The sequence below is a fragment of the Crocuta crocuta genome, unplaced genomic scaffold (genome assembly GCF_008692635.1).
Source record: "Crocuta crocuta isolate KB4526 unplaced genomic scaffold, BGI_CrCroc_1.0 scaffold9, whole genome shotgun sequence".
Lineage (NCBI taxonomy): Eukaryota > Metazoa > Chordata > Mammalia > Carnivora > Hyaenidae > Crocuta > Crocuta crocuta.
In genome coordinates this window covers 4,919,068-5,063,246 of record NW_027551567.1, presented here as the reverse complement: position 1 = coordinate 5,063,246, position 144,179 = coordinate 4,919,068, and the positions used below count along the sequence as shown (strand labels likewise).

The window sequence follows — 144,179 nt, the reverse complement described above, 5'->3', positions numbered from 1 at the left end:
GATTTAAATCAATCTTTTCCCTGCATCCACATACGATATAAATTAAAACACTTTTTATCCCCAAGACAGACACCTCATAGGGATCCATCAGGGATGACAGTCGTGGAGGTGGAGCCACTAACATCATTTATTTAAGGAGCGGGAGGTCGATTATTTGCACCTATTGCAAGTCCCCCTCCCCCCCCACCCCCAACCAAATCTTATCCACGACAAATACCTCCTTCACAGAGCCTTCTTGGAGAGTCATGGAATTCAAAAGCATTAATACAGGAAGTCATTGACTCCCATGCTCCTGTTCTAATCAATGTGGAAAGACACTCGTGAACTTTCTCAAAGTTAAGGGCAAAACTGGACTTCTTCATCTGCCTGTCTCTGACAACTATGGTTTTTATGGTTCAGTTGGAAATCACCCACATTCTGCTTTGTGACACCTCCTCCACTAAAGCAAGTGTTTAGGCTTTTTGCTTTCATTTACCTTTCATTTCATCCTGGGTAGTTAAGCCTCATTTTCAAATTTTAGATTAAATTCTCTGAGGGCTTAGCTCAGAATATTCAGTTATTGTGTATTAACTTGATTCGTTCCCAATTCCTGAGGGACACGGCCAAACTCACAGAGTATTTGGGGGGGTTTTTTTGTTGTTTTATTTTTTTAGGGTTTTTTTTGTTTGTTTGTTTGTTTTAGTTTAGTTTTTGAGAGAGAGAGACCAGGGGAGGGGCAGAGAGATCAGGAGAGAGAGAGAATCCCAAGCAGACTCCCCACTGTCAGTGCATCATGGGCTAAAACTCATGAACCAAACCACAAAATCACGATCTGAGCCTAAATCAAGAGTCAGAAGCTTACCTGACTGAGCCACCTACGTGTCCGACGGAGTATTTGTTTTTATCAAGAATGTTCCTTCAGACTTTGAAAGCTTCAGGTACATTCCTATTAGTATGAATCACTAAACTGCCTGTTTGCCAATAATGTGCACTAGAAATGTAAATCTGAAAGCATAATGTTTGATCCTAGTAAGACCAAACATAAGTGTTACAGAATCTGGTCTGAACCACCCAGCAGAAGAACCAACCCGCACTTTGGAGATCTTGGAAGGCAGGAGGTTTATTTTACATGGGTGGGTTCAGAGATCACTCTCCAGAGGTCTGAGCCCTGAGCAAAAGCAGAGGCAACAATTTACAGAGGTCTGAGCCCTGAGCAAAAGCAGAGGCAACAATTTACAGTTTGTTCTCACCCCTGCAAGTGGGGTGGGAAGGAAAACCCAGAATGGGAGTCTTCGGGCAGGGACTGAAATTCCTCTCGCAGTCCTGTTATAACAGATTTTTCCCTGTCATAAGTAGTGCGATTTTCTCTTTAACAAACAAAAAAAGCTGAAACTTTTTTTTAAAAAAACCTTCTTGGCACTATAAGTAGCTGCTACAAACTATTCCACCTCACTTCTGTGGCACACATATCTCTTCCCTTTTTCCAACCAAAGCTCCCCTGTGTCTTAACTAGAAGAAAATTACAATGCCATGTGTTACAACCTTTTTTGTTTAAGATTGCTTTTTGTTTCCCTCCATTATGAATACAACTGCATGGCTTGCTGGAACAGACACCTAAACAGAAGAGTCTGGCTCAGATGAGCACCAGGTCCTGTGTTCCCAGACACCACAAGCCTATTACTCAACACCTGGACATTTTTACTGAAAGCTCATTAACATTCATTGTTTTTCAACAAATAATTACCATGTAGATTACTTTTATTTTCTTTGAAGAGTTAAAATTAGCATCAATGGGCAGAAATGACAACAAAATTTCAGGAAGGAATTCTCAGAATTCAGAGCTGTCAAAAAGTTCATGTTCACACACAACCAAATTAAGGGATGTTCTACTGAGGAGCCTGAAATTAAGTCCTCCATTAAGAGCAACCTCGGGCTGCACGTAGCCCCAGTTCCAGGAAAAGCTTCAGCTGAAGCCACCCTCAGGACCACCCCCGGATCAGCCAATCAAAAGAAATGTGTAACATTCCTGTGGTCTGAGTCAGGGCTGGGAACTGCAGTAGTTACTCTGTACAAACTAGCCAATCACTCACTGCTTGCCTAAACCCCAGGTAGGCCCTTTGAGCTCACCTTATAACTGGTCATTTTCAAAGGATTCTCAAAGGTCATGACTGGGTCCCGCCAAAAGTAACTGATGCCTCACGGATACTGAATGGTCAAAACTGTTACCATGGGTGTTGTACAATTATGACTGGTGCTTATGTGATGATGCGATATGTACAACGTGTGCACTGTAACACCCCCGTCCCTTACCCCCATAAAATCCCTGCTCGCTATTGTTCAGGGCTTCTCCTTGCTGCCGCTGCACCGGTAGACAGGTGAGCCCCTGCTCGAGCTTGTAATAAAGACCCTTATGTACTTGCATCGGTGTCAGCTCCTTGGAGGTCTCTGGGAACTCATGATTCAGGCACAACACTACAAAACCTCCTGTCTGGGCTCTTGAAAAATGTCGAACTGGCAAGGGAAAAAATAAAATAAGCAGAGAAATTATTCTGGACTAAAGGAAATTACATCAGCTGGATTAATACAGACTTATGTTAAAGGAAATACAAGGCAAAATATTTTTTTGATTTCTGGTTTGATTTAAAAAACAGCTATAAAGAACATTGTTGGGAATATTGGAGAAATCTGAATATAGAAATACAGTCCATGTTAGATAATAGAAATGAATCAATGTTACATTTTCTAATGCCAGTAATGAGTACTTTGGTTGCCTGAGGTCACGAGAAGGAGGGAGGATTAGAACTTCCCAGTTTGGTTCCAAAGACATTGTAACAGCTTCCTGTCACTAAAGGGTTTAAACAAAGACTATCAATAACCTGACAGTGATTGTTAGGTTAGTTGTAAGTTTTTAGCAATGAATGACAGTGGAGATGATGGTCTGGGCTCTTCAAACATGTTAATGCTGTGAAAGACAAAAACAAAAAACAAAACAAAAACATAAAACTGGAAAATTTCCAAGTTAAAGAAAACTAAGAGACCAGATGAGCCCTCAAGCAAGTGCACCAGATGATCTTACAGCCTTGCAACAATTTGTTACCACAAACTCCCACCCAGAGGGATTCAAATCTTTGTGTCTGAGTTACAAGGTGAAAGGGTTGGTCTAGAAATCAAGGACAACTAGTGATACTAGAAATAACTCCCTTACTATATAAATCACTTTCCTTGACTGAAATGACTAATGAGTTCTTCATTTGACCCCAAATTCCTTTAGTTCAGTAAGAGCTATCTGGGCAGTGTCTGGCATCACTCTAAAGCAATCACAGTCTGTCCAAGTCGTCCCTCACCCCGCTTTGAGCACCACTCTCCCCATTTTAAGTACTAACCTCAATTTCAACCCATTCTGCAAATATTCATTCAGCTGCCTCTGAGAGCCAGATGCTGTTGCAGGCTCTGAGGATTCAAGGATGAGAGGTTTGGGGTGAGACAGCTTTGAGCACATTGAATATTTTTTTTAAGATTTTTTTAAGCTTATTTATTTATTTATTTATTTTGAGAGAGCTCGAGTGAGCAGGCACAAGCACAAGTGAGGAAGGGGCAGATGTAAGAGAGAGAACCCCAAGCAGGCTCCTCACTGTCAGCTGGGAGCCCAACTCAGCTCCATCTCAGGAATTGTGGGATCATGACCCGAGCAAAATCAAGAGCAGGATGCTTAACTGATTGAGCCACCTGGCATAACATTCCAATCATAAGTGTAGTACTATGGGAGTGACTCAGTGGGTCAGTGGGTTAAGCTGAAGAGCCTAAGTAACATCATTTTGAGATTTAGGCCTCCATTAAGAGCAACCTCAGGCTGCACGTAGCCCCAGTTCCAGGAAAAGCCTCAGATTGTTCAAGGCTAAAGCCATCCTCGGACCGCCCTCAGATCAGCTAATCAAAAAAACATTCCTATGGTCTGAGTCAAGGCTGGGAACTGCAGACAGTTATTTTATACAAACTAGCCAATTTCTCACCGCTTGCCTGAACCCCACGTGGGCCCTTTGAACTCATCTCATAATTGGTCATTTTCAAAGGATTCTCAGAAGTCATGGTTGGGTCCCACCAAAAGTAATGAACACCTCACAGATACTGAATGGTCAAAGCTGTTACCATGGGTGTTGTACAACTGTAATTGGTGCTTATGTGATGATACTATACGTACAACGTGTACACTGTAATACCCCCGCCCCTTTCCCAAAAAAACCCTACTTGCTATTGTTCAGGGCTTCACCTTGCTGCCACTACACCCGTAGGCGGGTGAGCCCCTGCTCGAGCTTGTAATAAAGACCCTTTTGTATTTGCATCGGTGCCGGCTCCTTGGAGGTCTCTGGGGACTCACAATTTGGGTACAACAAAGAGTCCTCACTGTCAGCTGGGAGTCCACTTGGATTCTCTCTCCCTATCTCTGCCCCTCCCTGACTTGTGCTTTCACTCACTCATGCTCTCTCTCAAAATAAACACTATTTTTTCCAGCATATTTTTTTAATTTGAGATATAACTGACATGTAACATCATATTAGTTTCAGGTGTATAATATAATTATTTGGTATTTGTATATATTGTGAAGTGATTCCCACATTAAATCTAGTTAACATCCATTGCCACACAGTTACAAAATTTTTTTCCTTGTGATGAGAACTTTTCAGATCCATTCTCTTAGCAGTTTTCAAATATGCAATACAGCTTTATTAACTTTAGTCACAATGCTGTATATTACATCCCCAGGACTTATTTATTTTATATCTGGATGTTTGTACCTTTTCACNTTCTGAAAACCATCAATCTGTTCTCAGTATCTTTGGTTTTGTTTTTAGATTCTACTTATTCGTCAGATCATACTTGTTTTCTCTATTTCACTTATTTAACTAAACAGAATTCCCTCAAGGTCCATCCATGTTGTAACAACTGGCAAGATTTCATTCTTTTTTATGGCTGAATGATATCCCATTGTGTATATTTACCACATTTTCTTTTATCCATTGTTCATTTATCCACTGATGGACACTTAGGGTACTTCCATGTGTTGGCTTTCATAAATAATGCTGCAATGAGCACAGGGGTGCATATACATTTTTGAGTCAGTGTTTTCATTTTCTTTGAATAAGTATCTACCTGTGGAATTGATGGATCATATGGCAGTTCTATTTTTAATGTCAAAAATAAATATTTTTAAAAAGAATTTTTTATAACATGGTTACTATGTTCTTACAAATTAATATTAAATTTATTAAAACAAGTTCAAAGTTTTTTTCTTAAGCTTTCATGTTGAATTTTAAAATCCTGTCATTATAATTTGGCAAATTTTAATACTCACTAAGGGGAACTTTGATTCATGTTTGGTCCAATTTGCAATGAGTTAATAACTTATTAACTCCCTTAAATATTTTAAACTGAACTTACCAAAGTAGTAAATTCAAATTGTTAAGCTTTTCAAATGTCTAAACAAATGCTTCTCACGTACTTAAACAAGTTTAATAAAACTAAACACATAAGTATAATTCATCTTAATTTATTTTAAACATTACCATAAATCAAAAATCAAGTATATATTTTAAACTGGAATCAGAAAGCTAATCTGATAGACACCCTAATATACTGAATTCTCTTAAACATTCAAAAACACTTTAAATACCAAATATATACAGATTTTTCTGTAACCATATGGCAGACGAATCTTTTTTGAGTCTCTCTAACAAGGTGAACTCCACACTGATATCTCAGCAACACCCCCCCAACATGGTTTTTGCCAAGGATCAATATTCACAGGAACATGTTTCACATCTGCCAGGCTCTCATAGGGAAGGAAATGGCATCTGACTAAATTCTGAGCATCTCTGCCCAAGGACCACAACTGTGAAAGAGTCGATCTGAAAGACCTACTCTTCACTCCAGAGAAGCACACAGTATATGCTGGAATCGAGGGGAGATAAACTCAGTGTCCCCAAAGCCCCCAACTACCAGTCCTCCCATCCCCAGAATCCAGGCCCTCTACTGGCTACCACACCTGCACTTTTATCCAAAGGCTCATCCCTGCCCCTACTCCCAAGTTGTCCTTTCCACATACAGATGGATCAAGCATTTTGTAATCTCATAATGCTGAGACCAGAAGAATGGCCTGAAGATGCAGTCTCTCTCAAAGGCTCAAGTTTCTTAGCTAGCTGCTACTAAATAAACATTGCAAACTGACAGCCCATAGGTAACTTAGGTCAAAGATATGTTTGTTTGGCCCAAAGGACATTGATCTAACATTTTAAAAGTAGAAGGTTCCACAGATGATCAGAATATCCAGCACCTCTTGAAAATTTAGACAATCCAGCTAAACCCATATTCCCGCATGGCAAAAACTGGCTTGATATGAACATCAGTTCCTTTCTTTGAAAAGAACATAGCCTCCCTCTATCTACCCGGTTCCATCTGCTGCCCCACCCCCAACTCTCCTCTGTTGACATTTCTCATCCCAGACTGGGGTAGTCAATTTCAGTTTTTCTCATCGTTCTGAATAAAGGCCAGGTCAATGGTAGAAATTTTAGGCACAGATATTTTTGGTAAAGTTCTCAAAGCTCTTAGTAATCACACTGTGATAGGGTTCCCTCCCTAAAGAAAGAAAAAAACCCTCATGGCAACCTGACTATACGCCTGCCTACTGGACAACATCCCTCATGACCTTGCAACATGAGACCAGCTAATCAGACTACATGTTTGTGTGTTACCATATATAGGAGACAAAGAAGTAAAATATAGATTAAATAAACTATGCCACGTGGCTTTTGGGGCTCAGTTCTTCTGTAGGAACCCAACTGAGTGGTACCAACTGGAATAAAGTTGCTTCCTGAAAAGAAAAGCCTCGGTGTCATGACTCTCTATGAGAGAATCCTGCTACAACACCCCTGCTGTTTATGTTTGTGGATGGGATCAGCCTATATCACTGTTTCCCAAGAGACACTGAAATTTCTGACTGTTGCTTTAAGAATGACAGGCGTTATTGGCCAAAGTATATTGACTGCAAATATTCTATGAAGCAGAAGATTAAAACTAGATGAAATTTGGGGGTCATCTAATTCAAACTCCTTTTTTTTAAATCAAGTTTTAAATAGACGCCCTGAAAAACAAAACAACTTGTCCCAAGTAACTTAGTATTGTACTTCCAGTGTTTTACTAGATTTATTCATTTATTCCTCTATTGCTTCAAACAACCCAAGATAATTAATACTTGAGAAATTAAAAAATATGCCGAAAAAGGAATTTTCTTTGATTTAGAATAAAGGACAGGGAAGAAAAAGAAACTCACCAAAGGTAAACCTCCATTAAACCTCCAGCTCTGGCCTACCTAAAAATGTTTTTAAATGCAAGTAAGACCTGACATCAAAGGAAAAATTAAAAAAGCAACATTACCATTATTTTTTCACTTGATTTTGAAATACCAGTAAGCAAATTCTTTACATTTAAGCCTCCAACCCCTAATTCACATACTGAATCAACAGATGCGCTTAGAGAGAAGATTTTAAGTGCCTCATATCTCAGCCATAAGCCTATAGTCTGGAAGCATTCTGGCCTGCTTACCATGTAATCTACCCATTAGCTTAATTCCCTGTCTTTCAACCCATACCACAGTTCCTCTGAGGCAGTGTGACAACCTTAAGTTGACACTAGTTTACTGATGTCTGTCAGTTGATTAACTGCATGCTAAACTCACACAGTTCCCCTCGGCCCCACCACCTCTCCTTTCTGGGTTTCCAGTCTCTCTCAGAAAGGTGTCCCCTTTGACATTCAACTCACCTAGAGATGAAAAGCCCTGCCGCCAGTTACAGTGACCACTTTTCAAAGAATATGTCGAAAGAAGTTGTCAGAGGCATCAACAAATATGTATTAAGGATGTTACGTGCCAAGCATTAGGCCATTTACCTTTACATGTTATCTCATTTAATCTCTCAGTAGAGAATTCAAAGTGATTAAAAATATATATATTCTGTTAGGAAGGGCAATAAACTTAGTGCTGTACAACCTAGAAAAGAAAATTGTCTCTCAGTTCAAGAGGGAAGGACTTCATGACAGCCAAAGAAGGTAATATCCAAAACTCCCTGTGCACACCATCTAAAACACTCACTCAGTTCTTAACCATGAGCAATACTGCCACTTCTCTTGTATTGTAGATGTGCTTATCATCTAAATATGGTATCTTTCCATTTTTCTTATACCTGTGGCTTGTCTCCAGACTTCCTTCTAACTCTGAGGGCTGGAAGGGAGCTCTGATCTCCCCATGGCTCCCATACATTAAGTAGATATTCTGTTTCCAAAAGCTGTTCAAATCAACACTTCCTGAAAGAAACTGCTGTCAAAGAAGGTAAGAGGAGACTTTAGTGAAAAAGGTAAGAAGAGCTCTCCTGGAGAAGCACCCCATATGATTACCTCAGCAGTAAAAGCTTAATTGGAGCACTGGGTACGTAATTTAATTACGCTATTCAGTATATTCCAGGAGACGATTGTAGCATCTCTCCTTGCTACAAAGCTAAATAACTTTTGATGACTTAATTTAAAACATGTTCCTCAACTCAGGAGCTGCTTTTGTGCAGTCCTGGGTCTAAATTCAACTCATGAATTCCACCAGGGACCTAGGCCGGCTTTTCAAAAGGCTTGTGGAATCACATAAAGATATTCTTAGACTTGTTCACGTTTTTATTGTATGAGCTAGATCTGGATGAATCCCTTTCCCCTTGCTCCTTTACATTTCCTAGAGGGTACCTGGCTTCAACCTAGAATAGGTTAGCTACTCCTCAGTTTCATGTGTGGGGAAGCTGGGAGCTGTTAGATTTGAATCACATGTAATTCTCTTAAGCATTACAATTAAACACACTTAAAAAGATACATTGATAATACTGTGTCATAAACATTGTATAGTTCTTTTGCAGTTGTCGAAGCTTTCAAAACAAAAGTTGTAAATATGGACTTGGATTTGCTGACATTGCATTTTATCCATTTATCTTATTTGGAATATTTTTTTTCCTAGGGATTATAAGTGGGGGCAGGTAGGACTGTGACCAACTACAGCTGATTTGTTTCCAATACACATTTTCTTCTGACTGCAAAAGTGAAATATTCGTCTGTTCATTCATTCAACATTTATGAAGCACCTACTGTGCGCCAAGTATCGTGAGAGTGGAGGATCCTGCGGTCAGCAACAATACACATGTCCCTGATCTATGGAGCCAGGAATTAGTTATGTTTGAACTGAAATCACAAAGAGAGGAGGAAGTAACTGGGGGATAGAGAAAGAGTATGTGAAAGGGACAAGAAGTACATTTCAGGGAAAGTAAACAATAAAACAAAATTTCCTCAAGATGGTAGTAGACTAGATGTAGAAATCTCCACTTTCACTCAAAATACAACTGGTTTATATATTATTTCAGTGGAGNTGAATGAATATATATATTCATATATATGTATATATATATATATATATACACACACACATATATATATATGAGAAAAGAATTTAAGCCTCAAGCCCCACATACATCAAGGAGAAGGAATGGGCATTCTGCTTAGCGCTGACTGTCCAAAAATGTGCTGAAAAACTATATACTTTGCCTAAAATCTTCTTCAGCATGCACAGAGTTATAGGAAAAAGTGGGCTTTCTCATGTTCTCAGAAACAGAGATTCTGACAGCTACTCCCACACACACACTGTGAGGTTGAATTTTGAGCCTGTACCATGCACCACTGCAGAATCAATCACCTTTCCATTACCTACGTAATATGGGAAACTGGAGGGGAAAACATGGTATCAAATGTGGTTTGGAAACACCGAACTCAGTAGGACTTGGGCAGTGAAACCAATGAGCCTTGTCATCAGGAGACCTCTACAACGCAGGACATGGACAGGACTTCCTCTAAAGATCACTCCTCCTGAAGACAAGCTTGTAGACATAAGTTATAAAGCACAGAAAGAAATACAAAGCAAAAAGGGAAAGTCCAAAGGCCCCAAAGTAGGAGAATTCATGCTTAATAGTGTGTATTAAGTAGATTTTCAAGTGAGTATTTTAATTGTACAAAGAGAAAGAAGGATATGTAAATAAAACTTTTCAAAAGATGCAGAAAAAATAAGAATAGACTGACTTAAAAATGAACCAACTAGGAACTTCTAAAAGTAAAAGATATAGTAGAGGAAAACAGAAAGACTCGCCAAACAGGCTAAACAATAGACTAAACCCAGATGAAGAAATCATTCATGAATTGGAACAGAATCTAAGTAAATCATCGAGCACATAGCATGGACAGAAAAAGAAGTGGGAAATATGAAAAAGAGGTTAGGAATATGACAGCTAGATTCAAAACTTCTAACATATGTTTAATAGATGCTTTAGAATGGAAGACTAAAGAGACTAGGGGAAAGAAAGCTTTGAGGTAATAGTGGAGAATTTTCCAGATTTGAAAAAAGTTAGGAGATGTCAGATGAAAACATATAAAACTACCAATCATCAAGAATAAACAGAAAATCGTGGAAGCTACAAGAGAGAAAAGGCAGATTACCTGCAAAAGAGCAACAATAATACTAATAGAATGCTTCTCTTCATCAACCAGATGTGCCTGAAACAGTGGCTGAATATCTCAAAAATGATGAAGGAAAATAATTGTCACTCTAGAATTCTATATCCAGCTTAACTATACTCCAAGAATTTGGAGGAAATAAAAGCATTTTCAGACTTACAAAGACAAAAACATAACATTCCAGAGACCTTCACTAATAAAACCTACTGAAGGATACACTTCAACAAAAGGAAAATGAGTAGGTTACACAAAGCCAAGATAAACGAAAAAATGAGGAAGGAAGGAAGGAGGGAAGGAGGAAAGGAAGGAAGGGAGATAGTTGTCATAACATAGTGGGGAAATATAAATTAAAACAAAACCCCTCCCAACCCAGAAAATCTCTCCATAAAGATAGGAGAGAAAGAAAAAAAAAAAAAACTTATTCAATAAGCATTAAATAAGAACATGATGCTGATCGCAGGCAATGAGCTAGAGGTTGCAAAGGCAGAAGAAAATCTTACTTTTTCATATAGCTAAGTAGACATAGCCCCTTATAGTCATGTTTGCAAGATCAAATTGCTAAGTTTATTTTGTCTTTTTGATTGTAAGTAGGATTTGCCATTTGGAGTCAGGGGACAGCTGAAGTCAGGCCCACTTTCTCCCAGGTTACCAGCCCCTGGATTCCAGAGGCAATTTGTCTTTGAAGGCCTTAAAATCATACCTTGAAGTGATTAGCCTCTCCGCTTTCTCCAAAAGCCATTTAAGTTTAGAAATTCAAATTTATATGTTCAACTAATGTTCAAAGCAGTTACAATTAGTAGTCAGGAGATGATGGTCCCTTGTCCTGACAGTGCACTAATGATCTGTGAGGACTCAAGTGAGTCATTTCATCTTTCTGGTCTGAATGTAAAATGAGGGAGTGAGGCTAAATGAGTTCACAGATTCCCTCAACTCTCAGTCTGTGTGCCTCTATTTAGGACAAGCTCGATTTGGCTGTGTGTAATGGACTCCTTTTCCTGTTCTTGAAGAGCTTTGGAGTTAGTTCCGTCCTGGAGAACAGAGCTCCTTTCAGGCAAAATGCAAATAATAAACATGAGAGAGAATAAATGAGCAGCTGCCATCTATTCACCCACTGGGAGGAGGCCAAGTGCTGAGAAGGCAAGGTCACAGACTCTAACCTGATGCCAGAATAAGATGCTGAGATTTGCAGAGAAAAATCACTAGGGCATCAAACCCTAAAAATTATTGTCTTAAAACAACAACCATTTTATTTGCTCACAATTCTGTGGGTCTACACTGGGCCTAGATATAGCTAAAAGGTTCATCTGTTGGCTTTGCCTGGTTTCTATGACACAGCTCAACCATCTAACAGCGCCCCTGGGCTGGGTGGCCTAAGACAGCATAAGTCACATGTCTGAAATTTGGTATTGTCTGTTGGGTGATCATGTGTCCCCAGTAGGCTAATCAAAGCTTCTTCATTTGACAGCAGCATTCCTAGAGGATGAGAGTGCAAGGCCCTCACAGGGCCTCTTGAGGCATCACTCTGAATGCTGAACTTCCCGTGTCATCCCCTGCATTCTACCCATCAAGCAAGCCACAGGTCAGCCCAGATTCAAGGAAGAAGAACAAGGCTCCACCAATGGACAGGAGGAGTGGCAGAGTCATACTGCATGGGGGAGTGAGTGAGTGCATGGGAGGGATCTTGCAACCATCCTTGTAAACTAATGTCCATACTCATCACAGGCAGCATCTCTAGCCCAGCATGAAGCACGTGCCCAGTAAACACTTGTTCAAAAGATGTATGTAGCCTTAGTTGTAAAGGCTATGGGTCCTTCCCTCTCCTAGGAGAAAATAACAGTGATATAGATTAGGTATCTTATTAGTGAAGAATCAGTTGAGTTACTGCTGAGTACAAATTCTAGTGCACATGATTGGGGGGAGTGGGTGTATTTCTTCTTTGGCTTTCAACGGGATTGTCATTTTCCTCTGTTCCATGGATATAACATATGCTGACATGGAATGTTGATCCCATAAAAACCCCTTTATAATGATAGTTACACTTCCATAAGAGAAATACTACAGGTGAGATTTGATTACCATAGATTCACCCGTGGCAAATAAGATATGCACTGTTTTCTTTACTACTCCCTTTCTTCATAAGTGAAAAAACTATCCAATCAATCCAATCAAATTCAACAATGTATTTAGTGCCTATTTAGTGCCAGGAATATAGTCCCTGGAAATAAAAAAGACATGGAAAGGTTTATATGCCTCCTCCCCCATGCTTGACCCCGCCCAGCCCAGGTTTCATTAGAGCTGATGGTGCAGAATTTCCTGCTGTTATTAGGGTTGCAGCCTCAAGAATGATATTCAGCAGGATGGGCTGCCCCAGCTACCCTGCCTTCAAAATGAAAAGTTACAAGCATACTCGTGATGCATTTTAATTTGTATATGCTATTCCTTCTGAATGAAATACGTTTCTCCTCTCTTCACCTCAACCCAGTTTTTCCTCCTCTTAAACTATACTTAACCCCAGGTGATTAGTCATCCATCTGCCAGGCTCTTCATTCCCCTGGGTCTGGCTCATTTGTACACCCATCACACCTACTGTTGAGTTGGTGTATGTGTCCATCTCTTTCAGGACTTTGAGCCTCCTGAGAACACATAGTTTCTTACTAACTCTATAACCCTTCGCAGATACTTGATAAATGTTTGATGAATGATTTTAGAAATGAGCAAAAGAAAGAACAAATGGATAACAAGTTGAAGAGCAGTACATAACTTGCACTAACATTCCGAGGCCCACAGTGCAAGCTGACCTGTAACTCTCATTCAAAACAACAGAACTCATTCCCCTTTGTTTCCGCCCCCTTCACTTTTCTTCCTCTAACATGATGCAAACTTAAAAATCTATAGTCAGTTTTTGTATGTTACTCTCAAGGGACCATAGGTAATGACTTTCTATATAAAGAAAGATCACTGTTGTTGACTTTGCATGATTTTTTTTAAACCAAGAGTTTACATTTCGTGTTTAAATGCTGAAATTATCTCTTCATAGACTACATAGCAATGTTATCTCCTATTCTGACAATAGCTGTTGGGTTTACTTCAACCCAAATGGAGGCATAACTTCACTGGAACCGTAGTAAGCATTCTGGTGAAGTTTTTTAATCAGATACAAAACCTCTAGGGAGATTTGTGCTAAGTCCTGGTTCTATCACCTTTGCTACAACTGTGTTAGGGAAAAGGCAGCTGGCAAAATCATGTTAAGTCTCTCAATGTGGCAGCCACAAGGCACAAAACTTAGGCAACTGACCCCTGGTTTAGTAATCCTTACCAGTGGATGTGTGCCACATCAGAGCTGGTGTAATAAAAGAATCCAGTCTAAACAACCCAAAATATAATAAATCTCCAATGATATGATTTTGCTTAAAATAATAATATGGTAACATTAGGAGATAATGTCTTTGCTAATCTAAACAAGAAAGTACCTGAAATTTGAGAAGTCCCTGAAATTCTTGACAGCAGACTTTACTATCTCCCTGTTCATGTCATCATCTTCAAACATGACTGGACACACACAGAATAAATTAGATACCTAACTAATGCTCATAGCTGAAGTAGAAATATATGAGTCAGAAATTATTTGGAACCTAAGTTCAAAAGTTGCAGCTAATGAAATCATTAGACTTAGACCACAAGTTGTTGGTTACTATAAGATCTTACATTACTGAGTACATGCAGAAATGAAATGCAATGAAAAAGACAGAAAAAAAAAAAGAAAAACATGAAACCAAATGAAGAGAACAGTAAAGTTTCAGAGAAGTACTCCTCAAAGGTAATTGTTCTATGGTTCTCCTAAGCAACTTCTCTTCTTCCACTGAACTTGATCTCTCCTAGAGCAATAATAAACACGCCAGGAATTAGTAACAATGGTGGTTCTCAAACCTCACTAATTATCTGAGTTACCTCGGGTGTTTTTTAAATATACATATTCCTATTTCTTTTCCAGATGCTCTCAATAAGAATCTCCTGGAATCTCCCAGGAATCTGTATTTTTCAATCTCCCCAGGTAATTCTCTTGACTAGCCACTCAGCAATCTTTGCCTTAAACCAGTGATTAAAACAAAACAAAACAAAACAAAACTCCCCATTAAACTTAAAGGTGTATGGTTAAATAGCTTTGTGCAGTGGCAGTATCATGGCCAATGAGGTTTATCTGAGGTGTGATTATTGCTAATTGAAAGGTGTATGGTTATGTGCTGACCTGTATTCTCCCAAAATTGTATGTTGAAGTCCTAGCCCTAGAATCTCAGAATGTGACTGTATTTGGAGATGGGGGTCTTTAAAGAGGTAATTAAGTTAAAGTTAGGTTATTAGAGTGGATCCTAATCCAATATTGCTGTTATGCTGGTAAGAAGAAGAAATTAGGACACAGAGAGGTACAGAGGGAAGACCATGTGAAATCAGAAGACATCCATCTACAAGCCAAGAAGAGGGGCCTAGAAGAAACCAACTCTGCCAACATCTTGATCTCAGGCTTCCAGCCTCCAGAACTATAAGAAAATAAATTTCTGTTGGTTGAGCCACCTAGTCTTGGATACTTTGATACTGCAGCCTTATCACTAATATGTGTACCTTCTATTGTTAATTTGTCAAGTGATAAATATGAATGACAAGAAGATATTGTAAGGGGTGCCCTGTGTAATGAAGAGACATTATTTTTATTTCAAAGGAAAAAATAATCCCACTAAAATGGCTAATTAATTGTGAAGTTTCAGTTCTATTTAACTTCAACAAGAAAAGAAGTTGCTGGGGTGCATGGGTGGCTCAGTCGGTTGAGCTTCCGACTTTGGCTCAGGTCATGATCTTGCAGTTTGTGGGTTCAAGCCCTGAGTCGGGCTCTGTGCGGACAGCTGACTTGGAGCCTGGAGCCTGTTTCAGATTCTGTGTCTCCCTCTCTCTCTGACCCGCCCCTGCTCATGCTGTCTCTTCCTCAGAAATAAATAAAACAATAAAAAAAAAATTTTTTAAGAAAGAAAAAAGAAGTTTCTAAGGGAGAAGGGAAAGAAAAAAGGAGAGAAAAAGAGTCCAAGAGAGAAAAGGAATAAGAAAGAGCTGGGAAAATGGGAGAAAGAAAGGGGGCCATTCAGCAAAATGCAAACTATAACCCTTAAGGGTTGAACTATAATACAAATAATATTATGACATTATTATGAAACACAGGAGGGGAACAGTGAAAATGCATACTCCTGAAAACTGGTAAAGGTAGTAATGAAATTTGTCTCTGAGTCTTTCTTGGTCAGAAGGAAAATTTTAATTTCCTTCTTTCATGTAGTCAACAACCATTTATAGTCTACCTACTACATGTCAGGCATTCAGATACAGTCTAGCTATGCAAAGATAATTAACATAGGAGACGTACCATCTAAGAATGTCAGTCTAGAAAAAAAAGAGTTCCAGGCCATTTTCAAAGTCCAATCCGAAGAAGGCATGCTTAAACTTCCTTTAATAGATCTTAAGCTTGGGGCACCTGGGTGGCTCAGTCAGTTGAGTGTCTGACTTTTGATTTCCACTCAGGTCATGATCTCATGGTTTGTGGGACTGAGCCCTATGTTGGGCTCTATGCTGACAGCATGGAGCCTGCTAGGGATTCTCTCTTTCCCTCTCACTCTCTTCCCCTCCCCTGCTCATGCATACACATGTGTGCATGCTCCCTCTGTCTTCCTCTCTCTCTCTCTCTCTGAAAACAAACTTTTTTAAAAAGGGAGAGATCTTAGGTTCTTCAGTTCTTTATCACTTTGCAGAGCTCCAAAATTCCCAGGAAGTGAATCCACAGCTAATTCTTGTCCCTAGGTACCCAAGGAGTGGATATGTTTCTAATACCTGTGCCCCTTTTGGGCTGTGATCAGGAACTGTATTTCTCCAGCATTCTGACTCTAGAATAGGGCTATGCATATAGTAGGTGCTCAATAAATACTGAATGAATTAATTAATGGGTCAAACAATCAAAACTTTCAATTCCAGGAACTCTCCTAGCTAGTCTGGTACACACCCACCTTCCCCTGTGCCCTAGATCCTTTCCAGAAGTACCTTTGCCCTAGTTTTACAGTCTCCTAGAAGAGTCCACATAAGGTGATGTTGATGAAATATAACTAAAAACAAAATCTCATTGGGGCTCCTGGGTGGCTTAGTCAGTTGAGCATCCAACTTTTGATTTCAGTTCAGGTCATGATCCCAGGGTCATGGGATCCACTGAGTGTGAAGCCTGTTTACAATTCTCCCTCTCTCTCTCTCTCTCTCTCTCTCTCCCCTTCTGCCTCTCTTCGCTACTCACACTCTTTCTCAAAAATAAATAAAATAAAAAGTGTTTAAAAAAAAAAGAAAAAAACAAAATCTCCTCCCAACCTAGAAAACCTCCCCACAAAGGAAAGAAAGAAAACAATTTTATTACTGAATAAACATTAAACCATAATGTGATCCTCATCATAGGCGATTCATTAAAGAGATTGCAAAGACAGAAGAAAATCTTTCATAGAGCTAGTGGATACTACCCACTCCATCAAATTTCAAGACAGAATTGCTAATTCTATCATATATTTATGACTAAAGGTGGAGTTTTCCATTTGAAGTCAGGAAACAGTTGTAATTAAGCCCATCTTGTCCCAGGAAACCAGGAAATTGGGCTTTACCTTCTCTGATGANATGGGCTGGGGGGGGGGGCCCAAGAGGGGGACATTCCTGAGCTATAGGACTGGCAAGTGGTTTATTTAGCATTTGAATTTATAGGAGCAAGGTGGCTCAGTCCTCCTGGCAGCCTGTGCTCATCAGTCTCCTTTGGACTGGCCTGCCCACATACAGAAGCAGCCTCAGGGACCACAAGTGTCTGTTAACGAGGACTCCTGTGGCCCTACACCCTAAGCCTGGTTCTTAGGGTAGAAAGATGAAACCTCTTTCTGAAAAACTACTTGGTAACATCTTTTGACCTTGATTTTTAAGCAGCATCTCACTTAAAGCTCAGATTTTGAAATTAGACAGACTTAAGCTAAAAGTCATGCTCCACCATCTATGTTCTCTGATCTTGAGCTGACTGATCAATTTTTCCAAAACTCAACGTCTTTATCTGTAAAAGGGAGATAATACCTTCCAAAGAGAGCACATAAAAAGACTTATTAATTACTCTTAGTACTAGTATTGAAGCAAGAGATTCTACTCGTATTGAAGCAAATTAGCCAGGACTTGGTTTGGGAGTAAATAACATGTTGCGAACGAAACGACACAAAGACAGGACACACACAAAGGACAGACACAACTCCGGCCGGAGGAACAATTCTACGCAAGCCCCTCTTGCGGTTTATTTTATACCCCGGTAACTGGATACAAACTGAAATCTACAAGATGCATTCCTTTACCAATTAAGGGCAAGTAGCCAAACACATTTCAAGGACAGGGGGGAGCAAAGGGAGGAAGCGACCACAACATGTTTACTAAGAGGCCTGCTCACAATTCCAGCCTTCTCCTTACTTCTAAGGAGGGCATGTTCCCTCGTTTGCGAGCGGACCATTAAACTTGGATATTGTGTGCAGGCCTCCTTGCAGGCATGCTTTGCCCAGGCAGGGAGCCCCGTGTGCAGGCACATCCCCGCGTCCCTAACCACGCTTTCTTGTGGTCACTGTCGGGCTCCCACATAACGAACATCATTTTTGGCACTATAGTCCAATGGAACATTTTAATCTTTCACTTTTCAACCAGCTGTGCTTGCATCCACCTTCTGAGACTGGCCCCATGTAGATTTTGATCCTATAAGTGCTATTTACTATCTGTCACCGTGAGCCAACCAAATAAACTCTTGGGCCTTAAATATCTGTATCTATAAATTATAGATCATTATTCTGCAATGAACTGAATGTTTGTGCCCCTCCCCCCAAATAAATATATTGAATCCCTAATCCTGGTGGGACCTTTGGGAGATAATTAGGGTATGAAGGCAGATCCCTCATGAATGGGATTAGTGCTCTTATAAGAAGAGGTCAGAGAGTTAGCTTTCTTTCTACCATGTGAAAATACAGGAAGAAATCAGCTAGAAAAGAACTTCACCAGAACCCTACCATGTTAGCAGCCTGAGTTGACTGTGACAAATACCTTCCTCATATGGTTATTTGGGGGACTGAATGTGACAGTGCGTATAAAACCTGTGTTCTTAATCACTATGGCCCTTCGGCTGTGATCTGTAGCCTGCACTTCATAAATAATGCTTCCTTCCTTGTCCTTTCCCCTCCAGTCAAAGGATCTACTTGTCAGACCACAGATTCAAGAGATCTTCTCAAACTCATAGGGAAATAATTTATTTTTTTAAAGCTTATTTATTTATTTTGAGAGAGACAGTGTAAGTGGGGGAGGGGCAGAGAGAGAGGGAGAGAGAGAGAGAATCTCAAGCAGACTCTGAACTGCCAGCATAGAGCCCAACTCAGGGCTTGAACTCACAAACCATGAGATCATGACCTGAGCCAAAACCAAGAGTCCACTGCTAACCAACTGAGCCACCCAGACACCCCCATAGGGAAATAATTTAATGCCAACTCGTTCTTCAAACCCAACTTTATTTTACTTCCTCCATGGTCCTGTTCATCCCACACTGAAGCCATCCTTTCTCTGAATCCCAGTATAGCTGTTATTTTGTACCATTCATAGTAAGAAGTGCACATTCTTTTGGTAATGCATTTTTGCTTAGTTCTTTCTCTGCCTCCATTACTAGCTACTTGAGAGTTTATCCGGTCTAACATGGTGCCTTAGTCACAATAAATATGTGTTTATCTGCTAGAGGTCATGGATATTTTGTTCTCTGATTCTGTTTGGGATCCTGTCAAAGTCTCTGAGCATTGTAAAAGACGAAGAGGAATATGGGAGCTAATGGCTATCAAGAACGTTTCTCAATCATTTCTCAAATATTCTTTACAAAATGTACAGTGACTTATCCAGATTCAAACAGTAAACCAACTCTTACTGACTAGTAAAACAACTTGGAATTTCTCAAGTTTTCCAAAAGCCCAATCAAGTGAGACAAGCAATTAACCACTCATACAGCCCACATCCTTGACTCTCCATCTAGCTAACCGTTCCATTCATGGTTCCATCATATTTTCTTACCTCCTACAAATACAATGACTTTATGTTTCCACAGAGCTGCCCTTCCAGGAAGCCCATGGGATAGTACAAACAACTCCAAGATTCTAAATAGCTTCTCTTTATCCCTCACTACTTTCCTCAAACACTGTGGGTGGTAAATACGGAGGCCCACAATTTTAGTGCCAACTTGTAATATTTTTTTTTAATCAGGCCACACAATTTACATAGAAATTTCTTGGGGGGATGTGAACATTTACATCTTACAGTTTTCTACTTAATGATAAGATTAGTCTAAAATCAACTAATAAATAAATATAAAAATAGTAATAAAACAGTGTTATTAATTTTTATCAATTCCAGTCCTCTTGTTTTATAATATCTCTACTTAATATCTTAAATTAGAGCAAAGATTCTCAGATCGAGCTCAGAGTTAAAGATGCATTAAAATTTGACCAGGGCTTAGCACAGACCCCTGCTTAGAATGAGGCCTTGAATAAACATAAGTAGCTCTGGAAAATTGTATATATTCTCAAATTGACTTTGAAACCAGAGATGACCATCTTTATAAGCTACTCTTCTGGGGCAAAATAAAAGTATAAATAGTTTGCTCAGAACTAAACTTTGAAATTATTCATGTTTCAACTGTTTCTTTTGCTTTATTACTTTTTAACTTTATTATGGTTCTAAGCTGAGAGGAGGATCATTTTATTCAGTTAAGCTGTGATTTCCTGCCGGTTTTAGTCACAAATATAAAACTGCCTGATTAATGCCAAATATTCTCACTACCCACACTTTATGACTACCTTCAAAAAACAGAATTTTCAAAGTCACATGAAAACGAAAAAGGCTCTGGCAAAGAGTTTACGAACCGCACCTCTTCCCTGGCTATGTTTTTAAGAAATAGAAGAAAGAGGGAGGGAGACCAGAGAGCACAAAGATGTAACAATAAAAACAAAAACTGTGTTTGTACTGGCTGCAGACCCAGGCTGGCCTGAGGACTGTGAAGAGTGCAGAACTGTCCTCAGCAACAGGGGGGGATCTTTGGAAGTGCTTGAAAACAGAAGTCATGGCCACCAACAAGAAATATGTTCAGTGCCGCTGTGGGGAGAAAACAGCAAATACTGCATTGAATATACTCAGACACTTAAGACATACAGACTTCTACTTTGTGGGATCTTTACTTCCTCCTGACCGTAACAACACCCAGGATGGCGCACTTAGAAATCAATAACTCAACCACTCATAAGTAAGTATGGACTCTTTTCAAGAGACCAAGTTAGCAGTTTGGGAAGGCAAAGTAGAAGTTTTTGCACTCTAAGCAATTACAACCTAGCTGGGGATGTGACTGATTCCTTCAGAAAGAGGCAATAAACACCTCCAAGCAATCCCACCCAGCCAGGCTTCCAGACCCAACATGACGTGGAGCAGAAGGCTGGAGCCAGCGGCTCAGGGAGATTTTTTCCAACCTCAGGGGAAAGACTGGATGCCTGGTTTTCATCGTTTACTTTCTCTGAGCTTCCATTTCCTTATCATGAGTAACCCAGTGTGTCATGAGAGTTATATTTTATAAAGTTCGTGGTACAGTGTAGGTACTAACTAAATAGTTACTTTTATTATTATTGTTGTTATTATTTTTCAAAAATTTTTAATATTTTATTTATTGCTGAGAGAGAGACAGCATGCGCAGGGGAGGGTCAGAGAGAGAGGGAGTCACAGACTGAAACAGGCTCCGGGCTGAGCTAGCTGTCAGCACAGAGCCCGACGCGGGACTTGAACCCAAGAACCACGAGATCATGACCTGAGCCGAAGTTGAACACTCTACCAACTGAGCCACCCAGGCACCCCTGTTGTTGTTATTATTAATATCTCCTAGAGGAAGATCTTCCTGAAAGGCAGGGCAATGCTATGTGAGCCCCACCCTGGAACTGAAATGCACTTCCCTATTATTATCAATAGTATTTATGGACACTAAATACTTTGTGATTAAATGGATGTTTATTATTTACCATCAATCTATAACTACCATGGATAACGTTCTTTGAGACACTGAAGCTGAGTTCCCAAAAAGTCAACATTATCCATGGCAGGCAGATGAACAATGCACATTTGGAAACCACCCTGTTTATAACTAGTGTCCACCAGAGGGTAATAGAAGCAGATTGATGAAATAGGCAATGCATGTTCAGATCAAAGTCGCCCAATGGAGGGGGTTTGTATTATGCAAGCCCACACCACTCCCAAGCCAAGAACCTGGTTCAGTGACTCCAGCTTCAGCCTTACTTTTCTTTGCATGAAGGAGCCTCTGGGAGAGAACCCCCTGTCCGTGCAGCTATGATGCTTGCAGGAGGAAACATTCTCTAATTTCTCTGCCCTGATAAGGCACCTTCTCACAGGCCTCACAAAGAATGAAAGTTGTTTCCACTAGCTGGTCAATGGTATTATTAAAAAAAAAAAAAAAAAAAGTAGGAGGAGAGAATTTTAGTGATGTAGGTACTCATAATTCTACTAGTAAAATGGCAGTTATTTAGAGCAATAATGCCTTTTTAATGTCTGAGGATATTTTATTTTAAAAAATTTTTAGTGTTTATTTTTGAGAGAGAAACTGAGAGACAGAGAGACAGAGTGTGCGTGGGGGGCAGAGACAGAGGGAGACGCAGAATCTGAAGCAGGCTCCAGGCTCTGAGCTGTCAGCACGGAGCCCTATGCGGAGCTCGAACTCACAGACTGCAAGACTATGACCTGAGCCCAAGTCAGACGCTTAACTGACTAAGCCGCCCAGGTGCCCAAGGATATTTTAAAAATGTGAATTACCTTCATGAAAAGGTTGTAAAAATAGAGAACAATAAATCACTGTGGAAACCTCAAAAAAAAACCAACACATTCTAATTCCTCTGCCCTGGAGAAGGCACCTTCCTTTAATTAGTACAAAAAATATCAGCCATTTTGGCATGATGAAGAAGTAAGTAATCTGGGGTTCAGAGGAGTGTGGGACCCCAGAAGGGGCCGGGCCTCCAGGAAGGTGTCATAAAGGCACAGGGTTTGGAGCTCCTGGATGTCTCATCTGGTTAAGCATCCGACTTCCACTCAGGTCATAATCTCGCAGTTTATGAGTTCAAGCCCTACACTGCGTGGGCTCTGTGCTGACAGCTCAGAGCCTGGATCCTACTTTGGATTCTGTGTCTCCTGCCCCTCCCCCACTCACACTCTGTCTTTGTCTCTCTCTCAAAAATAAACATTAAGAAAAAAGGCACAGGGTTTGAACTAAGCTCTGAAATATGGTTTGTATTCAGCAAGGCAGAGAAGAGGAGAGGCTGGCCCAAGAGAAAGAAAAAGCAGAATGAAAATTTTGCTGGCTTTACTAAAGCTTTGCCAAAAAAGCATCATTTCTATTGAGCATAAATGAAGCCATGTACCTTAGCAATACAGTTCAGTCTTAATATTTGATATATACTGGGCTGTGTCCACCTGTCTACAACATCCATCTATCTCAAGATATACAGACTGAGAGGTTAGAGAACTTGCATAATTGTCCTTGATGAAAATCCAGAGCTATGGACACACTGAGAGCACACAGATACTTACTAAAAACTTCTGTCCTCTCAGCACAGAAAGACACACAGCCAATACGAACCGTTTGACCCAAATCTAAAAATGACTCATAGGATTTTGTTGTATCTTTCATAATTGAAGTAAAAAGGCTCAGGCCTATTACTACCCTGCTTTGTCTTCCATGCCCTCAGCAGGATCTCCAGATTTGGGTTCTTTACATATGGATGGATGATGGAGTTCTAGCCTCTAAATGCGAGAATAACAAACCCCTAAACTGCCCAATGCCCTAAGTTGCCTTTACACATCTCCTCCCATTTCTATTCTTCTTTTTCCCCAAAAGCAATGCCAGCCCCAATAATTCTGCCAACCCCATAACCCTCTCCTGACCTGTACCACAAGCCTTTAGCAGCCTGAGCCAGGCTGGGGCTTCCAAGAGCTACTCCCAATATTTCTTTCCCTTCTTCCTTTTGAGTTCAGGGCCTTAACGATCCACCATCATCTTTTTCCTTTTCCTAAGAGAGAGAGAGCATGAGCAGGGGAAGGTTAGGCAGAAAGAAGGAGATACAGAATCTAAAGCAGGCTCCAGGCTCCAAGCCAGCTGTCCCATGTGGGGCTCAAACCCATGAACCGTGAGATCATGACCTGAGCCGAAGTCGGACGCTTAACCAACTGAGCCACCCAGGCCTCCCCCCATGATCATCTTCAAGACAACGGATCCCCCATACAATTTACTCAAAAGGTATGGATTATGCATCATTCCACTTCATTCCTCTCTACTGCTCCACATCAGCCCAATTTTATTTATTCAGCCATCAAACTCATTAAGCAATGACTATTTGCAAGCTACTCTGCTTGGCATCCTAGGAAATATGAGGCAATCTAAGATTCCAAAACAGCTTCCCTTAAGGAGTTCACACTCTGGTGGGATTTGGGAAAACATTTAAAGATGACAATGGTCTAAAAGACAGAGTAGGGGCAGATAGGGAAGGATCATAGTCACAGACACAGGAGGACAATTATGGAATAGCTATTTCTCCAGCACATGGGTAATGCTAAACTGGGGAGGCACCCGGCCAAGTTGTACTTGTCCTTGTGCTGAAAGAAAGCTTGAGAATTTCTAACCATGAGGGTCTTCAGTGTAGATACTGATTAGGGACTGGCTTGAAGCTGCTGCACATAACATTGGATTTAGATTGTAACTTATTTTAGGTCACTTGTGGGGGCTGATGGAGAAGTGAGGGACAGACTGAAACCCTCTGACAAGCCATCCTGTGAGACCTCCACCAAGAAACTTCATGAACAAAAAACCCCTCTACATTACTGTTCCTCTTACTTTTCTTGGGAAAGAAGCATCAAATCCAAATAATCCTAAGTCCGAATACTTCCCCAACTCTGAGTTGACAGACAGAATTTGGGGTTGGTAAAACTTGAAGCTTTCTTTAAATTGGAATTCAAAATTGCATTGGGGGTGATTTCTAAAGACCCAACTGACCATTACAATAGAAAACAATGTGGCCATTAAAATAAATACATAATTGAAATTACATATACAGAAGAATATTAAGTGAAAAGCAGCAATAAAACAGAAGATAAAACAGAATGAATTTACCAACTAGAGTCCTTGAGGAAAAAAAATTATGCCCTGGGACCAGGAGTCATATAATTAGTTGGCACTTTAAGTTTATGGATTTGTTTCTCCTGTGAAGCAGTTAATAATAAGATGGAGCTCACAGTCTTGATGAGCCAAACCCTTTCCTCAAAGCACAGGGATACCAGCTTGAAGGAAAGCAGCCAGAGGACAGTGAGCCACCTGAGAGAATGAACACCTCTAGAAACATGGTTCATACAATCACACCAGGCTTAAATTGAATTGACATTTGGTTAAGTTCTTCCCCACTAACTAGTACACAGGGGATTGGGTAGAATAGAAGATCACTTACAGTCAAATAAACAAATCTCTGTGCATCCCGAGTTGTATTGTGAATTGACAATTTCTGACCTCTTAGAACTTAATGATGAAAAATGGATCTGAAAACCTGTGATGTAATTCTGCCCAAGGCCTGATGCCAAATACCTTTCAGGTCAAGTGTCCATTCATGGTTATAATGAATGCAGCCATGCTCCATTGGCCATTCTTGCCCCCTGGCTTCTGACAGTTAATTGGTGCCAAGGATCTCATTGCTTCAGGGCCCAGCATGTTCACTGCAAGCCTAATTCTAAACACCTCTCCTAGCATCAGCCCCAGCCTAGAGGGGAGGCAACTACTAACCTTCTAGTGGACTGGGTTCCCCTCTCATCAGTATGAACCCTGATGGTCTTCGTGAATGGAGTGTCCTCTGGGTCCTCCCACAGAACTTTTGTGGGTATTCAGGCCTCATATAATATATACAATTCAGCATGCTCAGTTCCCTCAAACTTCTAATCTCTTCCCCTACCACCTGCAATTGCAACTCAGGCATTTCAACCTCAGTCAACACAGACCATTACTTTCCTCAGGCTTCCCAAAGCTACTCCAGAAGTGAGTTTGCCCCATCCTCCAGGGGCCTTGGTAGGATGTTAAATGACTTGTCCCCCAAATAAATGAACCCTTGCTTATTCAGTTTTACATCCCCGCCCTTTGATCAAGTGTTCCTGAAATCCAATCCAATTAAGCACTCCCCAGCTCAGATGTTACCTTCTCCATGAGCCCTTCTCAGAGACCCATAGATAGTGAGCACCTTCCCCTTCGGAGTTATAGTATTTTCATAGTGAAGAGTATACAATATCATGCTTATTTGTTTATATGTTTTTCTGTCCAATTAGAGTGTGAAAATTCATCATGGTATGAGGCTATAAGCTGAATAACTTATTTTTGAAACTCAGAAGATGCCACTTAAGGATTTCTTTGACCTCAGACAAATTTGATGAACGTGGCTCAAACCTTCTAATTGCACCATCTTGGATAAATCTTGTGTCTTCACCATTGAGAGCTGTGGCATCCGACTCTATTTCCTTGAGATGCCTTTGTCTCTGTTGCTGCCTCTGTTTAACCAGTTCCATCCCTAGGCCAACCTGGAAGCAAAATCAACACTCTTTTTCCCCAAGAAGAAACTTAGTCACACTAAGAATATCATGATTATGGTTGTTGGATTGATAATTAAAGGGACCCTGGTGGTGGGGACACTTGTTACAGTATTACATAGGGTCCAACTCTACCTCTTCCTCTTCCCACAGAGCCAACTCATGTCCGTGTCATGGTTTTCAGAAGCCAGAATAATTGAGTATTTGCCACATAGCTGGCACTTAATAAATACTGGTGGAATATATAAAGAAACAAATGAATAAGTGAATGAGTGGAATCTAGTCATATGTATCTCTAAATCAAGCTGCATTCCAGATTGAGGTGGAATCAAGTTTTCTTGCAAAATACATCAAAATGGACAAGTCAGCATGAGACATCTGGTTCCCATAAAATTTTGTGATCAGAGGAAATAAAAGCCTATATGGCAAAGAGGTTGGAATGTTTTCTAAACAGAAGAATGTTTTCTAAACATTATACCTAAGAAGGAAAAGCAAAGCTGGAGCTGGGATCCAGGGAAGATTCCTTGGTAAAGAAGGATCAGAGTGCTGTGACAGTGACGAGATGGGAAATAGTGAGCATACTGGATCCTTGTCACCAGAGCAGGCACCCTTCCCATAGCCAGCCCTGGAGAAGGCACAGAAGTGTGGCTTTAGCTGTGAATCCTCACAGTCAAGTCACACATTCCCAACACCAAAAAGGGCCTACCTGCTAGTCCTTCAGTGAACAGAAAATCCCTCCTCTCCCAGGGCCTCAGGCTGGGCAGGAGTAAGCTGTTCTCACACTCTATATGCAGCCTCAAAAGCATCATCTCCAACTCTTACCCCAGAAAGATATACCAGAAATAGTCACAGCATATCATAAAAGACAGGTTTGCTAGAAAGAATAGCATTTTATCCACCCCTTCTTAAGTGTGCTTTCAAATGCTGTTCTTTCCCCCTCACCTGGATATTATGAATCACATTCTAGGGAAGTACAAATCAGCACTCTGAACTGTCTTCAGAAATGAAGCCAGTTTGGTTGACTCATCAGACTGACGCAGCTCTAACCAAACACTTGAAGCCCTGAGACAGATATGCTCTGTTACTGACTCCAGATGGGTTACATTGGTGGCCAGGAGTTTGTCCAAACAAAAGGAAGCCTGGCTTAATTTAGAGCCCTTAATCGGTGTGGTTACCAATTTACCTGTATAAATGAAGAAAGCAAAAGAAGTCTGGGAATTAGCTTTAGAAATAGCATGACTAGTGTTACCCTTAAGTAATTTTGCTTTTAAAAGAACAATATTAAGGAGCTACCAAAGGGAAATTATGTTGTTAAGAGCATCTTTTATCACTGTACCAGAAAATTATAGAGATTTAAACTCTGAATCCAGAGATAACTTTGAAAGAGAGAATAATATAATCCTTTTATGTTCACACAATTTGCCCCTGTGTTCCAGCCTTGATGGAATAATTGGGCATTACTGGTGGGGGGTGAGGGTGAGTCAAGCTGGCCCCAGTTCAAAAGACTGGCTGAAGCTTGTCCATGCTATGCAAATAAATAATAGGAGGTATTTTCATTTATCTCCCAAAATGGGAATGAATCTAAAAATGATGGGCAGAGAAGTATTGTATGATCTGAGGCAGATGACTTAAACCCAGTTACTTTCCCCTGTCTTCTGTTTGTCAAAGAGATCTGATGGCAAACCTGAGTGGGAGGGGAGGGGTCCCCAGGTACGACACAGGTGAGAGCTTCCCGGTGCACCCTAACTGATGAAAGGGAATCACAGGTGTCAGTCCTTACTGGGCACAGAAAACACTCACTTTCAGTTACAAGAGAAAATTCCACTTCATTTTCTAAACTAAAACAGTACATCTCTCCAGACCACAATCCCTCAAATTATATTCCAAACCATTTCCTTTTAGTCCAGTTCACCTACAGCTGTGGCTAGGGATTCAAAATAAACAGTGCTGATTCTAAGAGCCGCAAAGCTTTGCACAGAAAAAAGAAAAAGAAAAGAAAAAGAAAAAAAGAAGAAAACCAGTAATTATTGTTAAGGGAAAGACTGCATACATCTTTTTTTTTTTAAATATTTTTATTTATTTCTAGGAGAGAAAGAGAGAGAGAGACAGCATGAGCAGGGGAGGGTCAGAGAGAGAGGGAGATACAGACTCTGAAATAGGCTCCAGGCTCTGAGCTGGCAGTCAGCACAGAGCCCAACGAGGGGCTCAAACCCACGAACCGCAAGATCATGACCCAGCGAAAGTCGGATGCTTAACCGACTAAGCCACCCAGGCGTCCCATACATCTTTGAATCAAACCAGAGGAAAGGTGGGGCTAAAAGCCAAATGCTATAAAATATGAAAGCTTCCTCTTTCTACAGGCAGGCAGATTTTTCTTAACAAGTTTAATGCCCAATAAGCCTGTGCAAAGTCCAGGATGGATGATTACTTCAGCTCTAGTCAGACCAGCTTTGATTCTGACTTGGGGAAATCTGTGACCTGGGCGGATCCTGCCCTTCAGAGGACAACCCCCAACACTCCCCCTGTTTTCTGGCCTTTCTCCATTTGAATCACCCACTCTAATGCTCCTTTATCCACCTGTTCTCTCTTCAGCGAGATGCTCCTTGAGAAACCATCAGCCTATTGGGTCCCTTCATATGACTGACAGATGACACTTCTGAGGGAGCAGGAAGAAGTCCTTGGCAAGCTAGCTGAGGCTCCCCTCACCCTTTGAGGAGAATAGGCTGACACAGATATATGCCTCATAGCCCTGTCTTCACTCTCCTCCCCAACTCTGACTCATAACCTAACATGGGAACAGGCTTGAGCCATGTCCCAGATCATCTGGAGCTTTGTCACTCCCAAAGAGCCTCAAGTGACAATTTCCTAACCTAATCCTTACTAGATGCTAACTAAAAGTGGTTAAGAAGAAAGCCTTCACCTGGGCTCTACTCTTCTGGCCACTGTTTTTTATATTGTTTGTTTATGATTTTAAAGCAATACTGGTTTATTGTAGAAAGCACAAAAGCCTATTCTCTTTCTCTTTCTTTTTTTTTTTTCCAAATTATTGAATAGAAATTTTGGGCTTTTTTGCATAATGAAGCATACTTATTTTCCCATGCCATTTAAAACTCTGAAACACTGTAACAACTGTATAGCATCCCGTTCATGAAGTACTTCATTTTCCTTTCAGCTTTACTAAGGTATAATTGTAAGCTCTTATAAAATTGTAAGCTCTCCATTTTTACTCTCCCACACATATTTTATGTTTTTGATGTCACAATTTACATCTTTTTACTTTGGGCACTCATTAACAAATTATTGTAGTTATAATTATTTTTATACATTTGTCTTTTAATCTTCATTCTAGAGTTATCAGCAATTTACCCACCCCCATTATAGCATTAGAGTATTCTAAATGTAACTATATATTTACTTTTATCAATAAGTTTTATATTTCCATATGTTTTTCTGTTACTAATTAGTATTTTTCATTTCATCTTGAAGAACACAATGTAAGGCCTTCTTTAAAGGCCAGCCTAGTGGTGATGAACTCTGGCTTTTGTTTGTCTGGAAAGCTTATCCCTCCTTCAGTTCCGAATGACAACTTTTCCAGAAAGACTATTTTTGGTTAGCAGGGCTTTTTTTCCCCCTTGCAGCATTTTGAATCCCACTCTGGCCCACAAAGTTATCCACTGAAAACAATCTTATGGGAGTTCCTTTGCACATAACAAACTGCTTTTTTTCTTGCTGCTTTTAAAATTCTCTCCTTGTCTTCAGGTTTTAACAATTTAAATTATAATGTGTCTCTATGTAACTATCTGTAGTTCCTCTTATTTGGAACTTTCTGGGATTCCTGGTGGATGTTTATTTCCTTCTTCAGATTAGGGGAGTTTTCAGCCATTATTTCTCCCAATAAGCTTTCTGTCCCTTTCTCTCTCCTCCTTTGGAGACCCCTATAATGCATATATTGGTCAGCTTATTCATGTCACATAAGTCTCTTAAAGTCTTCAGTTTTTCATTCTTTTTTCTTTTGCTCCTCTGATTAGACCATTCTATTGCCTGTCTTCAAATTCATCTATCTTTACTTCTGCTTGTTCTAGTCTGTTGTTGAACCCTTGTATTACATTTTTCAGTTCAATTATTATATTCTTCAGCTCTGTGATTTCTATTTGGTACTTTTGTTATATTTTCCATCACTTTGTTAAAATTATCACTTTGTTCATGCATTGCTCTCCCAAGCTTAGTGAGCATTTTTATGACTGCTATTTTGAACTATCAAGTAAATTATTTATTTCTGTTTCACTAAGATCTATTCTGGGTATCTGTCTTGTTCTCTTGTTTGGAACATATCTCTCTGTTTCTTCATTTTCCTTAACTCTCTGTGTTGGCTTCTGAGCATGAGATCAAATAGTTACCTTTTCCAGCCTTGATAGAGTGTTTTTGTATAGGAGATGAACCTCATCAATCAGTCCTGCCTGAGCTTTTAATTGCCTCCCAAACCTCTGTGATTGTCCAAACCACTCTCTTTATTCTTAGTAGCTTCCAGTAGTTGAAAGTATGCCAAGACCCATCAGTGTTCCAAAGGAGAGAACTGCATTCAGCACCTAGATGCAGGGTAATTAGAAGCTGGACCCACAGGCAGTAGCTGGGAAAGTTTGTAGTTAAGACTCCTTCAGGGAGAAACTGGAAGATGAGTATTGTTGCCTGCTTCTTCTCTGCCAGTCTGGTTTATAGCCTAGGGGTGGAGGGTAGGAACTGCTCTTTTGTCCATCAAGAACTGCTTCTTTGTTATTTCCTGTAGGACTTATGAATACAAGCCCCATTGGCTATCAGAGCCAGGCAATCCAGGGGGCCCAGGTCTCAGAGAACAACTGCAAAAGCTGGTGTGCCAGCTGTGTACGTAAGCTTCTTCCAGGGAGATACTAGGCTTGGAGCAGGCCAGAGGAAGAAGGCAGAAGAGGTGTCTGCCACTTTCCCCAGTCCCCAGGGAGGATTGCAATCAGCCCCTAGATGTGTACTAACATCTGGGAGATGGGCATTTTTGCCTATTCTGTCTGTGCGGAGCCTTGGGCGGGGGGTGGTGAGGTGGGGGGATAGCCCCAGTGAATGCTCCATATGCTCACCAGTGAGCAACTGCTCCTTTGTTTGTTATAGTCTTGTGGATCTCAGGGATTCAAGTTCTCCTGGATTTCAGAGCTAGATGTTTTGAAGGGCCATTCCTCTGGTGGAAGTCTTAAAAGTTGAGTCAAACCCTTCACTCCTCAAGAGAAAGCTGGCAATTATGAATTCCCTCTCAATTGTCTGGTGCTATGTTGGTAGTATGGTTTATACAAGACTGTCTCAGCCTTTCCTACCTGTTTCAATGTGGATATTTTCTCATACAGCTAATGTGGAGGAGTTGCTCAGCTAGTTTCTAGATTTCTTTCAGAGGTACCTGCTTTAAGTGTCACTTATATTCAATGTATCCATGGGAAGAAGGGAGTTCAGCGGCCTCTTATGTTACCATGTTGATTTACTCTCTCTGAGTGTCTTAAGTGTACCACTGGGCCTGACTGTGACATGTTCATTTATGTATTACCCATTATTGCCTATAGTCTGGGTTCTTAGCCATTGTGGGAAAAAAACCAAGGCATGTATAAACAAATTGTACTCATCCTTGATCTACACCTAGATATAGTTTACCATGTCTTTTAGAGATGACTAAATCTTCCAGACAAGTTGGGAAAGTGTCACTTGCCCTGACAAGCCAACAGGAAAGGCAGTGTGCTGAGAGCACACCTGTCAGCAGCTCTGAAATCCTCTTTCCTTTTTTCCTCTCCTCTGCTTTGGAGGCTAGGTAATGGGCCACATCATGGAGCCCCCTGCCCTCGCGTTACTAGTGGACTTTGTGCCTGGTGATGGCAAGAGGTCAGAGAAAAGGGAACAGGAAAATATAGGTATCTATTCCCCTAGCTTCCTTCCTGCAGAGTGGCCTCCACCAAAGAGAAAAGCTCCTCGGGTCCTCCCAGCTTCTCTCAAGGCAGCCTCTCCATATGACTCTCTGTCCTGGTTGCCTCTCTCCCTCTCCAGACCCTTCAGACCCTTCAGACCCTATTTCTAGTACCATTATTAATTCCCCAGTCATCCCTCCAAACCTTGCCCACACCTTTGTAAATAGTCCCTTAACTAAAACCTTAAGTCATCCTATTCTGTTTCCTTCTGGACCTCTGACTGATATTGCAAAGATGTGCAAGTGTCCCTTTGCAAAAGCTGGTGTGCCAGATATGTACAAGCATAACCCTGTAATATACCTCTAAGTACAGCCAGCCCCAGGTTTCATGAACATTTTACTTTTTCAGATCCTTTGAGTCACTATCACGAAAGAATAGAAGGCAAACTGGCAAAACAAGTCATAAAATGTTTCAGCCCACGATATGTACTGTATAGATGTGGGACATAAAATGTGCTCTACAAGCACACATGAGAAAGAACCATTCAGGTCAAATCCCTGAGGGCAATGATAATTTTAATGGGGTAAAGCAGCCCTCACTTGGATCAGAGAGCCTCCCCACCTATATTAAACTATGCCAGACACTGCATAGTTTGAAGCTGCAATTTGAAGCTTGTTCTGGCACCAGTACAGCTCATGTCAAGGGGAGGTATATGAGACCGAGTACCTCATTCATTTATTTATTGACTGTCTCTATGTGCCAGGCCATGTTCTTAGTGATGATCTCACCTCCAAGTAAGGGTTTTACTCTTACATTCTCCAATCATGAAACTAAAACAAGTCACACATCATTAACATCCTTATCCTCATCCTTATCCTCATCATCTCTTACCAGCCATTAGACTTTGGTTTTTCACCTTCAGGGTCACGTCTTCAATCTTCCATCACCCAGGACTCTTCCTTAAGTTTTACACAAGGTACCCGAATATCCTACTCACTAACAAACCCCTAACTTTTGGCTGTCTTATATTCTCATTCCCATAATGCCTCCCCTTCTACCTCATGGAGGTATCTAGGACTTTAACCTTTCATTTATTTCCATTCATCTCTTTCCTCTAGGATCTCCTTCCTTCCTTACTATTGTCCTAAATTTCTTCCTGCTTTTTTTTTTAAATTGATGTTTATTTATTTTTGAGAAAGAGAGAGAGAGAGCATGCACAAAGGGTGGAGGGGCAAAGAGAGAGGAAGACAGAGGATCTAAATTGCGATACATGCTGAGAGTGGAGAGCCAGGTGCGGGGCTTGAACTCATAAACTGAGATCATAACATGAGCCAAAGTTGGACACTTGACCAACTGAGCCACCCAGGCACCCCTCTTCCTGCTTTTAATGTCTCCACTGTTCAAATCATTCTTTACCTTGCCATCACTGGAATGTTTCTAAAATTACCTGTGCTCATGCCATTCTCCAAATCTTAGCAAGGCATAACAACCCTGAACTATTTCCTCTTCTTTAAACTTGACATGATCCCTTGACCTTGGAAACTGGCTCATGTTGTGTTCTCCTGCCCAGGATGTTCTTTCCTCTCCCTGCCTTCGTGAGCTATGTAGCCACAGAATTCCAGTCTATCATCACCTCCTCATTCTGGTGCATGAGACTGAGAGATTTATGTTTCTGCTGTAGGATGATCAGTGAAACCCTTTATCACAGATCACCACATTGTCTAATACTGCTTTTGTAGGCAGAGTCTTTCAGAAAGTATTGTGATAAGTACAGAAATAATTGCTATAGGTACCTCTGGGTTGGCACAGATTGACATAGAATGTTTTTAGGATCAAAGGACATGTGATCTCCCTTTCCTCTGTTACATCCCTATTCCCATTGTCTTGGTTCATAAGTCCACCATCACTTGCCATATGCTAGGGCAGCTCCACTACCTGAACATGCTTCATGTGTTTGTTTGCTTATTGCCTGCTTTCCCCACTAGAGCAGGGATTTTGTCTGCCATTTACTTATTTACAACACCTAGGACATTTCCAGGAATCAGTAGTTCAATAAATATTGTCTGAATGAAGTCAGGAAGAACGCCTCCTAACCATGTTTATAATCACTAAGTCATGTATGCCTCCAGGTTAGAGGGGCCAGGGAAATTTGAGCTACCTAGTTAAAGCTCACATTTCTTCATGTTATTTCACTTCTCAGAAGTTTCAAACACTTCCGTGCTTCTAACTAGCTATGGTATAAATTCTATAAAATTCAACCTAATGTGGCAGGGGAAGTGTCTTTGATCTGACCCTCCTTGCATGCTGACTTCATCTGTCACCAGTCCTGTTGTCATATTTTACCCTCCAGAAGCATGCAGGGATTTGTTGCTTCCTCTGCACATCATGCTGTCCCTCCTTTCATGCCTCTGCTCACACTGTCTGCACCTTTCCCCATTCTTTTTATCTCTCTCAGACCTACTTTGAAATACACTAAAATAAAAACACACTTTATCAAAATTTGTTGGATGTACCCTGGTCTCACCTTCCGAGGGCTTAGGTAGAGCCAGGGCTTTTTCTGGGTAAGGCAACAGGAATGAAGGCAATTTGAGCATGTTGAAGAAAAGGTAGCTAGATCACTGAAGCAAATGAGAGACTGTGAAGTGGGGTCAAACTGGCCAGAAAACTCTGAAGGCCAAGTAGGCCACCAGAGGAGTTTGGATATTATTGTAAGGATTATAGAAAATACTCCTCCCTCCAGGGGCGCCTGGGTGGCTTAGTTGGTTAAGCGTCCGACTTTCACTTAGGTCATGATCTCGCGATTCGTGGTTCGAGCCCCGCGTCGGGCTCTGTGCTGACTGCCAGCTCAGAGCCTGGAGCCTGTTTCTGAGTCTGTATTTCCCTCTCTCTCTGACCCTCCCCTGCTCATGCTGTCTCTCTCTCTCCTAGAAATAAATAAAAATAAAAAAATAAAAAAAATAAAAAATAAATAAAAAAAGAAAATACTGCTCCCTATCTCCCAATGCTCATGCCCTCCCTTCAGTCATGGGCCCAATGTGACAAGAAATTATTATTTAAAATTTGGAAATAGACAAAAGAGATTACTAGAGACAAAGACACTTGCCTTGACTAAACTTTGGGTAGGCTCCTCTGAGCTCTCTTTTCAACTAGGTCTCAACTTTGGGCTTCCATGTCTATCCTTGAAGAGTCTAATTTTAATAATCCTGCTAGGTCAATTTATCTAGAATCTCCCTACCCTTGATATCTGATCACCATTCATATCTAAGGAAATTCCTCAATCCCTACCAACCTCCAGGTGATATCTGATGACTGGTCTGACTGCAACAGAAGTCCTGTTAGGTCAGTATAGCAAGAATCTCCTTACCCTTGATGTCTCTTCTCAGTCATTTTCCATACACTGACTCTCACCTGGCTCCTTGACTATAAATCCTCACTTGTCTTTGCTGTATTTGGAACTGAGCCCAGTTCTATATGAGGTCTCGTATCCCCTATTGCAATAGTTTCTAAATAAAATATATTTTTTTACCACTTTAACTACTGTTCAGCTCATGTTCTTTTAGATGCTAGGTGACCTTACAGTGGAGTGCTTAGCATTTTCTAGCAGATCTTTTGTAGATTAACAGATACATTTGATTGATGTGGCTATTTTGCAATTCTGTAGAGGTAGAGACTAACTTGTAAAAAATGATAATACTGCAAATAGTTTCTGTCTATGAACAAGGCCAGAGATTGCTATTTAGAGCAATACAAATAAAATTTGTCAATAGATCCACCTGATATATACATACATACATACTACAGAGTAAAAACCATAACCTTAAAAAGCACAGTTTATTACCCTTAGGATATTAACTTGCCTTCCATCAATAGTTATCTGTCTTCAACATTCCTTTGGCTGACTAAGCATTTAAAAAATTTCTTCAAAAGCTCCTCTGAATTTGTTATAACACTGTACAATTCATTAATCAATTGAATAAAATCTTGACATTTGTACAACATAAAAGAAAGTCGTGGCATGCAATGAAAGCAGTGTTTAGAAAAAATTTACAGTATTAAGTGTATATATTAGAAAATTAAAAAACATCCAAAATCACTCATCTAAACTTCCACCTTAGGAAACTAAAAAAAGAAGAGCAATTAAGTCCAAAGTAAGTATAAGAAAATTAATAATAAATATTGAAGCAGAAATCAATCTAATTGAAAATCGGAAGTCAATGGAGAAAAAAAATGAAGTAGTCCTTTAAAAATAATCAGCAAAATCAATAATCCTCTAGCCAAGCTAAGAAAAAAAGAAAGGACACAAATTACTAATATCAGAAATGAAAGAGGGGACATTACTACAGATCTCATGAATGTTACAAGAACAATAAAGAAATACCATGAACAACTCTGTGCCTACAAATTTGACAACCTAGATGAAATGGAACAATTCCTTGGTAGACATAATCTGCCAAAATTCACACAACAAGAAACAGACAAATCTGAATAGACCTATATCTATTAAAGAAATTAATACTCTTCAAAACAGAAAGCACCAGGCCCAGACAGGTTCATTGGTGAATTATACCATTTAAGGAAGAAAGAATATCCATTATCTAATCTTTTTCAGAAATCAGAATCAGGGGGAATACTTCATAACTCATTCTATAAAAACAGGATTATCCTAATACCAAAACCAAAGACATCTTAAGAAAACTACAGACCACTATCTCTTATAAATACATATGCAAAAATCCCCAACAAAATATTAGCAAATCAGATCCAACAGTGTATACAAAGAATTACATAACAAAGTGAAATTATCCCAGGTATGTAAGGCTGGTTCAATATTGGAAAATTAATTCATGTAATCCATCACATGGCTAAAGAAGAAAAAAATCACATGATCCTATCAATAGATGCAGAAAAATTATTTGACGAAATCCAATACCTATTCAGAAGAAAAATAGTAAACTAAGAATAGAGAGGAATTTTCTCAACTTGATAAAGAATATCAACAAAAAAACTACAGTTGGCATCATATGTAATGATAAGAAACTTAAAACTTTCCCACTAAGACCAGAAACAAGGCAAGGATGTCACCTCTCACCATTATTTTTTAACATTGTACTGGAAGTCATAGCTACTCCAATGAGATAAGAAAAGGAAATGAAAGGTATACAGACTGGGAAGGAATAAATAAAACAGACTTTGTTCACAGGTGACATGATTATCTCTGTTGGAAATCTGAAAGAACTAACAAAAACACTCCTGGAACTAATAAGCAGATATAGTAAGGTTGTACAATACAAGGTTAATATTCAAAGTCCATTGCTCTCCCAAAAATAAACTGTTAGGACTATACCAAAACAAAAAGCTTTTGCACAGCAAAGGAATCCATCAACAAAACAAAAAGGCAACCTACTGAATTGGAGAAGATATCTGCAAATAATGTATCTATCTAATAAGGGATTAATATCCAAAATACATAAAGAACTTATACAACACCAAAAAAAATACAATTAGAAAATGGACAGCAGACATGAAAAGACATTCTTCCAAAGAAAATGTACAGATGGCCAACAGACACGTGAAAGATGCTCATCATCCCTCATCAGGGAAATAAATACAAAAACACAACAAGATACCACCTCACACCTATTAGAATGGTGAGTATCAAAAAGACAAGAAATAAGAAGTATTGGTGAGGATGTGGAAAGAGGGAACTCTTGCGCACAGTTAGTAGGAATGTAAATTGGTACAACCACTGTGGAAAACAGCATGGAGTTTTTTCAGAAAGTTAAAAATATAAATACCACATGATCCAGTAATTCCACTATTGGGTATTTACCCAAAAAAAGAAGAAACACTGTTTCAAAAAGATATATGCACCCCTATGCTTACTGCAGTATTATTTCCAATAGCCAAGATATGGAAGTAACTCAAGTGTCCATTGATAGATAAATGAATAAAGAAGATGTGGTGTATATAAAGGAATATTATTCAGCCATTAAAAAAGAATGCAATCTTGCCATTTGCAATGACACGGGTAGACCTAGAGGGCATTATGCTAAGTGAAATAAGTCATACAGAAAAAGACAGATACCACATGATTTCCTTATATATGGAATATAAAAAACAAAACAAATGAACAAAAATCAAACAAAACAGAGAACAAACTGGTGGTTGACAGAGGGAAGGTGGGTGAAATTGATAAACATTAAGAGATAACAAACTTCCAATCATGAAATAAATAAGCTATGGAGATGAAAAGTACAGCATAGGAAATACAATCAATAATAATATTGTAATAACACTGTATGGTGACAGATGGTGATTCTACTTATGATGGTGAGTACTGAGTAATATACAGAATTGCTGAATCTTTGTTTTACACCACTAAAGCTAATATAGCACTGCATATTATTATACTTCGATTTTTTTAAGTCAATTGTTTTCCAGGGGCACCTGGGTGTGTTCAATTGGTTAAGCATCCAAATTTGGCTCATGATCTAACAGTTTGTGAGTTTAAGCCTCATTGGGCTCTGTGTTGGCATCGCAGAGACTGTTTCAGATTCTCTGTCTCCCTTTCTCTCTCTGCCCTTTTCCCTGCTCTCATTCTCTCTTTCAAAAATGAATAAACATTAATAAAGTCAGGCACCTGGGTGGCTCATAGGTTAAGCGCCTGAGTCTGGCTCAGGTCATGATCTCACAGTTTGTGCTTTCAACTCTGCATCAGGCTCTCTGTTACCAGCAGAGTCTGCTTTGGATTCTCTGCCCCTTCTCTGCTCACACTCACTCTCTCTCACCCTCTCTCAAAAATAAATATTTAGGAAAAAAGCCAACTGCTTTCCAATTATCAACAATGAATAAATGGAATTTGAAATTAAAAGCAGAATGCCATTTTCATTCGCATCTCCATAAACAAAATACTCAGGTATAAATCCAAAAAAAAAAAACATATACAAAATCTATATGAGGAAAATAACAAAACTCTGATGAAAGAAATTTAAGAACTAAATAAATGTTCATGAATAGGAAGATTCAATATTGTCCAGATGTTCTTCCCAACTTAATCTATAGATGCAATACAATCCCAATTGAAATTGCAGCAAGTAATATTGTATTAACAAATTAATTCTCGAGTATGTAAGGAGAGGCCAAAGACTTACAACAGCCAACACAATATTGAAGGAGAAGAAAATTAGAGGATTTGATGCTATCCAACTTCAAAACTTACTACAGTATTCAAAGCTACCATAATCATAACAGTGTGGTATTATTAATGAAGAAAAAGACACACAAGTCAATGGAATAAAATAGATAGCCCATAAATAGACCCCATATAGTCAACTGATCTTTGACAAAAGAGCAAAGACAAAACAATGAAAAAAAAAAAAAAGGTTCTGTTTTCAACAAATGATACTGAAATAACTGGGCAACCACATGCAAAAAAATAAATCTAGACACAGACCTTATACCCCTACACAAAAATTAAGCATCACAGACCTAAAAGTGAAACACAGAACTATAAAACACCAAGAAGGTAAGATAGGAGTAAAAGTCAATGTGTAGGGTTTGGTGATGACTTTGTAGATACAAAACCAAAGGCAAGATCCATGAAAATAATAATTTATAAAGTAGGCTTCATTGAAACTAAATTTTTCTGCTCTGTATAAGATACTTTTAAGAAGAATAAAAAGAGGAGCCACAGACTGAAAGAAAATATTTGCCAAAGACATATCTGGTTGTTATACAAAATATACAAAGAACTCTTAAAACTCAACAAGAAAACAAGCAACCTATTTAAAAATGGGGCAGGGAGATGGGTGGCTCAATCATTAAGCATTTGACTTTGGCTCAGGTCATGATCTCATAGTTCATGAGTCTGAGCTCCACTTTGAGTGAACTCATGCCCTGCTTCAGGTGAGGTTGAGCCCTGTTTTGGGTAAAAACACAAGCCCCACTTTTGGGTGAGCCCCACTTCTCTCTCTCCCCGCCCCCTCTCTCTCCCTCTCTCTCTGGCCCTTGCTCACTTGCAACCTCTCTCTCTCTCTCTCTCCCCCTCCCTTCCTACCCCCTCAAAAAATAAAAATAATTAAATATAAAATTAAAATTAAAATAGGTCAAACACCCATATCAAAGCACCATACTAAAGAATATATTCACATGGCAAACAAGCTTATGAAAAGATGCTCCATTTGTCACTGAAGAAAGGCAAATCAAAACAGCAACAAAATACCACTATACACCTATTAGAATGGTCAAAATCCGGAATGCTGACAACAGCAAATGTTGGTGAAGATGTAGAGAAACAGAAATTCTCATCCACACTGGTGAGAATACAAAATAATACAGTTACTGTGGAAGACACTACAATGATTTTTTACAAAACTAAACATATTCTCATCATATGATCCAGCAATAACACTCATTGGTATTTACTCAAAGACTTGAAAACTTATGTCCATACAAAAATCTGCACATGGATATTTATAGCAGCTTTATTCAGAATTGCCAAAACTTGGAAGCAACCAAAATGTTCTTCAATAGCTGAGTGAATAAATAAACTGTGACACATCCAGACAGTGGAATATTATTCAACACTAAAAAGAAATGAGCTATCAAGCCATAAAAAGGCATAAAAGAAACTTAAATGTACAGAGCGTTTTTAGGATAGTGAAACTACTCTCTATGGGCTGTCATGATGGATACATGACATTATACATTTGTCCAAACCCTAAGAATGTATCACACCAGGAGTGAACCCAAATGTAAACTATGAACTTGGAGTGATAAAAATGTGTTAATGGAGGTTCTTCAATTGTAACAAATGAACCACTCTGGTGAAGGAGAGTTATATATGTGCGAGGTCAAGGGGGTATATGGGAAATCTTGGTACTTTCTGCTCAATTTTACTATGAACCTAAAACTGCTCTTTAAAAAAAAAACAGTGTATTTTTAAAATACCTAGATTCTGGGTCTGTTAAGCAAAGGAACATCTCTGTATGCAGGGACTCTATCCCTTTGACTCTCCTTGGGGTCATACCATCTTTCCTTTCCTCCTGATATTTCTGACTCATTAACTTAATCAAATTTACTGAGAATGAGTTTTACTTCACCTCAGCTACTGACATTGAGTTCCCTTAAAATACCACACTTTACCCCCACCCCTGCCCTGTCCATATGCCTGGGATAGAAGCAGCCCCTACTGAGGAGACTGGAGGGCCATGGTCAGAGTCCTGGCAGAGGAATTCTATCGGCATGTCTATAATCTCCAGCCTGTCAGCATGTATCTAACATACTTCTGAGCATTTAGTGGAATGAGAAAATGAGAGGCACAGTCTATGTCTCAGTAAACTAATCTAATTGTCAGGCAAGTCATTCTCTGGTAACAATGTAAAAACATGTTTTCAAACCACCATGTCAGCAATGAGAAACCAACTAATAAAGCTTGTGCAACAAAGGTAGAAAGGGTCAATCCCAGCACCTGGAGAATGTTGTTGCTTCTGAAGTGAAATAAGGCATATCCAGAATGTTCATGATAATAGAGAACGGGGTAGATAAAGTTGTGTTTCCGTATCTGTCATGCAATGAGTTATCAAAGTGCCCAGGAAAAAATGCTGAAATAGCAACAGAGAATTAAAAAACAAAATCACCTCTGTCCCTATGATATCAGAGTGCAAAGGTCTATTTCTTATATGGTGCTATGGACTGAGTATTTATTTGTTCCCCACCCCCATATTTGTATGTTGAAATCCTAATCTGTACTATTATGATATTTAGAGATGGAGCTTTTGGGAGGTAATTAGGTTAAAGTGGATGGACTTCTCATGATAAAATTAGTACCTTTATAAAAATAGAGCTTGCTACCTCTCCTTCTCTTCACCATGTTAAGATAGGCCAAGAAGGCACTGCAAACCAGAAAGAGAACTCTCACCAAAACCTGACCATGCTGACACCCAGATCTAAGACTTTCCAGTCTCCACAAAATTGTAAGAAATAAATATGTTTTTTAACTCAACCAGTCTATGGTATTCTGTTATAGCAGTCCAAACTAAGACATATGACAGTCTAAAAATATCAGAATATTACATGCATAAAATTAAAAAGCAAAAGCAAGGCTATGATAGCATGGTGTGGCCATGTGCCCCACTCCAGTCCTCAGAGTCCATAAGTGGGCAAGCTATGGGCCACAGCTAGGGCCATGACTACTACTTAAATCCAGGAGCAACGTAATGAGCTGGAAACTCAGGAGTCCATCTACTCCTATTCCTTTACAGCTTGATTCCACCATGATCCATCCCCTCTAACAACTAGCATTCCAAAACACAAGAACTATCCTGATTCCAAATTCTACTTCAATGGACACTTACTTGATAAGATCCTACTAAGTATTATCAGAAGATCCAAATGCTTTGACCATTCTATAACATCTAAGACTAGAAAAAATGGCAAAATGTCCACAAAATCTCAAGTTCACAAACAGTAAACATCTTCTCACATATTAAATATTATCCCAGAAAATATGAGATTTCTCATTTTTAAATTATTACTGTTACATGTAGAGGTAAACCTTGATATGATAATAATCTTTGCTTAAGTATTGACTATGCAAGAAAAAAATGAAATAGTAGAATAACCAATTATTTCCTCTAGACCTCCTTTATAGAGAGATTTTATCATGAATAGATGTTATACTTTGTCAAATGCTTTTTCTACATCTATTTAAATGATATGTTTTTTAGCCTTTCTTTTACTGATGTGGTGTATCATGTTGATTTTTTTTGCAAAATTTTGAACCACACTTGCATCCTGAGAATAAATCCTACTTGATCATGGTGTATGATTTTTTTAATGTATTATTGGATTTGGTTTGCTAATATGTAGTTGAGGATTATTGTATTCATGAGAGATATTGGCCTGTAGTTCTCCTTTTTTGCAGTGTCTTTATCTGGCTTTGGTATCAGAGTGATACTGGCCTCATAAAATGAATTTGAAACTTCTCCTTCTTGTATTTTTTAGAATAGTTTGAGAGAAATCAGTATTAACTCTTCAAATATTTGGTAAAGGGTTGCCTGGCTGGCTCAGTCAGTAGAGCATGTGACTTCATCTCAAGGATGTGAATTCTGGTCCCATGTTGGGCATAGAGCTTACTTTAAAAAAAAATTGGTAGAATTTGCCTGTGAAACCATCTCGTCCTGGACTTTTGCTTTGGGGGATGGGGGGGAGTTATTGCTGGTAATTGGTCTGTTGAAAATTTCTATTTCTTCCTGCTTTAGTTTTAGTAGGTTGTATGTTTCTAGTAATTATCCATTTCTTCTAAGTTGTCCAATTTGTTGGCATATAGTCTTTCATAATATTATGTTATAATTATTTGTATTTCAATGTGTTGATTGTTATTTCTCCTCTTTCATTAATAATTTTAATTGGGTCCTCCCTTTTTTTAAATGAGTCTTGCTAGTAAAAATTTGTTCCTTATTATTGCTGAGTAGCATTCTATATTATGTATGTGCTACATTGACCTACTGAAGGACATTTGAATTGTTTGCATATTTGGCAATTATGAATAGATATGCTATGCATATTTGTATACAGCTTCATTTCTCTAGACTAAACACCCAGGAGGGGTACAGTCAAGTTATAAGTATATATTTAATTTTATAAGAAAGGGCCACACCCATTTTCTGCTTTCAATGTGTGGGAGTTCCAGTTACTCCACAGCTTTGTCAATACATGGTATGATCAGTATTTTTTATTTTAGCTATTCTACTATGTGCGTAGCTATATCTGTCATGTTTTAATTTACATTTCCCAATGTCTAATGAGGCTGAACATTTTTCATGTGCTTATTTCTATCTTCATATTTTATTTAATAAAGTACCTACAGATCAATTTGGTGAGAATTGAGATCTTTGCTATGTTGAATCTTCCAACCCATAAAATATTATGTCTCTTCATTTTGCTTTTTAGGAGAACACACTGGGAATTTTAATCCTTTTAAAATTGTTAAGGTTTGATTTATGACCCAGAATATGGTCTCTCTTGGAGAATATTCTATGTGCACTTAACAAGAATGTATATTCCTCTGTTGGATGAAGTGTTCTATAAATGTCAGTTAGATTCAGGTAGTTAAGGGAGTTTTTCAACTCCATATTTTTGCTGATTTTTGTATATTGGTTCTACCTATTACTGAGAAGAAGGTGTTGATCTCTCCGACTATAATTAGTTTTTTTTTTCTACTTATCTTTTTAGTTCTGTCAGTTTTTGCGTCATGTATTTTGAAGCTCTGTTGTTACATATATACACACTTAGAACTTTTAAGGGGCGCCTGGGTGGCTCAGCTGGTTAAGCGTCCAACTTCAGCTCGGGTCATGATCTCACGGTTTGTGGGTTCGAGCCCCGTGTCGGGCTGTGTGCTGACAGCTAGCTCAGAGCCTGGAGCCTGCTTTGGATTCTGTATCTCCCTGTCTCTCTGACCCTTCCCTACTCACACTGCCTCTCTCAGAAATAAATAAAACATTTTTAAAAAATTTTTTTAAAGAATTTTTAAGTCTTCTTAGTGAATTGGCCCTTTGATCCTTATATAATCAATATGTAATATCCCTTTCCACCCCTGGTAGTTTTATTTCCTCTGAAGTATACTTTGACATTCATATAAAATTTCCAGCTTCCTATTTTATTAGTTTTGCATGATACATATTTCCTCATCCTTTAACTTTTAACCTACCTGTATCATTATTATTAAGATATAATTATGACATGGGTTTTTTATCTATTTTTTAATGTTTATTTCTGAGAGAGAGAGACAGGCAGACAGACAGACCACAAGTGGGGGAGGGGCAGAGAGAGAGAGAGGTAGAAACAGAATCCGAAGTGTCAGCAGTTGCTGACAGCTCAACGCCCGACACAGGGCTTGAACTAATGAACCGTGAGATCATGACCTGAGCTGAAGTCGAACGCTTAACCAACTGAGCTCCATTCATTTTAATAATCTCTACTAACTGATGTATTGAAAGAACTTACATTTAGTTAAATTATTAATATTTTAGATCTATGCTTAGCATTTTTCTATTTTCTGCTTGTTCTCGCTGTTTCTCAGTTATTTGTTTTGCTTTTCTTGCCTCTTTGGGGGGTGGTAGGGTGGGGAGATGTGAACATTTTTTATTATTCTATTCTAACTTACAGTAAAACCTTGATTTGTGAGCATAATTTGTTCTGGAAATATGCTTGTAATCCAAATCACTTGTATATCAAGGCAAATTTCCCCATAAGAAATAATGAAAACTCAGATGATTCAATCCACAACACAAAAATATTCATATAAAAATGATTACAATACTGTAATAAAATACAAAATAATAATAAAGAAAATACAAAATATAAAGAAAAATAAACAAATTAATCTGCACTTAGATTTGACAACCTTCACGGCTGGTGTGAGGGAGACAAGAGAGAGGAGAGCTATTGTGTAGGATGGAATCACTGTTATCTATTGGCTCAATGGAATCTTTTTCTTTTCCTGAAATTTTAACAAGGAACCTATCCAATGACACTTGCTTTTGCCTTCCTTTGAAGATTTCGCAGAAATGTGGCATTGCATTGTCATTAAACAGATTCATCATATGCACTGTTACAGCCTTATTTGAGTGGTGCTTTTCTACAAAATTTTGCACTGTTTCCCACACTTTCCTAATCTCATTTGAAGTGAGGGAATCCTCCTCCCTTGTCTCCTCCTCCTCTGCAGACAAGGTCTCCTCCAGAACCTCTTGCTGTTGCTCGCGATGCAGATCCGTCAGCTCGTCAGTGGTCAGCTCCTGGCCATGTTCCTCCACCAACTCTTGAGTGTTGTCTCCTCATTCACTTGCAGTCCCATGATGTTCCTCAAGGACACAATTTCCTCGACAACTGGCAGGTCCTGTTCATGAGCAAGCACCTCTAAGTCATGTCCAAGAACACAATTAGACCACAGTATTCTCTAAGCAGAATGCAGGGTTCTCTTGGTGACCCTATCCCAGGCTTTACTGATGAGCTTGAGGCAGTTTATGATGTGGAAATAATTTTTCCAAAACTCTCAGAGAGTAAGGTTTGTTCCTTCAGTAACCTCAAAGCATCACTGCAATACTACTTTGAGATAAAGCTTTTTAAAGTTCAAAATGACCTGCTGATCCATGGGCTGAAGGATTGGAGTGGTGATGGGAGGAAGAAACTTGACCTTAATGAACTCAAATTCCTCCAGTAAGTTGTCCTCAAAGCCTGGAGGATTAGCAGGAGCGTTATCCAGAACCAGCAAGGCTTGAGTGGCAGATTCTTTTCTAAAGAATCTGAAGATTTTTCTTCACTGCAGGACTGAAGACCTTGTTGATCCACTCAACAAACAAGATACAAGTGACCCAAGCCTTGCTGTTGGACCTCCACATAGCATTTAACTGGCTCTTCTGCACCTTGTAATTCTTGAAGTCTCATGGATTCTCATAATAATACACAAGCAGGGCCTTTACTTTGAAATCCCCGCTTGTGTTAGCACAAAACAAGAGGGTGAGACAGTCTTTCCCGGCTTGTCACCAGGCATTGAATTCTCTTCTTCTGTAACGTACGTCCTCCTTGGCATCTTTTTCCAAAAAAGCTCCATCTCATCACAGTTAAAAATTTGCTTCAGCAGGTAACACTCAGAAACCATGAACTTCTGGAACTCAGTAGGGAATGCCTCAGCTACCTTAGCATCTGGGCTCCCAGCCTCTCCATGCCTCACAACACTATGGATGCCACTTCTTCTCTTAAAGTCATCAAACCATCCCCTGCTTGCCTTGGAGCCTTCTTTGTTTTCTGTTGATGTACCTGACATCAGCTCAGTGTACAAGGCCTCTGCCTTCCACAGAGAAAGTTCTCAGACACAGTATCAGCTGCTAGTTGCTTCTCATTTATCCAAACCAGAAGCAACTTATCTACATCTTCCAGAACACGTGGCCATTGCTTTGATGTTCTCATGACTCCTTTCGCTGCATCTAACCCCCTTATTTCTTCTTTCTTCTTTAATATTGTGCAAACAGTCAATGTAGACTTCTTATAAAATCTTGCAACTTCAGTCACTCACACACTTCTTTCGTACTTCTCACTGATTTCCTTCTTTAACTTCCACCATAATCATCTCCTTCTTCTTACCACCTTTCTTTTCAACCTTTTTCTGTTTGGGGGGCCATTGTATATGCTCACACAGATTTTGACTATAGTACAGTATTAATAAACTTTTGTCATATACTGTATTTAATGTATGGAAATAAGGCAGCACAGGAAAGGGCCTACATCTGTAGGCAGCCTGACCTAGAATGAAGCAAAGCATTCTGAAGCTTACCCTTGTAAGGAAAAGCAAATGACTGCCTATAGGTGCTTTGAAGTGACAAAAAATACAGTAGTGCCAGTTATTGGGACCTTTCAACATTCTGAAAAATCACTGATTTCTGCCAAACACCTTGGCCTGAGACCAAGCATCTGAACATGGAAGATGATCACTCACAATCCCACATGAAGAGAAAGAAGAAACTTGGCTCAGTTGTGATGATGTGACATTCGGCATCACATATTAGTCATATTGCAAGGCATTGCTTATTTATCAAATTATAATTTATTAGAAAAGTTTGCTTGTCTTGCAAATACAAGAATACTAGCAGAATACTTATGAAATACTCGCAGAACAAGTTACTTGCAATCCAAGGTTTTACTGTACCTATTATTATAATAGTATTTCTTCATATAATTTTTTTGGTGGTTGCTGTAAAAATTACAAAAGGCATGCTTAATTTTTCACAATCTACTTAGAATCAGTATTTTGCCACTTCAATTGAAGTCTTAAACATTATATGTACATATGCTGAAAATTTCACCAATGTTGTACTTTTGCTTTCAACAATAAAACATATTTTATTAAAGAACTCAGGAGGAGAATAGTCTACTTATCCAAATATTTATCAATTGCTCTTTCTCATTTTGATGTACCACGTTTCTTGTATTATTCCCCTTTCATCTGTAGAGTTCCCTTAAGCAAATATTTCAAAGCAGGTTTGCTGGTTTTTCTTCATCTGAGGATTCCTGTATTTTACTTCATTTCTGAAAAATATTTTTGCTGTAAACAGAATCATGGACTGACAATTCTTTTCTTTTGACACCTGAAAAATGTTCTACTTCCTTTCAACTTCTATGGTTTTTGATAAGAAAATCACTATCATTGAATCATCGTTCTTCTACAGATAACAGATTGTTATCTAGCTGTTTCAAGAATTCTTGTCTTTGATATTTCAGAAATTTAAGTGCAATGTGTATGGGCATTGATTTCTTAGATTTTATCCTATTTGGGGTTTTCTCTACTTCTGAAATTTTTGTCTTTCTCCAAATATGTGAAGTTTCCAGCCATTATTTCTTCAAACCTTTTTTCAGCACCACATTCTTTTTCTGTCCTCTGGGGTCTTATGACACAAATATTGAACGTTTTGTTGTCCCATAGTACTCTGATGGTCTGTTCCGTACTTTTTTCCATCTTTTCCCTGTTTTTCATATTGGATCATTTCCATTAAGTTGGCACCAAGTTCACTATCCCTTTCCTTTGTCATCTTCATTCTGCTATTGAGTCCTTCCAGTGAATTTTTAATTTTGGTTATTGTGTTTTTTTAGTTCTAAAATTTCCATTTTATTCTTCTATATATCTTCTATTTCTATTTTAACCTCACTTCAAAAGGTATTCACTATTGAGCATTTTTTAATACTTGTTTTAAAGTCTTTATCAAATAATGCCAATATCTGTGTTTTATTATCCTTGGCATCTATTGATAATTTTTTCCCAGACAAGTTCAGAGTTTCGTAGTTCCTCATAGGTTGAGTAGTTTTGGGTTGTATTCTGGATATTTTCAGAAACCCCAGATCCTATGAGAGAATCTTGATGTGTAAGCAGGCATTTGACCTGGTTAAGTTCAAATCATAAGTTCCAACTAACTTTCTATGTCCTATGTTTACAATTTCAGTTCAGGTTTCAAAGGCTTTAAGTGCTTTCAGATCTGTACTGTGAGTGTATCACCCAGTGATTAATCTGGGACCTGGGAGGAAACCTATCTGTTAGCTCTGTTCTCATAGTCTTTGGAATGCTAATTAGGAGCATGTCCAATGTGCATGGATATTAGCCCAGTTAGTCACAAACAGTTTTATGGGATCCATCTCCTGAGCTCTTCCTTCTTTGCTATTTCCCTGGTACTTCTTCCCTGGTTCCTCAAGCCCCCTTTTTCAGTCCATCGGCAAAAAATCACATTTGTGACTGAGTCACATCTGGGGTCTAAATGACAAGAGGACAGAGAGAAGATTAAAAAAAAAAAAAGGAAGGAATGCAGAAGTATTTGGCCCTACCTCTTGGACCTGTTCCACCACCAAATGAAAAATGAAGGTTCTCTTCCCTAAGAATGTTGGCTCCAATCGTTTTCCACATTATCTTGCTGTTACCCCCTCTACCCCCACCACAAGATTGCCTGAAGCCTGGAATAAAAGTGAATGGAGAAAAAGAAGGTAAAAAATGGGTGATTCTCTCAGTCTCTGATCTTTAAGAGTTCTTCTTTCTGCTCCTCAAGCCAGAACTAAAGAGATTTTCTGGGGTGGGTGGGGGTCTATCTGTTCCTTAATGCTTACTTTTGGATTTAGACTGTGCTAAGATCAGGCTGAAGATAACATAGGGAAAGAATACAGTAAACTCAAATTTGGATATTGGTGTTCTTCAAATTCGGATATTCTTTCCTTATCTTCCTGCTACTGCAGACGAAGAGGGGCAGTAAGCACCATCCTTTGAAGAGACTAATCAGCCAGTTTTTGGCAAGCTGACTTTATTCAATTCCTTCCATGCTCAAAGAGGCAATAATTCATCCTGACTGGTAACCTTCTTTTTTTAAGTTCCAGGAACACAAACTAACCAGAATCCTGAAGGAACTGTTCCCAGAACATATTATACAAAGAATGTGGGTCCAAAGGGTCAAGAAATGAAATGAAATGTAAGCTGTGTTGTCCTGCTCCAATCCCCACCCACCCCCACTCTCCCCCAACTTCAGAACTGAAACATCCATCCCCTCAGCAGCTAACAGTGTTGGTACTGATGACTGTCAGCTGAGTCCTTCTCTAGGAATTGCCCTGGAAACGCAAGCCAAAGAAAGATATTTTGCCCAAGGCCACATCATAGCCTGGAATTACCTGACATCCAGTGACTGGTCAAGATGAAAGTACAAAACTGGGCAGTCTTAATGCAAGGAAGGACAACTCTGAAGGGCAAACTTAGCTCAAGAGTTCCCTATGGAACTGAGTTTGTCATTTAACTCCTGCCTTTGTCCAATCCTACTTCGTTCGCTCCAAAACAAGCATTGATCAAAGGGCACTCTGCAATAAACCTCCTACACATAAACTACTCAGAGTTTGCCTCCTGGGGAACCTACCTGAAGATACTAGATCTAAGCATGACCCTCCCCTCATGACATCAACTGGTTCAAAAACAGGCACATGATTCAAATTAGGTTACTATGATATGAGGGGACTTCTTCTGAAATCTGGAAAGTTTTCTAGGCACTAGAGATAACCACGGGAAAAGATCTCTCTTTCAAACTAAACCTGAACAAAGGTTCTTATGGCTCCAATTGCTACTGATGAGCATATTTTGATCCCAAGAACACTCAGCCTCAGAACAAACTGATACTGTTGCTAGCAGAAGGGTAAGATAGAAACAACCTAGGTCCCTAATGACATCACCAAGTCACAAGATCACCGCACCCTGCAGGCCAACTCATTTTTAGATTTCTTGTTATATAAACTAGTAAATTTTATTATTTAAAGCAGTCTAAAGGTTTATTTTTTTGTTTGCTTCTGTTACTTCAGCCCAAACTAACTGATACAGATATGCATCTTACTGAGTCTCTCTTCCTTTACTATTTCTGGAGGAGATTTTCACAAACATTGAAAGGAGCTTAAAAATCCACACCCTAGACAATTGATCAAAGAACTTAACAGTCACTAAGTATAGATGACTGATGGTAAGTTTTCAGTTGCCTTCTTTCCTTCTCTCTTTCCTTCCTTTCTTTCTGTAGAGAACTAAAAATACATTATTTAAGGGAAAAGAGGAAAGTTATTTGAACAGATTAATTTACATACAAAAAAATAAAAGCACTGCAGTATTTGCAACTTGGTTCAGAAAAACTACCTTAAATTCTATTTTTAAGATCAAAATACAATCTAGGCCATGATATGAAATTTGGTATATATAATTGGAACTTCTGAAAACTCCCTCTCTAATAGACAGGTGAAGACAGACACCTGGTAATTACAAAGGGTATTTATATGCCTGTGGAAGAAGCAGCAAGAGATTTTTGCAAAATTACTTCAGAAGGAAAAGGCCTATAAAAAAAAAAGACAGTGATTCAGCTTGCAATTCAAAAGACAAACAATCCATTATGAAAATCCAAGAAAAAATTACTTACCCCACATACATAGTATCATGGTTCAAACTCTGAAGGTCAAAAAACTATGGTTTTGGCAGACCAGAAAGAAGCAAAGCGCTCTGCCTTTTCGTAGAGAATGCCACATTTGCCATGTCTCAAGATTCAAGGACATGGCAGCAGAACACTGTGCTCTGATTTTTAACCACTCTGAGATTCTCCCACATTTGCTGAATCACTCATGTTCTCTTCTTCCCCAGCACTTGCCATTTCAAAACCATTTCATCAGGCATCTAAATACAAAATCTAATGACTCCACCATTGCGGCTCACAGAAAAGCATAGGACCAGATTTAAGAGAGGGGTTTTCATCCCAGGTCTGCCTGAAGCAAACTGAGTGGCAGTTGGGCAAACCACTTCCTCTCTCTTGGCCTCTGTTTCCTCATATGTAAAAGGATCCCTTCTGTCTCCATGATTACAGATCCATAGAGAAAAGAGAGGAGGTATATAAATGCTGGAGTGGCTTGTGGCAATGATAACCCACTTCTCTGCCACTCCACTCACCTGACACTTCACAACTCAAAGTATTAGGCCACTTAATAGCTGACAGGACGTCTGTTGCAGGAAAACTAGAGGGACATTTCTTCATAAATTCCCAAGACAAAAACAACAAATCTTCCAAATCTGCATTCAACCTCCACTTTATTTTGTGCCTTAAGAATGAGCCTACGAAAGGAAACAATCAATAAAACTAATAGGCAACCGACAGAATGGGAAAAGATAGTTGCAAATGACATATCAGATAAAGGGCTAGTATCCAAAATCTATAAGGAACTCATCAAACTCCACACCCAAAAAACAAATAATCCAGTGAAGAAATGGCAGAAGATATGAACAGACACTTCTACATCCAGATGGCCAACAGACACATGAAACGATGCTCAGTGTCCCTCATCATCAGGGAAATACAAATCAAAACCACACTGAGATATCACCTCTTGCTGGTCAGAGTGGCTAAAGTGAGCAAATCAGGAGACTATAGATGCTGGGGAGGATGTGGAGAAATGGACACCCTCCTACACTGCTGGTGGGAGTATAAACTGGTGCAGCCCCTTTGGAAAGCCCCTATGGATGTTCCTCAAAAAATTAACAATAGAACTCCCCTATGACCCAGCAATAGCACCGTTAGGAATTTACCCAAGGGATCCAGGAGTGCTGATGCATAGGGCCACATGTACCCCAATGTTCATAGCAGGACTCTCAACAATAGCCAAAACATGGAAAGAGCCTAAGTGTCCATCAACGGACAAATGGATCAAGAAGATGTGGTTTATCTATACAATGGAATACTACATGGCAATGAGAAAGAATGAAATCTGGCCATGTGTAGCAACATGGATGGAACTTGATGGTGTTATGCTGAGCTAAATAAGCCAGGCAGAGGACAGATACCATATGCTTGCAAGTATAGGTGGATTAGGAGGAACTTAACAGAGGACCATGGGGAAGAAGAAGGGGAAAACTAGTTGGGGAGAGGGAGGGAGGCAAACCATGAGAGACTCTTGAATGCTGAGAACAAACTGAGGGCTGATGGGGGTGGGGGGAGGAGAGGGGGGGTGATGGGCATGAAGGAGGGCACTTGTGGGGATGAGCACTGGGTGTTATATGGAAACCAACTTGACAATAAACTATCAAAAAAAAAAAAGAATGAGCCTACATCATCAATGCAGAGATACAATGAATCAAACACCCCTGTTCTTTTCTGCTTCATGCTTTAGAACTGATCCCAGAGGTCATGGCAGGTCAAGTGTGACTGATTTTGGGGTAAACACAGTTTAAAGTGTTGGTAAGTAGGGACTGAATGAACTTGGAAACTTTCAGAGGCATATTAATGAGGCTAGGCCTTCAAATGTGTACAAAGATTTACTCTTAGTTCTCTAAGTGCTTACTCCAAACATCTAGCAAGATCCTGAGGCTACAATATCAAAGCCAGTCCCATCGCTCATAAGACCAGAACTAGAAAGGCTGACTCAGAAATACAACCCAACAAGTAACAGTGACAGGACCCCATGGAGGGCTTTGTAAGACGTCTGGCTGGGACACTTGAAAGATTCCATAAGAAAGAGGGATTAGGGGAGGCTGCTCTATACTAAAGTCTACTAAAGAAACAGCAGGCAAATGCAATGCATTAACCTTAACTCTAATGACACACTGGAAACAATTTAGAAAATTTTATTTGACTCTGTGTAGGATATATTGAGTTAATGTTTCTTTAGCTATGGAAATGATACTGAATAGAAAAGTGATAAATGTCTTTGTTTACAGGAAATGTTNTCTAAGGGGACAGTGTATGGGTGTTTATTATTCTTTCAATTTTCCTGGGATTTTAGCTTTTTTTTTTTTTAATTTTAAGGTACAAAACCCAACCAGATTTGGTCAGAGGGCATGTGGGATTAAGGAGGTCTCACGCTGCAGGCCTGGATGTTTCCCTACCCAAGAGCTATTTTGCTACCTGGGCCCCTAGGAAAAAAAAAATCATCACTGACACTTGTCATGGCCAACCATATAATTTACAATTACTAAGAAAAGATACAAGGGGAAATACTATAATTCCCATCTTACAGGGGAGAAAACTGAAGCACATTAAAGTTACCTTGAATGAAGTTAGCTTCATTCAAGAAGTGACTGAATTTGTAAGTTGCTGAAATTGCTAACTTGCAAGAAGTCACCGCGGAAGCCACACTGACATTTTCCCCAGATCTCCTGGAGTCTCTGTGGCCAGCTCTTTGTGGCCCTCTCTCCGCTTCTGCTTCCTTCACTCCCAGGCTCTCCCCTGCAACCACCTTCAGAAGACTAACCATGGGCTACTAGAGCCACTGTACCTGAACTCCAAAGTCCAGAGAGCCGGCAGAGCTAGACATGTATGTCCCTCTGGAGTGACCCATAGACATAGCCGTCTCATCAGTTTCGGGACACTAAGGACTTTTTCCACTTCAGTGTATCCCAGAAAATAAATCCTCCCTTCACTGTCATCATTGTACTTACAAAGCTCAACTGCTGATTCACAAATTCAAACCACTTCCTCCTAAACGTCCTGATACCCACACACATCCTTGTCATTTCATCCCATGTTCCTTGGTGGCCATGGATGAGCAGTGTTTCAGGATAAAATCTCCAAATCGCAGGCTTATGCTACATTCAGTTGTTTCTTGCAGCCATGTGTGTAAACTCAGGACTGGCAAACAGAGGCCTTCAGGTAGCGCCTGGTTCTTTACGTTAGCTCTCATTGGTCTGCTGTAATGCACTAGCTCTGCACTTTGTGGGAGAATTTGCAATGTTTCCTACTTCTTAAGTATCATTTGCTTGGTAGGGACCTGGGAGATCATTCAAGTCTGCTTCTAGACAGAGAGCCCACACTTCAGCAAGATACCTGGGTCCATACTGTCACCACCTAAGTTATCACTGAGTTCATCCTTATGAGAAAAGTGCGTGAACATTTGTACCAAGATTTTGTGGTATCTGTTCTTACTCTTCAGGGATTCCTTGTATTTCCTGCAAAATTCTTGTGGCTGAACAGCCATGTAGTCTCCAGGTTAAGGCTGTTATTTTCAGAAGGTGATAACCAAAATATGTAGTAATCACAGTAGGGGCACACGGGGGACACCAAAACAGGATCCCAGAGGATTCTGCCCCCAGCTGTGACAGGTCTGAACCCTCTAAGGAGCTGGATTGTGGGAAGCTCTAGGGGACTCCTTAGCAGCACAGGAGCACTCAGCTGGGGTCTGTGGCAACAGCTATTTGCTATTGAGTACAGAAGCATTTCCATATTTGATAATCAACACAGTTGAACCACGGTGGAGTGCCTGACCATCAGTTTTAATGCCAAGAGTAATAAAAAAATTATTTAAGGGCACCTCAGTGGCTCAGTCACTTAAGCATCTGACTTTGGTTCAGCTCGTGACCTTTTTTGTGGGTTCGAGCCCCGTGTCAGACTCTGTACTGACAGCTAGGAGTCTGGAGTCTGCTTATGATTCTGTGTCTCCCTCTCTCTTCGCCCCTCCCCCACTTGCCCTCTCAAAAATAAATAAGCATTAAAAAAATAAACTTGTTTAAACAAATATTTTGAAATCTTTTAAAAGACAAGTGAGAACGAATGAGTGAACAAAAGAATGCAAAAAGAGCATAAGATGGACGCCTAAGTGGTTCAGTTGATTAAGGCAACTGACTCTTGCTTTCAGCTCAGGTCATGATCCCAGAGTCATGGGATTGAGCCCCCTGTCAGGCTCCATGCAGGGTGTGGAGCCTGCTTAAGATTCTTTCTCTCTCCCTCTGTCCCTCCCCTGCTTGCTCACTCGCTCGCTCTCTCTCTCAAAATAAATAAACATGAAAAAAAAAAAGAGCAGGGGCACCTGAGTGGCCCAATCGGTTGAGCATCCAACTCTGGCTCAGGTCACGATGTCACGGTTTGTGGGTTCAAGCTCCGTGGCAGGCTCTGTGCTGACAGCTCAGAGCCTGGAGCCTGCTTCAGATTCTGTGTCTCCCTTTCTCTCTGCCCCTCCCCTCAGTTGCAATCTGTCTCTCTCTCTCTCTCAAAAATAAACATTTAAAATATTTTAAAAACAAAACAAAAAAGAGCATAAAACACAGATTCTACTCACAGACACTTACACACACACATACATACACACAAAATCAGAAAAACAACTGAAGCTCCACATCCATGGCAACAAGAATTTGTGCAGTCTATGTCTGCACTCAACTTTAAAACCTCAGTCCCCCTCATGTTATGTTTTTAAGACTTTTAATGAAAAGGCTGTTTTGGTGCTTTCTGCTGATGAGGTTCCTGGCCAGTCAGCCAGGCAATGAACTCAGGAAAATGTGAAAGATTATTCAGCAAGCAGAGGGGAAACAAGTCAAAACAGGGAGGAGAGCACTAAGGACAAAGAATAATGTCATTCAGGAGAACTCAAAAGAGGGAGAAGCAAGATAAGCAAGGAGAAACACAGAGGCCAATGGGAACAGCACCTTCCCTTCCAGGCTATCTAGAAAATTCTCTGAGTCCTTGGGCCCCTAAAATCATACTAGGTCAGTAGAGTCCATGCTCACCAACACTAAAACTTCACTCCTTAGTCAACAGTTGCCATAAACAAAGCAGCACTGAAGCACCCAAAGAAAAAAGGACATTGACTTTGTGAGACAAATTTGATCATGTTTCCCAATTAAAATTGATAAGGAGTTTTACTTTGTTATTCACTTATGGGTAATTTAAAATCCATTCCCAGTAAGAGATAAGGTTAAATAAACACAGAATGATTTATCTGACCTCATGGTAGAAAATTGCTTCATATTCCAGGTAGGGATTTCCAATCATCCGATCAATGCGGAATGCAAACTCACACAAAGTAGAGAACTCAGAAACTGCACAAGAGTGAGAAAGTTAACTTTTTTCTTTTGAGACTCTCCATTACACTAGGCATTCACACAGACCTAAGATTTACCTATAACAGATCTTGTCACCAGAAAGGCTTTCTTATGATGTTGGTGATTAAAAAAAAAAAAAAAAAAGACCGTTAGAAGAGATTGCTATTTTCCTGCTGACCTCAGACACAGGGTATCACCAAGTACAAATATCAAACTAGGTAGTTAGGGTTTTGATATTGATAGAGATTAATCTAAACAAATTGAACTGCGCTGGTAGTTCCATGTGTCCATAAGCAGACAATCTGGAGGGAATGAGCATGGAAAAAAGGGGTATGAACCTATGGTACAAAGTGGGAGTGCTTGGCCTTTTAGCTTTCTTCTCCTTTCAGAAGCTGAAGTGAGGGGCATACATGAGGAAGCAAACCAATTGTCAAAGAGGAAGCCATAGAGGCCAGGGTCAGAATAAGAAGGGGCAAAGGGAAGAAAGGCTTTCAAACTTGACTCCAACTGCTAAGATACAGAGGCTGTGCTAATACCATATGATTTCATTTATAGATGGAATTTAAGAAACAAAACAATCACAGGAGGAAAAAGAGATATAAACCAAGAAACAGACTCTTAACTATAAAGAACAAACTGATAGTTTCCAGAGGGGAGGTGGGCAGAGGGATAGGTAAAATAGGTGATGGTGATTAAAGAATGCATTTGTGATGAGCACCAGGTGTTGTATTAAGTGTTGAACCACTAAACTGTACACCTGAAACTAGTATTTTAGTATGTATTTTAAATAAAATCTAAAAAAGAAAAAAAAAGATTATCCAAAGTGGGGGGGAAAAGGTCTTTTGACCAAAATCTAACTGAAAATTGCCAGCAGACCCATAGAACATTTCAGAAAAAAAATTTTCTGTGTGTAAGAAATTAAACTAATTAGACTTATTTGATATATTAAATTACATGGGAAGTATTGTCCAATAAGTAATATAAAACCATCTTAGATTATATTTATGTAGATATGTTATTAATATAAGCATCTTAAAATTATATAAAGCTCCTAGAAATCTGGAAAAAAAAACCAAAAACTTTTCATTAGTTCCAGATAATAAAATTTTACGTATGGAAAACCAAGAGAATCAACTGAAGAAAAAAACATTAGGGATACTAAGATAAACTAATAAGATTGTCACAGCAATATTAAGATACAAAAATCAACAGCTTAAACAATGGTCAAAAAATATAATGGGGGCGCCTGGGTGGCTTAGCCAGTTAAGCATCCGACTTTCGCTTGGGTCATGATCTCGCAGTTCGTGGGTTCGGGCCCCGCGTCGGGCTCTGTGCTGACTGCCAGCTCAGAGCCTGGAGCCTGTTTCAGAGTCTGTGACTCCCTCTCTCTTTGACCCTCCCCTGCTCACGCTGTCTCTCTCTCTGTCTCCTAGAAATAAATTTAAAAAATTAAAAAATATATATATATAATGGAAAAATATCTCATTCCCAGTAGCAACAACAAAATGAGCATAATACTTGGGAAAATACAAGCTTATAATACTCATGTATTTTTTAAACTAGAAAAATCTACTAAGAAAAATCTTGAGCAACTGGAACACCATACCTTTTTCTTAGATAAAAATATGTTTTCTCTAAATGAATGTATGAATACAATACATTATCAATTATCAGATAGCAATTAATTACCTCTTGTCCAAATTCATTATTCCTTGGCTGCTCTACAAAAAATGGATCTGGGCCCTTTAAATTTTATTTTTCCTTTGCCAGCTAAACAGTAGAGTGTACTCTGTCAAAGAGAAACTGTAGAAGGAAAAGAGGTTTTGCTTCCTGGTTCCCTTGTGCTTACTCTCCAGACTCCTGTCGTGCATACAGTTTCTCCAAAACCTAGCTCCTTCAGTGCACAGCCACCAGAATCTCCTAAAGGCAATTCCTACTCCCATTGCCCTTAGGAGATTCTGTTCACTTTCCAGTGAAAAGCTTTTCCTGGCACGTTGTGGGGCATACTTCCAGCAAGTCCCACCAGCTCAGCAGGAAAGCAACCTCTCTAATGTCCAGTAAGCCAGTCTCTACCAACATCTGTATCTCAGCCGGGTGCTCTTCCTTGGACACCTCAGTGTAGGAGTGATGGCTGTGCCTTATATCTGCTATTCCTATATTCCTTAGGAATAAGGAATTCCTTAGGAATAAGGAATTTTGTTTACTCTTACTAGTCAATTCCTTGCTGTTCTAATCCTCTGTTGAAATTAATAATTGTATTAAACTTTACCAATTCAAATCACTGTGTGGGTTCTCTCCTTTAACTGATACACTAATCAAATACCAAATAAGATTTTTGTGAACTGGATAAAAATTATTCTTAAGCTCTTTGGAAAAAATAAATAAATGAGAACAGCTCAGAGATTTATTGAAAACAGAAGAGTAATGTATGGAGATGGATTTACTATAAAGCCAATAAAGCTTAAATCTCAGGGTTCCACACCTGCATGGATCACTTTCAAGGCCCTAGGAGGGGTCTAGCAATGTATTTATATGCTCATATGTTTTTCTTAAAATTTCACATGTAAGGTATTTTAACTGCAATTGGTTAGGACATTTATCTCTTTTTTAAATGTTTATTTATTTATTTTGAGAAAGAGAAAGCACATAAGCAAGTGGAGGGGTGAGCAGAAAGACAGGAAGAGACAGAATTCCAAGCAGGCTCCATGATGTCAGCACAGAGCATGAAGCAGGCCTGGAACTCAAGAACTGTGAGATCATGACCTGAGCCAAGATTAAGAGTCAGACACAACCAACTAAGCTGCCCAGGTGCCCAAAGACCTCTGTCTCTTTTCATTCCAGCTCCCTCTTCACCATACTTTCCCTTGTGATGGATAGTACCAGAGAGGACATGGGAATTTTGAGAACCAGCTAAGAGGAAGTTGACTGGAAGATTCATTTAGTTTAGATGTAATTGGATATATTTATGTGGTATTTAGTCACTTCAGTGTATAAAGTATATATTAGCCATCTCAGTATGGGAATAGCTTCTAAAAATATTTTACTCTCTATTATGCCAACTCCCTCTGATTCAGGACATAAAAGTACAATATGATGGTGATATTAACAGCATATTTGTTAACGAATGCCATCATTTCAATAAATACATAATATTAGTCATGGAGAAAAAAACACTAAATGCCTTAGATCTTACAATTCATATATTAAAGAAATTTTGTAGAGGTTTATAGAAGTTGGGAAGCCAAACTTGAAGTTGTCCCAATTTACATGACATTACCAATGATAAGGTGTAAAGGTGAAAGAAATTTATTTCAATTATAAGAAATCATAAACTTCAATTATAAAAATGTTTCAATTATTTAAAAAATAAATGATAGAAAAAAGACTGAATTATTTTTCTTTCTCTATATAGAAAATTATAAAATTATTTGATATGAAGAGACAATCAAAAAGTACATAGCCAAAATATATGGGGAATTATTACAGAAAGGTGAGAGGCAACAAATAAAAATCTTGATTTTTTTTCCAGCTGTTATGATGTTTGCAGTAGTTAATCATTTTTCAAAATTCTGTGATTTGTGATGATTTCTTCTCTTTCTAAATCAATATCCTTTTTTGTACCATTTTTTTGTGATTTTGTATTCTTTTTCTTAAACTATATCAGCATTAGGTCACACAAAACCTGGATCCACCTTGACAGTAAACTAAGAGTTCTACCAGATTTTAATAGCAACAATAATTGGTATCTCTGTCAAAATAGATAAGTTGATAAATGAAACATAATCAAGGCTAAAGTACATATAAGAATTTCGTTTGTAAAACGTTGCATTATCTATACATTGGGAAAAGATAAAACTATTTCATGATAGAATTGAGTCACCTGGAAAACCTTTTGGGAAAACAAAGTTAATCCTTACCTCACTCCTTAGACCACAATAAATTCTAGTTGGATCAATTATTTAAAATGAAACTATGAAGACTCTGGAAGAAAATACAGAAGAAAAACTTCATTTTGCCTAAGTACAGCATGAAACCCAGAGACCTAAATTGAAAAATAGATAAATTTGACTACATAAAAATATGAAACATGTTTGGTTGAGTGGAGAAGATAATGAGGAATAAGACAAGGCGCAAAGGTTATGCTGTCAGATCTGAGTGTATAATATAAGGAAATTCTCTAAATCTTAGACAGTAAGGCTAGAGATTTGAAGAAAAGAGAAGAGGCATGAACTCAGAGGATGGCTCAAAGCTGAAAAATGATAACATGTTAATTAAGAATCATAAAAAATTTACAATATTCTAATGTTCATCAAAAGACTTGGCAAACATCTTGACTGCTCCTTCATAATGAGTTTTTATGTCAGATTTTTTTAAATTAAAACATAAATCTAGGGGCACCTTGGTGGCTCAGTCAGTTGAGTGTCCAACTCTTGATCTCTGCCATGATCTCACAGTTCATGAGTTCAAGACCTATGTCGAGCTCTACACTGTCAGCACAGAGCCTGCTTGGGATTCTGTCTCTCCCTCTCTCTACTTCTCCCTTTCTCTCTCTCTCTTTCAAAATAAATAAACTTTAAAAAAACCCATAAACCTAATGATTTAAAAAGAAGCTGATGGGAATTCATTATGTTGAAAACTCCTCCCTTTGTCAATTTTGCTGTAAGATATCTATTCATCAAAGCAGTGATAAGTATATTAATCTAATTTGCTCTGTGCAATGGTTACATATTAGTAAACTCAAGGAGGAGGAGTTAGATTTAAAATTTTTTTTAAAAATGGGTGAAACACAATAACGCTCTAAAATCCAAACTGAAGTAATGAAAACATTATTAAAATCCTTAATTATCAAACCGTAAGGGACACTTACAATTCAAGGCCCTGTCTCTTTAAGAGTTACAGGATTGAATGAAGGATCAAAACACCACACAACTTTTTCCAAAGATAGCTATCATGAACAAAATCAAAAAGACATGGGGCTTAGGGCTGATGCATAAGGAAGTAGGAAGTTTCTGTTTATCTGCTGGATAAGTTTCATATAATTGTCTTTGTTGCAAAAAAAAAAAAAATCTTGAGAAGCACTTCCAAGATGCCAGATATGACCTCCCTAAAAATACTTCTCTATAAAGATAATAAGAGCACCAGTAAAATTGTCAAAATTAGCTTTTTTCAGAATTCTGGAAATTAACCAAAGGCTTGCAACAATCCAATTTTTCTTCTTTTCTCAAGAAAAAAGTATGAATAGCTATCAAAAAAAAAAAAAAAAAGCATTGTGAAGTCTTTAATTTGCCCTATTCCCATCCCCATAGGAGTCTTGAAACACAACAGTTTGGCAGTCACAGCAGCTGTTACACCAGTAGCCTAGAAGTCACTGAGATGGCAGAACAGGTTTAGCACTCCCCAAAAATCTCCATTCCCAAAGAATTGCTACCATATGACCTGTGTGGCAGCTTCCTGGAAATCCCTACTAACAGGGCTTCTTTTGTGACCTCACTCAGCACTTGCTGAGTGGAATAGTCTTTTCCCAACAGTGCTTGTCAAAAAAAAAAATTGCATGGCAATTATTTAACATCACAGCTATTTAAGATAGCAATAACAACTGGGCAAATAAGAGGCTGACCAAAAGAATTTTAAAGGAGAAGCTAGTGAATAAGGAGTCTTTAGGGACTTTGAAAAGGTCAACATATTCCTGGTAATCCAAAAGGCCATGCATGTGCACAGAGATGTGAGTATGCCGGGAAAGAGCTGAGAAGGTCCTAATTTTTTTTATTTCTGGCTATCCTTAGATTCTGTACAAACAGAAAATGAAGGCTAAGGAAAAGTTGTAAAAACTGCCTATCAGAGTGCTGAAAGTACGCCCAACATGCATAGAAAAAACCTGAGCAAAGGCTGGGAGACTTTCCAGTTTAAGGCATTTAAGGATATTTCTGCCCAATCATTAGCTGATCATTATGTTAACTGAGCAAAAACTTTAGTGGCTGTATACAACAGACAATATAGACTTTACAGAATTAGTTCAGGAAAGTCTTTATAGAATTAGTTCAGAAAATAAACAGCAATAACAATCACCACCACAAACACAAACAGCAACAACAAACCCTGGTTGGTAGGAGGGATGGTCTCATTTTCAGAGTTACCACATTATATTATTTTAAATGTCCAATATTTGTTTAAAAGTTTATAAACCATGCAAAGAAATAGGAAAGTATGGTCCATACCAAGAGGATAAGAAAACAGCTAATGGAACTGTCCCAGATGGGACTCAAATGTTGGACTTATTAGACAAAAACTTTAAATCAGCTATTATAAATATATTCACAGAACTAAAAGAAAGAGAGGTAAGAGAGGACAGGAAGACTATTTGAAGAAATAAGGGACAAATTCCCAAATTTGATTAAAACCAAACTGTACACATCCAAGAAGCTCAAGAAACTCCAAGTAGATCCGCACTTAACACATCAAACTATTAAAAGACAAAAACATGGGGTGCATAGGTGGCTCAATTGGTTAAGCATTTGACTCTTGATTTCGGCTCAGGTCATGATCTCATGGTTCATGAGATCAAGCTCAGTGTCTGGCTCTGAACTGACAGAAAATAACTCAAAAATGGAATTTAAAAATGAGGAGACATTAAAATGGTACACTAGAAAATGGCAAAGGGGTGCCTGGGTGGCTCAGTCAATTGAAAGTCCAGCTCTCGATTTTGGCTTAGGTCCTGATCCCAGGGTCATGGGATTGAGTCCTGCATCAGGCCTCCATGCTGAGCATGGAGTCTGCTTGGGATTCTCTCTTGCTCTCCCTATGCCCCTTTCCCCAGCTCACACACACTCTCTCTCTTTCTAAAATTTAAAAAAAAAGTGAAAATAACAAAAATGAAGGTAGTAATGGAAGTACAGAGTAACAAGAAAGATACAATGTAGAAAACAAGAGCAAAATAACAGACATGAATCCCACAAATAAGTGATTAGATTAAATATAAAGGTAGGATTTGGAAGAATGGAGGGAAAAAAACCATGATCCAACTATATGCAACCTACAGTAGACAAATTTTACATTCAAAGACTAAAATAAGTTGAAAATAAAAGGATGAGAAAAGAGATATATGCACAGAATATGGAGTATCCAAAAACCTGGAGTGTCTATACTAATATCAGACAAAATAGACTTTAACACAAAAGAACATTTTATAATGATAAAAGGGTAAATTTATCAGAAATAAATGGCAGCTATAAACATGTATGCGTATAACAAAACCTAAAGTAAAAAGTTACAAAACTGCAAGGAGAAATGCTCAATTCAATAATAACAATTGCAGACTTCAAAAATGGATAGTACAACTTGGCAGAAGATTAAAAAGTAAATAGAAGACCTGAAAACACCATAAGCCAACTAGACATAACAGACATTTAAATAACACTCCACCCAACTACAACAGAATGTACATTTTTTTAAAGTTTATTTATTTATTTTTAGAGAGAGAGCAAGTGGGGTTGGGGCAGGTGGGAGGGGAGGGGGGAGAGAATCCCAAGCAAGTTCCGGACCATCAGTGCAGAGCCTGATGTGGGGCTTAAACTCACAAACCGTGAGACAATGACCTGAGCCAAAACCAAGAGTCGGATGCTTAAGCGACTGAGCCACCCAGGTGCCCCAACAAAATGTACATTCTTTTCAGACACACACAGAACATTATTCAGAATAGCTTGTATGCTAGGTCATAAAACAAGCCTCCATAAATTCACAAAGATTTCAATCATACAAAGCATGTCCTCCAACCACAAATGAGTAAAATTAGAAGTCAATAAATAAAGAAAATAAGGGAAATTCATAAATACATGGAAATTAAGCATCATACTCCTATATAACCAATAGGTCAAAGAAGAAATCACAAGAGAAATTATAAAGTATGCTGAGATTAATGGACATGACAGTAAAAATGAGATGCAGTGAAGGCAGTATATACAGGTAAATTTATAGCTGTACATGCCTGTGTTAAATCAATAACTTAATCTTTTAACAAGAAACTAGAAAAAGAAATGCAAACTAAGACTAAAGCAAACATAAAGAAGAAAATAATGAAGAGTGGAAATAAATGAAATAGAAAATAAAAAAACTAATAGAAAAAAATCTAAGTTGTTGTAAAAGATCCAAAAAATGACAAACCATTAGCTAGACTGATAAAAAAATAAATAAATAAAAAATGAAAATAAAAAACGGAAATTAGTTACTTAAATCTGGAATGAAAGAAAGGAGCTTACTATCAACCTTATACAAAGAATTATAAGGAAATACTATGAACAATTATATGACAACAAATTAGATAACCTAAGTGTAATGGACAAATTCCCAAAAAGGTCCAAGCTACTAAAACTGACTCAAGAAAAAAAAAAAAAGAAGAAAAGAAAATCTGAATAGGCCTATAGAAAGTAAAGAGACTGAATTAATAATCAAAAATCTTTCCACAAAGAAAAGCCCAGACTCAGATGGCTTCACTAACGAATTCTCCCAAATATTTAAAGAGAAATTAACACTAATTGTTCACAAATTCTTCTAAGAAGTAGAAGTATGAAAAGTTCCCAATTCAGTCTATAAGGCCAACATTACCCTGATATATCAACTGGACAAAAACGTGACAAGATAAGAAAACTACAAACCAGTTATCTCTTATGAATATAGACATAAAAATTCTCAACAAAATACTATCAAACAAAATCCAAGAGATTATACATCATGACAAAATGAAATTTATCAAACTCTTTTTAAGGCCTGAACTGACAGACAATGGAAAGACAACTCTTTGTGGACTGGTTCTGGACCAGTTTGGGGGTTAAAGAGGCGAGACTCTAAGATTGGGTTAACTTTATACTAGTAATTCTAATGAAAATGGGATTAAATTTCTCAGAGCATTCATGACTTATTTTAAAGATTTTATTTTTTTAAGTAATCTCCATCCTCAATGTGGGGCTTGAATTCACAACCCCAAGATCAACAGTCATATGCTCCACCAACTGAGCCAGGCACCCCCATGACCTATTTTAAAGCTTCTCAACCTGAAAGCCTCCCAGCTAAAGGAAATTCAGAGTACACAATTTTGTAAAAACACACAGAATTCTATGTAAATTATACAAATGTGTTTGTAATTAAAAGCAAGGTTATTTCTTTACCTACCAGCTCTGTGATCTTGGGCAAGACACTTACACTTTTGCCCCTTCTGTAAAACAGAGATAACAAAACCCTTCGTAGGGTTGTTGTATTAATTAAAAGAGATTTAATAGGTTGATATATAGTGCTAGGCACATGTGAAGGATTAGATGGATATTGGCTGCTGCAGGCTGCCCTTGTGACCTATGTTCTTTATTCTAAAAAGGGAAGGGGAAAGCTCAGGCATACTAATGTCAGTTTGCCCTGTATGTCAACTTGCTACTCTTTTGTGGGAGTGGAGGAGGCTCAGCTCCCTACGGGATTGTCCCTCCAGTTCCAGTTACTATCTACCACTTCCTCTACCATTTACCTGTCAATCATTATAGGGGTGGGGTGTGGACTTCCAGCTCTTCCTCTGTTCTCAGGGAAGCCCTGCTCCCAGCCCTGCATCACCAACCACCATGTCACTATATGGCAATCTCTCAGGAACCTGTTTTGTAAGCTTTGGAGAGCTTTATTACCTCATTTCTTCTTATGTAAAATGAGAAAATAAACCACAGGAGAATCAAGAGTCTTGCCCAAGGTTTCAGATAATGTACTTTCCATTTGAAAGAAATAAAAATATATATAATTCTGAGTCATCAAGGATAGATAGCCAGTGATAGATCAGACCTGGCTAAATTGAACTAGACAAAGTGTTTCATCTCTCTGTGACTTATTATCCTCAACTTAAAAAGGCTACTGGGAGAATTCAATAAAACAGTAAAGATAAATTGGCCACCACAAGACTTGGTTGTTTGAAGAAGGTGCTCCTTAAAAGCTTACCCCTCCTCATTTTTCTTAGTTTAAAATATGTATCTTTTTTTAAAGGTTTATTTAAATTCCAGTTGGTTAACATACAGTGTAATATTTGTTTCAGGTGTAGGATTTAGTGATTTAACACTTCCATATAACATCCAGTGCTCATCATCACAAGTGCACTCCTTAATCTCCATCACCTATTTACCCCATCCCTCCACCCACCTCCCCTCTGTCAACCAACAGTTTGTTCTCTATAGCTAAGAGTGTTTCTTTCTTGGTTTGCATCTCTCTCTTTTCCCTTGGCTCATTTTCTTTGTTTCTTAAACTCCACATATGAGTGAAATCAAATAGTATTTGTCTCTCTCTGACTGACTCATCTCACTTAGCATAATACTCTCTAGCTCCATACATGTTGTTGCAAATGGCAATATTTCATTCTTTTTTGTGGCTAATATTCCATTGTATATATGTACCACATTTTCTTTTTTTGTAACTTTTAATGTTTATTTTTGAGACAGAAAGAGACAGAGTGCAAGAGGGGGAGGGGCAGAGAGAAAGGGAGACACAGAATCTGAAGCAGGCTCCAGGCTCTGAGATATCAGCACAGGGCCCGACACAAGACTAGAACTTATGAGCCATGAGATCATGACCTGAGGTGAAGTCTAACACTTAACCAACTGAGCCACCCAGGCGCCACTGGTACCACGTCTTCTTTATCCATTCATCAGTCAATGGACACTTGGGCTGTTTCCATAGTTTGGTTACTGTAGATAATGCTGTTATAAACATGGGAATGCACATATCCTTTTGAATTAGTATTTTTATATTCTTTGAATAAATACATAGTGATGCAATTGCTGGACTGTAGGGCAGTTCTATATTTAACTTTTTGAGGAACCTCCATACTCTTCCAGAGTGGCAGGACTTCATCAAAGTAAACAGCTTCTGCACAGTGAAGGAAACAATCAACAAAAGTAAAGGTAACCTGTGGAATGGGAGAAAATATTTGCCAATGACATATCTGATAAACAGTATCCAAAATATATAAAGAACTTGTATGTATTTTTGTACTTTTTCTTTAAAACTTACATAGCTATGCTTTAAAGAAAATCTGTATAGCTATGTTTGAAAACATATGTAGCTATATTTTAAAGAAAAAATACAAACAGTACATGGGTTTTCCCATGAATCCTTATACTCTTCCAAACTTCTAGGTTGCTGGTAGAAAAAAAAGTCATGGGGTGCCTGGGTTGCTCAGTCAGTTAAGTGGATGACTTCAGCTCAGGTCATGATCTTGTGGTTCATGAGTTTGAGCCCTGTATCGGGCTCCACGTTAACACCTCAGAGCCTATAACATGCTTCAGATTCTGTGTTTCTGTCTCTCTCTGCCTCTCCCCTATTCATGCTCTGTCTCTCGCTCTCTCTGTCAAAAATAAACAAATTTTTAAAAACATTAAAAAAAGAAAAAGGTCATGACACAAATAAAAGTCCGTTTTGATTAGAAATAATAATTAATGGAAGGGGTAAGATGGCAGAGGAGCATGGAACTTTTTTTGCTTCTCTCATCCCTGAAATGCAGCTAGATCAATGCCAAACCATCTTGCACACCTAGAAAACTGATTTGAGGATTAACACACAATCTGCCAACTTGAACCACAGAATTCAACAGTCTTTTTCTTCCTTCAAAATGATAAAATGAAGGAACTGACCCCTAAAGAACAAGAAGAAATGTTCCTCAGGGACTTAAGACAGATACAAGCAAAGTGTCTAAATCAGAATTTAGAATCACAATAATAAGAATACTAGCTGGGGTTGAAAAAAGCATTGAATCCCTTTCTATGGAGATAAAAGAAGTAAAATCTAGTCAGGACAAAAATAAAAATGCTGTGTCTGAGCTGCAATCTCGATGGGTGCCACAGCGGCAAGGATGGATGAAGCAAAGCAACAAGTCAGTGATATAGAGGACAAACTTATGGAGAATAATGAAGCAGAGAAAAAGAAGGAAACTAAGACAAAAGAGCATGATATAAGAATTAGAGAACTCATTGATTCATTAAAAAGCAATAACATCCAAATCATAGGCATCCCAGTAGATAAAGAGAGAGAAAACGGGGTAGAAGGTGTCTTTGAGCAAATCATAGCAGAAAACTTTTCTGACCTGGGGAAAGACACAGACGTTAAAATTCAGGAAGCACAGAGAACTCCCATTAGATTCAACAAAAATGACATCAACAAGGCATGTCATAGTCAAATTTACAAAATACTCAGGCAAGGAAAGAATCATGAAAGCAGCAAGGGGAAAAAAAGTCCTTAACCTGCAAGTGAAGACAGATCAGGTTTGCAGCAGACCTATCCAGACAAACTTGGCAGGACTGAAAGGAGTGGCAGGATATATTCAATGTGCTGAATTGGAAAAATATGCAGCCAAGAATTCTTTATCCAGGAAGGCTGTCATTCAAAATAGAAGGAGAAATAGAGTTTCCCAGACAAACAAAAACTAAAGGAGTTCGTGACTACTAAACCAGCCCTGCAAGACATTTTAAGGAGGACTGTCTCACGGGAGAAAAGATGAAAAAAAAAAAAAAAGACGAAAATCAACAAAGACTAGAAAGGACCAGAGAACATCACCAGAAACTCCAACTCTACAGGAAACATAATGGCAATAAGTTAATATCTTTCATACTCACTCCAAATGTCAATAGACTAAATGTTCCAATCAAAAGACATAGGGTAACAGAATGGATAAGAAAACAAGATCCATCCATATGCTGTTTACAAAAGACCCATTTTAGACCTAAAGACACCTTCAGATTGAAACTAAGGGGATGGAGAACCATCTATCATGCTAAGAGTCACCAAAAGAAAGCCGGAGTAGCCATACTTATATCGACAATCTAAGTTTTAAAACAAAGACTAACAAAAGATGAAGAAGGGCATTATATCATAATAAGGGGTCTATCCACCAAGAAGACATAACAATTGTAAACATTTATGGTCCAAATCCACCCAAATATATCAATCAATTAATCACAAACATACAGAAACTCACTGATAATAACACTATAACAGTAGGGGACTTCAACACCCTCTTACAGCAATGAACGGATAATCTAAACAGAAAATCAATAAGGAAACAATGGCTTTGAATGACACACCGGACTGGATGGACTTAACAGATATAATCAGAACATTTCATCCTAAAGCAGCAGAATACACATTCTTCTCGAGTGCACATGGAACATTCTCCAGAATATAACACATGCTGGAACATAAATCAACCTTCGACAAGTACAAGAAGATTGTGATCATACCGTGCACATTTTCAGACCAGAATGCTATGAAACTAGAAATCAACCACAAGAAAACTCTTGCAAAGATAACAAATACTTGGAGACTTAAGAATATCCTACCAAAGAATGAATGGACTAACGAAGAAGTTAAAGAGGAAATTAAAAACTACATGGAAGCCAGGGCACCTGGGTGGCTCAGTCAGTTAAGTATCCAACCCTTGATTTTGGGCCAGGTCATGATCTCACAGTTTCATGAGTTTGAGCCCCATGTCAGGCTCCATGCTGATAGTGTGGAGCCTGCTTGGGATTCTTTGTCTCCCTCTCTCTCTGCCCCTCCCTGAATTGTGCATCTCTGTCTCTTTCAAAATAAACTTTAAAACAATTATTTTTTAAAAAATAAAGAAAGAAAGAAAGAAAAAAAAGTACACAGAAGCCAAAGAAAATTATAACACCACAGCCAAAAACCTCTGGAACATAGCAAAGGCAGTCATTAAGAGAAAAGTATATAGCAATCCAGACCTTCTTAAAGAAGGAAGGTCTCAGATACACAACCTAACTTTACATCTTAAAGAGCTGGAAAAAGAACAGCAAATAAAACCCAAAACCAGCAGAAGACAGGAAATAATAAAGATTAGAGCAGAAATCAATGCTACTGAAATTAAATAAAAAAAAAACAAAAAAAAACACAGTATAGCAGATCAATGAAACCAGGAGCTGGCTCTTTGAAAGAATTAACAAAATTGATAAACCCCTAACCAGTTTGATCAAAAAGAAAAAGGAAAGGACCCAAATAAATAAAATCAAGAATGAAAGAGGAGAGATCACAACCAACACAGCAGAAATACAAACAATAATAAGAGAATATTATGAGCAATTATACACCAATAAAATGGACAATCTGGAAGAAATGGACAAATTCCTAGAAACATACAAACTACCAAAACTGAAACAAAAAGAAATAGAAAATTTGAACAGACCCATTATCAATAAAGAAATTTAATTAGTAATCAAAAATCTCCCTAAAAACAAGAGTCCAGGGCTGGATGGCTTTCTAGGGGAATTCTACCAAACATCTGAGGAAGAGTTAACATCTATTCTTTTAGAGCTGATCCAAAAAATAGGAATAGAAGGAAAACTTCCAAACTCACTCTATGAAGCCAGCATTACCTTGATTCCAAAACCAGACAAAGACTCCACTAAAAAGAACTACAGACCAATTTCCCTGACGAACATGGATGCAAAAATCCTCAACAAGATACTAGCCAACCAGATCCAACAATACATTAAAAGAATTATTCACGACCAAGTGGGACTTAAACCTGGGATGCAAGTTTATCTGCAGAACAATCAATGTGATACATCACATCAATAAAAGAAAGAACAAGAACCACATGACCCTCTCAAAAGATGCAGACAAAGTGTTTGACAAAATACAGCATCCTTTTTAGTAAAAATCCTCAAGAAAGTAGGGATAGAAGGATTGTACCTCAAGATCATAAAAGCCATATATAAAAGATCCACCTGTAATATCATCCTCAATGAGAAAAAACTGAGATATTTCCCCCTAAGGTCAGAAACAAGACAGGGATGTCCAGTCTCACTACTGTTATTCAACATAGTATTGGAAGTCCTAGCCTCAGCAATCAGACAACACAAAGAAATAAAACGTATCCAAACCAGCAAGGAGGAGGTCAAACTTTCACTCTTCGCAGATGACATGATACTCTATATGGAAAACCCAAAAGATTCCATCAAAAGCCGCTACTGATCCATGAATTCAGCAAAATGGCAGGATATAAAATCAACACACAGAAATTGGTTGCATTCCTATACACCAATAATGAAACAACAGAAAGATACATCAAGGAACTGATCCCACTTATAATTGCCCCAAAAACTATAAAATACCTAGGAATAAATCTAACCAAAGAGTTGAAAAATCTATATACTGAAAACTACAGAAAGCTTATAAAAGAAGTTGAAGAAGACACACAATAAGATGGGAAAAATATTCCATACTCATGGACTCGAAGAACAAATATTGTTAAAATGTCAATACTACCCAAAGCAATCTACATATTCAATTCAATCTCTATCAAAATACCACCAGCATTCTTCACAGAGCTAGAACAAACAATCATAAAAGTTGTATGGAACCAGAAAAGACCCTGAATAGCCAAAGCCATCCTGAAAAAGAACCAAAGTTTGAGGCATCACAATCCCAGACTTCAAGCTGTATTACAAAGCTGTAATCATCAAGACAGTATGGTACCGGCACAAGAACAGACACTCAGATCAATGGAACAGAATACAGAACCCAGAAATGGACCCAAAGATGTATGGCCAACTCATCTTTGACAAAGCCAGAAAGAACATCCAATGGAATAAAGACAGTCTCTTCAGCAAATGGTGCTGGGAAAACTGGACAGCAACATGCAGAAAAATGAACCTGGACCACGTTCTTATACTATACACAAAAATAAACTCAAAATGGATGAAAGTTCTAAACATAAGACAGGAAATTATCAAAATCTTAGAGGAGAAAGCAGGGAAAAACCAATTTGACCTTGGCCGCAGCAACTTCTTACTCAACACGTCTCCAGAGCCAAGAGAAACAAAAGCAAAAATGAACTATTGGGACCTTATGAAAATAAAACACTTCTGCACAGCGAAGGAAACAATCAGTGAAACCAAGGCAACCAATGGAATGGGAGACAATATTTGCAAATGACATATCACATAAAGGGTTAGTATCTAAATTTTGTAAAGAACTTATCAAACTCAACACCCCAAAAACAAAAATTCCAGTTAAGAAATGGGCAAAAGATATGAATAGACACTTCTCCAAAGAAGTCATCTAGATGGCTAACAGCCACATGAAAAAACATTCAACATCACTCTTCATCAGAGAAATGCAAATTAAAACCACATTGAGATACAACCTGACAGCAATCACAATGCCTAAAATAAACAAAAAATACACAAATATGTATTTTGACAATTCTGATTTAACTACTTTTTCTTTTGTTATCTATGTTTTTTTGTGGCATAGCTGAAAAAACACTGCCATATCTGGTGTCATGAAGCTTTTTCTCTATTTTTTTCCCTAAGAGTTTTATTTTTTTAGTTTTTAGGTTTAGGTCTTTGGTCTGTTTTATATCCAATATATAGTATATACATGGAGACTATCAACAGAATGAAAAGGCATCCTGTGGAATGACAGAAAACATTTGCAAAACATATATATCTGATAAGGGATTATTATCCCAGAATATATAGACTCATCAGCAACACTAACAAAAAACACACAAATAATCCTATTAAAACATGGGTAATGATAGGACTTGAATAGACATTTCTCTAACTAAGATACACAAATAGCCAATAAGCACATGAAAAGATGCTCAACATCATTAAAGATTATGGAAATGCAAATCAAACCACAGTGAGATACTACTTCAAATCCCTTAGGATGGCTATTATCAAAAAGCAGAAAACAAGTGTTGATAAGGTTGTGGAACAACTGGCACTCTTTTTTAAAATATTTATTTATTTTGAGAGAGAAAGAGCACACATGCGCACAATCGGGAGGGGGGCAGAGAGGGGGAGAAAGAGAGAAGGAGAGAGAGAATCCCAAGCAGGCTGTCAGCACCTGACTCAATCTCACGAATCAGGAGATTATGACCTGAGCCAAGATCAAGAATCAACACTTAACCCACTGAGCAAACCAGGTGCCCTGAAACTAAACTCTTGGTCATTGCTGGTGGGAATGTAAAATGATGCAGCCATTATGGAATAAAGTATGGCATTTCCTCAAAAATTGAACATAGAACTACCATGTGATCCAGCAAGTCCACCTCTAAGTATACATCCAAAAACCCTGAAAGCAGAGATTTAAACAGATTATTTGTATATCGTGTTCATAGCAACATTATTCACAATAGCCAAAAGGTAGAAACAACCCAAGTGTTCATAGATGGGTGAATAGATAAACAGGATGTGGGATATACATTCATACAATGGACCATTATTCAGCCTTAAAAAGGAAGGAAATTCTGACACATGCTACAACGTGGATGGACCGTGAAGAGAAGTAAGGCAGCCACAAAAAGACAAATATTGTCTGATTGCACTTATATGAGGTACCTAAAGTATGCAAATTCATGAAGACAGAGCAGAACGATGGTTGCCAAGGGCTGGCGGGAGAGGGCAGTTAGAAAGTTATTGTTTAAAGGCTGCAAGAGTTTCCGTTTCGGAAGATGAAAAAGTTCTGCAGGTGGATAGTGGTGATGGTTGCACAACAATGATGAGTGAAACTAATGCTACTAAACTGTACGCTTAAAAGTGGTTAAGATGGTAATTTTGACATTATAGGTGTATTATCCCACAACGCTTAAAAAAAAACAAAACAGAAAACAAACCAAAAACAACAAGCCAACAGTACTGACTTGATGCATTCTGGGAAGTGTGAGGACTACATATGCTGTTCGGTAAAGCATAAATCGTAGGACACCTCAGAGGGCCTCCAAACTCATTCCCTTCTTCCCACCCTAAAGGGGCTAGATAATTGATAGCACTCAGGAATCAGCTGGTTAAACAATATATATACTGATGATATATATGACTTACTGAATGCATTCCTATTATTGTTTTCCTTACCCAAAGCTTTGCATTAACACACACACACTCTTAAAACATTAACACCTAAAAAAGCAAGAAGTCCATAAAACATTATCATCTAAAAAACAAAAGTGCCTAAAAAAGCAACGGAAGGCAGCATCAAGTCTACGTAGTTGTTCATTTTACCCCCATAGTCTGTTTTTGCTTCCAAGACCTGTTCCCGCACCAGTGCCGGTTCGTCGCTAAGGCTTTAATTGTGAACAAACGCCGGGCTGGATTGGGATGGTCTTCACCTGTCAGGTTCTACGTCTAAACCACACGGACTTGGTGCGTCCTCCAACTGCAGAGAGAGCGGGCGGCCAAGCGTCACAGTCCGTTTTTGGCTTCCACAGTCCGAAGGGCAAAGCGCTCTCCTCTCCGGCCTCGCTGCACTCCTCTCCCCCCGCCCCCCGTCACGTCGCCCATCTGGTCTTTCCTCCCCTTTCCCGCTTTCGCTCTTTCGAGTGCTGAGCTCGCGCGACCACAAGCCCAACACAAACCGTGCCTTCCTCTTGAGAAAAACTCGTGCCTCAAATGAGGCTGGAAACCGCGAGGACTTAGATGCTGGGTGGCCCCTCCGGTTCATCCCACGCACCCCGGAAAGGCAGCGCACCGGCTGTGGGGTGGCGGGGGGNGGCCGGAGGCAGGAGCCTGGGAACTCACCGTCCTGCACACCAACGACGTGCACAGCCGGCTGGAGCAGACCAGCGAGGACTCCAGCAAGTGCGTCAACGCCAGCCGCTGCGTGGGCGGCGTAGCGCGCCTCTTCACCAAGGTGCAGCAGATCCGGCGCGCCGAGCCGCACGTGCTGCTGCTCGACGCCGGCGACCAGTACCAGGGCACCATGTGGTTCACCGTGTACAAGGGCGCCGAGGTGGTGCACTTCATGAACGCCTTGCGCTACGATGCCATGGTAAGAGGGCTCCTGGCTCGTCGGGGAGCCTGGGGAGCCCCGGGATGGGAGTCCCGAGCAGAGAGGGAAATCGGGTGTCTGGCCCAGGGACAGGGCGCAGAGCACTGTGGGGAGAAAGGACGCAATGGCCGACGTGCCAGGTAGATGCAGACATAGAAGTCCCTTGGATGATTCGTCTTAAGTGGATTGATGTGTTTAAGCCCCCCGCTAGGAGAAGGGGTATTTAGAGAAGAGGAACTCTGCCCTATTCGAAGGGGGGTCACTTGGGGTACGTGGGATCATTGGCAGTTATCCAGTGCCGGGAACAGGACTAGAATGCTTTATTTCGTTTTTATTGGAAGGAAAACTCAACTCAAAGAGGTTGCGTACAGTGCCCTGGCCACCGGCTCCAAAAGAGAGACGGGATAAGAATGGGTTGCAGATCCGTTTGACGTTGGAGCTTGAGCACGGTTAGGCTCGTAAGCTTGGGGTAGATTCCTGGTGCAGCTGCCTTCTGTGTACAAGTTATTTATTGTCTCCTTGAGCCTCAGTTCCAGTCTCTATAAAATGGGGATAATAATTGTATCTACCTCAGAGGATTGTCTGGTACATAGTATGGCCTATGTAAATGTTAGTTATTATTCCCAGCTACTACTCAATATATATATATATATTTTTTTTTTAACGAAAGAAAGAAACTTCCATAGAGACCCAAAATGCTTTAACACTGGGGTTTTCGAAGAATTTCAATAAAATCAGTTTGGCAGCAGAGATACAGGAAGAGAATCCAACTTAAGAGATGAGGCACTCTTAAAACATGTGCAAGAGTTTTAAATCCAAGCTCCCAAATGCTCTATTAAAGGCAATGCCTTATTTGTGGACTAAATTCTAGAAAATGAGCAGAGAAAGGTTACACAGTAATAAATATGACCAAAACATATATATGGTTTGTTTATTCAGCCAAACCACCACCCAAGTTTAATCCTTTGTAAAATCCTAGACTAAAGGGATTCTGTGGAGAAACTGGCAATAAGAAATCTTAAGAGCCTTGTAAGAGGAAGAACAAAGCAGGGCCCAGGGAAATCTCTGGAGACCATGTGTAGGGAAAGGAAAGAGAGGTGTGGTCCAGGCTGGGATACAGAGGGCTGACAATACACTTGGAATGAGAAGAGTACAGAAGTTATTTTTTCCCTGGAAACTTGGAGAAAGGAAGATGGGAAAAGATGAAAAGATAGAGCTGTTTGATTTTTTTTTCTGCCAACAAGAAAGCTCGTTTCAGAGAGGTGAGAGCTCCTCTCCATTCTGATTATTGGTCGTAAGGTTATCAGGTCACTGAAAGCACAACAATTCAGATAGATCCCTAAGCCCTCCAAGTCCACAGATGGGGGCAGGGGGGTCACCAGCATCTATCTGGACTCCACAGAAGAATGATGGGTCTCAAGAACCCTGTATGGTCGCTTAGCGTTGGTATTTCCACAGCCCAACCTGTCTGATGCTTTGTGTGCGGTGCTGATAGAATAAATATTTATTGAATTGAATCGTTATTAGCCTACATCTTCATATCCTCCCGGAAGCAAAAATAAACATAATGTGAGTTTGTTTTGATTTCACATGAACCACATGCTCGAAACTTTTCCTCTTGTGACAGCGTTTCCTCCATAGCTATGTAAACTCCTTTTGGTGAAAAAAAAAAAGAGAGAATTCCTAGTTTTCCCTAATACTAATGTTTTCCTTTTTAAGTCAAATTGAGTCAAATTGATGATATTAATCATCATATCAGTGTATATGATAGGACTCTGGGTGAGGCTGGAGCAATTTGCTGTGTTACAGTGGTTCACCACTGGGAATTATTTAGAATGCTGTTTGTTGGATGCAGTGATTTTCAGCTTCACCCAGAATAATTGGACTGTGGCCTGAGGAAAATAAGCTGATGTGTAATGTTAACAGGAGGTAAAATGGGGGAGGCTGATGGCCACGTTCCTGATAGTATCTCATCAGGACTTACTCTGCAGTTCTGGGGTTTGACAAACATGCTTTGACCTGAATAAAATTCTAGCCTTGTATTGCTTTAACATGCGATAAGGAGATTTTTCACTGTCGTTTTTTGTTTATATTATTCTACTCGCAGGGAATTCATTGCTGTTCTGCAATAAATGTCCCCCTACTCCACCCACTCGTCTTCCATATCTTGAATACCAGGAAGCTGGAGATTCAAGGTTGGATGGAAAACAGTTGTGCAGGGAGATCTCCAGTCTCTCAAAACTGGACTTGGTTAGAGGAGCCAAATCTAAGGACTCAAGAGGATAGAAGGCAAAGAAGAAGCTACCAGAATCTAGCTCAACCCCAGGCGTTCCCTAGAGCAGGAGCCTCTGAGGAGGTGTAGACTTTCTAGACCTGCATGTCCCAGCCAGAGCTTCTTGAGCAATTCTGATACCTCTGGAGGCCCTGGGGCAAGCATGGAAAACCCCTAAACCCAGCTGCTAGGCAGAAATTTCTAGAGGGAGAATGTCAGAACCACTAATTGGCATAGCTGTCTCTGTGGAAGGATTGGCATCCCTGAAGGCATGAGGAAGACAGCATGGATGCAGTCACAGTGTGAGCTTGGCCACGTTACTTTCTCTGAGCCTCCTGTTCCCTGACTGCAAAACAAGGTAACTGCCACCTCCCTGTGTTGGACTTTTGTGAGCGGTACATAAGACAGTATGTGTAAAAATCCCTACCACCCTGTTGGATCATAGTAAGACCTCAGTAAAGGTTAGTTCTGGGGGCGCTGCCAGGAAGAAAACAAAACAAGGGAAGGTTTGGGTTTTGCAGTGTTACTTTATCTGATTCCAACTGCCTGGCACACTCCACCAGCCCTCCTCTGCCCTTCCACTGCTTTTTCTAAGCCCCATTTTCTAAACTATTTTACTCGTTGAGCAGACTCGTGAACCGCCACCCCCACAGCGCACAGTGTGAGGAATTCATGCCCGGAGGTGTGCTTCCCACCTTCAGAGTGGGCTGTGAGGAAGATAGCTTCAGGGGAGAAGGGCAGCCTCCTCTGTAGCCGGCCCTGCTTCTGACGCGCTTCCTCCTGCATCCACTCTCTGTCCAAAGGACTGCAGCCGTAGCAAACTGCGCCTTGGTGCCTGCGCCAGCAGACAGGGTGGGGACCAGGGCCCCTGTCTTTAACTCACCCAGCGGACCTCTAACCAAATCGCTTTCTGTCAACATTTCCCACCTCCTGCATGAACAACCACTCTGTTTGATGTTTATATTTTGTTTCTGTGTGTACTTGCCGAAGCCTTATTATAGTTAAGGCACTTTTCTTTTTTCAAATATTTATTTGTTTTTGGGAGAGCACATGCAGGGGAGGGGCAGAGAGAGGGGGGACAGAGAGGATCTGAAGTGGACTCTGTGCTGACAGGCTGACAGCAGAGAGCCCCATGTGGGGCTTGACCTCACCAACTGTGAGATTATCACCTGAACCCATGTCAGACATTCAACCTCCTGAGCCACCCAGGTGCCCCCATATATAGTTATGGTTCTTATGTTTTAAATTATATAACTCTTCCTGATGCTCAGCTCATTCTCTTTCTTTCTTTTGCCCTAAACTGGCTGTGTGGGTTTTTGTTTTAGTTTTATCTGAGTATCCTTGACACACAATGTTACGTTAGTTTCAAGTTACAAGGTAGTGATTGGACAAGTTTATGCATTCTCCTGTACTCACGAATGTAGCTACCATCTGTCACCATAAAACCATACAACACTGTTACAGTATTATTATATTATAGTCCTTATGCTCTGCCTTGTATTCCTGTAACTTCATTCCATAACTGGAAGCCTGTATTTCCCACTGCCCCTCACCCATTTTGCTCAACCCCGCACCTCTTCCCTCTGGCAACCATTAGTTTGTTCTCTGTACATACAGGTCTGATCCTGCTTTTTAAAACTGGTTGTTTTCACGTTTGTCCATGTCATCCTGTGTATACCATGTACTGTGCTCCACAGAGATCTCCGTAGATTTTACCATCTGCTCTTCTGGTGATGGTTTTGGATATGGCACCATTTATGCTGCAGTTACACAAATGTGCTGCTCTGAATAGCTTCCTCCATCTCCTACCTGGGAGGATTTCTTTGGGATCCATACCCAAGGCAGAATTGCTGGTCTTAGGGAAGTGTATCCTTAAGTCGACTAAAGATTTCCAGATTGCTTTCCTGTGGAACTGGTATGCTCTACCCTCCCTGACTTCCACCCCCACACAGATGTGAATCCCCAAATCCTTACTTCTATCTTGCAGCATTATCCAGCTTTCCAGTAGATATGAAATGCCATCTCATTATTTGATCTTGTATTTTTCCAATAGCTCCTGACTTTGGCATATTTACTTTTGAGGTTTCCTCTCCCCTAATTGCATGTTCACTTCCTTTGCTCTTTTTTAAAAAATTAGATTTACGGGGCGCCTGGGTGGCTTAGTCGGTTAAGCGTCCGACTTTCGCTTAGGTCATGATCTCGCAGTTCATGGGTTCGAGCCCCGCGTCGGGCTCTGTGCTGACTGCCAGCTCAGAGCCTGGAGCCTGTTTCAGTCTGTGACTCCCTCTCTCTCTGACCCTCCCCTGCTTACGCTGTCTCTCTTTCTCTCTCTCCTAGAAATAAGTAAAACATTAAAAAATTTTTAAAAAAAATTAGATTTACTCTGTTTTTCCTGATTTTCAGGAGTTCTAAGTATTGATCTGTGACCAATTTTAGACATTGCAAGTATCTTCTGATTGTGCTTATTAACTCAGTCCTTCGTTGAACAGAAAATTGAACAGAAATCCTTCCTTTGGTATAAACAAATTAATCTCTCTTTTTTTTTATTGCCTTGTGATTTGTGCTTTTGAAAGTTTACATAAGAGTTTATTAATTTGTTGAGGCGCCTGGGTGGGTCACTCGATTAACTGTCCCGTTCTTGATCTCAGCTCAGCTCATGATCTCATGGTTCATGAGTTTGAGCCCTGCATCAGGCTCTGTGCTGGCAGTGCAGAGCCTGCTTGGACTCTTTCTCTCTCTTCCTGTCTCTCTGCCCCTCCCCTGCTCATGTGCATGCTCTCTCTCAAAATAAATAAATAGACATTTTAAAAAACAGTTTATTTATTTTATTAATTTGAAGCTTATCATCTCCAGCACTCATCACCAGAAAGTCAGAGATCGATACTTTTCTCTCTGCCTTTTAAGCAATAAGAAATTTGTAATCTGGAGCTATGCCCTTCACCTCTCTGGGTCACCATTTCCTCATCTATAAGAGGTTTGATCCACCTCATCTCTGAGGTTCCACACATTTCTAAACACACTTATCCTAAGATAAATGTTTTGATTCAGTTTCAGTTCAGTGAAGTGTTCTGATTCAGTGAAGGGGCAGGAGAATGGGACACAGGTGCAGAGGCCGGAATCGCAGGAATCTGCAAGATTCTGGAACAGCCAGGACCAGAGCTGAGGAGGCAGGAATCATGGGAGATGAGGCTCTATACAGCTCCATGGCCATCTGAAAAGTTTGGGCTCTCCTCTGTTGTCACAGTGGGGTGGAGGGGGGTGCTGCATGGAGGTTTCTGAGTAGAAGGCGACTGTGGTATAATAAAAAACAGATATTTTGTCTTTATTCCAGTTCCTGGCTTACAGCTCCCAAAACCTTTGGAATTCCCTGAGTGAGAACCTTTTGTATGGTAATGAGATGGGCGTACTAGATAGCTTCTGAAGAAGGACTGGCAGTCAGAAAATCCAAGGCATGATTAGAGGATTGAAACTTTCAGCTTCCCCTCAACCTCCTGGAAGGGGTGAGGGGTTTGTTAATCAACAAAAGCTAATGATTTAATCAATTGTGCCTATGTGACAAAACCCCCTAGATGATGGGGTTCAGAGAGATGGCTTGGTGGACACACCAAGGTAGTGGGAGGGAGGTGTGCCCAGAGAGGACATGGAAGCCCTCCCCCCTCCCCCCTTCCCTTGCCCCCTGCATGTCTTCTACTTGGCTATCTCTCAGTTGTATCCTTTATAATACAAAGTAATAGTAACTAAAGCACTTTCCTGACTTCTGTGAGTTTTATCCAACCTGTGGAAGAGGTCCCTCAAATTCCCGGTTTATAGCTGGTTGGTCAGAAGTAGAGGTGCCCAGGGCCGCCTGGGTGCCTCAGTCAGTTGAGCATCCGACTTTTGCTCAGGTCATGATCTCACAGTTCGTAGGTTCGGGCCCCGCATCAGGCTGTATGCTGACAGCTTGCTCAGAGCCTGAAACCTGCTTCAGATTCTGTCTCCTTCTTTCTCTGCCCCTCCCCCATTCGTGCTCTGTCTGTCTCTGTCTCTCAATGATAAATAAATGTTTAAAAAAAAAAAAAGTAATAAAAAATAAAAGAAGTAGAAGTGCCCAGGACCTGCCACTGGCACCTGAAGCGGGGCCCTTCCTGTAGCACTGAGCCATTTTACTGGTGGGTTCTGGTGCTCATTCCAGGTAGATAATGTCAGACTTGAACCGACTTGTTGGGCACCCAGTTTGTAACCCCAGAGAACTGGAGAGATGGTTGATGTGAGGAAAGAACCTCTCAATGACATAGGGAAGTCACAATTTTGGAAGATGAGCAGAAATTGAGGGGAGGCAGAAGACCCCCCAGAAGAGAATGGAAAAGAGGCAAGGCAGCAGTCTAGGGTGAGGTGGTCGCTGAACTGTGGGGGGAAAGGCTGAGTCCATGGGAAGGCTTCAGCGGGCAAGCAGAATGGCATGGGGCAAAGAGAGTGAACTCTGGGGTGACTGCCTGGGATCAGGTCCCCTCTCTGTGGACTGAGATCAGGTTATTTAATCTCTTTTTTTTTTTTTAATTTTTAATGTTTTATTTATTTCTGAGAGAAAGAGAGAGACACCATGAGCAGGGGAGGGTCAAAGAGAGAAAGAGAGACACAGAATCCAAAGCAGCCTCTAGGCTCTGAGCTGGCTGTCAGCACAGAGCCTGACGCAGAGCTCAAACCCACAAACCGTGAGATCATGACCTGAGCTGAAGTCGGACCCTTAACCGACTGAGCCACCCAGGTGCCCCAGGTTATTTATTCTCTTGAAGTCTCCATTTCCACATGCTTAAGATGGGTGTGATGATAGTCTTCACCACATGGGTTGTTGTGGGGTTGAAAGGAGATGGTAGCCCATGGGAGGTGACGCTGGCTCTTGGTAAGGTGTTATGAAGTGCTGGCGGTGCTCGCCTTCTGTTGGCAGGGTGTAATCAAGAGATGACTAAGAGGGTTCAAGCCAGGGGCACCGGGAGAGTCAGCAGAGTTTGACACCACCACACGGGAGCATGGACTCTTCTATTGAGCCTTACCCGCTGACAGCTGAAGCCTGCTATTTACAGCACAGAATAGCAATCTAAAGGTGTCTCCTGACCTTACTGGACAGGACTGAACCCTGTGGCACTGTGGTAGACAGGGGCCGTGGGAAAAGATTTGGATGGGACATCACCACACCCAGGTTTTACTGCTTGTCTCTTCCGCCTCATTAGCTATGTGAGTTTGGGCACTGGGTTCCTCAGCTGTAGGATGGGGTAATTGGAGAGGGTGGTCTGTTGCATGTCACTCCTCCAGCAGCTCACGCCCTGCCCGGCCCTTCGTCTTGCTTCTAATCTGCCAGGGTAACTTGGTTTCTCCCAGAACTTAATTTTACATACAGCTCTCCACTTGCGTGACAACTCTCTTAGGTCTCCCTCACAGTTAGGGTTACGACAGCTATTTCCTTGCGGAGAGATGGCTTGGATCTTCTCCCAGGTGCCTTCGGTCGGCCACTGTTTCCAGATAGAGGTTCACAGGATTCGGATGGAGCATTACTCTGTAATAGAAAGTGATGGCCTAAGGAATGGTAGGGTGATGAGCCCGATTTCAAGCATGTTGTCTCTAAGGCTCATTTATTTATTCAGTTCACAAATACTCACTAAGCACTGCATGTGCCAGGCTCTGTGCTAAATGCCAAGGACACTGAATCCTACCTGCTAGGGAAAAACCTATTCAGTGGCTGGAGGAGCAGTGCCCATTTGAGCCCTTTTTGACCACATGGAGAGCCTGGGCAAGACCTATAAAGGCGGGGCATAAGCAAAGCAAAGCAAAAATGACTGAACATCAAAAATGAACTCTAACATCTGAGCATGGGAGTTCAGGAACCAAAATCTGGTCTGCAGAAGACACACCATCAAGCCTTCATTTATGTGTCCTAGATGCCCAAATGGATGGTAGCCATGATTCCTCTTCTCTGCAGAACACTAATCCCTAAGGAAGGGGAAGTCACCTTAAATTCAGGTGCTTACAAAGTCTCTCACATCAAAGACACTCTCAGAATTACTTTACCTTCAATAGCAAATCCATGTTCAAGGAAGACAAATTAGCAGTGCTAATTTGGAAAGCTTGAAAGAGGTATTCTGGTGGCAGTGGTTGTGGTTTTGTGTTTTGGGGGGGGTTTTTAACGACAGAAACTTAGTAGCTATTCCTAGAGCCCAGACCTCAGAAATTTTGAGTGTCTGGGTGGTTGTATATCCCCAAGCCTCAGTGATGTCAATGGCTCCCACCCCATCCTGTGGCTGTGGTCATGGCCTTTTTACTTCCTGTCTTCCAGAGTGAGTTCTACACCAGAGCTGGGCTGGGTGAGACCGGCCTCAAGCACAGAGGGAGGAAGCAAAGGTGGTTTCTTAGCTCATCTAGTCCTTGTTCTGGTTTCCGTGTTTACCCAACTGAAAATTGGAAAAAAAAAAACAAAAACAAAAAACAAAAAAAAACAAATAACACATTGATCTGGAAGCTCTCTGTGTTTCCATCACAGATACATCTGAATACTGTGTGAACTTCTTCAATGTCTATTTTCTTCAACCACATAACTAGAATTTGAAAATTCTCTGGACACCTCTTTTCCCTCACTTGAATAAATGATTCTGTATATAATCCACACGTTAGCTAGAGCCGTCTAGCTCCTCAGAGAGGTAGTTAAACCTGCATGGAACCCTTTCAGTTGAGTAGATAATTCTAAATGTAACACTGATATATGTATTTTGCACATAGAGAGTTTGTAAATTTTTCCATCTGATACCGGGAGTGTGAAATGCTCTCTGTTTGGTACCTATTCATTTCATCAGTCAACAAACACTGAAGTGCATGTGAGATGGGCTAAGCCCCAAGATCCTTTCTGTCATTTAGTCAGAGGCCATATTCTCCTGCCAGGACCAGCACACCCTGGCACATGGCTAAGGGGTCAGGGAGAGCACAACTCAACATCAGAAATGGTCCACAACTCCAGAAATGTATCTGCCAAACCAAACAGAATTTGTAATCCTCTCCTCTTAAAGTCCTTGTTGAGTCTCCCTGAGTGATTGGCAGCTAAGACCCATTGTGTAAGAGTCAGGCTCTCCCCTTAACCCTTAGATTATAGGGTGTGCTGCTTCCTCCAGTCCTCAACGAGATGAGCTGGTGTGTCAATGACTAGCTGAATACAGATGTTGTGGATTTCTGACAAATGGCTTTTTGACATTATTACAATTGATTTCTGTGGATTAAAACAAATTCTTTCCTCTGTGTCATGCTTACTGCACTGCCCCTTAAATCAATTATATCCTTCCTTTTTCTTCTAACATCGTGTTCAACTTCTTGTCTTCATTAGAACATTTGACTACCTCACCCCTTGCGTTTTCGTTGCCTCACTTGTTTGTACAGTTTGTACATTTGCCTGTGAGCTTCCCCCAACCAGTGCCAGAGAGGCGAAGCTCCCACACTGAGCCCCTTTGGTCCTAAGTGGGCAGCATGTACAACGTCTTTGCTGGGCTGTTTCACAAACACCCCTGTCTGTGGTCCACACATGCCTTACGTATGCATGGATGGATACATGGATGCATGTGCTCATATCTTGCCCTCTCCCCATCTGTCATCTCAGCTTCTTGAGGACAAGGCCTTACTGGGGCATTGTTCCTTGGCACTCTAGAATGCTGTAAGAAACTAGTTGAACGATACCCATCCCTTCCAAGTATTTACATTAGTGGCAGTTTGACAGAATGGTTAAGGGCCCTGGATACTTAAGCCTTGCTACCTTTGTTCAAACCTCAGCTTTGTCACTTGCTCGACGTGAGAGTCCTGTGCCTCAGTTTCCCCATCTATGAAAAGGACAAATAATAGCACCTACCTAATAACATAAGGATTAAATAAGTTAATATGTGAACAGGACCAGGCCGTGTAGCTTGAAGATCTTAACTAATAACATTTCTTTTTGTCATATTTTTTGCCTTTAAAAAAACTTTCTTGAAATTTCCCTTATGTCAAATCCTTGGTAATTTTTACAGTCTTCTGTGAACAAAGCTGAGGCTCTGAAATGTCCCTTTTCTAAATCAGACATAGGCATCCTTTGATAGTTGGGTATCCTTAGCAGATTTCCAATAGAAAGAGACTCTAAAAAGTACCACTTTCTCCCTAACTGCCATCATGAAATCTAAATAATGTTCTCATGTACACACATAAGACACACAGAACAGTTTGACCAACTTTAAAAAAAACAAACAAACCTGCTTTTATTCACAAACGCCAGTAAGATATTAGTGGAAATCTAAATTTAAAACATAGAAAATGAGGGGTGCCTGGGTAGGTCAGTCGGATGAACAACTGACTCAAGACATGATCATACGGTTAGTGAGTTATAGCCCCATATCGGGCTCTGCACTCACAGTGTGGAACCTGTTTGGGATTCTGTCTCCCTCTCTCTCTGCCCCACCCCTGCTCACTCTCTGTCTCCCTCTCAAAAATAAATATAAACAAGCTAAAACACACACACACACACACGCAAATATAAACAAACTAAAACAAAACAAAACACAGAAAATGAAAACAAGAGAACCAGGCCAATTGCCCCGAGATGGTCAGCCAGGAATAGTGATGCAGTTGACTAAGCTTCCAAGGAACTTGATTTCTCTCACTTCACACAATATTGTATAACTACTTTAACCAAGTTTTTAAAAAATTCTGCCTTGTTCTGAAAAGTTTTAACGGCTCACATACCAAATCTGGGAGTAAGTTGGAGCCCATTTAAATGGACAGGTGGAATGTGTGGGTTTATCATTCACTCAGTAAACACATGCTGAGCACTGGTGCAAGGTATTCATCTGGCGTCACCAAGGATACAGGGATAGTTGATGCTACCCTTGTCTCTGAGAGAAGATGTGTGAGCAAACGGTCGCAGCAGAGCTGTGTTTGCAAGGAAGGTCAGAGCGCGGCATCTACAGTGAAGGTGCCACAGAAGTCTTCACAGGGAGTCACACTTGAGCTGCACCTGAGGTACCTCATTATGTGTGGGTGGTTTGGTGTTCCTGGAACTGAGGGCACCTGAAGTCTGGCAGAAGAAATTAACCATCTCAGGGATATTAGGAAGGGGCTTGTATGGTGTCTAAGGAGGTGGAGTTGTGATTTCAGGGGGAAGTATTAGGCCTTGCAGGGACTCAAAGCAGGGGCTAGAAGCAATTGCATGCACATTTTCAGAAGTGCATTCTGGTGGCCTGCAGTGGCAGGAGGTGTGTGAGATTGGTGTCCAGGAGGCTGACTTGAAGACTCCAGAAAGGTGTGGGTGAGAAGTGAGGAGGCAGAGGGGGCAGTGGAAACATGGTAGAGAAGACCACCTGAGAGAAGATGGTGTAGGAGCAGACGCAACAGGTCTTCATGGCTGGAGGTCATGAGTGGGAAGCCAGGGGGAACAGGAGAGGGCTGCCCAGGCATTTCCTTGCCTCTCTGGGTGTTTCTTGGCAGTTCTCTCCTAACCCTGGGAACACGTGCATCCTCATAAGTGCTCGCTCAAAGGCTTCCCAGCAATAAGTGTCCTTCTCTGCTGGCCATCCACCTGGAGGGTCTCCTCAATGGCCAGCAGATAGGGATGAGTGGGGAACCATGGGAAGGGTAGAGGAGAAAGGGCAGTGACCACCAGACCACCGCCAGACAGCTCCATACAGTGTCCCCTGAAACAAGAAACAGAAAAGGGGAACAGTCCTCTGGGCCACTGGCCCTATCCCAGTGGGCACATTTTCAGTGTCTGTTGCCTACCTTGCCTAGCTTCAGCCCCGGCAGGCCTGAAATGGAGAGGGGGAGGGGCCATTTCACATCTTGGAAAAAAAATCTATATTTTCTCGTAGCGCTTGGAATAAAAACTGCTGAGGTAGAGTCTGACCAGGGATGCTACATCAGGAGCTTGTCAGAACTGGGCCACTGTGGCCCCTTCACAGCTTTATTTTGAGAATCGCTGCCCAGTTGAGAATGCAGGCTTTGTGTGAGGTGATGCCTAGCAGGTTCCTGGCCTGTGAGGCTTTCTCAACTTCCAGGGATTTGCAGTTTCCTTGCCTTCTATGGCCAAGTTTCCTGTTAAAATTACCACTCTATGTCTGCTATGACCATTCATCAGAAGCTTTCAAAACAGAACTCTTTGTCAGTTTGGCACTAGAGGCCACAGAGACTGCAGTTTCTCATTGCAGCACACACAAGACATGATGCTAGTACAGAATTCTAGGTGACCTGGAGGAGGCTGCCAGTGGCAACCAGCAACAGGCCCAGTCTTGGGAATTAATTCTGTCACTTTCCTCCTCTCCTGCCAGTTATTTATTTACTTGTTCATTTATTCAGTAAATATTTACCAAATATTACCTCTGTGTTAGGGACATTTTAAGTGAATTATGGATTTCAGTGCATATTGTTTAATAATACAAATTGCTTATTGCTTTGATCAATCAACTGTAACTGGACAGATCAGAAAGGGAAGATTTCCATCAAGACAGCATGGTAGACAAATGGAATAGAGTAAAAAACCCAGAACTGGACCCACAAATATATGGCCAACTAATCTTTGACAAAGCAGGAAGGAGTTTCCAGTGGAAAAAAGACAGTCTCTTTAGCAAATGGTGCTGAGAGAACTGGACAGCAACATGCAGAAGAATGAACCTGGACCACTTTCTTACACCACACACAAAAATAAACTCAAATGGATGAAAGACCTAAATGTAAGACAGGAAACCATCAAAATCCAAGAGGAGAAAACAGACAACAACTTCTTTTGACCTCAGCCACAGCAACCTCTTACTCAACACCTCTCCAAAAGCAAGGGAATCAAGAGCAAAAATGAACTATCAGGACCTCATCGAGATAAAAAGCTTCTGCACTGCAAAGGAAACCATCAACAAAACTAAAAGGCAACTGACAGAATGGGAAAAGATATTTCCAAGTGACATATCAGACAAAAAGTTAGTATCCAAAATCTATAAAAGACTTAACAAACTCAACTCCCCCCAAAAAAATAATCCAGTGAAGAAAAGGGCAAAAGACATGAATAGACATTTTTCCAGAGAAGACATCCGGTGGCTCACAGACACTTGAAAAGATGCTCAGTATCACTCACCATCAGGGAAAGACAAATCAAAACCACATTAAGATACCACCTCATACTGGTCAGAGTGGCTAAAATTAACAACTCAGGGAACAACAGATGTTGGAGCGGATGTGGAGAAATGGCAACCCTCTTGTACTGTTGGTGGGAAGGCAAACTGTTGGAGCCACTCTGGAAATCAGTGCAGAGGTTCCTCAAAAAAATTAAAAATAGAATTACCCTACTTCCCAGCAGTAGCACTGCTAGGAATTTATCCAAAAGATACAGGAGTGCTGGTTCATAGCAGCACATATACTCCAATGTTTATAGCAGTGCTATCAACAATAGCCAAATTATGGAAAGAGCCTAAATGTCTACCAACCGATGAATGAATGGATAAAGAAGATGTGGTTTATGTATATGATAGAAGACTACTTGGAAGTGAGAAAGAATGAAATCTTGCCATTTGTAACAATGTGGATGGAACTGGAGGGGATTATGCTAGGTTAAATAAGTCAGAAAAAGACAGATATCATGTTTTCACTCATATGTGGAATTTGAGAAACTTAATAGAAGACCATGGGGGAAAGGAAGGGGAAAGAAGTTTCAAACAGAGAGAGAGGGAGGCAAATCGTAAGAGACTCTTAAATACAGAGAACAAACTGAGGGTTGATGGGGTGTCGGGGGAGAGGGGAAAATGGGTGATGGGCTTTGAGGAGGTCACTTGTTGGGATGAGCACTGGGTGTTGTATGTAAGCGATAAATCATGAGAATATACTCCCAAAGCCAAGAGCACACTGTGTATGTTAGCCAACTGGACAATAAATTATATTTTTTAAAAAAAGGGAAGATTTCTCCATAAAAGTAAAATATTCCAGAATAATGAAAAACCTTCATAGCAGGCTGTCAAATGGCCACTGACTTCTGTGTCCCCTTTTGGAGATACTGAAGAAATCCCGGCATCAAGGCTCAGGCTGACACACTCCTACACCGAGGGGTTTCTTTCTCTTACTCTCACCCTGAGGAGTGTCCTCATTATTTCTTCTGTTCATCCACTTACTCAATACCAGTGCCTCAGTACCAATGGGCACATTTGTTTATGGGTGAAAGGAGGAAATGAATAAATGGCAGCACCTCCTAAGAAGAGCCTTAGGAAAGACAAAACATGAAAGCTGGCACATAGGCTTAGAGGACAGTGTGGTCAGGCAGTGGACCGTCAGTGCTGAATTCAGTAGCAGATCCAGCCACAATACACATGGAACAAATATGGGAAAGAAAGAAAAGTCAGAAAGAAGTCTTCCTTCTTTCTTTGAAAGCACTGTCTCTAACATTTGTTACTCACTGAAGATACATATTTTATTGTTGTTAGAAGTCAATAAATTGATTCTGCACATAATTATTACCTTAGGGCAAGCGTGAAAAACAATTTCATCTCCAGTGCCAGCTCTAGGTGATTGACAGTAACTCCCTGTAGGGCTAAGGTAAGAAGGATTCTGAGGCTCAGTCCAAACAAAGTGGGAAAGATCAGTTCAGTTAATTAATTGGCATCTTTCATGGACAGAGGAGGAGGTAGGGGAGAAAGGTATTATGACACCATGCATCTGTTTGGAATGTATCCAAGAGACAGTAATTGAATGTTAGTTTAAATTCTGTTTAGCACACAGTGCATTTGGAAATAAAATGATGAGAGATGTAGTCACCTCATAATCATCTGAAAATTTGTCTAAGTAAGGAAATCGCTTACCCACAAAGTGAAGGTAGACTTTGGCCTGTATTCAGAATTTGTGAGTAATGATAACTAAAGTGTAGACACAAGCTTTCCTTCACTCCACACTGCAGGGTATTTTTAATAATCCAGGGAGAAACTTGGAGTCAGAAGTCTTAGAATATCTTCATTCTTCCAGTACTGCTTTATATGACCTGAAAGTCTGTCTGTGCTTCAGTCAACAGAGAGTTTCTCCAAAGCCACTAGACTTTGTCAAACTATTCACATCAAAGGTAAATATTAACATACCCCTGAAGAAGGTGTTAAATGAATCAGACAGTATTCCTCAGAGTTTATTTAATAAGAGGATTTTGAATCAGATACCTTCCTGTCCTTACATTTTCATTTGTTTTTATGGCAGCAACATTTCAGGTGCTCAGGTAGTTGAACATGCTGGGCTGGGCTAGATGGAAAGTGAGGAAAGTGTTTCTTTTCATGGAAGTGTATCAGTTTTTTTCTTTTTTGTCTTTCTAAATAGTGTTTTAGGCTTCTCTTGCGTGAAAAAAGCAGTGAGGGTGGAGACCCAGGGCTAGACCAGATGCACATTAAATTTCTGTGATTTTGGTATTGAAGCTACTTAAGAAGGTCATTTTGCTTGGCTCAGCTCTCCTAAATTACAGAAAACTGCATTTGGTGAAATTTAGTGCTTATAGTAAAAATTTGCAAGATTGTCATAGAGTTAGAATCAATGAATTAATAGGGCTAGTAAACAAATGAACCCAATATTAAAATGAAACGTTTGGAAAGCAGAAATAAAAGAGAGACTGAGAGAGCAAAAGAATATGATTTAGGTCAGGGGCACCTGGGCGGCTCAGTTGGTTTAGCATCTGACTAAGCCTTAGGTCATGATCTTGTGGTTCATGAGTTTGAGCCCTACATCAGGCTCTCTGCTGTCACTGCAGAGCTCACTTCAGATCCTTTGTACCCCTCCCACTCATGCTGTCTATCTCTGTCTCTCTCAGAAATAAACATTTAAAAAACTTTTAAAAATAATAATATGATTGGGGCACCTGGGTGGCTCAATCGGTTAAACATCTGACTTTGGCTCAGATTATGATCTGGCAGTTCATGAGTTTAAGCCCCACATCGGGCTGTGCTGACAGCTTGGAACCTGTAACTTGCTTCAGATTCTGTGTTTCCCTCTCTTCCTGCCTCCCTCGTTCGCTCTCTCTCTCTCTCTCTCTCTCAAAAATAAATAAACATAAAAATTTTTTAAATAATCATATGATTTAGGTCATAAAAAGCACTTGCCTGATGTGAGGATTATAGTCATAATAGCCAGTAACAGTTTACCTCTGATCAGGATCTGTTATTAAAGTCAAGGGGGGAGGCTGTGAGCAGAACAGCAAAAAAATTGACAAGCATACTTAAGGAGAAGTATGGGAATACTTAGTTAAGACCCAAAAAAGTGGAATAATACTGCAGTATGAGTTTGCATAAATTCTCTTATGTGTGTGTTACGGTTGCTCTGTAAGATATAAAGGGACATGGAAAGATGACCTGCCCTGTTATGTTCTTTCATTGCTCTGGGTGCTCTTGGGCAGACTCTTCCTAAGGAATTTTCATGTTAATAAAAATAATAGAAATGAATAAGAATTTATTTCTGTATTGTACTATAACATTGTATGTTACCTAACTGGAGTTAGAATAAAAACTTTAAAAATGAATTATTTAACATATTTCTTGAGCACCTGCTGTTTGCCTGCAGGAGCGTGGTAGACTCAAACGAGTGGTATGATCTTCCTTCTGAGGAGCTTATGAATGATGAACTTGTAGTGAATGCAATGGAGGAGAAACGGGTTGAAGAAAGTCATGGTGGGGAAATGAAAATATGAGTTTATAAGAAAATAAGTACCTATAAAAGCACTTTTCTGCAAAGGAATACATTTTTGTAGAAGAAGTTAGCTGTGTATAGAGGGAAGAAATTTGTTAGAGAGTCTTCTGCTCATTCATGTATTCATTCAGTGGTGCATCCTTGCTCTTCTCCAGAGACTGTGCTGGGTGCTAGAGGGGCTGAATATGCAGGCGCAGGAGCTGCACAGAGGTGAGCGGTAGAGCAGAGACAGTGCATGTAACTCAGAGAGGGAGCTCAATGAAGGGTCTGCGGGAAGCATCTCTTCTAGAAGGATCATCACACTTCAGGAGATAAAGCCGTTGATTGAATAAGGTAGTAAAGACATAGTATAAAGAAAGGAATTTCTATTCTATTCTTCTATTCTATTCTGTTCATCTACCTATCTATATTTAGATCAACCAATCATTTATCTGTTAAATACAAAGGGACAAAGATGAGTCAGAGAGTGAAAAACTGCAGGTACTTAGGATTTTATTTTGAGTGCTTCCTATATAATAGGCCTTATGCAAAGCTCTTTATATACAAGCATAGAGGTTAAGAAGGTTGCAGTCAAACGTAAGTGGTTCTGATCCCAGCTCTACCACTCACTAATTGTGTGACCTTGAACACTTCATTAAATGTCTCTAGATCTCAGTTTTTCTCATCTGTAAAATAATAATAGTTATAATACCAATCTCACAGCACAAAACCAGCCTTTCTTAACAAAATCATTTTGCACAATGCTGGTGTGTGGCAAGTGCTTAGTAAACGCTGACTCGTTTTCATTACAACCTTTGCTTTATTTATTCACTGGCCTTCCAGAGGAAGCTGTGATTTAGAAGTGTGCTCATGTCAAAGCTCATGATTGGTGGTGCTAACCCTGCCTGGTTTCTCCCACTTTAATGGGTTGTGGGTGTCAGAAATAAGGTCTTAAAGACAAGACAAGATCTCAAAGAACCTTACGACTCAAAGAGCTCAGGAATGTTGAGTTTTATCACAAGAGCATTGAAGGGTCCCTGTAGGACCTAAAAGTCAAGATTGACGAGATAAGCTTTGCATTTTAGAAAGATTATTCTGGCAGCACTTTGTCGACTGGTTTGGAGAAGGGAATGGCTCCAGCTGAAAGCCAGTGAGGGAGCTGTTGCAGTGGTCCAAGGGGGAAACAGTGAGGACTGCATGCAGGGGGATGAATGGAACCGGAACATTTAGGCAAAGGTGGGATACTGGGGTGGGGTGGGAGGGTAGAACAGCAAGTGAGTGGGGGGCATTCAGCTGCCCAGGGGTTTCTGGCTTTATTGATAGGATGATGATGGCAGCTTGGATCAACAGGTAGACTCCTGGAGGAAGGGGCTTTAAACACAATAAATGGGCGGGTGCTTGTGAGTCCTTGGAGGGAAGTAGCCATGTGGCAGTTGGACATAGAGAGCTGAAGGTCAGGGGGAAAGTCAGGGCTGCAGATGTTCACTTCAGAGTGGAAGATGTGAATGTGAATGAGGTCATTGAGCTGGTCCACACATAGCACTGAGCACCCAGATCTGGGCTCCTCTCCCCACAGAGATGTTAAAAGACAGTCAGTGTCCCCACTCAAGTCAGGGGAGGAGACGTCACACAAGTAACAAATAAATGAAAAAGGTAACTCCAGCTATTGCCAAATGGTAGCAATATGATACTGTTGGTAAACTGCAAGGTGGCTGACACATTGGATAATCTTCCATGAAGAATGATAGAAATATTCACTTTTTAAGACTTTACAGTTAAGCAAGATAGTTAATTGTAATCTCATAAGGGAGACTGATTTCACCACAGGAAGAAATCATGGTGTTCTAAAGAGAAGATTAAAAGCGGAAACCTTGGTGGCTTAGTCAGTTAAGCATCTGACTTTGGTGCAGATCATGATCTTGTGATGGTTCATGGGTTTGAGCCCTGTGTCGGACTCTATGCTGACAGCTCAGAGCCTAGAGACTGCTTTGAATTCTCTTTCTCTCTCTCTCTGTCTCTCTCTGCCCCTCCCCTGCTTGTACTCTGTCTCTCTCTCAAAAATAAATAGACATTAAAAATAATAATAATAAAGAGAAAATAAAAGATGATTACCCAAGGCTGCGAGGTCCTTTAAGAGCTGGTTCAGCCTTAAAATGAGCAAATCCGAGGACTCTAGATGCTGGCGAGGATGTGGAGAAACGGGCACCCTCCTACACTGTTGGTGGGAGTGTAAACTGGTGCAGCCCCTNTGTTGGGACGAGCACTGGGTGTTATATGTAAACCAACTTGACAATAAATTATAAAAAATAAAAATAAAAAAAATTTAAAAATTAGTTCAGCCTTTAAGAGAGAAGTAATTAAGAGGAAGAAATAAAAATAGATACTCAGAGGTGGGGGAGGAGGCAAATTCAGAATTCTGACTTTCATCAGGGAGACAGGTGTGTGGGAATGTGAAGACATTGTGTTGCTTTTTCTGTATAAACATATGCGTGAGGACATAAACACACAATTCTTTGAGCCACAGATGTTCAAAGGGGCACCTGCGTTGCTGGAGGAAGGGCTGCAGCGCCGAACAAGGTGAGGACAGCAAGACATGGTGGCTCAGGAAGCCACTCCGCGGACATGCTGGACCCGCCATAGGATTATGCAATGTGCTAGGAAGGAAGGGAGTGGGGCCTGTAAGAGAATACAGAAGGCCCTAATCTGGGTTGAGAGGTCATCAGTCAGCACTTCCAGGCCTATTTCCCGTTTGCAGAATGAAGCAAAATCAGGTGCACCGTTGGGAAAGTTTGAGATTCACTGGTTTAAGTACTAAGTTAGCAAAACAGCCTTGCAGCCAGTGCAGGGAGGTAGGTGCCATGGGCTTAACTCTAGGAGGCCAAGGGAGAAAGGGGGGAGGCACTTTCAGAGGAGGTGGCTGGAATGAGCGTTTTGTCAGTCTTACTCTGGGGGAAGCTGCCAGATGTCAAAGAGGTGGTTTTGCACCCAGTAGCCACTCCCAGAGCCATGAGGAATGGGAGAGAGCAGAGAAGGTGGGAGGCGAGGCCCCACCAAGCCCTGTGCTCTGAGTGGGTCAACAACGCCCTGAAGGTCGGTGAACATTTCACCATCCTGATCTTCCTGGGACGCGAAGCTGCTGGGAATGAAACCACAGCGCCCCTAGCAGCCCGAAGGAGAAAACCCGTGCCCCCCCTGCAAAATGCGGAGAATGCCTCTCGTTACCCTTGGGGATCTTCATTTCCCCCAAAGAATGAGAGGAGCCTACAGCCCTTGGGAAGACACAGTGGTGGGGCCAGAAGGGAGTAATAACCGAGGAAATGCAGACACGGGAGGAGGAAAGATCACTGGTGTCTCTACCAGTCTCCAGTCTCCAGTCACCTTTTGCAAAAGTCCTGTTGACCTTAATGGTTCTCCCAGCAGAAGGACTGTTGGAACAATTGTGCTGGTGGGTTGAAATGTGGGTTTATGAGAGAAAGCAACCTGAAGAGGCTGGGCAGAGCTTAGGAAATGGCAGATTCTCCGCCTTGCCCCAGATCTGGGGACAGCAGGGACAGCATTGCAGGTGACTCTTACATGCACTGGTACCACCTTCAGTAGGTGCTGCGGGACCTGGGAAAGCAGTTCTCAAATGAACCTGATGAGCCCAACACCAGGGTCACGGAGTAAAATCTCTTGGTGTGAGGATGACACAGGTCATGCATCAGCCCCCTAGAGCCCCATCAGCTTTGGGAGCCCCTGGGCTAATGTAATATTCTTTACAGTATGTTTTTGGTTTTTGTCAGAAATTTCAGACTACCTAATTCTTGTTCTCTTTTCCCTTTCTACTAGGCACTGGGAAATCACGAATTTGATAACGGTGTAGAAGGACTGATTGATCCACTTCTCAAAGGGGCCAGTTTTCCAATTCTGAGTGCAAATATTAAAGCCAAGGGGCCACTAGCATCTCAAATATCAGGACTTTATTTGCCATATAAAATTATTCATGTTGGTGATGAAGTTGTGGGAATTGTTGGATATACTTCAAAAGAAACCCCTTATCTCTCAAATCCAGGTATTTTCTACTTTTATAGCACTTGTTGCTTGCAAATAGGTGTGTTAAGTCAGAGCTTGGCATTATTTGTATGGGCTATAGACAAAAGTAGGAACAGCATGCTTTGTTGGGCAAATGTTAGGTTAACATTAATAAAACCAGTCTGGTGGCTTCCACACTGTTCTAAATTGCTTCTTATAGACATTGCTGTTTTGTTCAGTGAACTTCTTTGTTGACATACACAGTATCTTTGTTTAATTCAGTGCATTCAAAATTGGACAGGAAAGCCATTTATATCCAGTACTAAACATGAAAGAGTTATTTACTAGAGAATGAAAGCCATATAATTCACTGCCCTGTTTCCTGCAGAGCCAGAGAGCCCAGAGCTAAAGGCATTACCTCAATGTACCTTACCTTCCTTTTCTAGTATGATTATTATGTCTAGTTACCTCTCCTTTTTCCCTCTTCACTATTTTTTAATGACTATTGTATCCAGCTTTTTGAGAAATACGTATCTTTGAAAATTCTCATGGTATATATATTCTAATACAAATATTTTATATATGCTATATATCATGTATATATATCTACATACGTACATACATACATATATAATCCTAAAGTCATTCAAGACACATTTTTAGGGTACATGGGTGGCTTGGTCAGTTAAGCATCGACTCTTGATTTCGCTCAGATTATGATCTTATGGTTCACGAGTTTGAGCCCTGCATCGATCAGCCTCTGCACTGACAGCATGGAGCCTGCTTGGTATTCTCTCTCTCTCTCTCTCTCTCTCTCTCTCTCCCTCCCTCACTGCCTCACTCCCTCTCTCCCTCTCTCCCTCTCTCCCTCTCTCCCTCTTCCTCTCTCCCTCTCCCCTCCCTGCTCATGTACTCTCTCTCTTTCTCTCAAGATAAATACATAAATTTTAAAAAATGGTTACTTTGAAAAAAGAAACATTTTTGAGCCACTTTTACAGGAACACTTTCACCAAAACACATTGGCAGTAAGAATTAAAATGACATTTTTTCTAAATTATGCAAAACAGTTTTCTTCCCATATCTGAAGAAAAAAAGGGAAACTAACAGTACAGCATAGGGAAGTTAGTGGTATTGTAGTAACGTTGCATGGTGACAGGTGGTAGCTACTTTGTGGTGAACGTAGCATTAAAAAAGAAAGAAGGAAGGAAGGTAGGAAGGGGGGGAGAGAGAAAGAAAGAAAGAGAGAAAGAGGAGAAGGAAAACTAGGAGCTGGTATTATCCAGGAACAAGGGTTTTCATTAAGAATTAACTGATAAAGGACTTACTATCCTTTAACACTTTAAAAAATGATATATTTATTGTTGCTGTTACAGTAGGTCCAGGCCGTTGGAAACAACAAGGTCAGCCCTGCTTGCCCGCCCCGGCAGCGGGCTCTGCCCTGAGGGAGAGAGTGGTGCGGCCTTCCTGAGACAGGGCAGGCACAGGCCTTCTCTCCTCTCTGCCGGTAGGGGAGGTGGGGACTGTCAGGCATTCCAGGTGTCAGGCAGACATCTGTCCCACAGGTGACTAATCCTATGCATACTGTGTGACACACAGTCAATAAATAGCTGTTTTTCAGGTCATCGTGGAGCCAGGGGGCAGTTGTGGACAGGATGAGTCACCAGCTCTCAACTTGTTTTAGAAGCGCTCTTCTAGGAAGTGTGTGGTCCCACTCGGGGGACCTGACGGTGTCAGGCTGCTCTGCACCCCACCCAGCCGACCACAGCCCTCTCCCTCGTTCTGCATACGGCAGGCCGCTGCATCCCTGTCTGGTGATCTGACCTCCCCCAGGGCTGAAGGGGTGCTGTGCTTTGGGCCCCCCAGGGTTTTTCTGCAGATAGGACCGTGTGGGGATTGCAGCGTGAACGGGGCTACATGACCGCTAACAGAGCAATTGCCAGAGTGGGCCTGGGGTGACATGGCCCAGTGTCTGCTGCCCTTGATCTGGTTCCTGTCAGGTTGGACGCTCCTGCTCTGGGTCCCCAGCTCCCACAGCAAACCCCTCCTCCTTATTACACTTGTCTCTTACTGTCAGCTTCCTGTGCTGGCCTGACCAGCTGAGGATAGAGCCGAGGTCTCTTCTCCCTGAACATCCAGAACCTAGTAGAGAGGCCAATGTAGGATCCTTGGATAAAGATGTGGACCTGAATAATTGAATAATTATATGTCTCTATAATTTCTATTCTATTCACTGATTTTTAGTTCATTTAAAACAGGATGTAATTAAATGCCGTAAGAGAGTTAACAAAGTCCAGGAGTGGGGCAGCATCTTTTCAGAGCAGGGGGTAAGTGACCAGCTCGGAGGTCCTGTAGACTTGAAGAACCTCCTTGGCCCCCTCGAGGGCGCACAAAAGCATCCTAGGGCGAAGGGCATCCTAGCAGCGAGGTCACATGCTAGGACACAAGCCTCATGAGGGCAGGGACCTTATCTGTCCTCATTCACTGCTCTATGTTTTGTATCATACCCAGCATGTGGGAAGTTCTCGACAAATGTTGCTGGAATGAACACAGGAGAGCAGAGAAGTATGGGGGCCACAATCACAAAAGATCACACAGTTCAGTTTCTTGGGACATGGGTTCCAAGCAGGGAAAGCAAAAAGTTGAGTGAGAACTGGATTGCAGGGCGTCCTGAATGACTAATCAAGGAGTTCAGGCATGATGGGAAGAAAAGGTTATGCCTTCGTGAATAGTTGCCAATAAGAAAGGAGAGGTTGTTGGTGGAGGGACACAAGGGCTCCAGAAATCAGTCCCCCTTTGCTGGGATTCTGATAGCACCCATATTAGCCCTTTAGCAGGTCAGAACAGAAAGGGGATCTGAAGGGATGATGCTGTCATAGCAGCTCCCAGGAGAGAAAGGTTGGATTGTGTGAGAACTGATCTCAGCACTGGTATAGGGGGAGGTTTGGAGGGTAGAGCAGTATTTCTGGGGACAGTTGCTTCTACCAAGACCACAGGCTCAGTGCATGGGTTATTCCTACAGACCTCTGGCCCCTGATCTACCCCCATCCCTCCAGTCCTCCCGCCTGGGTGCCCACAGGTATAATTGGTATTTCTAGCACATTTAATTTATTCTAGCTAGAATTCCTACAGGATACCTCAAGGTATCCTGAAACAGAGGCACCTGGGTGGCTCAGTTGGTTGAGCGTCTGACTTTAGCTTAGGTCATGGTCTCACGGTTCATGAGTTTGAGCCCCGCATCGGGCTCTGTGCTGACAGCCAGCTCAGAGCCTGGAGCCTGTTTCAGATTCTGTGTCTCCCTCTCTCTCTGCCCCTCCCCTGTTCATGCTGTGTTTCTCTCTGTCTCAATAATTAATAAACATTAAAAAAAGAAAAAAATATCCTGAAACATATCCCATGCTTTGTATATATGTAATGACTGATCCTCAGAGGCTCCTGATATGTTAGGAGAATACGTTCCTTTGTCCTCAGAGGCATTTGTCTGAACTTTGTCCAAAAACTAGCTACAGCCAAACTAACGCAGAGGTTGGTAGTGTTCTCAGAAGGTCTCAATATTCATTCATTCTTTCTTTCTGTCTTTCTTCTGAGTGCCTATGTGTAGGCACCAGGGCTGCTGACCAAAAAAAAAAAAAAGATCCCTGCCTACTGGAGTTTACAGGTTTAGTGAGCAAATGGCAAATAAATGTGTAAGATATTTGGTGTCAGAGGTGGTAAGTGCTAAGCAGTAGGGGAATGGCAGGTGTGGCATGGGGGAGGACACACCTTGTCAATTTAAAGGGAGGCTCAGGGAACTCACAGAGAAAGTGACATGGCACTGGGGAGTGACCAGGGAGCCCTGGATTTCTTGGGGTGATCAACAAGAAGCAGATTATTCTTGATGTTTTCATGGCAGAGAATGGTGGCTAAGCTGTTACAACTCCCGATGTTTAAATGTCACCTGTGCGTTAGTGACAGCACTACCAGTCCAATGTGACATGTGAGTTGCTAATTTTCAGGGTGTGGGTCAGCACAGTCACACCCACACTCGCCAGCCTGTTCCCTGGGTGCAAGCTCCTATTACTGCTACAAGAAGGAGTAAGTGGCCGGAGAAGAATGTCCAGCAGTGCCTGGCTGAGCCCCTGTCTAGTGAAGAGCTCAGTACTGCTCTAGTGTTGACCTTACCAAATGAACAAGACGGTTGTCAACTGGTGAGTTAAGATTGGCATTCATAGACTAGTTGCCGACAGAGTTTTAAGTTCGAAGACTGATTATCCTGAACTTGAAAACAAAGCCTTACAAGAATGTAGGAAAGTTGCTCTGGGCTCATCTTTTATATTTCTGGCACTAGAATCTGCTGCTTCTCCAAAGAGCATCAATCCCTTTTATTGGAGAATGGTTTCTAGTGGAACTTAGAAACCAGTATTTGGGTACTGGATGTGCTCGTTGCTACTGGCGTGTCAATGCTGCTGGACCCTCCCAGCAAACGGAGCTGGGAAATATGTATGTATATATTAACACATGTACATGTACATCTCTATAGTGATTTCTGTGTGTGCATATATATTTAGCTGAACATGAGTTCTTACTAATGTCTTCACTTGAATTATGTACCACAAGGCATGTATTAGATTTTAAGAAAGGTATTTTCCCTATCCATAGAATAAATTCATTTATTTCTTTTAATGTTTTATTTATTTCTGAGAGAGAGACACACACACAGCATGAGAAGTGGAGGGTCAGAGAGAGAGGGAAATACAGAATCTGAGCAGTCTCCAGGCTCTGAGCTAGCTGTCAGCACAGAGCCTGACGCAGGGCTTGAACCCACAAATGGTGAGATCATTACCTGAGCCGAAGTTGGACGCTTAACTGACTGAGCCACCCAGGCGCCCCGAATAAATTCATTTTAAAAACAACAACAACAAAAAGAAAACCCCAAAACTAGCTTTCAGCAGCTTTCTGCAAGAAACATAATACTGATATTTGAATATTGCCTTTTAAAAAGAAAAGAAAACAAAGCCTTAGAGGTACTAATCTAGGCCCCCACCCCCACCCCATGTTCAGTTTTATTGAGACATAACCAACACAAAACACTTAACGTATTTAGGGTGTGTCAACATCATACTGACTTGACATGTATCGCACAACATGCTCACGTGCTCAGGCAACAACAGATTTTTAAAAAATAGATAGGTTTCCAAATCTGAAGCCTCCTCATAGCTTGAAATTGATTTAGAACAACATGGTATCATTCACAACCTTAAGCTAATGCAACATTAAGTGAATGGAACTGAAGATACTGATGTGAATTTTTATTGGCGTTTTAGGGATTTTATATTTGATTTATAAATATGGTTTGGTTTTAGTAATTTAAGAGCTTTGGTAGATTAAGGTGATTTGACTCCATTTGTTAGTATGTGCAATAAGCAATATAATAAAAAAAAACTATTAATAAATGTGCATTTTATTTTGTTCCTTAGGAAGGAATTTAGTATTTGAAGATGAAATCGCTGCACTGCAACCTGAGGTAGATAAACTAAAAACTCTAAATGTGAACAAAATTATTGCACTGGGACACTCTGGTTTTGAAATGGATAAACTCATCGCTCAGAAAGTGAAGGGTGTGGACCTCGTGGTCGGAGGACACTCCAACACATTTCTTTACACAGGTAATTGTTTCAGAAGCACGATACTGGCCAGGATGCCTAGATGACTTACCGTGTCTCGCTGCCTGTATAACTGTGATTATTTTTACTACAATTTAACATAAAATATATATTGTGTATATTTTTATAATATGTAATGTATGTAAAATATGCATACATGGTAACATATAAATCTTATTCAGAGACGTTATTAAGAATCATTTATTGGTTTCATGATTATGGCAATTCCATTTATTTATGTATATTATATGCAAAATATGTATATAAAATATACATGTAGGGGCACTTGAGTGGCTCAGTTGGTTAAGCATCCAACTTCCACTCAGGTCATGATCTCACGGTTTGTGGGTTGGAGCCCTGCATTGGGCTCTGCGCTGACAGTTCAGAGCCTGGAGTCTGCTTCCAAGTCTGTGTCTCCCTCTCTCTCTCTGCCCTCCCCTGCCCACACTCTGTTTCTCTCTCCCTCTCTCAAAAACTAAATAAGCATTTAAAAAACTTTAAAAAACAAAATAAAATAAAATATACATGTAAAAGAAAAAGATTACGGAGACCCAGCCAGAAGTCAGTTTATATCAAAAAGCAGTGTGTCATATAAAAAATTTTAAGCGCAAACAAAATAATATAAATAAGGCCTTCATAGATCAAGGTGACAGGATTTGATGCGTAGCTTCATGAGCAGGAGCTGGAATTCTGGGCTCAAGTCCTAAGTCTACTGTGTACCAAGACTTAGGACTCTGAGCGTCCTGGAAGCGATAGGCACTGTTGCTCTTGAAATCATGCCCTCCCCCCCACCTCCCTCCCTCTTTCTCCTTAGTGTTAGATAGTTTTAGTTAGAAAAACCCTTTTTTTCCTTCTATTTGGAAGCTATAATGTCCCAAAACTTTTGAGTCTGGCTCAGTGAGTCTTTCATACCATGCACCCTGCCCACCACCACTACCTGGAGTGTTGAGGTACTTTCAAGAATAGGAAGAAGAGAAGGAGGAGGGCTTGGCTGGTAACTGACTTTTATCAGCCGTGGGAAGGTAGGCTTTGGTGGGGCACAACCCTCTCCTTGAAGAGGTTGCTGCATTGGCGATCTCTGTGTGGGCTTTCTAAAGTAATCCTGTTTTTATAAGAGCAAAACTAAAAAATACCCAGAAATGTTAAAAGGGGTTATTACTAAAAAGAGCAAACATGGTAATTTTTACTTTCTTCTTAGCACTTCCAAGTATTTTCAAGTAACAAATGCATATTGCCTTTGCAATCAGAAAAAGAAACACAAATTGTGAAAAGAAATAAAGAAACACAATATAGAGTCAGAAGTCTTCTTTCTTGACTCACGTCAGAGACCTGGAGCAGGTCACTCACACTCTCTGTGTCTGTTAGCTTTGTTTCGAAATGGAGATAATGCTCAAAGTGCCACATTGTTGTGAAAATGATGTGAGATGGTATATGTACTCAAGGGAAGACACTTTATGAAGTGTGAATAGCTGTGTTCTGGCGTGCAGTGGTGCCGAGGCTGCCCCCCAGTGAAAATATACCAATCAAAATGGTGACACTTGGGAAGTACTTCATACAGTGCTGGGGGTGCCTGGGTGGCTCGGTCAGTTGACTCTTGATTTCGGCTTAGGTCCTGATCCCCAGTTCGTGGGATTAAGCCCCACGTGGGGCTCCACACTCAGCGTGCTCTCCCCTGCTTGCTCTCTCTCTCTAAAATAAAAGAAAAAGAATGCTGGTATCCATGTAATCAATTCCTTATTAATTTGGTTCCTTCATAAGTATTTTATCTCTTGGTAGACACAGGCTAGGGAAAAATTTCAAACTAGATTACAGCTATTAGTGGTTGTGATATAAATGTAGTGGATTAAAACAAATTAACAGACTAGATAAAATAGGTTAGGCACTTAACATTATTCATAAGAACATATATTGTTTCATGGAAAAATATGCATGTGAGACAGTGAGGACAGCCCCCAGAGGATGTAAGTGTGACAAGGACAGTGGTGGGCACTGGTGGTCATGTGAGTTTCTTGGCATGAGCAGCGTTGCAGTCAAACCTCTGGAAGCCATGTAAGTAACTCAAGGGCACTTAGATGGGCTGAGAGCACCACACCAGGGAAAATTCCATTGGAGTAAGTCATGGGGCCTCCCTGGGTAGAAGTGAAGACTCTGGTGTTTTGCCGGCTGTCCCGCCAACTGGTGGTGGGAGCCGGCCCCTGTCTGATCTCATCTGCAGAGTGAGGTTGGAAACAATGCTGTTATAGAAGGGTTGACCTGACAGGTGTGGCTGAGGCCCCTCAGGACAAGGCCTAGTACTTGAGCTGTCCTTATTTCAGTGATGTCCCAACTCTCTGGATGAGATCTGTGAAAAGCCCTCCTTTGGAGCCTTTTCTTAGCCTTTTTCTGAGGCAATGTCAGAAACACAGTTGGACCTAGACATCTGCCTCCACCCACTTCGTCCTGTGGAGTAGTGGTTTCAAACTGTGCTGGCTTTGACCCATACTGAGAAAGGCATTGCACATGACCCTGACGCACACTCACAATCATGCACACATACACACACACACACAAAAACTTTCACCGAGAACCTGGAATGTACTCTGATATATTCTGTACTACTGTTCCATTTTTTTTAAGTGTCAGTTACCACCCATTAAATTAATTTCCTCATATGGTAGCTGGCCCATATTTTGAAAAACTCAGCTTCAAATGAAGCATGACCAAAACAGTGCATAAACAATCAAAGGGCTCTACCCCCCTTTCAGATGCTAAAGTCATTCCCATGTTCCTCATGATTTGCTGTTACACCATCCTATAGCACCATTTGGTCAACCACAGCCTTGGTGTGTGGCCATCGATGAGTGTGCCCCCATCGGCCTGAAAGGGTCTGTGATCATGCCTGGCTTCCCACTAATGCTGCAGCGTGTCCTTTCGTCCCTGTAACTTCGTTCCAGCCAACGATGTCCTGCAAAACAATACGTACCTTTTGCTAAGTAGATGAGTTTAGTTAATGATGAATGACTGGATGAAAGAAAGATTTGGGGATAAATATCATAATTTGTTTATACGTAAATCTTTAAGTAGATAATTACAGGCTCTGAAAAATCTGCCGCTGTAGTCTTAGTCATTTATTTCACATTTTGTGATTGCTTAGCCAGATTAAACTTGTTCTCATGAAAATATTCAAGTTTGATACTCTTCAGTTTGAGGGATAAACTTAACACTTGAAGGTAATTCCAGGACACAGGAGGGGATGAAGCATATTTGCTTGTTTAAATAAATTTGCACAGCCTTAAAAAAAACTCTTCTGAATTGTTTTTGGAACTAGCATAACTTAAGGTTAAATATGATTCGTAAATAAAAATAGAGTTAAAATAATACATCCCTTGGAATTTTGCATCTTGCCTTGCACAGAACCCAACATACACACACACGTGCACGCACACACACACACCCCTTAAAGAAAATTTCACAAAGCATCTGTATTGCACCTAGTATTTTCTGTTATTTAATTTTTTTAGTGCTGGTTACCACCTATCAAATTAACTTCATTGTACTGTAGCTAGCCCATATTTTTTAAAACTAAGCTTTAAATGAGGCATGACCAAAAAAGCGCATGAACTCCTCCCCCTGCAATGTTGAACGTCATTCCAGGTTCTTTTGAGTACAGCCATTGTGCATTTGACAACTGACCCCAGGATTACCTGACCGCTTTCACGTCAGAAATGAAGCGAAGGGGTGCGGCCGACTAAGCTTACAGAATCTGAAAGCTGCAAGGAAAAGAGAGCTATTCCCACATGTTTTCTCTAAAGGAACTAAAACCAAGAAATAGTTATTATTCCCAAAAGTTGTACTGTGAGTAAGTGAAAATGCAAGAAGGTCGTGTTTAGATGAGAACCAGTCTCTCTTTCCCCATCCCATTCCTTTGGAGTCTGCATTTTAACAGGCCATAGTGATAAGACAGTGTTATGATTTTCTTTTTAATTTGTTATATAAAACCCTGTTCTATAATGTAAATAGTAAATGGGAAGTCTGGTACCTGGAAGACTAGAAGGCCATAGGGATGGCTAGATCCTATAGATCCTAAGAGAAGAAGATGGCAGCCAGCAGGGCCATCACTCCTTCCCCTGCTCTGTCTCCATCAAGCAGTATCTCCCGACCTCATGGAGATAAAGCAAAGACATCGGGCCTGGCCCTACAGGGCAGTAGATATCCAGAACACTGGGCACCTGTTGTAGCTTGGTAAATGTTTGTTGAATGAGTGAATGACTTTATAGTGACATCATGCCTTCCCTACAGGACTCCCTTATTTGCTCCAACCAGCCAGGACTGGGTACAGGCCAACAGCCTGGACTGGATTTCATGAGGGTTTTGTGCCCACTCTGGGTACTGCTCTATGACTCATCATCTCTTTCAGACCTCTCAGTCATCACTGAATGTCCAAGAGTGAGAATTTGAGCAGTAAATCAAAGCATGTGCAAAACAGAGGGCACCATCCAGATGTGGAGAATATTATGTGACCCCCTGAGTTCCCTTAAGGAAACATGACAGCTAGTGTGTCATGGTGTCATGGCTGGATACAGAGACAGAGGTAGCTGAGGACACTGTGATTCACCCCTCTGGTTGCCAAAGACCTCTTGGCTGGGAAAACAGAAGAGAGCCCTTGGTCTTAGATGCTTGAAGCTGCTTGGTGTAGCTACACCAGAGGCAGGGGACAGAGCATCATGCCTGACTGGCTGGGTGCCAATGGCATGTCAGCCAGTAGTCTCCAAACCATGCCCTAAAGAGCACCCATGGCCGGGAGCCTGAAGCTGGACTCGCCCAGCATGCCTCTCAGCCTGCACTAGGAGCTGTCTGCTTTGTGGCTCCCATGGGCCCAAGATTTCCTGCGTGGGGAAGATCTCATTGCTTTAAAAAAAAAAAAAAAAAGTTAAACCACTTTTGGTTTAAACCACTAGTCAAATCTCTTGTTTTACAAATTTAGGAAATAAATTTAGGCCCCCAATTTAAGCTGAAAGTCTGTCTCAAGGTCATGAAACCACATTGAAAGTGAGCCAGCACCAAAACCTATTGTCTTGACTCCCAGCCCTGGTTCTGCTCTACAAGCCCCACTCAGCTCATTAGTTGAGAAAATTGAATTGAGGGGAGTTGGAAGAAGGGGTAGGTACTCAGACCCTGCCCCCCTTGGCATATGGGTGTCACTACAGGGAAAGCATAGAAGTCGTGTCTAATCCATGGGAAAGCGTTGGCTGACCTACTTAAGCTTAGTCATTTAGCAAACATTTATTGAGTGCCTGCCATGTGCTGGGCAAACCTAGGAGACACAGCAGCCCCTGCTCTCCTGGAACTTGTCTTATAAGGGATATCGACCCTGATCAGATTTTTTTTAAGTATGCAAGCAAATCAGTCCTATCATATACAATTACAAAGTGTGCTGCAAAGGGAGAAGTTCCAGATGTGACCAGCACTGGTGGATCATCACACAGTGTTCTCCTGAAAAGCTGATGTTTGGGCTGAGATCAGAAAGACATCCAGGAGCTAAGTTGGTAAATAATGATCTCTCATCTTTGTTGAACATTTACCTGCATCGGCTTCCCTGGCTGCATTAACTTCTGTTATCCACCCAGCAAGCCTGGAGGCTGGTATTGTTATTTTCCCCATTTTACAGAAGACTAAACTGAAGCAAAATGATGTCACAAATGCACACGTAAGCCTCTGGCTCTGGGTGGCACTCCACAGTCCCACTTTGGAGGCAGGAGTGGCCTGAGAGTGAGAGAAGCTAAGATTGCTGACGCACAGGGCGGACGGTCTAGATGAAGCTGGCAAGGCAAAAAAGGGCCACGTCATGTAGGTTTTGATATTCTTGTCAAAAATCGTCCTGTTTTTCCTACGACAGTAGGAGATATCTTAAACCTGGGAGTACATGATCTTATTTATGTTTTAGAAACCTCACTCAAGCTGCTGTGTGGAGATTGGATTAGAAAGAGGCAAAGAAGAAGTATACAGACCAGTTAGGAGGCCGTTGCGATAACCCAGGCACAAGATAATGGTGACCAGGAGTGTGGCTTGCCTGAGGAGATGTAGAGAAGTAGACAGACTGAGCACTTCCAAGTAAGTTAGAAAAGAGACTCAAGTCCATTAGAAGCAATGATGTGAAATATGCTAATTACTAATTACTTTTATCCAGTCCTTTTATGGGAAGTATGGAAGTTTTTCTTTTTTAGTCTGCTTAACACATAATATTACGTTAGTTTCAGTGCACAGCATAGTGATTCAGCATCTCTATACATTATGCTATGCCCACCACAATTTGTAGCTACCCTCTGCCACCTGACGGGGCTATTATGATGTCATTGATTATATTCCTTATGCTGTGTCTTTTATTCCTGTGACTTATCCATGTCATAACCAGAAGTCTGTATCTCCCACTCCCCTTCATCTGTTTTGACCAACCCCTCCTCTCCTCCCCACTGGCAACCATCAGTTTTTTTCTCTATAGGTCCGATTTTGCTTTTTGTTTGTTAATTTATTTGTTTTGTTTTCTAGATTTCACATATGAGTGAAATCATGTGGTATTTCTCAGTCTGACTTATTTCGCTTAGCACAATACCCTCTAGATCCTTCCATGTTGCTGCAAATGGCAAGATCTCATCCTTTTTTTATGGCTAATATTGTGTTGCATATATGTACCACATAGGAAGCATGAAAGTTCTTAAACTGGTCCTCATGCACAATAAAATTGTAGCAAGGACTGCCTTGAAACATTCTATATTTAGCCAACTGAAAACCATGTCACAGGCCTGCTCCCTAGCACCTCTGTCACATGATCCACCATCTTGGCCCCTTCTGCCTACTGGCAGGGCAGTTGCCCAGGCCTCTACTTGAAACTGTCACATTCCTGAGGAGCTGCTGTGGCCAGGGCCCCCAGGACAGAGATCCAGTGGGTTCTGTCAGACATTCACACAGTTAGGAAATGCCCCACTTACCAACTCTAAATAGGTCAGCCCACAATTCCTTGGCTTCTTCATGTTTGGTTCCCAGATAATTTACTTGCTAGATGGCTGGAATGGAGTTCTGATGAATAATTTCTCTCCTGCCAAGATGACAAATTGGGTTTCTAAAGACAGTTATGTGGCTCTGTGTGCAAATAATATTTTGGGCATGAGCATCTTTGGCTGAATAGAATGGTATGGAAAATGTGAAGCCCTGGATGGCCTTCTCTGCCAGTGGTTTTCTGGGGTTGGCAAGTTAGGGAAGCAGAGAGCACTCGGCTGTGGAGGAGGCAGAGACTAGCCAAACTGGACCAGCTATTTCCTCAACCACCGGGAAGCATCCTTCTTGTTCCCGATTAAGTCCCTTTAAGAAGCAGATGACATGTCTTTTTTTTTTTTTTTAATAGTTTATTGTCAAATTAGTTTCCACATAACACTCAGTGCTCATCCCCACAAGTGTCCTCCTCCACGCCCATCCCCCCCTCCCCCCACATCCATCAGTCCTCAGTTTTTGTCAGCATTCAAGAGTCTCTCATGGTTTGCTTCTCTCCCTTTCCCCCACCATTTCCGCCCTTCTTCTCCCCCTTGTTCCTCCGTCAAGTTCCTCCTAATCCTCCTATACGTGCAAACATATGATATTTGTCCTTCTCTGCCTGACTTATTTCGCTCAGCATAACACCCTCAAGGTCCATCCATGTTGCTACACATGGCCAGATTTCATTGTTTCTCATTGCCATGTAGTATTCCATGGTATAGATAAACCACATCTTCTTGATCCATTCAAGAAGCAGATGACATGTCTTATGTTCTAACAAAAATAACATCAAGGCCTTTCAGAACCGGAGAATGTCCCCTGTCAGACTGGAGCTGTGGTTAGTAGCTCCTATTTGATGAGGCATTTGACTGGATCCTCGAAATCCCAAAATCCCGTTACACTCATTTTGTCTGATTATGTCTTTGTGAGGCAGAATAAGAAAGGCTAAAAAAAAAAAAAAAGTCAGGCTTGCCCTTTTCTGGGGTTTCCAGGAAACTGCCAGAGTCCTTTCTGAAACTGATGTAGTGCCCTTTCCTCCTGGACGAGGTGTTCTCCGCCATCTCGTGGACATGTTAGGAACTGCACCTCCCAATCACAGTTGCATCTCTGGGCTCAGAGGAGGAACTACTGTCCCTAACCTTCCCCAGGTGAGACGGTGAGAGGGGGCTACCACACCCGCCCAGCTCCAGGCTCTGGGCTTGCCCAGATAGGAACCAGAACAGAGCAGAATGAGGATGACGACAGGGTTAGCCTTCCCGGCTACTCTGCAATGCATGAGATCATCTGTACCTGTTAGAGCCAACACCAGCCAGTCATCCATGGGGCTGTACACCGCAGATGGAGATGGACAAGTCCTGCACAGGGCCTCTAGTCAGGTGCTTTTGTAAGAGTAAAGTTTCAAAACTTTTGCCTTTTTTCTTTTTTTCCCAGAGGGAGCAAGAAAATGGGGAATTAAGGTGGGCAACAGCTACTTCCTACTTCTGAGGTGCTGGTGTTTGCTGCACTTCTGCTCTCTGGTATTGAGCTGGAACAGGGGCTGCTCTATAGGAGCAGAGGAGGAGTGGGGTTTTCATAACATATACCCCAGCTTAGGTTAAAGGAGAAGCCCAGATACAGCTCGGGGTGCAAAGGTGCAGCACTTGGTTTAGCGAGTGGCCTTTGGCAACTGGCTCTTGCAGGCATTATGAGATGAGCAAGCATAGGCTGTGTGGGGCAGTAGAGAGAACAGAATCTGCTCCAGTGCCTCACAGCCCTGCTTTCAGTCTGCTCTCCCTCACATACCAGCCCATACTGCGTATAACACACGCACCAGTGTGACTTTGGGCACATTGCCTATGACAATAAACGTTCTCATCTGTAATGTGGAGATGGTAATAGAACCTGCCTCATGGAATGCTTAGAAAATTAAATGAGATCTAGCCCAGGGCCTGGCTCTGGGCCAGCTCTCCTAACTTGTCCATGCAAGTAACCAACACATGCTGAAGTTTCCTGGGCCCTCTGTAAACCTCTAATAGGAAGGATTGGTCAGGGTGTTTTGGGAGTGGGTAGAAACAGTAATGAGTCAAGGGTATCTGTCCAGGAGACAGCAGTGGGGGGAGCCCCTCAGGCTCTGAGTGATGGGTTGTCTCCCAGGCTGTCCCCAGGGGACCCCTTTGAGACAGAAGTCAGCAGAACTCGACCCATGTTGGCTGGGTGAGTAGTGTGCATGCTGGTTTGACTGGCAGGGTGAACATGACTCCTCTGAAAAGTACCTAAAGGAGCTCAGATTTTAGCAGCAAAACCTGAGGACAGGCTCTGTCATTTCTGCTCATGTTCCACTAAGGATCCTAAGCTCTAGATTATCGTCGAGGGTTTCTAGAGATTGTTGTCACCTCGTAGGGGAAAGGAATATACATTTATTATCTGTGTGCCAGGCACTGTGCGAGGAAGTTTAGACAGCCCTGTGAAATAGGAATTGTTATTTCGCCCATTTTACAGGTGAGGAAACTGAAATATAGGGAAGTGAAGTGGCTTGGGTATTCTACTCGGCTATTGAGAATTGAGCCTGGGTCAGGATAAAAGTAGGATGATCTTGGCAGCACCGCGTTTTTGTGTCCCCCACTGCACCAGGCATGGGACCACGGACGTGGGAAGAGCTTACCAAACACTTCCTGGTTGAAATGGAGGGATTCATGTGCCAAAAGGGCCTTCAGAAACAGGGGCAGATGCCTGAGTGCAGCTCTGAAAGACCAGCTGTGTAGGGCAGCAGCTAGCACATCATCAGTTCAGAATTCCCTGTCATCTGGCCAGTGGCCCGCTGGCCTACAGCCAGCTGTGTACAAGGACTGACTTGATCAGCTTTGGCTCTTCCATTTTAGGCACTCCACCTTCCAAAGAGGTGCCGGCTGGAAAGTACCCATTCATAGTCACATCTGATGATGGGCGGAAGGTTCCTGTGGTCCAGGCCTATGCGTTTGGCAAATACTTGGGCTATTTGAAGGTTGAGTTTGATGAAAAAGGAAATGTCATCGCTTCGCATGGAAATCCTATTCTTCTCAACAGCAGCATTGTGGAAGGTGGGTGAATGATGGCTTGACTTTGTTCTTGTTATTATTTCAGGGCAAGACTGTAATACCTTTAAAGAATTGAATTATCCCTTAAGTTTGCCCTCTTCATGGATAAGAAGATTGAAAACACACTCAAATGCCCCAAATCCTATTTGCTCCCCCAGTTCCTCTCAGCATGAGATACCGTGTCACTGCTTCTTGTGTCTTTTCAAGCTTTGTCCAGGCATGGGAAAGCCACTCAGCTCCTGTCCAGAGGAGAGCTGCTCAAAGAAGCAAAGGGGTTCAAAGCCCCACCACTGGCAGCGTGTGCCAGAGTCCCACTCCAGCCAGGTCCAGGGATCCCTGAAGGATGGACAGTGTTGGCGAGGGAGGGATGAGAGAGGCATGAGATTCTTTCTGGTCACCAGCCAGGCCTCTCCGCACTGTCTGAGACTCAACTTTATTTTATGATTTAGTGTTTGGGGGAAGGCACAGAAGTGGCATTTTAATGATAAATTCTTTTATCAGTAAAAACTTTCAGAACATTGATATGCAGAAGGTATGAGGAAAAACCCAGAGGTGGCATTAGCATAGTAAAGGTAAAAGTTAGTTCTTTGTGAGTAGGGCTCAATAGCCTGTTTGCTTAAGGGGAAGTATTAAGAAAAACAGGTTTTTCAGGAAATACAATGTTTGCTCCCATAATCACAAAAGAAGTTCCTACAATAGGTTCCTTCACGAGGTGCAATCAGCATATCAAGGCCAGAATAAGTCACTCCAAATACCAATCAACAAGATGTGTAGGGGGTCGGTACTTAAGCAGAAACAGTTGGTTGGGGGTGGATATCAGTCACCATCTGATGGTAAGAGTCTGTGCAACTTACCTTAACCTCACAAGGAGATTTTCTGCACTTATGAGTTCAGAAACAGCTCCCAACAAGTGTGCCCACAGCAGTTGCCCAGTCTCAGTGAGTTTCTGTTTCTTTATCAGATGAGGGAGTGTCTTTTTTACTTTTTTGTCTAGGACTCAGAATAAAATACATCTTATGTCATCTGTTTACATGTAGTGTACGTGACCACAGCCTTGGGCCTCTCTCACTTGCCTTTTACTGCTCACCAAGATTGTACCAGGGAGAGATGGACAGCAGGGTGCCCTGCAGAGCCTGTGGTCACAACACAGACCATCTCAATAACCAGAGGGAGAGGCCAGTACCACACAGCAGAACCTCAGCATGCCCTATAGACCTGTCCTGGGCACCTTTCATCACCCTCACTCTTCCCTTCCCCCCCATCATTAATGCAATCCCAGAGGGTCCCACAGGTGCTCATTTCAGGTGTGATGAGTTGATATTAGGATACTCAGTGCATCTTTAAATTCAGATCCATTCCTAGTCTTATTACCAAGGAACATAATTTTTCTGAGGAAATTGTACAGCCAAAACTAAAGTGTAGACAAATAGGCTAAAGAAATGTACAGTCACAACAGGTAAGTTAAATGATCTTTGATTCCTTCTCCAAAATTTAGGCCAGGGTGAGACCTGCCTTAACAGCAAGCTGATGGGTTTTTTTTTTTTTCCTGTTTTCTTTTGTTTTGCTTTTTTCTAGATCCAAACATAAAAGCAGACATTAACAAATGGAGGATAAAATTAGATAATTATTCTACTCAGGAATTAGGGAAAACAGTTGTCTATCTGGATGGCTCCACTCAGTCATGCCGCTTTAAGGAATGCAACATGGGCAACCTGATTTGTGATGCCATGGTGAGTGGTCCCCAGGCGTGCAGGGCCTGTGCCTAAAGGGAGAGGGGAGGGAGGACGGACGCAAGGAGGGACAGCCTGTTACAAAATGAAGGTCTTTAAAAATTGACGCCCAAACAAAAGCTTGGGGTGGATTCATACTGAATACCTTGGGAAGGGGCCTGAACTAGACTAGTTGACCATCACTTTATTGCTTTACAAGAACTGAAAGCTTTATTGATAGGTATTCACATTGGATGTTTGAATTTTGGATATTGCTTTCCTTTTGTAAGATGATCTGAATACATGAAACTTCACTACTCTGAAGATACAGACATAGTACATAAAACACATTTGTTTGGGCCTAAATTGGCCAGTGTGTCTCACTGATCTGCCCCCTTGAATACAGAGGACAAGGCCTTGTGTGACTGGAAGCCTCCTTCACAAGCAGAGAATGATGACATGGAGTTACAATAAGTCCCATGGCTGAACGGATCGCCCAAGAACACACCCCACTGTCTACCTGTCGGCAAGGCAGACTGGCCGTTGAGAGCCCCTTGGGGCCCATGCCTAACCAGGGTCCCAGGCAAGTCCCCAGGCAAGACTTAGCCCTCTCACCAAAGCCTGGACCCAGGGGGCTGATTCTTTGTCTGTGCTTGGCACCGTGCCTGATACCTGGAGCCTGGAGCGTGACATATATACTCTCAGTAACTGACTGCCAAGTAAATGACAGTGTTCACACTTGCCAAGGTGAGACCAGTGCTGGCTCTTCAGCATTATGCAGTCACACAAAAGAAGTAGCTAGACGCTTTTTGCAGATGACGTTATAGTCTACATGGAAAACCCAAAAGACTCCACCAAAAGACTGCTAGAACTGATACATGAATTCAGCAAAGTCGCAGGGTACAAAATCAATGTACAGAAATTGGTTGCATTTCTATACACTAATAATGAAGCAACAGAAAGAGAAATAAGGGAACTTACCCATTCATAATTGCACCAAGAACTGTAAAATACCTAGGAATAAACCTAACCAAAGATATAAAAGATCTGTATGTTGAAAACTTATGAAGGAAATTGAAGAAGACACAAAGAAATGGAAAAACATTCCATGCTCATGGATTGGAATAATAAATATTGTTAAAATGTCAATACTACCCAAAGTAATCTACACATTCATTGCAATCCCAATCAAAATTACACCAGCATTCTTCTCAAAGCTGGAACAAACAATCTTAAAATTTGTATGGAACCACAAAAGACTCCGAATAGCCAAGGTAATATTGGAGAAGAAAACCAAAATGGGAGGCATCACAATCCCAGACTTTAGCTTCTACTACAAAGCTGTAAGCATCAAAACAGTATGGTATTGGCACCAAAAGAGACACATTGACCAATGGAATAGAATAGAGGACCCAGAATTGGACCCACAAATGTATGGAAAACTAATCTGACAAAGCAGGGAAGAGTATCCACTAGAAAACAGATGGTCTCTTTAGCAAATGGTGCTGGGAAAACTGGGCAACAACATGTAGAAGAATGAAACTAGACCACTTTCTTACACCATACACAAAAATAAACACAAAATGGATGAAAGACCTAAATGTGAGACAGGAAACCATCAAAACCATAGAGGAGAAAGCAGGCAACAATCTCTTTGACCTCAGCCACAGCAATTTCTTGCTCGACACATCTCCAGAGGCAAGGGAATTAAAAGCAAAAATGAACTATTGGGACCTCATTAAGATAAAAAGCTTCAGCACTGCAAAGGAAATAATCAACAAAACTAAAAGGCAACTGACGGACTGGGAAAAGATATGTGCAAGTGACATATCGGATACATGGCTGGTATCCAAAATCTATAAAGAACTTACCAAACTCCACACCCAGAAAACAATCCAGTGAAGAAATGGGCAGAAGACATGAAAAGACACTTTTCCAAAGAAGACAACCAGATGGACAACAGACACATGAAAAGATGTTCAATGTCACTCATCCTCAGGGAAATACAAATCAAAACACACTGAGATACCACCTCATACCGGTCAGAGTGGCTATTAACAACTTGGGAAACAACAGATGCTGGCAAGGATATGGAGAAAACGGAACCCTCTTGCACTATTGATGAGAATGCAAACTGGTGCAGCCACTCTGGAAAACAGTGTGGAGGTTCCTCAAAAAATTAAAAATAGAACTACCCTATGACCCTGCTAAGAATTTATCCAAAGGATCCAGGAGTGCTGATTTATAGGGGCACATGTACTCCAATGTTTATAGCCATGCTTTCAACAACACCCAAATTATGAAAAGAACCTAAATATCCATCAACTGATGAATGGATAAAGAAAATGTGGTTTATATATACAGTGGAATACTATCGGCAATGAGAAAGAATGAAATCATGCCATTTGCAGCAAATTGCATGGAACTGAAAGGTATTATGCTGAGTGAAATAAGTCAGAGAGGGACAGATATCATATGTTTTCACTCATATGTGGATCTTGAGAAACTTAATAGAAGACCATGGGGGAAGAGAAAGGGGGGAAAAAAAGTTACAAACAGGGAGGGAGGAAGGCACACCATAAGAGACTCTTAAATACAGAGAACAATCTGAGGGTTGATGGGAGGGTGGGAGAGAGAGGAAAATGGGTGATGGACATTGAGGAGGGCACTTGTTGAGATGAGCACTGGGTGTTTTATATAAACATTGAACTACGGGAATCTACCCCAAAAACCAAGTGTGAACCACACTTTACATACTATATGTTAGACAATTTGACCATAAATTATATTTTAAAAAATCATAATATTAAAGAATAATTCTATTTTGGGGGGAAAAAACAAGTAGTTAAAGAGTAGCCAGTATGGGAAGGAATGTTTAGAGAAAGGTCTGAAAGGAAACAAGCCGTTAGCAGTGTTTACCTCTCTTTTAAGAGGCAGAGGCAAGTGTTAAGAAAACTTATGCTTTTGCACCATTTTTTTGTCAAATGAGAATATATTCATTTTATTTCTTGTAACTAAATACATATTTTGTAAAAGAAAAGAAGGAAACGGATTCTCCCATTTCAGGAGGCCATCTTTGTGCCTCCGAAATTGCCAACTTGGGAATTTGACACAGAGGCCAGGAATCTATCTTGTTGGCCTGAGGTCTGGAGTGGAAGGTTTTCAGGTTGCGCCTTCAGGAGCAAGTGTGGAGCCTGGAGGGGATAGAGGGGGAGGAGAGGCATGGTGGGCCAGTTTGCATGGAGACCCTGTCTGACACAAGAGCCAGTTTTGCTAACGCCCACTAGCCTGAGAGTAGAAGAGTCTTAGGAAAGGGGGTTCAGGGCTACTTGCTTCTAAGAGTCTGACATGGGATTGGTCACTGTTTCTTATTTTTGCTTCTCAGAGCATAAAACTAGTTCTGACTGCTTATACTTGAGAAAATCTCTGGGAACACAGGAGCAAGGATGAAGCAGCTTTATTTCCACGGTAGAGCTAACTATATCCCTAAAACTGATCCTAAGGAAGAAGGTCTAGAATAACTAATGTAAATTCATGCTACCATTGCAGATTAACAACAACATTAGACACTCGGATGGGGTGTCCTGGAACCATGTGTCCATGTGCATTCTAAATGGAGGTGGCATTCGGTCACCCATTGACGAGCGGAATAACGGTATGCTTCCCAGGCTTGGGGTGTCAGCTCGGTGTCTCTCTCTGACCATGCCTCTGGGTGGCCTCAGCTCATCTCTCCTGTCAGCCACGTACCACAGTGTCTGTCTCTTCAGTTTCAGTTAGCTGCTACTCAAGTCAGTGCCTAAGCAGAAGGGCACACATGCTTGTGTATTCTCATATGTATTCACACAGAGTGGGGAGCTAGGGTGAATGGAACCCAATCTTGATCTAAACTTCTGACACACAAAACCAAATACTAATTATTGCTGATTACCAACAGCCTCCTCCTTGATACCTGAAAAGAGAAAGGGACAAATTGCCCATGTTTTGTGCTGGAAAAAAACACCCTGCTGGATTAAATTCTTTTAGTGCATTTACAAATATCCTGGATCTTGGATGGTAAAACAAACCAACTAGTCAGATATTCAAGACACTCTTGCAGTCTTCCCTGATATGCTGTTTAACCAGGTAGTCTCAGTGTAAAGCCCCAAGCTCATCTCACTGTCAAACAGGGACAGGTGGCAGGGAGACACTGCCTGTCTGGAGGAACTGAGCAATGCTTAACACCCAGTGAAGATCCAGCCATAAGCCAGAGATCCAGGGCAGAGCACTGGTGACTTTGGAGCCACAGCCATTTATGAGCACCTACCATCTTGCCCAGTGGTAGAGAACATGGCCAGAAGCCTCTTGAATCCATTCCTTCCCTGAATGTCAGGACCACTCACACAGCTGATGCTGTCCTAATAGCCTTCCCATAGCCTCTTCTCTCCCTCATCTCCACCAACCCTAAAGGAAGCTGGTCTTGGGGTAAGCTTATCCTCAAGCTCGTTTCCTTCCTGTCTCATCTACAACTACCCTCAGGCACAATTACCTGGGAGAACCTGGCTGCTGTATTGCCCTTCGGAGGAACCTTTGACCTGGTCCAATTAAAAGGCTCCACCCTGAAGAAGGCCTTTGAGCACAGTGTGTACCGCTACGGCCAGTCTACTGGAGAATTCCTACAGGTGGGCGGTAAGTCACCCTTTGAAGTGAGGTGGGTTTTTCCTGATGGTTGGCTTAGGTCCCCACTCACCGGGACTTCCATTGCCAGATTTGTTTAGGTTTTCCCCCCACCCAACACAAGTGCATAGTCTCTCAATGGTCGTGGGTACCAGACCACTGAGATTAGGTCAGGGTCAAAACCCCAGTGCCCTGGCAATGAGCAGTATTTTCAACGTCTGATTTGGATGTCAGAAAGACCCACTATAGGAGCTGGCCCTCCAGATTCTAAGCAGGTCAGCTGCCTTGAGGTCTAGTTTCTATTAAAATCTTAGTTGTTTAAACACTCAGTATTCTTTGTTAGAAAACAAAACCAAAACCATCTTTCACTGTTCTATTCGTAATTGCCTGGTACCATGCCGAGGTGCAAAGGAATTCAATGTCCAGTCAGTATTAGCAAGGATGATTTTTGGGAGTGGCGGCCAGCTACAAGACCCATTGGAACCCCTCGTGCTAGTTCCACTGTGACCTGAGACAGGTCTTCAACCTCTCTGAATGTTTTGAGAAAATCTGCCCTGCTCATCTCCTGGATCAGCGTGAAAACTGAATGAAAATAAATGCTTCCCAAATTGCCAAGGACTTCTGAAACACTTTTGTCAATAATGATTTCCATAGTCCAATGAATCAATCATTAAATTAATAACTTTGACTCTGACACCATATTTTGCTCCCCCCCTTTTTGATACTGTGGATGATGGGCCTCACTTGTTGGTGTGATTACTTTATCAAGTCCTCCTTCTACAGAACCCCCAACTCTTGGATTGAGGGGGGAGCTGCAGATGGTGGCGGAGCCCCAGCCTGCTGCCTTGGGGTAACCCAAACATTCTGCATTTTTCCAGGAGAGAGTTGGGGGGACAGCAGGGTTTTGGTGCTCTGTCACAATGCTGGGTAGTTACATGTTTTGTGAAGTCATCCAACCCCAAATTATCATCATTTCGTTGTCTTCAAAATTAGAACAAATGTTCTGCACCTCTCATCTGTTTCTCATTTTCCAAAGCCATTGAACCAATTTGCTGACCAATTCATTTAGGATATTAAAAAGATGTGGTTTCTGGGGCGCCTGGGTGGCTTAGTCGGTTGGGCATCTGACTTCGCTTAGGTCATGATCTCACGGTTTGTGGGTTCGAGCCCCGTGTCGGGCTCTGTGCTGACTGCCAGCTCAGAGCCTGGAGCCTGTTTCAGAGTCTGTCACTCCCTCTCCCTCTGACCCTCCCCTGCTCACGCTGTCTCTCTCTCTCTCTCTCTCCTAGAAATAAATAAAACATTAAAAAAAATTTTTTTTAAAAAGATGTGGTTTCTCCCTGCACCATTACCCCTTCCCCATTCTGAGCCAGAGCCAGTTTTCTTCCCAGTGGTTCTCAGACCTCTGAGGACTCAAGGATAAACCTAACCAAGAAATGCAAACGCAATCTAACCAAATGCAAATGCAGTCTAACCAAATGCACTTCAACTCTCTTGCTGAAATTTCCCTCAGGCTCAAACTCAGTGAAAACCAAGCCCAGTGCCCCAACTCCAGATTTTGGCCATATCTCTTTGTTAGAAAACAGAAATTTCCCTCTGGATCCAGTGGAAGCATACAGACTCATTTCTTTTCTAGGAATTCATGTGGTGTATGATCTTTCCCGAAAACCTGGGGACAGAGTGGTCAAATTAGATGTTCTTTGCACCCAGTGTCGAGTGCCCAGTTATGAGCCTCTCAGAATGGATGAGATATATAAGGTTATCCTCCCAAGCTTCCTCGCCAATGGTGGAGACGGATTCCAGATGATAAAAGATGAAGCATTAAGACATGACTCTGGTAAGCACAAGTATCTCTTCCTCTCCCTACAATGAAGTACTCGAGAACAACAAAACTGGTCCAAAGAGGGGAGCTATGCAGGATGCTAGGACTACAGAGCCAGAAACCAGGTCGTGCCCCTGTGTTGCTGACTCCCTCCTGCTTTCTTTGTTGGAAAATAGCCCTGCCCCTCCTTAGCACACAGAGCCACCCATCCAAGCCTAAAATGTTTTAAAACTCTTTTAAGTATATATAAACAGCTACTTAAATTGGGAAATATCAGTGACTTTTGCACTTAACAAAAAACCTAATCTCTACAACTTTAGATTGGATCTGGAAAACCCTATAAACTTTCTTGAAGCTTTTAGTGTAAATAGGTCAGATAAGTAGATGGGATGTGCTCCCCTCTCCCTTTTCAGCACATTGGGTTGATGGAGCAAATGAAAGGAACAACCACACTTGACCTAAGTCAATATTTTTGGCAGCATTTAGGGTCATTATACCCCAACCTCACTTTTAAAAATCAGTTCTACGAACCACTTCATGTGGAAGTCCGCTGATGGTAGATTTGAGTCCCACAGAGGCCCAGAGGATGCGACCAGCACAGGGTCATTAAAAAAACAACCACCCCTGTCCCCACCACCACCACCACATGCATGAAATCCACTGATAGAATATACTAACCTTTCCTCTTCTCTAGGGCAGAAGACAGTGTACTTACAAAGCACGTGCACAGCTTCTCTGCATTTCCAGAAGGCAGCTCTACTAGTTCCTCCTCAGCTTTCCTGTGGTGGGCCTGCTGTTTTAGCCTCTTGTTTCAAGGAGAGTGGAGAGCAGAGCCAGGGCAAAAGAGGCAGCCCTTCCTGCTAGGAAAGATGCTAGCTACTTCTGTCCATCCAATGAGAGACAATGGAAGTGCAGGCTTACAGAAGTATCCTCTTGAGTCCCACTTGAGACAGAGGCTGGGGGCTGTGCCAACTGATTAAGCCCAGACTGATTTAAGTTTTGGAGAGGAGCTCACATAGAAGGCTGAGGAAGCCTTGGTCCTGAGGGCAGACTTAGTTGGGGACCACTTTAAATACCAATACTTTGGCCCCAACTTTTAAGAGATTCCAATATAATTGTGTTGAGGGAAAGAGTCTTCCGGTGATTCTAATGCAGAGATGAGAACCACTGCCCGGAGGTGTTTTTTTTTTTTAATATTAGTGATGTATTTTTTTTTATTGAGGTGTAATTGACATATAGCACATTCTACTAATTTCAGGTGTACATGGTTCAATATANTTTTTTTTTTTTTAATATTAGTGATGTATTTTTTTATTGAGGTGTAATTGACATATAGCACATTCTACTAATTACAGGTGTACATGGTTCAATATATGTATGTATTGCAAAATCATCATCACAATGTGTCGTTAACATTATAGTCACAAAATTTTTTTTCTTGTGATGGGGACTTTTAAAATCTGCTCTTGTAGCAACTTTCAGATATGCAATACAGTATGGACTCCAGTCATCATCCAGCACGTTACATCCGTAGGACTTATTTGTGACTGGAAGTCTAGATTTGTAACCTCCTTAATCCATTTTGTCCACCCCCTCCTACCCCCACCTCTGGCAACTGCCCATCTATTCTCTCTACATGCAAGCTTGGTTTCGTTGCTGTTGTTTAATTCCACATATGAGTGAAAGGAGATGGTATTTGTGTTTCTCTGATAGATTTCATTTAGCACAATGCTCTCAAGGTCCATCCATGTTATCACAAAAGGCAAGATTTCATTGTTTATGGCTGAATAGTATTCCATTGTGTGTGTCTGTGCGCGCGCGCACACACACCACATTTTCTTTATCCATTCATCCACTCATGGACACTTAGGTATTTTCCCTATTTTGGCTATTATAAATAATGCTGCAGTGAACATGGGGGTACACGTTTCTTTTTGAATTAGTGTGTTTTCTTCAAGTACTCAGAAGTGGAATTGCTGGATCATAGAGTAGTTCTATTTTTGATTTTTTGAGGAACCTCCATACTGTTTCCCATCATGATTACATCAATTTACATTCTGACCAGTAATGCACAAGGGCTCCCTTTTTCCACATCTTGCCAACATTTGTTATTTCTAGTCTTTTTGATAATAGCCAGTCTAAACAGAGAAGGGAAATCCCTGTGGTTTTGATTTGCATTTCCCAGATGATTAGTGATGTTCAGTATCTCTTCATGTATCCGTTGGCCATCTGTAGGTCTTCATTGGAAAAAAGTCTATTCACATCCTTTGCCAATTTTTTTAAATCAGATTTGTGTTTTATTTTTGTTTTGCTTTTGAGTTCTAGGAGTTCTTTATATATTTTGGGTATTAACTGCTTCTCAGATATATGATCTGTTCAGTGGTATTTTTACAACAAAATTTTGTCAGGTCCCTATGGGTTTGTTGTAGTTATAGACAATCTGTATTTCTTTATCAGGTCTCCTCTCTTTTGGAAATGGTCTCCATTGTCTCCCTGTCAAATATACAAGAATGATTTCTGACCAGGCAAGCAGAAGGAAGCCACTTTTATGTCTCAACTAATTGTTGCCAACCAGTTCCCTAACACTCTTGTTTTGGAGTGGTTCAAAAGCAATACTAAAGGTCAACAACCTTTCTTGAGTCATCTCACAGCTGAGATGGCTCTATCCCCTCCAGTTATCTAGTAGTCAACAGTGGGCAGGCACCGTTTCACATCTGGAACATGAAACAGCAATCAAATTCTTTGCACCTGTAATCACCACTCTTCTTTTGTAACATTTTATCCTCGGTTATGAAACTAGTATCTTCCCTCTCATAATTACAAAGGACTTTAGAGAAATACATCGGTTTTCCCACCTTCTACTCTTAATTGGTAATTACTTATTCTGTAATTAAAATAATGTGTATCTTTTTCTAGGTGACCAAGATATCAACGTGGTTTCTGGATATATCTTAAAAATGAAAGTAATTTATCCAGCAGTTGAAGGTCGGATCAAGTTTTCTGCAGGAAGTCATTGTCGTGGAAGCTTTTCTCTAATATTTCTTTCCTTTTTGGCAGTGATCATTCTTTTATACCAGTAGCCAAAAATTCCTCTTGCCAGTAATGTGTGCAACTGCATTGTTTTTTTCAAGTGAGATTGAAGTCTGCATTTTAGGAACTGGCTTGGTGATGGCACAGACCATCTTTGCTGGCCCCTAGAAACTGAGCATGGAGACTTGTAAATGAAGACACTGACATCATCACTCAGGATCAGCAAGTCACTGAATAAACAGGAAAAACTGAAAACGAGCCCTTTGAGGGGAAAGTCGATCATCTTTAGTTTACATATGCAAATTTTAATAAAATTTTATTAACAATTTTAAACCATAGAAATTTTTCTCCTTTATATCCATTTTAATCCACCAGACAACTTATGTTTACATAGAACTTTATCATTTCAAAGGAATTTTAAGCACATAATCTTATTTGATGCCTATAACTTTCTTTGGTAGGCAAAGCAGGTGGTTNTTGGCAAACAAGAAACTGAAGCTCAAAAAGAGCTGACTTGTTCAAAGCCATACAGCTAAAGGTGACAGATCTAAGACCTGCACCCAGGTCTTCTGACCTCAAGTCCAGCACTCTTTCAACTACATCCAGTTGCTGTTCAGAGTGGTACTTGATGGTCTTCTCTGTTCATAACTGTCTACGGCATCAAACTCCTGGATGACAAGTCTCTGCTTTATTTCAGATCTCTAACTTTTCCCTTTTTAGATCCTGTTGTTAATATTAAGTTTCATGGACTAAACAGAGGGCAGCATTCTCTCCTGTACCACCCAGGTGCCTTTAACGAGCCAGGGAACAAAGGGTGCAGCATATGATGGGAAAGGCCAGAGCCTGCAAAAAATAGTCCAGGGGCAGGGAGAAAGAGAAAGGAAGAACAGGACACCCAGGATATATTTCATTATAGAAGAAAAAGAGCAAAAGGGCTTTTAGATCTGTTAGAGATATTTGCTAAGGAGTAGCAGCAGAGTGTCTGACACATGGTATTAGCTGTTAATAATTTTATGAGATTCCATCAATTCTGCCTCTGTGCTCTTTCCTCTCTTCTTTCAAATGTGAAGGTATAAGAAGAGAACCTTCTAAGATAAGATGTAATTCTAAACTTGTACCTGTCCTCCCCAGCAAGTTGCCAGCAGTGTATTTACCCTAATCACACTATTTACTCTTACTCTCTCTCTCTCTGTCCTTTCTTATCCCCCACCCCAGTTATGGAAAACCCAGAGGGGAGACAAGGATTGATTTTTAAAAGTGGTATACATAAGGGGCACCTGGGTGGCTCAGTCGGTTGGGCGTCCGACTTCAGCTCAGGTCATGATCTTACAGTTCATGGGTTCAAGCCCCAAGTCTGGCTCTGTGCTGACAGCTCAGAGCCTGGAGCCTGCTTCGAATTCTGTGTCTCCCTCTCTGCCCCTCCGCTGCTTACACTGTCTCTCTCTCAGAAATAAATAAAACATTAAAAAATAATAAAGTGGTATACATAAAAGTTTGAAGTCAGATCTGCTTGCAAATCTGGAAACCCTAAGTCATTCTCAAGTATGATATGAGAACTCCTGCTTGGAAGTAAGCCTCTGAGTGGGTGCTCAGGAAACACCCAGATTTATACCCCAAAGAAAAAAATACTTGCTTAAGGTGGTCGTGAGACCATTTGAGCCCACTTAGCATTGCATAAATGCTTCAAGGAGAAATGGGAGCCTTCACCTTAAAAAATGGTGAGCAGGGACGTCCGGGTGGCTAAGTTGGTCAAGCCTCCAGCTTCAGCCCAGATCATGATCTCATGGTTCATGGGTTCAAGCCTCACATAGGGCTCTCTGCTGTCAGCACAGAGACCATTTTAGATCCTCTCTCTCCTCTCTCTGTCTCTTCCTCACTAACCTGCTCGCTCTCTCTTTCCTCTCTCTCAAAAATAATAAATTTTTGAAAATGGTGAGCAAACAGCAGCTAGAGGTTTGGAGAGGGAGTGTTTGTTAATGTTTACAAATATTGTAATTAATTTCTGATATAAATATTGATACAAAATATACTTCTAAAATTTTGTAACATCTTTAAAAAGGCTGTTGCAGTAAAATAATGTCCTCAGTTCTATGCATATACAGATTAGCTACAAATAAACAAATGTCAATATGATTGGAAGAGGAAAATTAGAGAACGGTGCATTTGGAGTATTTTTTTTTATGCTTGGCCAGTAAAATACAATAAGTCCTATTAAAGAACAAATTTTTAAAGAACATTTTTGTAAGTTTTCTAAATATATGTACGTGTATTGTGCAGTGGTTTAAGAAATGACCTCAAACACTTTACAATTGTAGATTCAATTGTGCAATAAAACTGAAGATATGCTCCTTGTCCTTGGTAGTTTTATTTCTTCTCTCAACCAAACATTATAACCTGAGACAATAGGACTGAAGGAAAACTTTTGATAGTTTATCACTGGTATCATTTCTCTTGACCATAAGTCCCTTGCCATCTGATAACCTTCCCTACCCCCCTTTCAGCCAAAAAAAAGAAGAAAAATGCATACAATTTTTAGATAAAATCATAAATAAAGGGTATTTCAAATAATACTCTTACATTTTCTGGCTTTTGTGTACAGAATCTAATGTAGAAATTGTTTTGAGGTCTATGGTTGTTTATTAAAAATAAAAATGCCCAAATTAGACAATGTTAGGGATTCAGTTAATTTACCTGAACTGATGTGCATCTAAGAATCTTCTTCAAGGATACTGATAACACAATAAACCAGGTGTTCTATCTTGATCAGTTAGATCCATTAAATCCATTTGGTGGCAGAAATGCCTTCAGCAGTTCCCAACAAAGAGTAGGCCAGGCTTCTTAGAAGAAAGTTGAGGCTGCCAATAGTTGTCCTTCAGAAAAAGTTGCTTCCTCAAGGAGTCTATGGTCCATGGATAGATATATGGCTATGCTTGCCAAAATTAGTAAAGTTTCCTGATTCATTACCTGGGGCTGCTGTAATAAACTGACATAAACTGGATGGCTTAAACAATAGAAACTTACAGTCTCAGCCTTCTGGAGGTTAGAAGTCTGAAATCAAGTTGGCAAGGTTGTTTCCTTCTGAAGACTGGTCTCTCTCCTCACTGCTGGTAGCACCAGGCATTCCTTGAGTTATACACCCTTTTTTTACACCCTATTCCCTGTGTGTGTCTGTCTCTATGTTCAAATTTCCTCTTTTTATAAGGACAAAGTCATATTGGATTAGGCCCACCCTAATGACTTCATTTTAGTTATGTGAAAAAACACTATTTCCAAATAAGGTCACATTCACAGGAACTGGACATAAGGGCCCAAGCCCCACCATCTTTTCAGGAGACACAATTCATCCCTATAAACAGTCCCCTGGCATGATACATACAATTAGCTGGGAAAACCCTGTACAACCAGCAGCTTCTGTGACTTACACATTTTGCAAATGAAAGATTATAATTAATGTTATAAGAAGAAGGTATAAGAAGAGAACCTTCTAAGATGTAATTCTAAACTTGTACCTGTCCTCCCCAGCAAGTTGCCAGCAGTGTATTTACCCTAATCACACTACTTTCTCTCTCTCTCTCCTCTTTCCTCTCCTCTCTCTCTTCTCTCCTCTCCCCTCTCCCCTCTTCTCTCTCCTCTCTCTCTCTTCTGCCAAGTTTCTGTGGATAGGTCTGCTGCAAACTGAAAGGAGTGGCAGGGTATATATTCAATGTGCTGAATTGGAAAAATATGCAGCCAAGAATTCTGTATCCAGCAAGGCTGTCATCCAAAATAGAAGGAGAGATTAAAAGTTTCCCAGACAAACAAAAATTAAAGGAGTTCGTGACCACTAAACTGGCCATGCAAGAAATTTTAAGGGGGACTCTCTCAGGGGAGAAAGGACCCCCCAAAAAAGGCAACAAAGACTAGAAAGGACCAGAGAACACCACCAGAAACTCCAACTCTACAGGAAGCATAGTAGCAATAAATTCGTATCTTTCAGTGTTCACTCTAAACATCAATGGACTAAATAAATGCTCCAATCAAAAGACATAAGGTAACAGAATGGATAAGAAAACAAGATCCATTTATATGCTGTTTACAAGATACCCCTTTTAGACCTAAAGACACCTTCAGATTGAAACAAAGGGGATAGAGAACCATCTATTATGCTAAGTCACCAGCAAGAGCAGGGGAGGGGCAGAGAGAGAGAGGGAGACACAGAATCTGAAACAGGCTCCAGGCTCTGAGCTAGCTGTCAGCACAGAGCCCGACGCGGGGCTCGAACCCACGAACCGTGAGATCATGACCTGAGCTGAAGTCACTTAACCAACTGGGCCACGCAGGCGCCCCAGAAGCTGGTTCTTTGAAAGAATTAACAAAATTGATAAACCACTAGCCAGTCTGATGAAAAAGGAAAGGGCCCAAAATAAATAAAATCAAGAATGAAAGAGAAGAGATCACAACCAACACAGCAGAAATAAAAATAACAAGAGAATATTATGAGCACTTATCTGCCCAAAAAATGGGCAATCTGGAAGAAATGGACAAATTCCTAGAGACATATAAACTACCAAAACAAACAAAAAGAAATAGAAAATTTGAACAGGCCCATAACCAGTAAAGAAATCGAATTAGTAATCAAAAATCTCCCAAAAAACAAGAGTCCAGGGCCAGTGGCTTTCCAGGGGAATTCTACCAAACATTTGAGGAAGAGTTAACACCTATTCTCTTGAAGCTGTTCCAAAAAATAGAAATAGAAGGAAAACTTCCAAACTCTATGAAACCAGCATTACCTTGATTCCAAAACCAGACAAAGACTCCACTAAAAAGGAGAACTACAAACCAATTTCCCTGATGAACATGGATGCAAAAATCTTCAACAAGATATTAGCCAACCGGATCCAACAATACATTAAAAAAAATTATTCCCCAGGACCAAGTGGGACTTATATCTGGGATGCAAGTCTGGTTCAATATCTGCAAAATAATCAATGTGATACATCACATCAATAAAAGAAAGGACAAGAACCACATGATCCTCTCAATAGATGCAGACAAATCATTTGACAAAATACAGCATCTTTCTTGATAAAAATCCTCAAGAAAGTAGGAAAAGAAGGATCGTACTTCAAGATCATAAAAGCCATATATGAAAGATCCACCTGTAATATAATCCTCAATAGGGAAAAACTGAGATCTTTCCCCCTAACGTCAGGAACAAGACAGGGATGTCCATTCTCACAACTCTTATTCAACATAGTATTGGAAGCCTTAGCCTCAGCAATCAGACAACACAAAGAAATAAAAGGCATCCAGATCAGACATGAGGAGGTCAAACTTTCACTCTTCGCAAATGACATGATACTCTATATGGAAAGCTCAAAAGCTTCCACCAAAAACTGCTAGAACTGATCCATGAATTCAGCAGTGGCAGGATATAAAAGCAATGCACAGAAATCAGTTGCATTCTTATACACTGACAATGAAGCAACAGAAAGAGAAATCAAGGAATCAATCCCATTTACAAGTGAATCAAAAACCATAAAAAGCTAGGGATAAATCTAACCAAAGAGGTGAAAAATCTATATACTGAAAACTATACAAAACTTATGAAAGAAATTGAAAAAGACCCAAAAAATGGATAAATATTCCATGCTCATGGATTGGAAGAACAAATATTGTTAAAATGTCAATACTAACCAAAGTAATCTACATATTCAATGAAATACCTATCACAATAACACCAGCATTCTTCACAGAGCTAGAACAAACAATCCTAAAATTTGTATGGAACCAGAAAAGACCCCAAATAGCCAAAGCAATCTTGAAAACGAAAACCAAAGCAGGAGGTATCACAATCCCAAACTTCAAGCTGTATTACAAAGCTGTAATCAATAAAGTATGGTACTGACACAAAAACAGACAGATCAATGGAATAGAACAAAGAACCCACTAATGGACCCACAAATGTATGGCTAACAAATCTTTGACAAACCAGAAAAGAATATCCAATGGAATGAAGACAGTCTCTTCAGCACATGGTGCTGGGAAAACTGGACAGCAACACGCAGAAAAATGAACCTGGACCACTTTCTTACACCATACACAAAAATGAATTCAAAATGGACAAAAGACCTAACTGTAAGACAGGAAACCATCAAAATCCTAGAGGGGAAAGCAGGCAAAAACCTCTTTGACTTTGGCTGCTGCAACTTCTTATTCAACACATCTCCAGAGACAAGAGAAACAAAAGCAAAATGAACTATTGGGACCTCATCAAAATAAAAAGCTTCTGCACAGCGAAGGAAACAATCAGCAAACGTATAAAGTAACCAACGGAATGGGAGAAGACATTTGCAAAGATAAAGGGTTAGTATCCAAAATCTATAAAGAACTTATCAGACTCAACACCCAAAAAACAAATAATCCAGTGAAGAAATGGGTAAAAGACATGAATAGACACTTCTTTCTCCAAAGAAGACCTCCAGATGGCCAACCAACACATGAAAAAATGCTCAACATGACTCATCATCAGGGAAGTAGAAATCAAAACCACAATGAGATACCACCTCACACCTGTCAGAATGGCTAACATTGACAACTCAGGCAACAACAGATGTTGATGAGGATGAGGAGAAAGAGGATCTCTCTTGCACTGCTGGTGGGAATGCAAACTGGTGCAGCCACTCTGGAAAACACTATGGAGATTCCTCAAAAAATTAAAAATAGAACTACCTCACAACCCAGCAATTGCACTACTAGGTATTTATCCAAGGGATACAGGCGTGCTGTTTCGAAGGGGCACTTGCACTCCAATGTTTATACCTGCACTATCAATAATAGCCAAAATATGGAAAGAGCCCAAATGTCCATCAATGGATGAATGGATAAAAAGGATGTGGCATATATATAAGAGTATTATTCAGCAATCAGAAAGAATGAAATCTTGCCATTTGCAACTACGTGGATGGAACTAGAGGGTATTATGCTAAGCAAAATTAGTCAACCAGAGAAAGGACAAATATATGACTTCACTCATAGGAGGACTTTAAGATACAAAACAGATGAACATAAGGGAAAGAAAGCAAAAATAATATAAGAACAAGGAGAGGGACAAAACATAAGAGACTCTTAAATATAGAGAACTGACAGAGGGTTACTGGAGGGGTTGTGGGGGGGGATGGGCTAAATGGGTAAGGGGCATTAAGGAACATACTCCTGAAATCATTGTTGCACTATATGCTAACTAACTTGGATGTAAATTTAAAATCCCAACATCACCCATTTTTTTAGACTTTTGAATCTCTTTTCAAAATTAAATCTCCAAATAAAATAACTTGGTAACCACCTATTTGTGAGGGTTTCTGGGACTGGCCTTCATGTCCTGGCTGCCACATATTGCTCTAAGCTCTTCAAGGCTGTTCCGCAATTTCTTCAGATAACCTCGTGATTACCTCTCCATGCTGTGTACCACTTTTTCCACTTTGCATTGTCCCAAGATACGGATATAGGACTCACTTCACTCCCAAGAGCAAAGAGCACAAATTTGTAGTGTCACAACAAAGCTTTAAGTAGGCATAATTGGAGCAAGTTACAATGAAAAAGAAAACGTAGAATTCAATGTGATATATCAGTCCTCCTAATAATCACTGGCCAGAATCATTATACGGAGTCCTTCTTGGGGATCCTCTCCAACTCCCTTACTATTAAGCTCCAGCAGTTTTTAGATTACTTCTCTTTTCTAGTTACTTAATCTCTTGGTGGTCTCATTCAGTTTCTCTACCTCTAGATGCTGATGATTCCCAAATTTATATCTTCAGTCTGAATCCCTCCACTCCTCCACAGAATCCCAGACTCTACCTACTTAGCACCTCTAGCTGGGATGATTGGTAGGCATCTCAAACTTTACATGTCCAAAAATGAATTCCTGATCTTCCCCTCAAAACCTGGGCCAGTCCCAATCTTCCTCATTTCATTTAATGGACTCTTCATCCTTCCCACTGCTCAGGCAAAACCTTGGAGTCATCCTCGGCAGCTCCCTTTTTCTCAAGCTCACATTATGTTCCTAGGTAAATCTTGTTTCCTGACTTACACACATACACACACACAAAACCCTTCAACTTCACAACTCCACAAGTACTGCCTTACTTCGAATCACTGCCACTTCTGAATTGCTTCAGTAGCCTCCTAAATGAGTTCATCTCTGCTTCTGCTCCATTCTAGTCTGTTCCCAACGTTTTCAATACAGCAGCTAATGTGATGTCTTACAGTATTAAGCAAGGTTGTATTGTTCAATAGCTCAAAATCTTTTTACCACACTCCAAGTAAAAGGAACAATAGATTATCCCAATGGCCTACAAGGCCTTCTGTGATCTGGTTTGCCATTTCTTCTCTGACATTATTCTCTTCAGTCTCTGATGTAACCACACTGATCTCTGTGCTAGTCTTCCTACAAAACAGGCACTCTCCCTCTCAAATCTTTGCATGTGCTACTTCTCTACTTGGAACATGGACTCCTAAATACCTGCATGACCTAATTTCTCACTTAAAGTCGTTTTTCAAGGTCCCAAACCCTGCTGGTTAAAACTGCAACCCTCAACCCATATTCCCTTTCTTAGTTCAAAATATTCCTTCTGAGGACTTATTTTCTAAGATACTATAATTTCCTTACTTATCTTATTCTCTGTCTCTTGTAGTTTGAATGTAGGCTTGTAAATTGCACAAATATATCCCTAGCTTATCTAAAACTGCCTGGGACATAGGCGAGTGTTCACTATACACGTGAATAAACTGAATAAATCATGTATAATTTCTTCTCTTGTACCTTTCTGCCACCCACCTCCTCACTCAGTCTAAAAGCCACACAGTCCTTTTCTCTGGCCTCACCCCCTTCAGAGAATAAAGATAATCAATTAAGATTTCTCTACCTAAAGAAGACACTCTTTCCATAACACAGTGTTTAATCTCTCTGCAACCAAAAGGCCAATTAAGTTTCCCCTAAAGACAGCTGCCTTTCTCCAAAAATTTAATTCACCCTGTTCCCTAATATGAAGATAATTACAATTTTTCTAACAGTATTCCTTTTTCTCCTTTCTTTTGTTCTTCAACATCAGGGATTAGGAAACTAGAGTCTGGGGGCCAAATCCTGCCTGCCACTGCTTTATGTAAATGGAGTGTCATTGGAATACAAATACATCCATTACCTGGAGTGTTTGATAGGGGGGGAAATCATAAATATCGAATTAACAACAAAAAAAAGTGAATTAAATAAAAAACAACTATTTTTCACTGGAGCTCATGGGCCTCAGGTTAACGATTTCTTCTCTGTGTATCCAGCACTGCCAAAGAGATTACTGGATACATTACAGAGAGCATACTCCTTGACACGGAAGTATAGTGAACTGGCAAGAACTATTCATTTGCTCATTCATTCAGGCATTTTTATTCTAATGCTGAGTATATCTGAAATTACAATTTATGTATATATCAATTACACAGTCTGCTAAAAACAGAAGCAAATTAGACCTCTATTTATATTTCTACTATAAAACCAAATGGTTTTTACTAAGTCAAAAATGATAATTTAAGTGCTTGCTTTCAATCATTTCTCAGAATCTTCTGATATATATAATGGATTATATTTAAAACACAATTTTATAATGTCCTATATAAATCTGAAAATGTCTTCCCATCTATTTAATCTCATTTTATTCCCTCAACCAGAAACACTGATAGTCGTTTCTATAAACACATTTCAAAATGTGAAGCTCATGCACTAGAGAACACATATAGATAGAAAGGAATGTAAAAAGTGAAATATTTGAAATGACTGGGAACATACTTTTTAAAAGAATCCCAAGAGTGACTGCTTTTGGAAATAAAAGCTCTTTTAATGGGGCAACACTGACAAGGACAAAACAAGAGACAAATCTAAGTTTGAATTCTAACTTCACCACACTCTCTGGCTTCAATATCCTTACCTATAGTATAGAAATGATACCATCTCACAGTTACTATAATAGATGATAAAACGTGATGGTGTATATAAAATGCCTGGCCAAAAGAGATTGCATCTAGTTCCTTTTCCTTTGATAATGTGAATGATTATTATTCTATGTGTAGGTTTTATACACATTTAAATAGAGCTCAGCCACTACTAAGGATGGAATTGTGCCTTCCTAAAATTCATATGTTGAAGCCCAAAACCACTTGTGACTGTATTTGGAGATGGGTTTTTAGGAGGTAATTAAGCTTAAATGAGGTTGTAAGAGTGGGACCCTAACCAATTGGATTGATGGCCTTATAAGGGGGGAGAGAGAGAGAGAGAGAGAGAGAGAGAGAGAAAGAGAGGGAGAGGGAGAGAAAGAGAGAGAGAGAGAGATCTCTTTCCTTCTCTCTTCCCACACATGTACACAGACAGGTCAGGAGCACAAATGGGAAGACAGATATCTGCAAGTCAAAAGGAAGAGGACTCAGAATGAAACCTACCTTGGATTCCAGCCTCCAGAACGATGAGAAATAAATTTGTTGCTTAAGCCACGCAGTCTGTTATTTTGTTATAACAGCCCAAGCAGAATGATATACTCCTAATAACATTTTTCTCAACTAAATAAAGAGAATATGACAATTTATAGGAGAGTAGGTAAGAATAGAATAAAAAGGGCTGTGAAATATTTTATTTGTCCAGCTCACCTTGACATTTTAAGTAACAGTGTTTAAAATGCTATGGATTTAAAAGTCAAGAGTTAACCTGATTATCTTTCCATCTGTCCCTGAGAAATCAGTACATGTTTAAGGCTTGGTATTAAAGTACCAACTCAGAAACTCATAGATATTCTAGAATCTTCAAACAATTAAAAATATAATAAAACTGAGATGCCTGGATGGCTCAGTGGGTTAAGCGTCCAACTCCTAATTTCAGCTAAGGTCACAGTCTCACAAACTGTGAAATAAAGCCCCATATCAGGCTCTGTGTGACAGCAAGATTCAGCTTGGGACTCTGTCTGTATCTCCCCTGTTCACACGTGTGCACATGCTCTCTCTCTCCCTCCCCCACTCTCTCAAATAAACACTCTTTTTAAAAAAATTTACAACACCAGGGCACCTGGATGGCTCAGTTGGTTAAGCATCCACCTTCAGTTCAAGGTCATGATCTCGCGGCTCCATGAGTTTGAGCACCACATCAGGCTCTCTACTTTCAGTGTGGAACCTGCTTTGGATCCTCTGTCTCCCTCTCTCTGCCCTTCCCTCACTCATGCGTGCACTCTCTCTCTCAAAAATAAATAAATAAATAAAATTCACAACACCTTATAACTATTTTTCTTGGAAAAAAATAAGTGAATAGTATTAAATGGGTTAGATTTTCAAATTATAGAGTTAATCAGGTATTACACAGCTTATTATCTAATACATAGTTGAAACTCAATAAATATATCCTGAATAAATGATATGACCAATTAGCAAACACAAAATGTTCAATCTTGAAAGACAAACTTGTTTCAAGGAGAGAAGTACAGCACAGGTGGGAATTGTAAGTAGAATTCCAAACACTGTTCTAATCTTTTAAATTAACTTTCCTCAAGGGGATCCTGGGTGGTTCAGGGGGTTAAGCATCTGACTTTGACTCAAGCATCTGACTTTGGCTCAGGTCATAGTCTCATGGTTCATGGGTATGAGTCCCTTTCCGGTTCTGTGCTGACAGACCAGAGCTCCAACCTGGAGCCTGCTCTTGATTCTGTGTCTCCCTCTTTCTGTACCTCACCTGCTTTTGCTCTCTCTCAAAATTAAATAAACATTTAAAAAAATTTAATTAACTTTCCTCAAGAAATACAGTTAATTCTGTATTTTCCTACTGGAGAGACAACAGACAACACAAACCAAAAATCTACTTGACTAAACTGTTTATATAAGATTTTGGAATACAGTTACATTCATTCAGTGAAATATAGCTGCAACACCACCATCAGAAATATGTTTGTAGTCAGCTTTCACACTTAAAAAGGGCTATAACCTGACAATCCAGCAAGAGTAAGGAAAAGTGCTTTGTTTCTTATGAAAAACTCATAAAGGATGTCTTCTTTATAAACATGTAGTTAACTGTGTAGAAAATAGGGGTAATAAAGAAAAATCTACTAAAATATATTAACTCTAAATAAGAAAGTGAATCAGATCTTACTCCTATTTCTCCACACTAAACATAATTATTTTCAAAGTGATATGATACAAAGATTATTGGTCTTATCTGTTTGCCCTATCTCTTTAAAAATTGGCAGTAGCAGGGGTACCTGGGTGGCTCAGTCGGTTAAGCATCCAATTCTTGATTTTAGCTCAAATCGTGATCTCACGTTTCTTGAGGTCAGGCTCCTCACTGTCTGTCAGCTTGGGATTCTCTCCTCTCCTTCCCACCCCGCCCCCCGTCCCACTCACACTCACATGCTCTCACTCTCTCCAAATAAATAAATAAAACATTTTTAAAAATGGCAACAGAGGGACGCCTGGGTGGCTCAGTTGGTTAGGTGTCCGACTTCGGCTCAGGTCATGATCTTGCAGTTTGTGGGTTCAAACCCCGCATCATGTTCTGTGCTGGCAGCTCAGAGCCTGGAGCCTGTTTTAGATTCTGTGTCTCCTTCTCTCTCTGCCCCTCCCCCACTCATGCTCTGTATCTTTGTGTCTCAAAAATAAATAAATTACCAAAAAAAAATGGCAACAGCAAATGACATATGTTCTAATAAAATTTGGATAACAGGTATAAAATGAAAGACTATGAAACCCAATCACTTTTAATCATTATTAAGTTTGTGTTAGTCTTTATTAAAACAAAAAAATCAAAAATTCAGACACTGGATTACATGATATATACAAGAATATACAAAAGTAAAAGAAAAAAGTACATATATACTACACTAGCACAGCAGAAATTTGTTATCTATCTGGTCATTCTATCTCAAATCCAAATATTTACATCCAGGACGTCACAGAGGTAACTTCTTTTTGTACCTAAAGTGAAAATAAATCTATTTAATAAAGACAATAAAACAAGGTTCGTTTGTGAAGTGCCTAATAACAATTCCAGTGTATTAAAATTCTAACCTAAGACATATATATTACATATATATTCTCTCTATATATACAATATTCAATACAATTATAATATTGCTATCCTCCAATTCCAATTCATTTGTACTCTTGGGTTCACATAAGCTCAACCGCCTCAAAAACACTCAAGTCTGACTCATACAACATTCAGTGTTACAGACAGAGGACAGCCTAAAGAGCTTGGCCCACTCTAGTGCCAGGATTTAAACTCACACCTTCCTCTGGAAAGACTACAGGGTATAACATTCCTATCTGCTTGTAATTAGGAAGCAGGGAAGTCAAAACACAGGCTATTCCTTCCTCTCCTGTCCACCCAAAAGTAACTCTATTTGAAAAAAGAAAATATAGAGAGTCATTTGCTAACGTTTTCATTTTTAAAAGGATCATAGTCACAAGGGTTCCCTTAATGTTTGTGTCCCTAATTAAAATAAATGTCAGCATACTATCAAAAACAAAGAATAAAACTGCTGCTTTTCAGTTACCTTATTGAGCTCTGGAAATAGTTCTTGTATCACAATGTCCAATAAAACGTAAGTCAGCTAAAGCACCAAAAAAAAAAATTTTTAAGGCATTAGACAAAAAAACCATAAAAATGATAAGCACAAAATTCAGGACTGTAGTTACATCTAAATGAGAAGGCAGGGAGCAGAACTCAAATACTCATGTGTTCACATGTGGACACTTTATTATTATGCTGCATATTCATTTCATCTTAACTATTTTATATGTAACAAAAATTTTGAAGAAAGATCCAGAATACAAAATTTTACATTAGGATCTCAACAAAATATGTACATAGTGCACCACATATGTAGTGTTAACTGTGGTTATTCTAACGTAATCTGAATGATGGAATTCTTAGTTTTTAAATGTTTACTTTATTTCATTAATTTTGTATAAGTTCAAAATTCTCTATAATGAATCTATGTTTATTTTAAGTTAAAACTACTCATGTTATAAAGAAAAAAAATTACTCAACTACAGAAAACAAACTGATGGTTACCACAGGGCAGGGGGAAATGGGTACAATAGGTGAAGGGGGTAAGCGTACACTCATCCTGTTGAGCACTGAGTAATGTATAGAATGGTTAAATCACCAAATTATATACTTGAAACTAATATGACACTATATGTTAACTATATACTGAAATTAAAATAGAAAACTTAATAGAAGTACTAAAAAGTGGTCAGCAAAAAAGAGTAACAAAGACAAAACATTTTTTTTTCTATCTGAATGTTTGAAGTACAACGACTTGATAGTGTCATTTCACAATTAATAATATACCAGACATCCTACTGTGTGTCATTCACAAAACCTAGCCAACACTAATCAACCTGGTTTAATGATTTTTACCTGTTTATTGAGAACTGGCTGTTGTAAACCATCAAACAGAAGTCTGATGCTTTCATACTTGGCTTCTTCACCAATACACTTAACTATCAGATCTAAATGAGAAAGCCGAATGTGAAACATTTCATATTATAAAGTGACTCATCATTTAGTGGACCATAAAGCAAAATCTTCACTCTGTTTCCCAGATATTACACAAAAACTGTAAATCAGCATTTCCTAAACCAGTATTCTTGCAAGAGGCTCCTGGAAAAAACACTCCTATGGTCAAATTAAGAAACTCAGAATTATACATCCTCCTTTTGGAGACTCACAATGCACTAAGTATACAGCAAGCACTGAGGAATGTTGCAGTAAAAAAATGTATATTCTTTATATTGTTATTCTATTTACATTATTAAGTGATAAAAGACAGTTGGAAACTAATACATATCGTTATTCCATTCAGATAAAACAAATAAAATAAAATCCCAGAATTATGTATATATTTGATACATGTATATAGAAATGCACAGAAAAATATTTGTGAGGATTAACACCAAACTGAGTATGTGGCTACTTCTGCACACTGGGGAGAAGATGGCTTCTACTTTTTACTATATATATTTTCATAATGTTTGAATATCTTAGTATCAGGAAAAAAGTTCATTTTTTAATATAGACTTTCCTCAATGAATATGACCACTTTATTTTGTACTTTTTGCATAATTATTATTAACCATCTTATAGAACAATCTTTTGGGAAAATGTTTAAAGACTAATTTAAGATCTAAAAAGTTCTTATTTATGTTTGACTGCACAGATATCATGTATCACTTCTATTACCAAAGAGTCAGTCCTTACTAAAAATCTCAGCTGAACATTTTCCCCAAAGCAGGAAAATAAAATTAAGTAAACCAAGTGCTCAAATATGTGTCCTTTCTCCTCCAATCATAATAAAACTCTTAACGATGTTCTTGAAAAGTTCTCACCTTATGTTTGCTTCTAGGAGATAAATCTAACCTTAAACAGCAAAGGCCAAATTCAATTTATAACAAGCATAGTAGATCCTTGATATTTTCAAGATATGTAGTCCAATATGGATCTTTATGAGTCTGCTAATTCACCAATACTACACAAAATTTCCCAATTATTATGTGTGAAGCATAATGGACAAAAATAAGTGATCCTTTCAGATCCTTCAGGAGTTCCTGAGTAAGACTGAAGGGTAGAGGACAACAGAAAGACACACTAAGTTTCTCACTAAATTATTCCTTCCCAAACAGAAGTCTTGAAGTAGAGGTGATTCAAGTTCATGCCTCAGCAAAATAAGAAATTATTACATTCAGTGATTTTCCATGTTGTCCCTGAATATCAAAACTAAGACTGTTACAAGCAGGACACTAGGGTCACTATTACAAAACAGGTAAGAAATTATTTCATTTACCTACAGAAAACTTACCCCAGAAGAGCTTTTATTCACTTTTATATTCAGACCAAGGATTTAACTTAACTGTCTTCTCACAGAGCAACAGGACTATTCTGTGACTAATTTTTCAATGATGAGAATTCTCTAAGGTACAGTCCATAGGCTTCTTCAGTTCCTACTCTATATTTTCTCTCTGGGCATTATTATCCACTACACATAACTCCCATGTGTCTATCCTGTACTATTCATTTCTCCAATTTCAAAGCCTGGGTATCTCACTACTTACAAGATATGTCCTCCTGAATAATGTATAGGCACTTCACACTCAAAATATTCTAAACCAAGTATCCTCTGCTTTGACCCCCTGACATTTTTTCCTTGTATTTCCCATCTCTGTAAGAGGTTACTAGTATTCCTTTACCTTGTGGTCCAAGCTTACCCGCTTTACAGGAGAAATGATCATTCTCCTCTGAGACACTCTGTGACTAGAACATGCCTTCTCTTATCACATGTATGTTTTCCCTGTATGTCTGTCTTCCTACTAGGCTGAACTACTCAAGTACACATTTTACATCCCTTGCACTCTGCATAGTGCCTGACATGTGGAATGTGCTCAGTAAATTTGGAATGAATGAATTCTGATCTTTTACTTATAAACACGAGTGCAGCTCTTATCGTAGAGTGGACAGCAGGATTCCAACTGTCCCACTGACAGATCACTTTCATCAGTCTGATTATAAGCTGTGGTTGAAAAAGCCTGGCTATTGCATGAGTAGAACAAGCCTGTCTTAAATTCCATAGTGTTTATATCATAAAAACCAAATTTTATTTAACTAATGAATTTTACTTTGTCCTTAATAACTAATACTAAAATGAAAACTCAAAATAAAAATTAGCCTCAGTAATTACTATACATCGTAATCTCAAAGAGTGCTAATCTATATTTAACTACTTAGATATTACACCTGGAATGTAATTCATCATTTCTTCAAAAGTCTGTTTTGCTCGTTTTTGCTTATCTTGGAGAGAACGAGGTTCAGTGTTTTCACAGAATATAGCATCTGAAAAGAAACAAAAAAATATTGCTGGAATTTTCACCTATTATACACAAAGTACTTCTTCATAGCAGAAATATCAATAAGCCAATGAAAAACAAGACATAACAGTACACAAGACCTGAAACAAACACATGAGAAAATACAAACCTCTGAGAAGTGTTATAAGTGAGACCAATCGGTGCTCCTGAAATAGCTGTTGTAGTTTACAATGAAGATAGTAGTCAGTATACATTTCCAGGGTATTTTTAAACAGAATTCGAGTTCCCATTAAGAGATGATGAAGCCAGTCAGGAACTTGGAAAACCACTCGTCCTGAGAAGAATCATATAGAATATTTTGTTAAGATAAACAGGTATTTCAAACATTCTCTAATAGGAAAACACACAAATGGTAATATGTTATTTGTAAACACTAGTAACTTTAATGTTTTCAAGACTATTTGTATCAAATTCTTATTAAAAAAATATCTTCAATTTAAAAAGAAGTTACAATGGGGTAATTGTGAAGAGCATTAATTTCTATCACAGAAAATATAGGATATGTGAATGAAAAGTAGGTTTCAATAGTAACCGGATAGAACTTACCTACGTACATCAGGTAATCATAGACTCCTTCTACAGTCATCATCTCCATAAAATAATTCTGATTTTGCTTTCTTTCTGTATTCTCAGCACGGTTTGCATTATTCTTAAACAGATCACTGAAAAGCTGAAGTAAAAATTGAAATAATAAAGAGTCACATAGTTTATTATGCCTGCTAATAATAATCACTAAGGCTAAAGTGACAACAGAGCACAGGTATTTAAACCTTTTTTAATCCAAACTGAGTATTAGCTAGGTTAAACTCTGCCTCCAAAATTCCACATTTATACCCAAAATTGAATTAAAAATACATATTCTCCCCAAGGTAGTACACAAAAGTCTGCATTCATTTAAGACAAAACAGATAATTCATTACCCACAGGAAGAACTCCTTTGTTTTTTTAATACCAAAAGGAGCAAATGAATATATAAACATGTATAAATATATTAATGACAGCTAATTTTAAAACATGACTTAAAGATTATAATTCACTAGTTAATTAAAGGGTGTTTAGAGGTGAACATTGAGCTTTAACCAAAGTTTATTTGGAGAGTAACAGTCACAGTCTGGAAATGTCTAATCAATGTGAAAAAAAATGTAAAAAATTACTTATAGTAAAAATGATGAAATGCAACTAAATCTCAGTCCTACTTACCAACATATGCAAAAAAAGTCTATTATTGATAATAATAATAAAACAGCAGAAATAAAGGAACTAAAAGTATGCTAGAAAAGATCAACAAAGCCAAAAGATTAGAAGGACAAAATCTTTGGCAAGAATGACCAAAAAAATAAAAAAGAAAATGACATAAATAATGTAAAAAAATAAAAGGAGATATAACTACAGATGTCAGAAAAAATAAGGACTTTACTGACAACTTCAGGCCAAAATTTTTTCAAGTTTAGATAGAATAAAAAATGTGTTGAAAAATATAACCGATCAAAACCGACTCATGAAGCAAATCTGAAGAATACTATAATCAAAGAAATTCTTTTTAATGTTTATTTATTTTTGAGAGAAAGCATGAGCAGGGAAGGTGCAGGGAGAGAGGGGACAGAAGATCTAAAGTAGGCTCCGCTCTGACTCCAAGCTGACAGTAAAAAGCTCAATGCAGGGCTCAAACACATGAACCATAAGATCATGACCTGAGCCAAAGCTGGACACTCAACTGACTGAGCTGAGCCACCCAGGTACGCAGAAATTAAGTTGGTTTAAAAAAAAAAAAAAAACTTTCCTATAAACAAAACTTGAGGCTTAGAGGACTTTCACAACCAATCCTATGAATTATTTAAAGAACTAATAATTCCAATTATAATTTTACCAGCAAATAGAAAAAGGTTATATAATTTCGATACCAAAACCTGACAAGGACTGGGACACCTGGGGGACTCATCTGGCTAAGTTTCTGACTCTTGATTTCAGCTCAGGTCATAATTTCATGGTTTGTGAGTTCGAGTACTACATTGGGCTCTGTGCTGACAACGTGGAACCTGCTTGATATCCTCTCTCTCTCCATCTCTCTCTGCTGTTCCCCTGCCTGTGCTCTCTCTCTCTCTCAAAATAAATAAATAATTTTTTAAAAAAATTGACAAGGATAGAAGGAGAAAGAAAAATTACTGTAAAATTTGGTTTGCAAGCATAATTCATTCCAATATAGGCCAACTCCACCCATAAAGATGGATCCAAACATCCTTAACCTTATAAAGAATATCTATGAAAAAAGCTACACTATATAGTATTTAATGGTGAAATACTGAAATCATTCCTTTTGTACAACAGGTCCTAGCCATGAATGAAACAAAACCATCATTTGCAGATAGTGTGTAAATCTAAAAAAATTAATAGATACATTACTAAAATTAATACTAGTCTAGCAAAGTTACTGAATTTTAAAAATCAATACACAAAAATTAATTGTATATATCAAAAGAAGGCGATAAAGTAAAGAAAATATTAAAGCTACCCTTGAGAATAATAACAAAAAAGTGAGTTTTGGGGGTAAAAGGGAAGGCTGTCATTTGAGCTCACATAGCTCTTCATGCTGAGCACTATTCTGGCACTAAACGGAGCTTCCTGTGGACAGGAAATATATCTTTATATTCCAGTACCAAGTGGTCAACAGTAGGTACAGGTTAAAATACTTGCTTAATGAATGGATTAAGTATTATAAAAGCCATTAAGATTAGATAAAATAAACATGAAATCCACATAACTATATTATATCAATTTATTTCGTGAGTATTGGAAGTTGGTGATTTACAACCTAAGAAAACCAGCTTAAAAAATCCCCCAAAGGGTGCCTGGGTGGCTCAGTTGGTTAAGCATCAGACTTCAGCTGCATCAGGCTCTACATTGATGGTGTGGAGCCTGCTTGGGATTCTCTCTCTCCCTCACATTGTACCTTCCCCACTCTTTTTCTCCCTTTCTCAAAATAAATAATAAACTAAAAAAAAAAAAAAAAAATCCCAATACAGAAATGTTAGAAATTTGCAAATACAATTATCTAAAATAAATTTATGTGTTAAAGCAAAGATGCAAGCAACTACATAAAATACACAAGTGATTTCCATATAAAGGAAAGTCCCATTCATTTCATTAGCACATATTTCTCCCTACAATGGAAAGCCATTTCAAGCAGGGTAACTTCAAACCTCATGACTCTGTCAAGCAATAAATATGCAGTACCTTCTTGTTGTTTTCTGAAGTAGGGCTGAGAATGGTCAGTTCTGGTTTACTTGGTTTAGGCTTTGGAGATTCACAAGAATTAATGAAATTCATGATGAAAGGTTCCAAATGCTGGCCTTTCTGTTGTGATATAGAAATCATGGTATGAAAATAAAAAAATCAAGATTATGATTTTTAATAATCATATAATGTGTTAAAATTCACTGATATTTAAATATATTTATAACTATCATGTTACAGAATATACGTAAATCAGTTATTCACCTCTTTCATTAGTTTTCCAGGAACAGACTTTATAATTTTCCCTGCAATTAAAAGTAAAATATTAATTTTATGAAAGCATAATATACCTCA

The 144,179-nt window shown here is 40.1% G+C and overlaps 2 protein-coding genes and 1 pseudogene across 6 annotated transcripts in view; 2 read left to right on the top strand and 1 right to left on the bottom strand.

The window, feature by feature from the left end:
* The first annotated feature begins 14,718 nt into the window (after positions 1-14,718).
* Positions 14,719-14,792, top strand: LOC144220199 (U4 spliceosomal RNA; annotated as a pseudogene).
* A 60,369-nt stretch (positions 14,793-75,161) lies between these two features.
* On the top strand, positions 75,162-124,001 carry NT5E (5'-nucleotidase ecto). The gene is made up of 10 exons (XM_077750346.1): positions 75,162-75,347; positions 75,523-75,831; positions 96,575-96,797; positions 102,211-102,399; positions 112,260-112,457; positions 114,030-114,184; positions 117,713-117,818; positions 118,679-118,828; positions 120,453-120,653; positions 123,555-124,001. The coding sequence occupies exons 1-10, from the start codon at positions 75,162-75,164 to the stop codon at positions 123,716-123,718; spliced, it is 1,881 nt and encodes a 626-aa protein (XP_077606472.1). The 3' UTR covers positions 123,719-124,001.
* Positions 124,002-136,417: 12,416 nt separating this feature from the next.
* Positions 136,418-144,179, bottom strand: part of SNX14 (sorting nexin 14) — a 72,013-nt gene continuing 64,251 nt past the window's right edge. For all 5 annotated transcript variants that reach the window (XM_077750365.1, XM_077750367.1, XM_077750366.1 and 2 more), the window contains 8 exons: positions 144,090-144,130; positions 143,826-143,945; positions 141,141-141,264; positions 140,704-140,868; positions 140,464-140,559; positions 138,094-138,185; positions 137,222-137,278; positions 136,418-136,640 (listed from right to left, as the gene is read on the bottom strand). In XM_077750365.1, coding sequence (XP_077606491.1) covers positions 136,602-136,640; positions 137,222-137,278; positions 138,094-138,185; positions 140,464-140,559; positions 140,704-140,868; positions 141,141-141,264; positions 143,826-143,945; positions 144,090-144,130 — 734 coding nt within the window. In that variant the 3' untranslated portion in view covers positions 136,418-136,601. The remainder of the gene's footprint in view (positions 136,641-137,221; positions 137,279-138,093; positions 138,186-140,463; positions 140,560-140,703; positions 140,869-141,140; positions 141,265-143,825; positions 143,946-144,089; positions 144,131-144,179) is intronic.